Source organism: Schistocerca nitens, chromosome 4, assembly GCF_023898315.1.
Source record: "Schistocerca nitens isolate TAMUIC-IGC-003100 chromosome 4, iqSchNite1.1, whole genome shotgun sequence".
Lineage (NCBI taxonomy): Eukaryota > Metazoa > Arthropoda > Insecta > Orthoptera > Acrididae > Schistocerca > Schistocerca nitens.
The window spans coordinates 568,975,582-569,119,760 of record NC_064617.1 but is presented as its reverse complement, the minus strand read 5'-3'; the positions used below and the strand labels follow the sequence as shown (position 1 = coordinate 569,119,760).

Genomic DNA, 144,179 nt, shown 5'->3' with positions numbered 1-144,179 from the left:
AGACGAGGTATTGGGATGAACCCATGCCCGCGAGAGATGTTTTACGAGTACTAAAAGGCAAATTACCAATAGCGATTAAGGAAAAATTTGTGAACGTACCTTATACCGACCTGGAACTGTTCATGGCAACAATATCTTTGGACTTAAAACATGAGGATGCCCGGCAAAATGAGCGAGGAAACTCAAATAACGGTCAAGATAATAATAAAGCAAGAATTCAGGTTAATAATACCCCTCGTAAAAATGGTTATGGCAAAAATAACGAATATTCTCATGGAGATAAGCTCTATAAGAAGGCGAACTCAATAAATAATGGGCCGCCTGCTAATAACAACTGGAATATCAATGGTTATAATGCGAACCAGTATGCCAGCATGAACCTGTCTCCACGAAAAGGGGGGGGGACACAATTTTAACCTAAAGAGACGGAGCGAAGGGGGAGGAAACTCCTACTTCGTAAACAAAAATATGAGAACAAACAATGAGCAGTGGCAACGGACAGGGCCAGCGAATTGGCAGACACAACAAGCCATGCCAACAGGTCATGTTCCTGTCTATCACATTACCGTTATTCCACGCCCCCCCCCCTCAGCCACCGAATAGTCAGCAACGTGAGTATGTCGTGCATGGTACATCGCAAACTGTGGTTGATGGGTTGTCAATCACAGACGTGACAGACCGAGTATCGGCAGGGTGCGACAGACCGTCAAACTCTGGCCGACCTCTGTAAGCCCTTCCCAGACGGTCGGTAAGGTTAAAGATGGGGGCAGGCAGAATGTGGGTGAGCATTTACTCCGTTATAATGGCGATTGCGATATGAGGGAAGAATTAATAGTTGATCCGCGAACTGCGGAGCAACAGGAGGTAGAACATGTACAGGCTGCACAGATTCCAGCTTGGAAGCGCATGCAGTAACACCCTTACAAGCAAGGCAACTGCAAACGCAGCAATAATAAAAGCAATGAATCAGTGTTGAATGAATGTAAAGAACATATATGAAACACCTACTGAACTTACGAGTCCAGAAAGACCAATTGGTCGACACTTTAAATAAGAGGTGCCAACTAGATCAATCACTTAGTATAGAGTGATAAGACATATCTATAAGGAACTCTGATTTGTGTCACATATGAAATACGATTGTGTAAAGTGAGAGCCATATTTCTTATGTAGCCCTAATAGGTGTTAAAATATGTTCCAATTTACAAGTGAGACTATCCGGACACTTAGTTAGTGCAATATGGATAAACTGAAACACTAATTGGAATGTGATGGAAAAAGTGAACAGTAAACTGTCTGATAACAGACTGAGTGTTGACTGTATTTAGCAGTGAAAAACTGATGTTTGAGTACAGTGAACTAAGATAAATAAAATTAACAGTATACATGGTGGTGCCTTCGGCAATAACAATTTAATATGCGAAATAATACTGACATCCATAGTGTGGAAAAATGTTTCTGTGAACGGAATACTCCCAGTGGACTGTGAATGGACGCTACGGGTAGCGCACAGCAAACTGCAGATTCCGGGACCGACAAACGCACGCTAGAAGCGACGCAGGCCAAATATAGTGAAGTGAAAAGTGTCACAGCAAGGTACTAGCATGAACACTCACCACAGTGACGGTGTGTAGTGCTGAGTAGTGATCACTTAAAAAAACGACAATGATTAAATCCGAGTAGTGAAATGTGTGAGTTCGAGCCAGAAACTTGTTTAAAGAACCTGATCTCGTACGTTCGTACATTATATCAGTGCATACAAAAACGGTAAACACGAATGACTGTGAAGTGCTTGAAAACCAATAACATATCTTTCAGCACTTGCGATATGTGTATTTGTCTTGTTTTGCTGATGAACCGATACGCGGTCGAATATTTGCATGTTGCGCGAGGCAAGCGACCGGCAGATGTTCCTGACTGCACAGCTGATGCGCCGCGCCTGTCGACTGATCGTCAGCTGTTTGCGTGGACGTCACAGCGGAGGTCAACGAACTGTCGCTAATAGTAGCAGGGTGCCGCACACGCTTCTGTCGTCGCCAACAACGATCCGCCGACAACTCAACAATACACTAACGTCGACAACTCTTACTTTGACGACATTTCGAAATGTATTTGTGGTTGACGACGTATTAATAAACACCGACTATAATGTAAATTTGTAACAGACATAATGAGCAAAGGACACAGAAATTGAGAAACTGATTGCTTATGTCAGATCAAACCTATTGTATATGTAAAAACAGTGACTATATGTTTCTTATTATGATGTATATGTGTACGTGAAAGCACAGACCGATATTTTGCGCAAATATGACTTAATAGTTAAAGACAAACGTACTGGATATGTTATTTCAATTAACATCTATTTCTTGTTGTATGTATGTATAGATATATATTTTTCTTTGTTGGTTAATTAAATGGACATATTATCAGCATAAATAATATAAAGAAAGACTGAATGTCAACAATCCGAAGTCTCCGGGCTAGCTTTTTGACCCGTTTTTCGTTACACCTGTGACCCAAATGGGGGAGCGTAAGCAAATTAGTACCGGGTCTGTAGGATTCCGGATTCTTCACATTCCTGATGAAAAATAGAGATGGAACTAGTAGATAAACTACCCTGTAATACTGAGATCGAAACATACCTAAAACACATGGACTATGTATGACTTATATAATTGTATATATAACTGTGTATTGAATTAAATGTACCTATCTCAAACATGTAAACATGAACACTTAAATAATGATGTAAGACAGTAGTGAGTCTGTACATAAAGTAGTAAACCACATTAAGTACACACTCACTAGGGGCCCCAAGTGACGATACGTCACATAAATGTACATTTGAAGAAAGGGGAAGGAAGTTTTTATTATGAGACGTGTGAATTATTAATTATTTCAAGACTGTGTACGTGTGCACTATGTATAACAAATAGTAAAGAACGTAAATTATTATTATCAAAACACAAATATCGATCTAATTAACAAAACACAGTTTTTTTGTATAATCTCTGTGTAACATAGGCCTTGAAGATCAGAGACAATGCTTTGATTGAACTATCTCTCGTGTTTTTGTTTCGTCTAGCGGTATGCCGCCATTGTAGTGCTGTCTGATAATTAACATAAGTTTTAACTGTATTTTTAGAAAATATAATAGAAATTGTAATTAGAAAGTGTGTATTATTGACTTAGTTGTCACCTCTCATGATTGCAACCATTAATTATAATTAACAAAATTTTTACAGAACTTTTTAGTGCAGGGAGTTCATCTCCCCTAGCAGGATTTAGTCGGCCATTACGCTGATTGTACTATTTAATTAAAATTTCAAGTCATGGTATTAAATGTAAATGTGAGAGACTTCTCAATTTTGATCTTTCATTAATTTCGAAGTTAAAATTAAATTTAAGTTACCAAAATTCACAGCACTGAATGAGTTCAGTATGTTTCATTTTGGCCGCTTAACGGCAGACGAGATTCTCTCCAGTTTGGTTTATTAATTTCCTCTCCAGTATTCCCGTCATCCTTTCCCGTGTCAGCCATTTCTGTGGTGTTACATGTGGCCAACATCCACACTTCCCTTTTGTCACACCGCCTGCTAGCAAGAATTGTATTAGTGTACATAAACTTAATATCTCCTCATTCCAGTTTCTTAAGTTTCAGCATGTTGCGTCTGTTCTTATTGACAGTACTACTTGCGTTGGTCGCATGTCTCTGAAACTAGAAAAGTCTGGGCTTGAGTACCAGTTACCGAGGTAGATGGTACGTCCAAGCTCTAGATAGGACTTTGTTAGTGTAGCCACTACGTCACTACTCTTCCCCACATTTTGGAACTCAGTTTCTGTTGCTGTCCCTGTATAAAAATAAAATCTTAGTCTTAGCCAGTCTTAAAATCACATAATTCAAATTTTTTATTACGAATCTACTCCGTTTCAGTGCTATGAATTGTCTGAAGGATAAGCGTCCTTTGAAAATAACAAACTTTCATCAATGCAATGTTTCTGATGTGGATTAAGTGCGCAACGGAAAGCTCCACGAACTTGACCTACAATGTTCCTAATATTGAATAATCTGTCTCCTCCAGTATTGCCAGAGTTGTCACTGAAATGTAACATTCTCATAAGTAATGAGAAACGGTCTTTTGACATCAGTTCACTAAAAGTTTGAGTATTCTGAAGAACATCTCTGGACCAATATTCGCTAATTTTCAGTTCTTTCACGCGAGGCATCAGAAGATAAACAGCTATAAAACAATACATATCTTCAAATACAGTATATTTCCACTTTGATATTTGAGACTGCACTTATTCTAGAGTACTCTCCTTGGTGAATAAATAAAACCGATTCGTTTCGTCAGGTATATATTTCATCAGGACTTCTCTAAAGAATAACATGAAAACTGACAGAATACTTGCCTCATTCCTTATTTCGCACACATGTGCCGATAGCTTAATCATCAAATGCGTGATTAGCTGGCCGAAAATCATTATTTTCCTGTCTAATTTGTCGCTAAGATGTGATTTCTTCGTAGACGTTTCACTATCACTTTCTGAGTCTTCAGATTAAGAACAACTAACATCTCACAACGGAGGGGTATCTGTTGAGAGGCCAGACAAACGTGTGGTTCCTGAAGAGGGGCAGCAGCCTTTTCAGTAGTTGCAGGGGCAACAGTCTGGATGATTGACTGATCTGGCCTTGTAACATTAACCAAAACGGCCTTGCTGTGCTGGTACTGCGAACGGCTGAAAGCAAGGGGAAACTACAGCCGTAATTTTTCCCGAGGTCATGCAGCTTTACTGTATGATTAAATGATGATGGCGTCCTCTTGGGTGAAATATTCTGGAGGTAAAATAGTCCCCCATTCGGATCTCCGGGCGGGGACTACTCAAGAGGACGTCGTTATCAGGAGAAAGAAAACTGGCGTTCTACGGATCGGAGCGAGTAATGTCAGATCCCTGAATCGGGCAGGTAGATTAGAAAATTTAAAAAGGGAAATGGATAGGTTGAAGTTAGATATAGTGGGAATTAGTGAAGTTCGATGGCAGGAGGAACAAGACTTTTGGTCAGGTGATTACAGGGTTATAAATACAAAATCAAATAGGGGTAATACAGGAGTAGGTTTAATAATGAATAAAAAAATAGGAGTGCGGGTAAGCTACTACAAACAGCATAGTGAACGCATTATTGTGGCCAAGATAGACACAAAGCCCATGCCTACTACAGTAGTACAAGTTTTTATGCCAACTAGCTCTGCAGATGATGAAGAAATTGATGAAATGTATGACGAGATAAAAGAAATTATTCAGGTAGTGAAGGGAGACGAAAATTTAATAGTCATGGGTGACTGGAATTCGTCAGTAGCAAAAGGGAGAGAAGGAAACATAGTAGGTGAATATGGATTGGGGGGAAGAGATGAAAGAGGAAGCCGCCTTGTAGAATTTTGCACAGAGCATAACTTAATCATAGCTAAAACTTGGTTCAAGAATCATAAAAGAAGGTTGTATACCTGGAAGAATCCTGGAGATACTAAAAGGTATCAGATAGATTATATAATGGTAAGACAGAGATTTAGGAACCAGGTTTTAAATTGTAAGACATTTCCAGGGGCAGATGTGGATTCTGACCACAATCTGTTGGTTATGAACGGCAGACTGAAACTGAAGAAACTGCAAAAAGGTGGGAATTTAAGGAGATGGAACCTGGATAAACTGAAAGAACCAGAGGTTGTAGAGAGTTTGAGGGAGAGCATAAGGGAACAATTGACAAGAATGGGGGAAAGAAATACTGTAGAAGAATAATGGGTAGCTCTGAGGGATGAAGTAGTGAAGGCAGCACAGGATCAAATAGGTAAAAAGACGAGGGCTGATAGAAATCCTTGGGTAACAGAACAAATATTGAATTTAATTGATGAAAGGAGAAAATATAAAAATGCAGTAAATGAAGCAGGCAAAAAGGAATACAAACGTCTCAAAAATGAGATCGACAGGAAGTGGAAAATGGCTAAGCAGGGATGGCTAGAGCACAAATGTAAGGATGTAGAGCATGTCCCACTAGGGGTAAGATAGATACTGCCTAAAGGAAAATTAAACAGACCTTTGGAGAGAAGAGAACCACTTGTATGAATATAAAGAGTTCAGATGGCAACCCAGTTCTAAGCAAAGAAGGGAAGGCAGAAAGGTGGAAGGAGTATATAGAGGGTTTATACAAGGGCGATGTACTTGAGGACAATATTATGAAAATGGAAGAGGATGTATATGAAGACGAAATGGGAGATAAGATACTGCATGAAGAGTTTGACAGAGCACTGAAAGACCTGAGTCGAAACAAGGCCCCGGGAATAGACAGCATTCCATTAGAGCTACTGATGCCCTTGGGAGAGCCAGTACTGGCAAAACTCTACCATCTGGTGAGCAAGATGTATGAGACAGGCGAAATACCCTCAGACTTCAAGAAGAATATAATTATTCCAATCCCAAAGAAAGCAGGTGTTGACAGATGTGAATATTACCGAACTATCAGTTTAATAAGTCACAGCTGCAAAATACTAACGCGAATTCTTTACAGACGAATGGAAAAAATGGTAGAAGCGGACCTCGGGGAAGATCAGTTTGGATTCCGTAGAAATGTTGGAACACGTGAGGCAATACTAACCTTACGACTTATCTGAGAAGAAAGATTAAGAAAAGGCAAACCTACGTTTCTAGCATTTGTAGACTTAGAGAAAGCTTTTGACAATGTTAACTGGAATACTCTCTTTCAAATTCTGAAGGTGCCAGGGGTAAAATACAGGGAGCAAAAGGCTATTTACAATTTGTACAGAAACCAGATGGTAGTTATAAGAGTCGAGGGGCATGAAAGGGAAGCAGTGGTTGGGAAAGGAGTGAGACAGGGTTGTAGCCTGTCCCCGATGTTATTCAATCTGTATATTGAGCAAGCAGTAAAGGAAACAAAAGAAAAATTCGGAGTAGGTATTAAAATTCATAGAGAAGAAGTAAAAACTTTGAGGTTCGCCGATGACATTGTAATTCTGTCAGAGACAGCAAAGGACTTGGAAGAGCAGTTGAACGGAATGAACAGTGTCTTGAAAGGAGGATATAAGATGAACATCAACAAAAGCAAAACAAGGATAATGGAATGTAGTCAAATTATATTGGGTGATGCTGAGGGGATTTGATTAGGAAATGAGACACTTAAAGTAGTAAAGGAGTTTTGCTATTTAGGGAGTAAAATAACTGATGATGGTCGAAGTAGGGAGGATATTAAATGTAGACTGGCAATGGCAAGGAAATTGTTTCTGAAGAAGAGAAATTTGTTAATATCGAGTATAGATTTAAGTGTCAGGAAGTCATTTCTGAAAGTATTTGTATGGAGTGTAGCCATGTATGGAAGTGAAACATGGACGATAAATAGTTTGGACAAGAAGAGAATAGAAGCTTTCGAAATGTGGTGCTACAGAAGAATGCTGAAGATAAGGTGGGTAGATCACGTAGCTAATGAGGAGGTATTGAATAGGATTGGGGAGAAGAGAAGTTTGTGGCACAACTTGACTAGAAGAAGGGATCGGTTGGTAGGACATGTTTTGAGGCATCAAGGGATCACAAATTTAGCATTGGAGGGCAGCGTGGAGGGTAAAAATCGTAGAGGGAGACCAAGAGATGAATACACTAAGCAGATTCAGAAGGATGTAGGTTGCAGTAGGTACTGGGAGATGAAGAAGCTTGCACAGGATAGAGTAGCATGGAGAGCTGCATCAAACCAGTCTCAGGACTGAAGACCACAACAACAACATCTCTTGTTGAAACATGAGACTGCATCGACACCCATGCCGATGTGGACGGTTTATGACCACAGCTTTCCGATTCTGTGGAAGAGCTACCACTTTCGTAAGATCAAATAGTTCATCCTCACTGTCGCTTCTAGTAAGAACATCCATGATTTCCCTCAGTGCACCCACGACATCTTGCCATTTTCTTTGTAAAATACAGGACGGTAAGACTACTGAAGTAAATAACGATGAACAGTGAACTGTAGTGCGAATCCTAGGCACATAACATACAGAGAATCGGAGGACAAGTTGGCGGCCAGAACTGCGAAAGGCTGCTGAGGAATGCGGCTACATTCCGCAGTGCGAATTATCTCATCAGCACTCTGGTAGCGGCGCGTCTATACTTGTCGTTGGCGCTCTGCGGCCGGCAAACGGGAAGCCGGCGGCCGCGACTTAACTTGTCACCAGCACCCATGGAGCGGCAGGCAGCATGTCGAGTAAACTCGTCAACAGCAATCAAAGGGGCAGGCCTGGGTATGTAACCCTTGCAACACAATACTAACGTCGTATTGGATTGTTTTTCCTACTGACCTAAGTTACGTTTCTCTACCATGAGAACCAGCTGCCGTTCATCATACCAACCAGAAATTTTGTCCAAGTCATCTTGTAGCCTCCTACACTCACTCACTGTAGACAACTTGTACTGGCTGCCCTGAGGAGAACAATATATATATATATATATATATATATATATATATATATATATATATATATATATACGACCGCAAAGTCTTATTCCAATATTGCCAATATTAAACGGCACGCAGCTTTTAAATTATTTGCAAAGATTAATAGCGGTTTTCATTAAATTCTTCTGGTTGTCGCGTAGCGGCTATCTTTTAACTCAGCTACGTAAATCCGCAGAAATTAACTTACTCCGAAATGATTAGCGATAAATACACCACACAATAATACTTCTCTACGAGTACCCATGACATTAAAGCAATATTAATTTAAATGAAATTGCAGTACAAAAAGAACCTGCAATGTTGTGTTAACGGACGAGCTAGTACTGTGCTTCACATCGTTCTTTACATGTTTCACATTGCAGGCATTAAACCTTCAACTAATATTTCCATAAACAATTGTGTAATTTGCCAGAGATAATTTGTGTTGTCACTTTAGTATTTGTTGTGTCATTTGATGGGTAACTATATGTATCTACAAATCATACAGTTTAATGAACTGCACATGTACACACAATTAACGCGCACCACTTGACATGCAGAACGAAACACCCGGAACGCAAAACACATAAAAAAAATTGGCGCCCTGCCGCGTGGCCAGAAATATTTGTGCGGTTAGTTTATTCAAGATTTTTACTTTATTGCAATACGCGTTGTAATTTTTTTTCCATGTACTACGTCGAATACAACAACGAGATAAACACTGACTGGCAATGATTCTACAAGCGAGAGGAGGCATTGGTAACCCAGATTCTGAGAAAGTTTGCTATACGACAGAACATTCAAGGTAAGGAGACGTTTGTAGACCCACCAAGCTTCAATCACGTACATATTCAGAGAGTGCGTTGGTGACATGCAGTAAGTGTTTGTACATGTTTTCTAAAAGTATTTCTTGTTGCTGCTATGGGAGACAGTTTCACCCACAGATTTCTTTCAGTAGATTGTTACAGACTAGGTTTAGTAAAGGGGAAACATTTTTTATTCAGTTTATAGTAACATTTTCAGTGTCGTATTATTTTTTGTGTTTTGTGTGTTATATTTGTGTATATCTAGTGTGTACATTATACTTAGTCATCAAGTATGGGTAGGCCAAAGAGAAAGAACAGAGCGGAAGATGACAGTACAAGGTGTATGAAAAAAATCATCCGATGTAATAACATCATAACTATTATGTTATTTGAGATACATGTGTGAACACCGTACTGTTTGAAAGAGCAAACTCTCGAGTTTTGCATGTCTCCCGCTAGGAAGGACTCTCCAAAATTTATTGTGTTTTGCGCAGTTTGGCTGGCTCTGAGCACTATGGGACTTAACAGCTATGGTCATCAGTCCCCTAGAACTTAGAACTACTTAAACCTAACTAACCTAAGGACAACACACAACACCCAGTCATCACGAGGCAGAGAAAATCCCTGACTTTGCGCAGTTTCACGGGAAAAGTTGTATGGTCCAATTTTCTTTGCTGAGATCACTGTTACAGAAGCACATATATATATATATATATGCTTGAGAACTTTCTTTTCCCACAGTTGCAGACTGATTCGAAAGCCTTCATTTACCAAAAGGATGGAACAGTGCCACACTGGCATCGGAAAATGCGGATGTGATTATTTCTTATGGAAGTTTACAAAAGATTGATTATGCTGTGCCTCTGTTACCAACAAGAATGAATGAACTAAGACATCGCATAACAGAAATTGCGGAAGCTGTGACTCAAGACATGCTCACTGCAGTGTGAGAACAATCTGAATACCACATTGACATATGCCGTGCATCTCAAGGAGTCATATTGAACAGTTATGAAAAGGTATGAAATAAAGTTTTTGAGTTTCCCGTTCATCAAAATAAAAATTCATTGTATATGCTTAATAGTCTCAGAAACATAGACGTTCCAATTGGGGTGATTGTTTTTGATACAGCCTGTATTACAGATTTAGAGAAGACCGAGAATATCAGAGTTACCCTGTAGTGATGCAGATGAATTCAGCCCTGAATTCCATGCTTTGGAAACCGAAGAGTCGGAATTAAGGAAGTTAATGTCTGGTTCTAAAGTGGAGACGATAGAACCACAGACAGACGCTAGATCAACGATGCCAAGGTCCGTACCGAACACGCAATAACGGCAGGAAATGTGATACCGCCTAAGGACGTAGGAAATGACAATCTCTCTGCATGAATCCATTGTATAAAGGGAATGTTAAGGAGCTTGAAAACGAGGAGGAACAGAAGGCGAAAGAAAGAGAAGAGAGGGAAAAGATTAAGGAGCTGGAACGCGAAGAAAAATAAAGGCTAAGAGAAACCGAAAGAGACCAGAGGTTAGCAGAACAGCTCAATAAGTACCTCGATGCGTGAGGTAGTGGATCGTTACCATGTTAAAGATTAAATAAATAAAATGCGCTACCAGGTCGAAGAACTTAGCGCGTAAGATAAAGATTTGGTTAACAAAGTGAACGAACTAGACTCACAAGTCACTACCTTAGGGAAAGCGCCTGAAGCACTTGAAGAACAGGTTAAAAAATTACGACGACTGTAGATGATTTGTCTATCAACTTAGACAGAAAAATTGAAACCGAAGTAACGACGAGTCTGCAGCGTATGAATACTGTAGAGCGAGTTGGGAGGAAAACGAACATAGTAGACGAGTGCCACAGGATGGGCATGAAGAACCGCAGCTTATGCCTTGGACATAGCGTCAGAACAACGACAACAGGTATCGACAAATTACTGAGACTCCACTTACAAGTTATCAGTATGGAAATAGTCCAACCAACGCTACGAGTTGCGAGAGTTAGAATCGCAGTGCCGGTGTTAGGTACAGCACGTGTAGCGAAAAACGCAATGGTGGCGCAGCGAGCGCTGGAGCTGAGGTGCCAACGTGGGCACACAGAAAACGTGAGGAGTCTTTAGGAACACCACCAGTTCGAAACCTTCTCGGGAGAGATGAAAACTGTGCATCCGGTGATATTTATTAAGAGTTTCCGGAATGCAATGCCTACGTCATTGACTGAAAGACGAAAGATCCAGTTCGTGATATCATTATTAATGATGAACTGGCGACGCAGCTCTGTGGGAGGTGGAGATCGCTGATAGTTGCCAAACATTTTTCGAATTTGAGAAGGCATTCTTGGGCGGCTTCTACTCGAATTGTGCACAAGAACGCTTGAGAAAACAAATTTATAATCCTGAGCCCTGCAACTCAAAGCTGGGAAATGTGCGCAAGTGCTTTGAAAAGTACTTGAACAAAACGCTGTAGTGGGACTTGTTAAGAATTTTAAAAAGTAGATTACCGATCGCTATACGAGAGAAAGTATTCCACATCCCTGGCACAGACGTTTATGGTCACAGTTGACTCGCTCGATCTTATCCAAGAGGATGCGAAGCTGTGAACAGTGGTCAAAACAACTACAATAAAAACAAAACCAGAATAGCAATACTCCACATAAAAACGGTCAAAAGAGAGGTTTACTGTACATGGAATAACAGTAATTAACCAAACGGACGTGTAAATCCGCCCAACTTTAACAACAATCATAACAACCGATTGAACAGTTATCAGTTTCGCAATGGAAAAATGGACAAAGAATAGGTCCAGTAAACTGACAGTCGAATTCACCACAGTATAGACACTATTCGGTAAATAATGTCAATGTAATATTAACGCTCTCCTCCCCAGCAACAACGGCGGATATCGTCAAATAATGAGATGACGCCGCGCATGCAGCAGCAATCTCATAGCGTTAGGGTTGTTGAGGTTGTCGACGAACCCAGCCCAGCACGTCACAAGCGTCAAACTCCACACCATGCCCATGTCAGCTCTCCGCGTGTGATCGTGGAGGCACAGAGGTGAGGGTGGCGGCAATTGTCAAATAAATATATACATGCGCTAATACACGCAAATACGGGCAGCGGAATACTGAACGGGAGCAAGCTGCGTTTAAGGGAACAGCCCATGGAATGCCCGTGAATATCATTACTGACGCTGGTCCAAGTGTATCCGTGATGATTATGACTTATTCAGGTCCACAAACCAGGTACATAAGTTACTGTCACTGCCGGTGCAAGACTGCAAAATTGTCGACGCCATACATGGTCGAATGCAACGAATCCAGAACCAGGTATAGGTCATTCTACAAGTGGAAAACGAAGCGATTACATGCTCATTCCCATTTGTAAAGAATTTGGCGGTTGCCTGTATGCTGGGATGAGAATTCTTGAGAGAGAGGGAAGCAAAAACAAACCTTTCACGGCTTTCTGTTCACTATGGAATGAAGGCATAATTGTAGAACTGGCAATGATATAGCCTCCCTGCACGGACAGTATTTAGGGGGTTGAAGGTTACTTATGACCGGCCGGACTTACGGTACATCGCCTGCGAGTATACAAGGGAAAACTACCCACGTATATGTAGTTATGACGAGAATGGGATAGACGTCATAAGAAGGGACATCGATACTAAGGTCCCGAAGTCAAATTTTCTCGACGGAAGACAACAGCATCAACATGCACAGCTGCTAGAACATTATGCAGCGGTATTCTCGGAGAAACTGGGCATAATACAGTTATACATTTATGACAGGCAAGATAAACCGCATGAAACATAGTGCCGACTGGCTACTCTGTTCCTTGAACCAAGCAAGACGTTGTATCCAAAAGGATACACGGCTCATCAAGTGACGGATAATAGACACTCCTTATCATTTTATAGGAGCCCGTTGGTCGCGGTCCCCAAGTCGGACGGTAGCAATCACCTTGTGCTTGATGCGCATGACACAAACGAGATAATCATTCCTGTGCGAACACGACCGGAAAACATGGGGGAACAAACACCGAAGCCCCAGGGAGTGAGATACCTTACGAGCTTGGAGATACCAAGACAGATGATGACAGAGGAAAAAATTGATCAAGTTTTAATATAATTAGGCGAACAGAGGGAAAATCAGAGGTCACCAACGTAACAAACAACGGAGCGCTACTCATGAGCACCAAGAGGGCAATCTTGTCTTGCTGTGGGCTCACCCAAAAGCCTATAGTCTAAAAAGGGCCAGTAAAAAGTGGCAGTTGTTACACACAGGGACACACTTGATAATAAAGATACCGTATGAAGATTTGCTACCTCCTTGCACACCCAAGAACTTTAACGTTGAAAGAATTATAATTGCACCGTTATTTGAAACCTTTCATTACTGCAGAATAAATGAACATTAGTACGCCATGTCGTATGACAGAAAAAACCAAATTTTTACTCAACTAAATAGCCGTTTAAATATGATTCCTGTGTTTTATTAATTGTTATCTATGTATGTTTGTCAATAGGTTTAGCTTTTTCTGTTTGTGTTAATGTGCGTCTGTAATGTTTTGTTTGATTTTGAAAATGGCTCTGAGCACTATGGGACTTAACATAGGAGGTCATCAGTCCCCTAGAACTCAGAACTACTTAAACCTAACTAACCTAAGGACATGACACACATCCATGCCCGGGGCAGGATTCGAACCTGCGACCGTGGCAGTCGTGCGGTTCCGGACTGAAGCGCCTAGAATCGCCCTGTCACAGCAGCCGGCAACAAATAGCAGGCAATGTGAAATTTCCAAATACGTCACAAAACGAACTTACCGAAGTGAAGTATAATTGTTCTTACCGTTCCTCACAGTAAATTCCGATGTTGTAGTGCGATACGAATGATGATCTGTATGTCGATTTCTCCTAGAAACGACGTAAAATGACATTTTGAAGTGCAAGAACAACGTACAATTATCTCTAATCTAGAGCTCATTTTATTTGTTTTGAGTTAGTACAGTAAGGAACCCATAGAGATATGCAGATGGTGTAGACGGTATGCAGGAAAGAACAGTAAACTATTGAGGTAAATCTAACGAATTACGTAGTTTTCGGCATAAGCTACAAAAATCGTGTAAAAAAAACTACAAGCAATATGTAATTCTTAGAGACGGACTATAGTTTTAACGATTCAGTTTAATTCTACGGTAATACATCCGCAGAGAGACTATGTAGTCGGTCACAACGGCCGGCTTTGATTTTGAGATGGTAACGAAAGTCACAGACATTTGAGCTTTTTTGACCACAACGGTATGGGAAACGTGTTAACAATTTCAAGTCAAAATGAGCCCTCAGTAAGCAACTATCGCAGGCACCGGAAACACTTTTATGATTTCGACTTACTAAACAAACCTTTCTGATTTTTACTTGATCGCAATTGTGTCTCATGCAGGATGAGACAAGCCCTTATTGTGGACTTTTGTACGCTTTATACGTATGTTCTTAACCGTTTATTCACGCGCGAGAGATTTCTGCACATTACTGGGAAGCTTGTCAGGATGCAGCCGTGTCCTGTATATGACAGTATTTTGCAGAATGCATCAGTTTGAATGAATGCAAAATCACAAGAATTAGTTCAAAATGACCAAGTGGCCAAATTTTCGGCGTGAAGGGATGTTAAGTTACTTCTGATGTGGTCATAAGGAATGAAATGTCAAATCATTGTTAATGAAAAATGTAACAGGTAAATTTATGTCACATTTTGTGTGTATGCTCATGAACTGCAGGAATTTATAAGCTTATAGCGCTTCTTTTTCATCACGTGCAATGTACGGAATGAATGATGTGAAAGACAGTCTGAGTATGAATTTGTGAATATAAATTGTGCTTTGAGTGCAAGAACGCTCTATTCTAGCTCTAAACTTTGTGTGGCGCAAATAGACAAAAACTGCGTAGTCACAGTTATCATACGGCTGATATTACTATCAGTAATCACCAATAATGTACTTGAAAATGGGCTTATAACCCGAAACCTAAGTGGTGCAGTAACATTAATAATAAAATTGTGAAACAAGGCATAAAACAGTGTTTCTCTAGTTAAAAAAATATTATCACTGAATTCAATGATTCAGTTATATATTTAGTTGAGTAACGCTTCATGCACACTTGTATATCTCTAGAATTGTGCGTTACGAAAAAGAGACCGTTACTGTGGCGCGCGAATGGAAGGCAGCTGTGTTTACTCACGAGGCGGAAATTGTCAGTTAAAAAGAACGCATCTGAAAGCTGCAACGCCAGGTGCACCAACCAAGAAAACAATAAACTCTACAAACCGACAAGACTGTTAAGAACGCTCACCACAGTGCGTACAGACGATGTGGGATGTCAGAAGTGCTGTGCCAAAATAAAAAGTGATTCTTTGTGTGGGGTCTTGAGAACATTGAGTTGATACGATCCGAACGTGCACGAAACCTGGACTGAAATACATATTTATATAACGTACGCGAGCATTTATTCACATACAAGGGAAACTGTGGAAGGAATGCAGAGTAACATAACTTCCTTACATCTAAACCACCATTCATGTCTTCCTGTGATCGGTGCCATTTCGTGTACTCTCGGCAACAATCACGGCAACAAACCAGAACGGCTGATCGCCTCTGGGGGCGGAGCCTGCCGTAACAGCTGATTGCCGAGGAGGATGTGTTTCTGTCCTCGAGCCGTCGCACCGCACCGGCCAACCACACGTCCAGTGTAGCGCACGCACAGCGCCGCTACCAATGCAACTAACGAAGAATTATATATTTATTCGTAAACTAAATTAGTGAAAACATTATCAATAAGAACTGTTTACTAAACCTTTTTTGGCAAAGACTTTTGAATTCATTACTGTTTCTCATATATAAAGGACAATCTTGCAAACGATTGTTGTAGTTTTCTTTATATAACCAATATGTTTTTGTAAATTTCGCAACCATAACCAAATTATTTATATCTCTTACCGCATTCTTAATCATTAGAAGAACGTAACCCGTGAAGAATTTGGCAATTATTATGTAAAGTCCAGTCATTCCCAGTCTGAAGACTCCGGACAGAGTTTTAGTAGTACCAGGTTTTTCCCGTTACCTGTAACCCAAGTGGAGGAGTCAGTCAATATCTTTCCGGGGAACGCAAATTTGCCACACTGTATTCGATTACTGCCCGCATCTCGTGGTCGTGCGGTAGCGTTCTCGCTTCCCACGCTCGGGTTCCCGGGTTCGATTCCCGGCGGGGTCAGGGATTTTCTCTGCCTCGTGATAGCTGGGTGTTGTGTGCTGTACTTAGGTTAGTTAGGTTTAAGTAGTTCTAAGTTCTAGGGGACTGATGGCCATAGATGTTAAGTCCCATAGTGCTCAGAGCCATTTGAACCATTTTTATTCGATTACTGTAATGTATAAGGCGGCCAAATAAATATGCAAATAACTATGCAAAGAATGTATAAACCAAAAAATCAAATGTCATCTGATATCTAAAAACTTTTAAAAACTCTGAACACACGATTAATGCAACCATTTTAACTAATCATGAATGTTCTGAAAAGGAGATGATACAAACTGGAATAATGAACTCAAACTAATATAAAGTGTCTCGAGGGCAGCGGGCAATAGGCCCACGGATAGTAAAACAGGAAACAATACTACGGTCATTTCCTCGCTCGAAGAACGTTGCCAGTAACTTAAACTAAACTGCAGTCACGCTAATCAAGATCGTTTATCCAATGACCGTGGAAAACAACAAAACCACAACGTGCTTCCGGGAGCTGACATTGAAGTAAGGTCAGACGATCCCCTCCACAGTCGGCCAAACAACAGACTGCACACGCCTCAATGATACTTCTCAAATACGGAGAGCGTCGTCACTAGCAACGACATACTGGAAATCTGCAATGTGCGGCTTATTGCTAAGGAAGATATGAGGTAAGAATTACTGCGCGAAACAACTAGCATGACGATCCCAGACGTTAATCCGGTGGTTATCATCTCAGTTTACGAAGTGTCTCTTATGTGCGTATTCGACACTGGAAGTCCCTCCAGCTTCCTGAACGAATTGACGTTTCTAAGATGTGAGATGACGGGGGCATGGATCAATCTACGGAATGAGTACTGAAATCAGAAAGCAGACTCGCATTATATTTATGTGTCAGGGGAGAGAATTCGAATAAAATATTTAATCGTGCCCCTGCTAAATGTAGAAGCCATCTTGACGACCGATTTTCTTCATACCCACCAGGCAGTAATTGACCTGACCATGACCGTTAAAATTGGGGAAGGAACCACTGTACTTATTTTTGCTGAGTGCGTCCTGTGTGACGAGCTTAAAATTTTGTACTCGATCCCGATCGCGATCCGAACTGCAGTTCCTCGTGAACTACGTTAGTGAGATGAGCTATCCGTCTGATGAGCGTCAAAAAGATGCCATTCTCGCAAAGATTTCTAAGCACTGGAAGCAGACCGGCAGAGATTGTACCATATTTTGCGGAGCCATTGGCGGGTATTTTCGGACGCGCCCGACGCGATCCAAGGTTTCATCTATAAATTTAGGTTGCGTGAGCACAACCCATTTTTTTTAAAGCCATACCCGATTCCGCTCACATATAAAACTCAAGTTGAAAAAGGAATCAACGACATGCTGGACAAAGGCGTGAGTGAACGGGCGGTGATATCTTATAGTTCACTGCTCCTTGTTGTTCCTAAATGTGATGGGTCTGCGCGATTAGTGTTAGACCCAAGACAGGTGAACACCATTATTATTCCGGAAGCAGATAGCAGATAGACCCCAGAGCTTGCACGAGCTTCTGCAACGTTTCCATGGATTAAAATTACTGTCGGCGATTGATTTATGCGCAAGCTTCTGGCAGATAATTTTCACCTCTCGTGCAGGCCGTACATAGCATTTCTCTGTTATGGGAACTGTTACCAGTTAAAAAACCTTCCTTTTCGGCTAAATATATCATCAGTTCCTTTTATTAGAGGTCTAAACAGTATCATTCTTGCAGACTTACGATCACGTGTAACACCCTTTGTGGATGACATTTTCGTGGCAGAGAAATAGCGGGTAGACCACAATGAAGTGGTGCATCGTTTATTGTAAGCGTTTGAACACGCTGGAGTGACTGTGAACTTATATAAGTCACAATTCGGCAGAAAAAAAAGAAAAGATTCCTGGGACACATCGACCTGGACATAATTAGTGCGATTGCAGAATGCGCAACTCCAACCAGTAAAAAAACAATTACGCGGTGTTCTCGGACTACGTAATTTCTCCAAGCGCTTTGTAAATCTAACCCATGTCTTTGTGCCCTGACTGGAAAAATGCTCCATGGACTAGGACCAGCAGTCACAAGAAAAATTCACTAAACTTAAAAAGGCATTAGTGAAGCACCGATTCTTGCACACCCATACCTCTCTCAAGATTTCTGTGTAATGTTTGGGTATCATTTTATTCTAAGCAAAGAACTTCATCGATCCATTCTCTTGGAAAACGATTTCCTTCGCAAGCTGGCTGCTCACTCGCTGTGAATGAAATTACTCGGCCACGGAATTGGATGCGCTCACATTGTGTGGGCATTTATCACTTTTCAATACTACCTTCTTGGGGGAGCAAGGAATGTGCCTCCACGAGTGCTACATAGAAGAAAGTAAAATGCCGGCTCTCCCCGGAAACGTTGCCCAATGGGACAATGGCCAAACCTTCCACCACCGGAAACCAATGCAATCAAAAGCCAAAAACAAAAACAGGTCCTCTTCAGGGCCAACCCTGACGATCGTCAGCCTGAACGTCGAGGGAATCACCAAGAATAAGGAGGATGTAATATCGCAACTATGCCGATCAGAAAAGTGGGACGTACTGTGCCTGCAGGAAACGCATAGAGATGAAACAGCAAACAGACCCAATATCAAAGGAATGCGCTTGGCAGTAGAAGCACCTCACAGAAGGTATGGGAGCACACTATTTACCAGACCCGAGATGCTGCTCTCTTCCACGAGTAAGACAACCAACAACAACATTGAAGTGTTAGCGATAGAGAGTAGATCATTTACAATATGCTCCGTATATAAACCCTCCGGCCAGAGCTTACACACTTCAACGCCAGAAAGCTTCAACAACCAAAGGACACACTTCGTTGTGGGCGACTTTAACAGTCACAGCACCACCTGGGGCTACGACGAGACAGACGCCAATGGTCAGCTGCTAGAATGATGGGCTGAGGCAAATAACCTCACACTTCTCCACGACCCCAAGCTCACCTGCTCCTTCAACAGCAAAATTTGGAAGCGAGGTTACAATCCCGATATTTGCTTCGTCAGCCGGAACATCTACGACACCTGCTGCAAAAGAGTATATGATGCAATCCCAAAGACACAACATCGACCTATTGGAATCCAAGTCTACTCAACAATCAAAACAACCAAAATACCTTTCCGTAGGAGATTCAACTTTAAAAAGGCTACGTGGTCAGAATATTCCCAAGCGCTGGACGAGGAATTAGCCAGTCTGACCCCAACACCAAATAATTACCTTACCTTTGTTGAGACTTTGCGAAAGGTATCTAGACAATATATTCCTAGGGGTTGCAACAACACTATATCCGAGGGCTCTCAAATGCCTAAAAGGACATCCTGGAGGAGTATCAAGTATTGTTCGCGGAAGACCCATTCAGCGACGAAACCATCACCTGTGGCACAGCTTTAATGTCAGCCCTCTGCGAGGCACGCGAGAAGAAGTGGATAGCAACCCTAGAAAGAATGGATATGTCCCACAGTAGCAAAATAGCCTGGAACCTGATTAAGAAACTGGATGGTGACCCAAGGCTAAGCAAGGCCCCGGCCAACGTAACTCCAAACCAGGTGGCCAACCAACTCCTTCTAAACGGCAAATTCAACTCCAAACGTCAGAAAACTAAAATCACACGCCTACTGCCAACGGAAACCAGAAACCATTTAGCATGAGAGAGTTGAACAATGGCATCAATACCATGAAGAATGGGAAAGGCGCTGGGTTTGATTATATTTGCGTGGAACAGATTAAAAACTTCGGCCTTGGCGCCAGGGACTGGATACTTGGACTTTTTAACGTGTGCCGTGAAATCTTTCAAATCCCGAAACTGTGGAGGAAGTCAAAAGTGGTGGCTCTCCTTAAACCCGGGAAGGACCCAGAGTCTCTGAAGAGCTATCGACCCATAACCCTTCTCTGCCATCTGTTTAAGCTCTACAAAAGAGTGTATGGTGTCACCGCCAGACACCACACTTGCTAGGTGGTAGCTTTAAATCGGCCGCGGTCCATTAGTACATGTCGGACCCGCGTGTCGCCACTGTCAGTGATCGCAGACCGAGCGCCACCACACGGCAGGTCTGGAGAGACCTACTAGCACTCACCCCAGTTGTACGGACGACTTTGCTAGCGACTACACTGACGAAGCCTCGCTCCTATGCAGAGCAGATAGTTAGAATAGCCTTCAGCTAAGTCAATGGCTGCGACCTAGCAAGGCGCCATTAGTAACATTGCATGTATCTACAGAGTCTCACTTGTATAGTCAAGAGCGATGTACCACAATGATGGATTAAAGTTAAGTATTCCAGGAGCTATGTACTTTTCTTTATAGCATTCATTACGTATCCTGTTTCAGACCTATCTCTAGCCTGCGTCAGTAACGCGTGCCTTTCGGCTACTTCAGAGTGGCGTGGCTGTCTTGTTACGCCACAACAGTTGGCGACGAGGCTTAAAAGAGGATTTAGCGTTCGTATTGCCCTAATTTACTTGTGTCATGGCTTCGCCACATTCTCCAGATGTACTGTCCGAATTTTATCGCTTGCAGAATCAGCAGACGCAGTCGTTATTGGATGCCCTTGGACAGCTCGTTCAGGGTCACCGTGCAATGCCAAACGATGCGGCAGCCGCCGCTTCACCGCTACCACAGCCACAACATGCTGTTGCACCCCCATTCCGGCCATTTGACCAGGCTATGGAAACCTGGACGGAGTGGTCACGCCAATTTGGATTCCATCTCGCCGCCTACAGAATTCAAGGTAATGAGCGGCAGCCTCACTTATTGTCGTGTGTAGGGGTGCAAACATACTGTGTGATAGTGAAATTGTTTCCCCGACGCGACGTAGCGACTCTGTCCTACGAAGAAATTTTGTCAGCGTTAGATGCCTATTTCAAAGAAACAGTAAATGTCGTTGCAAAAAGGTATACGTTCTTTCGTACAAAACGTACGGCCGGTCTGACTAATACGGAGTGGGTTGCAACATTGCAAGGCCTTACTCGGGATTGTGCTTTTGAGTGTGAATGTGGACTCACTTATTCAGATACAATGGTACATGATGCAATTGCACAGAACGTTTCTGATGTTCGTGTATGGGAACAGATTTTGAAACTAGTTAATCCCTCCCTTCAGCAAGTGATAGACATATTGGATAGGCGAGACACACTTGACTTTGCACAGGAATCATTTGAACCTTCGCCAGCCGTGTGTAACGTTAACCTGCCCGCCGGGCGCGCTGCCCGGAACGATAAACAGCCCTCGCGCTCGTCCGCGCAGCTGCCGCCTAGCTCTCCACGTGTGCCGCGTAAGCGAGCAAATGCAGTGAAATCCTGCCCGCGGTGTGCAACTAGACATTCGCGTGACAATTGCCCGTCACGCCAAGCTATTTGCTTTTACTGTCATAAGAAAGGACATGTTCAAAGTGTTTGCCAGCAAAAGCTCCGATCAGACAATCACTACCATTCCAGGCTCTTTGCTTCGCGCCGGAATCGAACCAAGGACACTCAGGCTCGTGGACCTTCGCCCATGGCCATTCATGTAGTTAATTCCACTCCGCCCAGTGCCACTTTCTCTAACAGTGACTGTGTTCGTCCCACACAACGTGTGCGTCGACGTCGCCGGAAATCCCGTCAGGTCGCAAGTGCTTCTGTACCGGTATCAGTTCAAATTGCACGAGACAGTCGCTCTTGTCGTCAGCAGGACAATAAACTTTTTGTCGACTTGGACTTTGCTGGCAAAGTGATACCATTCCAGCTCGATACCGGAGCTGCAGTTTCGTTGATCAATCACGTCACGTACAAACGACTGGGCAAACCTCCGTTGAGTGCCGCCAATGTTCAGCTCACTAGTTATTCAGGAGAGCAGATCCCTGTGTTAGGACAGTGCACTCTTCTTGCAACATACAAGGGACAAACAAAACTTGTGTCATTTTACGTTCTTCGTTCTTCTACTGCAGTGAACTTGTTTGGTTTAGATTTATTTCAGTTGTTTAACTTGTCAAAGTCGCAGATCGAGGATCCGTTGGTTCGCCGATTTTTTGCTCACAAGGAGAGACTTTTTGTACGACGTGGTGTTTTGCTGTTGCGTTCTGATAATGATCAGTCCAGAGCCGTGGTCCCACGTTCGTTACAGTCCTCTGTCTTACGGCTTCTTCACCTAGGACATTGGGGTATAGTGCGAACGAAATAACTTGCTCGTCAGCACTGTACTTGGTTCGGAATCGATGCTGCGATTACGACTATGTGCTCTTCTTGCATGGCGTGTGCCAAACAACAATCCGCACCGCCACGGAAATTCTTTGCATGGCCACAAGCCACTTCCCCTTGGCAACGCTTGCACATTGATTTTGCTGGCCTATTCTGGAATGCTAGATGGTTGGTTGTGGTCGATTCTTTCAGTAATTTTCCTTTTGTTGTCCGGATGTCTTCCACGACGTCTTCTGCCGCCATCCAAGCGTTATCCGTTATTTTTTGCATTGAAGGTCTTCCACAGACTATTGTTTCCGACAATGGCCCACAATTCATGTCCCCAGAATTTCCGTTATTCTGCAAGGCCAATGGTATTCAACATCTGACATCCGCGCCATTTTCACCTCAGTCAAACGGTGCCGCTGAACGATTGGTCCGGACTTTCAAGTCACAGATGTTGAAGTTGAAAGAGTCGCATTCTCGGGAGGACGCGTTATTGCTCTTTTTGACTTCGTATCGCTCTCAGCCCCGAGATGGTCGCTCGCCGGCTGAGTTGCTCCACGGTCGTCCTCATCGAACCTTGATGTCTTTGCTGCATCCGCCGCATCAGGTTCCTGTGCAGCGGTAGAGGCCTGCTTTTGCTCCAGGCGACGTTGTATTCTATCGCAAGTATCGAGGTTCACGGCGTTGGCTCGCAGGGCGCATTCTTCGCTGCCTCGGCCGCACGATGTATTTGGTTTTGGGGGCCTCTGGTGAGGTGCGTCGGCATCTCAATCAGCTGCGCCTCTGTCGTCGCCTGGGTTCTGCCGCTCCCCGTCTGCTTTCAGCGACGGTGCCGTCCGGTCAGCGCCCTGGGGACCCATCTACTGGCTCGCCTCATCCCCAGGTGTTACCGACACTGCCTTCCATTTTGCCTCATGGCGACGCGCCACCGCCGCCGCCTGTTCTCCCGCTGGCGCCGCCCGCAGTGGCCGCGTCGCTGCAACCGCCTGGCGCCTCCCTGGGTCACGCGGCGCCGATCGCTTCCCGTTACCAGATGTCCTCCGCCATGGAACTCTTGCCCGCTCCGGGTCGACCCTTCGGCCCCTCCTGTCTCACTACAGGCGCATACACCGCATGTTGACGTGCACCCTGGACTAGGTTTTCAGGCGTTTCCTAGCTCCCCTCGGACCGAATGGCCGGGTGCGGGTGGCACAGCCTCGCCTGTTGTTAGGCTCCCCTCCTCATCGCATACGTCAACATGGGGTCCTCCCCACGGCGGGCGGAAGCCTTATAACACGACCGTTCGCCGATTTGCGGGGGAGGAATGTGGTGTCACCGCCAGACACCACACTTGCTAGGTGGTAGCTTTAAATCGGCCGCGGTCCATTAGTACATGTCGGACCCGCGTGTCGCCACTGTCAGTGATCGCAGACCGAGCACCACCACACGGCAGGTCTCGAGAGACTTACTAGCACTCGCCCCAGTTGTACGGACGACTTTGCTAGCGACTACACTGACGAAGCCTCGCTCCTATGCAGAGCAGATAGTTAGAATAGCCTTCAGCTAAGTCAATGGCTGCGACCTAGCAAGGCGCCATTAGTAACATTGCATGTATCTACAGAGTCTCACTGTATAGTCAAGAGCGATGTACCACAATGATGGATTAAAGTTAAGTATTCCAGGAGCTACGTACTTTTCTTCATAGCATTCATTACGTATCCTGTTTCAGACCTATCTCTAGCCTGCGTCAGTAACGCGTGCCTTTCGGCTACTTCAGAGTGGCGTGGCTGTCTTGTTGCGCCACAACAGATTGATCCTCAACAGAATAGAGAAGATCGTTGACTCGAAGCTAATTCCACACCAAGCAGGTTTTAGACCTGGAAAGTCCTGTACCAGTCAAATTCTAGCATTGACGGAACATATCGAGGATGGGTTTGAGAATAAACTAATCACCGGGCTGGCACTAGTCGACCTAAGTTCCGCCTATGATACAGTACATCACCGGACACTACCGCATAAAATCCACGAGACCCTGAAAGACTACCACCTAGTCAAGATAATCGAATCCCTGCTCCAAAATAGACAGTTCTTCGTAATGCTTGAGGGGAAAAAGAGTAGATGGCGGAATCAGAAAAATGGGCTTGCCCAAGGGAGCGTGTTGGCACCAATCCTATTCAACATATATACAAATGACCAACCAACTCCAGACAAAACCGAAACTTTTGTATATGCAGACGACCTGGCAATAACAGTTCAAGGCAACAGGTTTGAAGCCATCGAGGAGAAACTAGAAACCGCCCTTTCTATAATGTCAACCTACTACAAAAAGAATTGTCTAAAACCCAATCCCTCCAAAACTCAAGTGAGTGCATTCCATCTGAACTCGAGGCAGGCAAAGTACAGGCTCAATGTTACCTGGGATGAGACATTACTAGAACACACAGATACTCCCACCTACCTGGGCGTCGTGCTGGACAGAACATTGACATACAAATATCATTGCGAAAAAACACGCAAAAAAGTAGAAGCACGAAATTCCCTAATAAGAAAGCTGTCCAACAGCAAATGGGGTGCCAAACCTACCGTGGTCAGAACTTCAGCCCAAGCTTTGTGCTTCTCAACTGCCGAATATGCCTGCCCGGTATGGTGCAGATCCGCCCACGCAAAAAAGGTAGATATTAGCTTGAATGAAACATGCAGGATAGTGACAGGCTGCATGAAACGTACCCCCATAGAAAATATTTAGAGGGCCGCAGGTTTCACAAACCCTGACTCACGTAGGAAAGCCCATGAACATACCGAGAAGCTAAAACAAACCTTTGATGCTCGTCACTCAATATTTGGCCTAGAGTGTGGCCCCAGCAGACTCAAATCCAGACGCCGTTTCCTAAGTTGCGCCTTAGATGAGCCCCCAATCTACTATCCACTAAGAGAGGACCCACCAAGCGGCGTTTCTGGTGATTGGAAAACCTGGAGAATGCTTAACCGCATCAGAACTGGGGTGGCTCCTGTGAAATCTAATCTGATCAAATGGGGTTTGTTGGACGAAAATGACGACAAATGCGACTGCGGCACTCGATAGGACATGGAACATCTCCTACAATGCCCAGCCTGCCCGCACAGATGCACCCTCGACGATCTATCGCTGGCTAAAGAAGAAGCATTGGACATTGCCCAATATTGGGCAAACAAATTGCAGTTTCCGGACACGAAAAAGTAAAGTAAGTACTACCTTCTTGGTCGAACGGAAAGTGTATTTACCGATCATCGAGCTGTGCAATTCTTGATAACCAGGAAGTTATCCTAGAAAACACTGGTGCGGTTGGTATTGTACCTCCAAGAATTCCGGTTTAGTGTGGAGTCCATTCCCAGGGACAAAAACGTCATTACAGACGCCCTGTCGTGTGTACTTGCAGGATTAGTAACTCCAGAAGATGGTGATTATGGAGAAAACAACTTCAGCATCCTGTATCTAAAAGGGGTAGCTGGAGAAAATGCTATTACAACCTCTCAGAAACAGGCCACAGCAGGCCAGAGATGAGGTGTTGAGAACCATTAGACAAAAATGGGACGATCGTGACAATTCGGCATTCGTCATTTCTACTTATTAAAAGACGGTGTTCTTTTTAAAGTACGTGGTCCAGACGATGCACGCTAGCTACTCGCAATTCCAAATTTACCCGTAGACAGAACTATGAAGAAATGGAAAAAGAAATGATTACTGATAGAACTCTACAACAGGAGGGATTGCCTGATGGCGTGATAGCTGAAGGAATTGGGAGACAAGATAGAAGACAAAGGGGATCTCGTTTTAGAGGTAAATACAGCTTTTGAAGGCTGACGACCAAATAAAGCAAAACGAAAAGATTTTGTAGGATATCCATTATCATTTTAAGAATTAAAAACATTGTGATTGTTCAAGTTGGTGTTGTGGAGTCTTTCAGACTGGAGACGTACATCAGTCTTCCAGAAAAATATCATCCACACAGTTACGTAGAGCGCGGACGCAGACAAGTGTGAGAATTAGCACATAATGACTACTCATACATCAACTGGCCGGCAGGAATAATGTATATAAAAATGGAAATGAAAACTGAGGAGCTGTCACATGACGATCAGTGTGACTTTCGTAAAGGGAGGTATCTCATATTGGGCTTGACAAGGGATCAATGGATTAAAAAGAAAAACATATGAGAAAACGATAAGAAACGTTCACTATTGTTGTTAGCCTAGAAAAGATTTAGGCAACGTAACCTTTAGGGAGAAGCGGGTCATGTACAATATTTAGAAGAAAAAGAGGGGAAAGAACGAAGTATGTGGGTTAGAAGGGATTAAGCACAGGAATGCACTGTTCTCCCTCCACCCCCCCCCCTCCCTACTTTTCAGTCTGCAGGGTGTTTAAACTTTCGCTACCTGACACTGTATAGACAGAAAAATATTCAGAGTATGTTAATCATAAAATAGAAATAACGTCCAGACTGCGCTGTTGGTTTTGTGTTGTTAGTAGCGTTAGTATCATGACTTGCGATTAGACACCTGTTCCGGTACGGCGACGTAAGGCTGAAAAAAAAATTGAACATCAGTGTGCAACACAATTTCAGCCAACTTGGGTCTTGACAAGATGAGCAAACATTTACTCGTAAAGCTTTGTTATCAAACCGACAGCAATAGCTCTGCAGCTCCCCACGAGTATCGACGCGTTAAAGGAAAACGAATTGGTCTTCTTTCCGTACCGGGGTTGAAGAACCCAATTAGGAAAACTGAATTAAAGAACGATTTGGGGATTGCACCAGGGAGAGGCCTATGGCATGGCCAGTTGAGCCACAATATTTTGCCGAAATTACTGCTCTCATGGCTGAGAATGCTGAACGCAATGTGCGATCTTCAAGCAGTGTACGAACTGTGTCACGACAGCTGATGATTCCATGGTTCACCGTTGGAAAGTGCTGCGAAAAACTGGGAAATGGAATCTGCAGTGCGGTTCCAGGTTGTGGATGCAACGGTCGCCTCATTGAGAGACGTTTGTAGCCAGGAACGTAAACATTGTAAGCAATTAACGAATATTACCCTCTCATGTGGAAATTATAAAGCGTTCCTTTTCGTTATTTCTTTTCCTTGTGACCATACAAATGTCTCCTTAGAGTTTCATTGACTTAAGATCATTCGTCCTTTATGGGAGTCATCTCACGCAGCTTAACTATAACCACTCCGTGTATTTCGACGAAGCAATGCCGAAATTTACAGAAAAGTTTAGGAGTGGAATTAGAATAGAGGGTGGAAGGATGCGACTGTTAAGATTTGCTAATGAAGCTTTCAACTTCAGTGAAAGTGAAGAATTGCAGAATCTGTTGAATGGAATGAACACTGTAGTGGGTCCCGATTATGCATTAAGAGTAAACTCGAAGAAGGTGAAAGTAATGAGATGTACCAGAAATGAAATTAGCGATATACTTAACGATGTGTTGTTGTAAAATAATGGGTCTGCTAAAGTGATAGGGTAAGGACACATGCGCCAACGGTGAACAACGAACAGCTGTGCAGCGTGAAACCATCTCAGTCAAATGCAGCATCTCTGGTGTCTGCAGACAAATCAGTGTGGCCGTGGCCTTCGTTTACGTAAGATATGTTATTTTGTATCCCCGGAAAGATCATAAGAATTATAGTAGAGCAACTAATTGTCATGAAGTTTCATCCGAAACTTGGAAAAACTGCCATTGAAACCTATCTTTTATTGAAAGAAGTGTACAGCAAAACGTTTTATCACTTTCTTGAATTTTTTAGAGTTTCATTTCCAAAATGACCGAGAATGCGTTAGAAGATGATTCACGCTCGGGACGCGCTTAAACATCAAACAGGGATGAAATATCGGAAAAGTAGATAATCTGATTCGATGTAACCGTCGATCGAGCATTATCTCGATTCCTGGAACTGTAGGACTTGACAAAGAATGCGTAAGACAAATTTTACGTAACCAGTTTAACATGGGAATATTACATCCAGAACTGGTGGCAAAAATTCTCAAGATCGAACAAAAATAATCACGTGAAGATGTTTTACTGACACTTTTAGTACCACGGAAAGTGATTCTAATATACTGGAAAGAGTGATGCATCCTGGATTGTCACTTATGATCAAGAAACTCCACTGGAAGGACCCCAAATTCACCGAGACCGAAAAGAGCTTGAAAGAGCAAATTGAGATTCAAAGCGATGATGATTATTGTCCCGAAATTAATGGAGTTGTGTATCTTCACTGGGTTCTTGAAGGTCAGACTATTAATCAACGTTACTACCTTGACGTTCCTGCTCAGCTCCGTGAACAAATGAGAAGAAAACAACCTGCATCAAGACAACGCACCGGCTCAAACCGCATTGTCTGTTAAGAAGTTTCCTGCGATGTACAGCATCACGGCATTAGACAAAATAACCGGATTTTCCTGACTTAGCACAATGTGACTTTCATCTGTTCCTCAACGCCAAATCTGCATCAAAAGGAACAAGGTTTCAGTCAGCTGAAGCAGTGAAAGCAAAAGTGGTAGGAGTCACAGAGGGAGACTTCCACCATTGATTCCATCAATGGACAATTCGCATGAAACGTTGTATGGCTAGACGAGGGAGTGTATTGGGAGTGACAGTAAGTAGATAAATATGTTTTTGAAATAAAATCTTTTATAAGAGTAGTTCCGTTATTTTATAGCCACATCTTTCGCATCAGAGTTGGTGTCCATGCTGTTGACGAGGCCAAGGAATTGTGCTGCCTTGGAAGCGAGTTATCACATGATGGACGCAGGAAAAAGGACTTAGAAAGCAGTCTACTACAGGCGAAGAGGGCATTAACGATCAAAATATGTCAACTATTATGAAACATGGCCCTTAATTTGAGGAAGAAATGTATGACCATCTAGCATTGCAGCTCAACATTGTTTGCAAGTGACTCATGGGCAATAGGATAACCGGAAATGAAGAGAATCGAAACGATTGAGATGTGGTGCCGTACGAGGATTTATAAATTAGTTGGACCGATAAGAGAACGCACAAAGAAATTCTCTACAGAATTGGCAAAGAAATGAAAACATGGAAAAGACGTGACAGGGTGACAGAACATGTGTTGAGTCATCAGAGAGTTACTTCCAAGGTACTTGCGGGAGCTGCAGAGGATAAAAACTGCAAACTAATGACTTAGTACGTAAGTACAAAAGCAAAAGAAAACTGAGGATTGTTAGATGACGATCAGTTTGGCTTTAGGAAAGGTAAAGGCATCAGAGAGGCAGTTCTGGTTTTGCTGTTGATACTGAAAAGAGGAGTGAAGAAAAATCGAGACACATTCATAGGATTTGACGACTTGGAAAAGACGTTCGATAGTGTCAAATGGTGCAAGATGTACGAAATTCTGAAAAAAATTTGCCAAGAGGAAACAACAGCACTGGAAGACCAAGAGCGAAGTACTCCAACACAAAAAGGTGTGAGGCAAGGACGTAATGTTTCAACCCTACTGTTCAATATGAACATCGAAGAAGCAATGATACAAATAAAAGACAGGTTCAAGGATGGGATTAAAATTCAGGTGGAAGGACATCAGTGGCAAGATTCGCTGATGGGATTGGGATCCTGAGTGAAAGTGTAGAATGTGTTGAATGGAATGAACAGTCTAATGAGTACAGAATGTGGAAGAGAGTAAATCTATGAATACGGAAGAAATGAGAACAACGGAAGGAATGAGAACAACGAGCAACTCACCATCAGAATTGTGAAACAATAAGTCGACGAAGTTAAGGAGTTCTGTTGCCTAGGTAGGAATAAAATCGTAATAGACGGAGCAACGAAGACATAAAACGGAGAATAGCATTGACAAAAAGGGAATTTCTGGCCAAGCGGAGTCCGCTAATAACAAACATAGGTCTTAATCTTAGGAAGAAATTTCTGAGAATGTACGTTTGGCATCACAGCACAGTACGGCAATCAAGCATTGATTATGGGGAAACCAGAACAGGGAATAACCGAAGCATTTGGGAAGTGGTTCTAGGAAAGAATTATGAAAGAAAGGTAGACTGGTAAGGTAATGAATGAGGAGCTACTCCACAGGATTAGCGAAGGAAGAAATATATATATACTGAGAAGAAGAAGGGACAGGACGATAGGGCACCTATTAACCCATCAAGGCTTAACTTCTGTGGTACCAGACGGAGGTGTAGACGGTAAAACCTGTAGAGGAAGACAGAGATTTGAACACATCCAACGTATAATTGAGGATGTCGTTTGCAAGGGCTACTCTGAGATGAAACGTTTGATTGAAGAGAGGAATTCGTCGGGGGCAGCATCAAATCAGTCAAAAGAATGACCACTCAAAATAAAAAAAAAGGCAGCATTGCTATTATTAGATGAAGAGGTTGGCACAAGAGAGGAATTTATGGCGCGCTTCATGTAGCTAGTAAAATTTAGAAAAATAAATTTAAAAAATTAAAAAACCGCGCTGCAGAGCACTTGGAGTCCATGTAAGAAATGAGCGCAAGCACGTAATGTGTATGAAAGCATTTCTGTGGTGTTTCCTAATCACACGGACCATACATTTGTGGTCTTGCAACAGCAGAAACAAATGTTACATCAACTGTAAAAGGAGAACGGCTCAGAGTTATGTAAGAATAAAAGACAGTGTCAACATCGGAGCAAGAAAGGCTTGCGTTACAGGACACCACATTTGAAGAGGTAAATATTGTTATCTCGCACAGGTGAACCGCCGTGAGGTTACTGGGTCAGTAACGAGTGCCTCAAAACTCGTAAATGAAGGCCGCAGGTGAAGACGCCGTAACATAAATGGACTCTTCGGGCGGCTGCCGGCACTCGCAGAGCGATGGCTGGAGTGGTGGGCCTTCTGTTGGTGGTGGGCGCGGCGGCCGGCGGCGCCGAGGCGGGCGGCCGCGTGGTGGGCGGGCAGGCGGTGGCCGTGGAGCGCTTCCCGTGGCAGGTGTCGCTGCAGCAGCGCGGCCGCCACCACTGCGGCGGCGCCCTGGTCAGGCCACAGTGGGCGCTGACGGCGGCGCACTGCGTCGCCTCCTACTTGGGGCTCGGGCTCAGCGTCCGCGCCGGCACCTCGACCAGGGGCAGCGGCGGCGTCGTGCGCGCCGCCTCCACTGCCCACCCCCACCCCGGCTTCTCCTGGACCTCTTTCGACTACGACGTCGGCGTCGTCAAGGTCGCGGACCCCTTTGTCTTCGGTGCAACAATCCAGGTAAACTGACCATCACGCGCATCTTTCTCTTCGTATAAACAGACGGGAAAAAGTCACAACACCGAGAAGGAGTTGTGCGACATAAACGAAAGTTGGTAGACGTGTTTCTTCATCTTAAACTTGATGTCACTTCCAATTTTGCGCCAATCGCACAACATTAGCGCTAGCAGCGCCACTATGAGCATGTAGATCAGGTTCACTTTAAATAACGCTATAACCATCGTGAGCGTTAGTTATCTTTGAGACGGGACTTACTGTTGGACGGGAATTGACGCTAGTCACGAATGTCTTCAAAGCGACAAAGACACTATAACACTTCCGTCTGCTACTGCTACACCATAACTTTAAAATAGGAGGCAGGTCGTGAAATAAAACTATATAGTTAAATCAATTATGGTATAAAGCAACAGATCAGTGTTACCCTCTGAGAGGAATTTTGTTATGTTGACCGTGTTGTACCTAACGGGGGTGGCTTATCGGAAAAGAAAGTCAGAATTACGTAAATATTTGAACAGTACAAACAACATTACACCTACCTAACTGTTCAAAGAACAAGGAAAACGGTCGCCAGCCTAATTAGGCAAGAGAATGATTGACATTCTTGTTTAAGAAATTAAGTATGAGTAACCTTAACGGACAAAGACAACCTATACTTTGCTACATGCGAGTGCAATGGACTATGACACCTGCATATGTTCACAGTAAGATTTGAGCTGACAGAGCAGAACAAACTATTTGCATAAATATAACAGATAACGAAACACACTATTACTCTCAGAGCTTATTCAGACTGAATGGTATTTATAACATTACTATTAACATTCACTGCAGAATCATTAATTGGACATACGTCCAGTATTATTGCTCATACATTTTCCTAACTGACGTAAAATTATAAATGTAGTTCACTGCAAAATTATGAACTGGTTACAGGTTAAATATCTCTCAACTAAATACTATTCTATTTAGAATTAAAGTTAAATGGAATTCACTAACAGGTTACTTCTCACTGTCTTTTGAATGAAGAAATTATTGTTTTCATAAATAGTGGTAAAGGATACCCTGTGGATCTTATTACACTATTAATATGCACTTTCAATACCCAAAAGAAACAAGTGCTCAGCAAGCATGGTATATAACTTTCCACAACTGCAATTCACGACTTTTACTGCAGTGAGACACCATGTTGACAAATTTGCAAGAAACTGACTCACTTTTTAAAATTTACCACAGGCAGCACTATGATCATTAACTAAGCAAAACATTATAAGCCTCAGTTTTAAGAACTTTTAATTTTTAAAAGAAACAGCAAATTGTCTATATTACCACAGTCTTCTACTTTCAAGTAAATGATTAAATAGGTGACTTTGAAACTCCACAAAACTTTAAACTGGACTGTTTCCATCCCATAGAGACTTTCACAAAACTACATTTACTACCTCCCACAATTTCACTAAATCTACAGTAAATCTGAGTACTCCCTCCTTACCAAAGATGAAACAACATTTTTTAATTAACTACTTGGCTTTGAGGCTTACTTTTTTTCCACAAACTAGGACACTCGGTAATCATAGTTCAAATGGAGAGGAACCTGAGAGGTGTTGTGATGGGGCAAATAAAGGTAAGTACATGAATTCATTTATAAGTTACCTTATATTTGTGCACACTAAAGCATCCAACGAGCTGATCCTTCACTGTACGTTACTACAGTGCTCCATTACAGTGATTGCGCGATGTGGTGGCGATTGCTTGTTGGTAGGTGGAGTTGCAGGTATAATTGCAGGACTCTGTCATTTCTTGGTGGCGATGGTATATACCAATTTCAGAATAGTTCCAGCTCTTTATCCATCCATCCGAGGCATTGGAAAGCGGCAGGAAAAGCCTCTCTTGGAACCAGCACAATATACAACTTTTACATGGGCAGTTCACAGTTTGGTAGCTGCTTCCCGACTGACTCTTTTTCCTACTTTTCTACCTAGGCCAACCAAAACTCGCGCGCGCTACTAAGCTCCGTTGCCGAGGGGAACCACACTACCTTTTCCGTACAGAATAACTAAGAATCCTAAGTGTAGGTCAGCAGTTTACATAACAGAGAACAAACATTTTAAATAAAACAAAACATTTGCACATACTGACAATTCCACAAAAAATTATTCACACAGAAATTACAATTATATACAGTAAGTTTTGTTCCCTCCAAATGGGACAAAGAATTTAAATGACACACTACATAGCATAGAATCAAACCATGACATCAAAGTTTTTTACAAAGAAAGGAGTATACAATTTTGTGTTATCGATTCAATCAAACAACAATTACAGAAGCTCAACGATGTGACATTAAGTAAAACAAAACCAAAATAAATCAGTAGAGTATTAGAGCTATGGTGTTACAACACCATTATCTATACCTCACTCGATATTAACGAGGTCGTGTAATAAGGCTATGATAAGCTAGGTGCTCCTTCTACGCTATTTCAAAAAGACTTGCCGGGATTGTACTCACTGTACATGACTGCTATCAGCGGTGGTTACGCAAGAAGACCGGTCTTCGATTGGCCACGTGGCGTTATCGCGAAGGAAGACCATCGTGTTCGGAGTATGGCTCTGTCGCATCGTACCGCATCTGCAGCAGCAGTTTAAGCAGCAGCTGCACCACAGTGACACAACGAACTGTTGCAAAATGTTTACTTCTAGGATAGCCCCGAGCCAGACGCCGTGTAGAGTGCATTCCAATGATCCCAAACAACTATTTGCGACTTCAGTGGAGTCAAGCGAGAGCTATTTGGATGATGATGATGATGTTTGGTTTGTGCGGTTATCAGCGCCCGTACAAATTCCCAACCTTTGCACAGTCCAAACTCGCCACTTTCATGAACGATGATAGAATGAAGAGGACAACCCAAACACCCAGTCATCTCGAGGCAGGTGAAAATCCACGACCCCGCCGGGAATCGAACCCGGGACCCCGTGCTCGGGAAGCGAGAATGCAACCGCGAGACCACGAGCTGCGGACAGAGTTAATTGCAGGGCAGAGTAGAGGTATGTTGCGTTTTCTGACGAAAGCTAGTTCTGCCTTGGTGCAAGTAATGGCCTTGTGTTGGTTAGAAGGCCAACTGAGGGCCTGCAACCAGCGTGTTTGCGTATCAGACGTACTGGACCTACACCTGGAATTATGGTCTGGGTTGCGATTACGTATGACAGCAGAAGCACTCTTGTGGTTCTCCCCTGCAACGTGACTGCAAATTTTTACTTTAGGCTGGTGTTTCGACCTGCTGTGCTGCCAGCGTTCCAGGGGTGTTTCCAACAGGATAACGCTCGACCACATATCGCTGTTGTAACGAAACACGCTCTACGGAGTGTCGATATGTAAGCTTGGCCTGCTTGGTCACCGAATCTGCCTCGTGGACATCATCGTACAAAAACTCCAGCGTCATTAACCAACTGTAGTGACTGACCAAGTGCAACAGGCATGGAACTCCATCCCACTAAATGGCGTCCTGTATCTGAACAACACAGTGCATGCACGTTTGCATGCTTGCATTCAACATTCTGGTGGTAACAAGGATTGTTAATGTACCAACATTTCATACTTGTAATGGCTTATCTCGCGCGTACATTAACCTGTGATCTTGCAATGTTAGTCAATTTAATATGTTACCTGAGTGAAAGTATTCCTAAAATTTCGTTATTTTACATTAACTCCTATTTGATGTTGCGATGTTTTTCCGTCAGTACAGCTTACACGAGGGATTGTTATGAAGTCTTCATATTTTTTATTTCGGTCACTTAGTTAGTTACATGTTCCATAGATCATTTGAACGATTGTTTTATCTAAATGGTGTGGGACGAACCAGCTTACATTATATATGTGTATATTGAAGACTTTTAACATTAATGAACATATTATAATTTTATTTCTATTCATGAAAGTGAACTTCAAAAATTTTTTGTACTAGTTAACAGTTTTTAACTAAAACTTTGTCAGTGGAATAGAAGGAATTGTTCAGGAGAAATAATATATTAGATTTAAAATTTTGCTTCGCTACCAGACTTTTATGTTATTGGGCTAGTGATCAAAAATTTGATTCCTGCACTCTGAACTCCTCTCTCACCCACTGACAGCATTAACAATGCGTAATAAATGTTATTTTCCCTCTAATGTTGTAGGTATGTACTTTCTTTATAAGAAATTTCATTAGCGAAATTATGTATTGTGACGGCGCATTTAAAATACCTACTTCCTTGAAGATTTACTGTACCTACATGACATCCGTGCAATCAGTAGCTTCTTTCTAAGCGATGAAAAGTGATTAAAATTATTCCGTAAGACATTATCGGATGCAAGTCTGCAAAATATGTCAGGAGGCTGATACGTTCGTTTCCGAGATAAGCAAGTATGCGCATAGCAAAAGTAGCTGAACTTAATTGCTTGAGGAGCTCAGTAACATCCTTCTTCCAGCTCAAGTTTTCATCGATATGTACACCCAAAAATTTGGAGCATTCTACCCGATCATGTGCTACATCAATTGTTGGTTTGACACTATTTGTTGTATATAAATGAACGTAGTGCGCTTTTTCAAAATTTAGGGAGATTCCGTTTTCAGGGAATAACTTAATAATGCTTTGGAAAATATCGTTTAGCTTTCCCTCTCGTGTGATTTTTTATAACACTAGTATCGTCTGCAAAAGTAGCAATTTGGGTTGTTGACTGTTAAGTGGAAGGTCATTTACACTTATAAAGAATAGGATAGGGACTCCATTTATGATTTTTTTCACAGTCACAAAAATTTTCTACTTTCCCGACATTGTCTGAATTATTCAGCACGTTCTTTTGCGTTCCCATTGAAAATATGATTCAAACAAGCTGTGTCTAACGCCACCAGTTCCATAAAACATGAGTTTCTCTAAGAGACTAACGCGATCTATATAATCAGAAGCCTTGGAAACATCACAAAATATGCGAACTGGCGATATACGAGTATTATTATTTAAGGCTTGTACTGTTTGACGCGTGCATGTATAAGTAGCATTCTCAGTTGAGCAACCCTTCTTGAACCCAAACTGTGAAATTCTAAGTAAGGTGTTTCCACTTAAGTGTTCGACTACTCTTGAGTACATTACTTTCTCGAATACTTATGAATAAGATGTCTGTAAGGAAACTGAATGATAATTGCATAAGTCTGCCTCGTTACCTAGTTTTATGAAGTGGTTTAACAACTGCATATTCTAACCTTTCTGGATAACTTCAATGTGAAGTGATTCACAGTATATATCACTATCATCTCTTCTTAATAAGTAGGAACAAATTTTCAAAACTCTAAGTGAAATTCTCCTCAGTCCGAAATGGGTCTCCTGACTGGTCTGGTGCGGCCCTCCACGAATTCCAATCTTGTGATAATTTCTTCATCTCACAATAACACTGCCATCCAACGCCCTCTATTATTTGTTTGATGTATTCCAATCTCTGCCTTCTCCTACAGTTTTCACCCTCTATAGCTGCCACTAGTACCATGTAAGTTGTTCCCCGATCTCGTAACGTTTGTCCGATCATCCTCTTCCTTTCTGTTGTCAGTGTTTTCCATTAGTTCCTTACTTCGCCGTTACGGCGGAAAACCTCCTCATTCTTTATTTTATCAGTGCACCTAACTGTGGCCGTTCTTCTGTGCGCCACGTCTCGAACATGCGTAATTCATAATGTAGATTAGAGATTATGTGGTTACATGAAGACAATTTGATATATTCTGTGGTATACATTGTTTAATTGCTAAATCACCAGCAAATGTGTTTCTGTCGTTAATTCTGACGTCATTTACGTGCCTAAGCTGTCTGCCACAGCATTTATTTTCAAGAAAATGGAATCCCGCAATAACAGACTCTTTAGGCAATGTTCAGACAGAGAATGATGAAGTTAGGGGTGGAGATTTTATGAAGGAGATTAATATTGAGAGAGAAGGAGAGAGAGAGAGAGAGAGAGAGAGAGAGAGAGAGATGAGAAACAGAAATGGAGATGAATTTGGACTGAGAGAGATGTAAAGGGAGGAAAATAAGAACAACCGAAAGAGAGAGCAGAGTAAGAGGAGTTGAACTGAACCAAATTTACCAAATAATAATAATAGGACAGAAATACACCGTTGTCAAGATACAGCGGCGAAACGTCAGCCGATCAGTGGAGAGCTCTCGTAAGTGAAGACTCGTGAAAAGCTGCTCGCAGGAATTTTCCAAGCTATGACAGTCATTCGCAATCTGTCAAGTATTTTCTAAACGGTGCAGTAGTCATTTCTTCGACAATGGCAGTTTTGTAACGATGGACGCAGCGATTTCGAGAATTTATTGAAAACATGGGATTTAAGTTAAATAGTCTTTATTTTTCATCTCTTTCTTAGTTAAATGATCTACTCTACTTGTTAGAGTAAGGTTTCATTCGCTCTCTCTTTACATTAGTAAAAATTGTAGCATGTAACTGATAAATTTAATAACTAATAACATGGCACTTTAAAAGTAACACAGACCGGCTCTGTTACTAAACTGTCGTTTCTGCAATGCAGTTTACATATTAAGAGTATTAGGGTACTTTTAGCGACGTTGATTTATCTAGTAAACGTTACGCATAAATCGAGACTATTGTAACCAGCTATGGCTAGCGATTCTAATGTTTGCCTACTTTTGACTGTTATGGTGAAACCAAAACCTTCAGCCAGATTAATTGCTAACTGCGTTGTTTATTATCTCAGGTATTAGTTGGGGAGTTAGTTTAAATGTGCATATCTCAGCGTGCTTGTCGAAGATCGGATGTAGTTTTATGGCCCTTGTTATACAACAGAGAATTTCCTGTGCACGATCATTTGGACAGTTTCGCTCTATTCGACATCTCCTGCCCTGCTATGTCGTTGTTATCAGGTTATTTTTTTCTGTACGCTGTAAATAGAAACAGAGAGGAACAAATGCAGAGGGTGACAAGAGGAGGGGGTGGGGGAGATGTTGAAAGAGAAGAAGTTCAGAGGTAGCAATTTATCTAAATAAACGGAGAAGTTTGTATGCACACGTGATTAAAATCATGTATAATAACAATTACTTGTGGACACAGCCTGAACAGCGTTCCATGCTGCTTGCCTGCAACGGTTATACGGCTGACTGCCTGCCTAAATAACACTGAAATACTGAACATAGATACGAACATAGATATAAGGGAGTGCCTAATGGGATGCTAACTGTCACTATTGATTACCAACACCCGAAATGCTACTATTATTTCATCAGAATAGATCAGTACTACAGAGAGTGCTTTCGCTAAGCTGTTCTGCTCATGCTTGTGACAGATGTCTTAAATCCACACAAGCATAAAAATAGTCACAGTTTCGGAAAACAGACACAAATTTAAAATCACAATAATATTTGTAGAATTATTTGAAATATAAGTTTCGTTCTCCTTTGTTTAAACTGCGGTTTATGGAGATGTAGTTTAGTTAGAGTGATCTTTTCAATGTGAAATTAAGAATGTTTAACCTCTTATAAATTTATCGAATATGTTGATGAAGCTAAATATAAAAGCTATGGGCAGACAGAGCCTGTCACGTGAAATGTCTACTGGGAGGATACTACTGCTGTGTGTGAATGCATACAAGGTGTCCGGAAATGCCAGTTACTAACTTCTATTACTTGTAGAGGGCATTGAGTATATACTGTTTTCAATAGGAACCCATGTCAGGGAAGGTACCGTTTACGTTCTACGACGGTTTCAATTCAGATGTATAGCGCGTCAACGTCTGCTGAGGGAGAGAGGAAAGTCTCAGAGTTGCTTGTACTGGTGTGCAATATAGTAGAGAGGATGACATGTACTGTATCAGATGGTCACCTAATGTCACTTAACGACTGCCTTACTGCGAAACCTATTCAGTGCCTGTGCATCTCCGACACAGTAAAAATAGATCGGTACACGTTTTTGGAATACACAGACATGATTCTTACGCACGGTGAAGCTCGAGGAGACGGTACAGCTGCCAGTCGGCTGTATCACGAACGTTTTCCGCAACGTAGCATGCCATCGCACAAACAATTTGCCCAAGTTACGCGGTGGCTCCGAGAAACAGGTACCTTCATCGTGAGGAGAGAGGACTTCGCTGCTCCACGGCAACGCCGCACGCCCGAATCTGAATGAGATGCACTGCATCGCCTTCATGAGAACCCACCAACGCGTACTCGAACAATTTTACGCGAAATGGGTGTTAATATCATCTGGAACATTACCAGTTAAAAAGGATCCTCGCTATGGGTCCAGCCGATTTTCTACAACGTGTTGTCTATTGAACGTGCTTCCTGCACTGCTGCATCGATACACCGCTGTATCGATACACCTCCGTTCCCACATCGAGTTCAGTTCACAGATGAATATAATTTCACTAGAGACTTTGTTGTAAGTTAGCGAAACAACCATGTCTCGGCACACGAAAACCCTCGTGTCACGCATGTTCAGGGATTGTAGTACCGGTTTGGCATTAACGTTTGGCGAGATATTCTGGATGGTCATGCGATTGAGTCGTACCTCCTTCCTGCATATTTGATCTTCGTGCAGAACGTATTGGATCTGTTCTGTAAAACTGTGTCACTGAATGTCCGTCTGCAAATGTGGTCTCATCAGGATGGTGCACCACCTCACTACTAACGTGCCGTTCAGAGAAACAGTCGATGTGGTGAAAGCTGGACAGGCCGACGAGGTCCAACTGAGTGGCCGTCGGGATCGCCGGATTTAACACCTACGGACTGCATCTAGTAGGGTCCTACCCAAAGTTTAATTTACGAGACTTGTGTAGGGACAGAGAAAGATTTGCTGGCAAGAGTTCTAAACGCTGCACTAGAAATTAAAGAGACACCAGGTGGGATAGAGAGTGTGTACCAGAATATGCTTCGTAGGTACAAGGTCAGAAAGAACGTTGGTGGTCGTCTCATCGAGCTGCTGTTGTAATGCATCAGTACCGTCCTGAACTCACAGTGTTGGGGGGTTGTTTGGGGAAGCAGACCGGACATTGAGGTCATCGGTCTCATCGGATTAGGCAAGGATGGGGAAGAAAGGCGGCCGTGCCCTTTCAAAGGAACCATCCCGGCATTTGCCTGGAGCGATTTAGGGAAATCACGGAAAATCTAAATCAGGATGGCCACGGGATTGAACCGTCGTACGCACAGTGTGATGGGTTCTTTTTTGTTTTCGATTTATGTAAATACTTAATGTTTAAGTCTTAATACAAACAAATGTGCTTAAGTAATGAACGGACGTTTCGTTATGTTTCCTTTCAAATTGCTACTTATAACTGTAGTGCGTCACGCCTAATTCAGTTCCTCAAGCAAATCTGGATGAGTTAAACATCTGAACTGAAATCGTCATAGGACGGTAACTGCGCGTTTCCGGAGATGGATTCCCATTCAAAATTTTATGCACTCACTCCCCTCTATAAGTCCTAGAAGTTTGTAACAGGAATTTCCAAACATGCAATTTGTGTCATGTTGTTTGGCATGAACGTCACTGTGAAGTTCACTGTCAATAAGTTAAATTGTAAAGAAGCCGAAAACAGTTTCCAGTGATTTGGTGCTCATCCTTCAGAACACCAGAATTTCTCTTCAGCCAACTATTCGACTGCGAATAAATCTCTGTTTGAATACAAAATAATATAGCTATATATTTAGGTTTGTAATTTTTATTTTGAAATAACTAACTGAAAGTCAACACTCTTTTATGGTTACCTATATACAAAGACTGCTGTGTAACATTCGGTTTCAGTGTATACATTTACTGATGATCGGAAATAATGCCTGCCTCTAAAGAAGTATCAATACGATCCTCTTTGCCTCACCTGAAATTTAACAGCTGCTGCAGATGACGGCTGGAGGAGTTGTAGTGCGTCAGATGTTCTGCAATTCACAGGAAGCTGCTAAGATGAGGAGTTACTATTTCCTAAATGAACAAATTAACACCAGAAATGGTAATAACACCAAGCGCTTCTCTACAAAACCGTCTGACTGATAAACTCTTTAAAACTCGTTAGGAAGGATATTCGAATGGGATGTGCTGGCATGATCTACGAAAACGTTTTTAATGCACAACAGTCCATAGTCACGTAATGTTGGATATGAGTGGTGTAGGGACACATTATCATAAATAATGTGCACTTTGGCTTCACAGTAAATAGCAGTTAATTCATTCAAAGTCTCTTTCGCAAACAAAAGAGATCGATGACTTCTTTTACAACAGGAACCACATCTTCATTGTAATCTTAAAGTCACTCATTAAATGGTTCAAATGGCTCTGAGAAGTATGGGACTTAACATCTGAGGTCATCAGTCCCCTAGAACTTTGAACTACTTAAACCTAACTAACCTAAGGACATCACACACATCCAAGCCCGAGGCAGGATTCGAACCTGCGACCGTAGCGGTCGCGCGGGTCCACACTGAAACGCCTAGAACCGCTCGGCCACACCGGCCGGCTCACTCATTAACTTATGGGAAATAATGCCATTGTCTCCATCGCACACAGTCCATGCAGGTATAACAAATGTACGCGTTCTTGCGATGAAAACTACGTATGATCCCCTTCTTCTGAGGTGTTGAAATCTTCGTTCGTCGCTTGTCTTCTGTGCATATCTTTTCAATATATTTCAGTCTTGCGTCTTGTCTTCTGAATCTTCTCTCTTGTACTCTTGTTTCTTGAGTCTTCTATGTTGATAATTTGAAACATCGTTGTCTCTTTCGGTAATCTGATGATTCCTTGCAAAGTGATGTCGTAATAAGTGTCTGGAAACATCCACGCTTGTTCGTCTCTGTACTCAAAAACTGATTTCACTGTCACCCTACTCTCACTGTTCCATTTTACACCATCCGACTAATACCACAAAGAATTACCCATTCCTGCCAAAATACAAGTCTTTCCCACTAATAAGCCGACATGTGCCTCCCGTCAGTCTTTACGCTTCAGGGTCCTAATTTCATCTGGTCTTCTTCATTTCTTGGTTCCATCTTAAGAAAATTACAGATGTTAAGATATAAATGCTACAGATATCACATAAAACATGGGACACACACATTGGCATTACGTTTCCATTACGTATGAACAGATACATACATACATACATAAATATATAAAGGACAGAAAATTGTTTATGTGACGCAGGTTTCACGAAAATACACTGTAGTGATTGGCTGTGGAGGACACCTCCGTCGTACGCTGTTCAGTGTGGAATTCCTACGAGAGAAAAGTGATATCATGCAGTTATTCAGGTAACTGTTGCTGCATATTAAGTCTGCAATATGTAGTTGATTTTTCGTATCGTCATTTCATCAGCGTCTTGTTGGTCTGGGAAGATAATCCGGCGAAAAAGGACGTGTTAACTGCCTCCAGAACAGCTCAGTTTACACAAAGTATGGGTTACCTTGCCTACCACTTGATCCATCTCTGCCTTGCTGAAGAAGGAAAATCGCATATACGTATATCAAACGCAACGAACTGAAAGGAACTTGCAGAAGTACTGAAAAACACTATGAAATCTGGCAAACCCCCAAGAAAGAGAAAACACAGATTGTGGAACAGCGCATTTGATCAAGCAGTAGAAGAAAGAATACAGGTTTGGTAAACTTCCAGTAGCAACAAAACTACAGAAAAATGGCAGGAATTTTTTAGAATACAGAAGAGTTCATCCAAGGCAATACGAAGGGAAAAACGTAGATACAATATAAGCTGACTTAAAGAAATTGAACTAGAGTTTGTCAAGAACAACACCAAAAATTTTTACAAAATTTTCAAAGAAAACCTAACAGGGTATCATCCATCTAATCTGTGCTTTCGCCGGCCCGATGGCTCACTGCAAACCAACCCCAAGTAAAACTGTCAAATTTTAGCTAAATATTTTCACTCACTTCTCAACGGCGAGCCTCCGACAGAACAACTAGATTTCGAAAAAGCCACATTCAATCCCGATTCAAATCCACCATCACTTAAAGAGGTAAAGGAAATGATCAATTCTTTCAAGAACAATGAGTCTCCAGGGGAAGACGGAATCATAGCAGAAGTATGGAAATTAAATGACAATAATCTCGCACAAGCAACCCTCACAATTATATCAATCATTTGGAAAACTGAAAAAATATCTGCAGAGTGGAAATGTGCATTAATTCACCATCTCCACAAAAAAGGTACGAAAGCCGATCCAAATAATTACAGGGGAATTTCGCTGCTCCCTGTAATATACAAAATTCTTTCAAAGGTCCTGTTAAACAGACTAGAAGAACAAGTGGACCAGTTAATAGGGGAGTATCAGTGTTTCGCAAAGGTCGATCTTGCGTTGAACAGATATGGAACTTAAAAACAGTTTTGCAAATGAGAAGATGTAGAAATACTGTGGTAACTTTTGTCAATTTTAAAAAGGCTTACGATTCAATAGATAGAAAAACATTATTCCACATTTTAGAGGAGTCAGGATTGACAGGAAAACAAGGTCAGTTATTTAACAGACATTAACAGATACAGCCTCCAAAATTAAATTCGTGGGAGAAACATCAGAAGCTTTTCATATCCATATTGGTGTTCGCCAAGGAGATGTAATGGTTCTGGAGAAATTGTGACCACATGAGGAAAGGAAATAAAAGGCTCGGCTCTGAGCACTATGGGACTTAACATCTATGGTCATCAGTCCCCTAGAACTTAGAACTACTTAAACCTGATTAACCTAAGTACATCACACAACACCCAGTCATCACGAGGCAGAGAAAATCCCTGACCCCGCCGGGAATCGAACCCGGGGAAAAAAAGGAATTCAGTTTGGAATTAAAAAAGGGATGAGAATTTCGCGGACAATCTTGCCATTTTAACGATCAATTGAGAGGAAGATAAACTTGCATTGCATAAACTGCACGAAATTGCACAGAAAACTGGGCTACAAATCTCCTACGGGAAAACACAGTACATGGAAAACAAACCTGTAGATAATGTCCTCATTACTACTCAATACGGGAAAGTGGCACAACTTGCCCACTTCAGATACCTGAGAGAGGTAATCCAACCATCAAGACTGAACTCAATAGCCAGTAAAGATAGAATCTACAGATTACAAAAGTCATATAAGCTCACTTGGAATCACTATAATAATAAATCTATTTCTGTCAATGCGAAACTTAGGCATTACAACACAGTCGCCCTACCAGAAGCGCATTATGCTGCAGAAGCTACAGTGATTCATGGTCACACGAAGATCAGAGAGACTGAAAAGCAGGAAAGAAAAATTCTGAGGAAAATACATGGACCAGTGTTTCGGGAAGGAATTCCGATGAAGAGGCCAACTAGAGATATTTACAAAGACAAAGAAACAATAATAAACACCATTAGAAAGGGAAGGATGAAATTTTATGGACATATCAGCACGATGAATTAAACCAGGCTCACAAAGCAAATCTTTGAGATAGTAAACAAGAGCAAAAACAAAACAAAGTGGGTCACTGAAACAGAAGAAGACACTAAAGAACTGGGAATCACACGAGACAACATAAACAATACAGAACAGTTTAGAAACATCATAAAGAAACACACACTTAAACAAGGACACACGGAGAACAAGAGGGGAAAAAGATGATCGGAAGAACGCAAGAAAGAACACAGTGAACGTATGAAGAGAATTTTGGAAGAACGAAGAAAGAAGAAGAAATCATGTCTACTCAAGTTCAATCGCTCTCTTAATAGGGAATAATCGAAAATAAACATCGATTAATATAATACCTGAATCACATTTAATTTTCTTAGACGATATATATATATATATATATATATATATATATATATATATATATATATATATATATATATATATATATATATATTCAGTTATTATATTAAGTTTACGTTCATGGACGATTTGCCTTCTTCAGCAAGGCAGAGATGCATCAAATGGCGTTCCAAGTAATCCATACTTTGTGTAACGCTTTTCTCGAGGCAGTTCGTCGCCTTCCTGGAGACGCTGTCGTGTGCGAACAGTGGCGGATAGTTAACGACGTCTTCACTGACAGGTGGAAAATCATGAGATCCTCAGCTTACCGTTGAATAAAAGGAAAACTACTTGCCAACAGACATCCCTAGCCGAACGGTCTCGAGCAGGTAGTGTGGTAAGTGACGAAACGTCCTTCATATGCTTAATGGGTCGCTGAATCTTGCTGCAACACTTAAACTCTCGGAAAGAAGAAAGGAAAACTGGGCTTAACGTCACACCAACGACACGGTCATTGCAAACGAAGCAAAAGCTTTGATTGGCGAAGGATGAGGAAAATACCGGCTGCTCCTTTTCAAAGAAGCTATTCCGGTTGGTTCAAATGGCTCTGAGCACTATGGGACTCAACTGCTGAGGTCATTAGTCCCCTAGAACTTAGAACTAGTTAAACCTAACTAACCTAAGGACATCACAAACATCCATGCCCGAGGCAGGATTCGAACCTGCGACCGTAGCGGTCCTGCGGTTCCAGACTGCAGCGCCTTTAACCGCACGGCCACTTCGGCCGGCTAGCTATTCCGGTATATCCCTTAAGTAGTTCAGTGAAGCCATGGAAAAAGTAATTCGGCTGCCGGCCGGGTGTGTGTGTCAGTGTCTTCGCCAACACAAGTACGGTGCTTTACCACCGCACCATCTCGACTGGTTTAAGCTAGGGGTGGCCCAGATTTCAGCTCGCGGGCTGTGCCCTGGCACGAGCGCCATAGCGCTCAGCTTCGTGGCATGTTTCCCCCCAACACAAAGCCAATCTGTCTGAGCTGGAAGAATATTTAAGTGGCAGTGCAGTCGCATACGACTTGGTTTTATATTTCACATGTCTCAACAACACAGATCACAGGCTAACAAACTTTCAGCTTTATTTAGTTGTTTTTGGTGCGCTGAAATCATTATTTTTAACTGGTAGAAACTGTCGGCTTACTGACAGACTCAGACAATTTCTCTGATTTTCACATTCAGACTGCTATGCAAACGGACTTAGTTAGCTTCATAACCGAAAAAGATCTTACGCACAAATGTCACTCGAAATATTGTATCACTTTTGCATCCTCATTATGGAGACATTGGAACTCTACCTGAAGTAAGCAAATGAGGACCTCCTGGACAGGTTTAACGCAAAAAGGGTTGTGATTAAAATGGAATTACCTTGCAGATCAGTCAGTTACATCTGTACATGCACAGGAGCGCTTTCAACTGTAACGGCAAACGCTCTCGAAAACGGATATAGGATTGACAGCTGGTGAAGTTAGAGAACTGCACTGTGTTAGTAAAAGTATGTGCCTACTACAATGCAGTTTTCTTTTAAATGCATCCCCATCGAAACTGAAATTATTACTAATTTTACAATGTGCACTCAAGTCCACTTAAAACTCGAGGTCAGCGATCTATTCTGGATGTTCTATGTTTATTTACTATACTCCTTTTTCCTTCATAAATTCAGCAATGGCGAGAAAATCGAAATATCGTTTCAGTCTTGCTCCTTGACATAAATAACGTACTCTGCAGTAAATATATAGTCTCCATACTCTTCATTCATTTCCATCGAAAACAGCTGCAGCCGACAGTGAAATAATGTGTGTGACACCAGAAAATTTAGTATTCATGTCAGCAATACCTTCATGAGCTGCATCCCTGCAAATTCAGCACAAAGTTCTTGTAGATTTACTGGACAATGAATCCCATCTGCTGATCGCTGTAATTTGTCGCTCTTTCATTATTAACTAAATCTTTAATTTCTTAGTGTATGGTGTTGTAATATCGTTTCCTAGCAACTTCGCAGTACCCGTCACTTTCGTGACTGCATAAACTGCATAATATGTGTTGAGAATTCTCATCCCTGCGTCTTCTTGTGCAAACATCCACTGAACCTGTGAATGTCTTTCGTACAACGAAGAAATAGCGAAGGTTAAACAGCGCTGACACCTCGATTCTGCCCAACTGAAGAGAGTTGCGCCAACCGAAAAAGTCACACCGCAATAGTAAGTGAAATGTCGTGCTCTACCGAGTTCTTCGGGGAAAACACGAGTAAAGGCGACACAGGCAGACCCTTGGCCCGCCCGTGGCCCGCACATTCAGTCCGCACGCCGTCGCCCGCCCAGCTTCAAACGGTCGCCTCAGGCCATGCTTCGACGTTGAGTCTCAGTGGCGGGCAAAATCCGAGAAGCAGGATGCGCCAAATGTAAAATCCGTAGCAATCAACGTCCCTGTGTCGATCGTGGTTACTCTTCAACTTGCTGTAGAATATTGAACTGTATCGTTATGTGTAGAGAACGCCTGGTTGGGGAAAAAAAAGTAACTCATCTCTTTTGCAGATATAAAGTGGCTTATTACTCGCTGCAGCAAAATTCAGGAAATATTCAACAGTTTAAAAGTCGACCTGAACTCTCCAATGTGAGCACACCACGCAGGTTGACAAATGAGGACAAAGGTCCGAATTGTAGACTGGTGAGCAAATATATGAATCAGTATAGTGTGATAGAGTAAAATTTAACCTCTCGAAGTCAGAGGTCCATTGTGGTAGGCTTAAGTTTTCAAATGTTTTGTACGACTGCTACTCACAACGGTATGGGGAGGTGGGTTACGGTGTGGTGTGGCAGCTGCTGTGGGAAAGCTGGACATGAGCAGAAATGATCAGCGAACAAGGTAACACAGTTACCGAAGATTTACTTACTTATATTTCTCCAAGAGGACGAAGAGTCATTACAAATATTGCAGCAAGAGATAGAGTTCAAGTGTCAACAAGGATGAGGCTCTCTCAACTAGAGCATGAACGATTGTGTCAGAGCTATGATTAGGCGGCGTCTGCGTAGCGTCACGTAGCAAAGTGGCCTCAAGTACGAATGGCTGGATGGCTGCTGAAGGCCATCATATATTGCGGCGGCAGAAGACGCTCCTGGAGCCGTGCCTCAGCAGGAATGCACCAATGGGTCCGCTAGATCCTGCATGACTGCTTTCGGCGTCTGAAGAAACTTGTAATTCCGTTTCCAGCTTTGGCGCCCATAAGGTGGTATCGATAAGTGATACCAGATTTCTTCTGTCTCAGTCGTCATTTAAGAGGTTTGTTTGACCCGTGGTAGAGTTTCACAGAGATGATGAAGAAAGTGAACAGAGAGAATCTTGAAGATAGGCGAAAAGTACCCCAAGAAAGCATACTTATTAATTTTGAAGAACAGGTTTAAATGGTGATTTTAGGAATACACTACAAACCCGTATGTATCGGTTTCATAGGGACCGTGAAGACAATAGTAGACTACTTACAGCAATCACAGAGTCATTCAAACAATCTTTCTTCCCGCGCTCCATACATGAAGGGAACGGGAAGAAACCCTAATAAGTGGTACAGTGGCATCTACCCACTGCCATGCAATACACAATTGTTTTCAGAGTACAGATGTAGATCAGCTATAGATGTAGATTCAAACAGGAGAGACTGTACCTTCTCCAGTCCCTTTAGTGTGAGAACTTTTCGTGTTGTTATTGCCTCTTGCCCAGTGAAGATTTATTTACGCTATGGCTATGATAATAGAGTAGCATCAGAATAACGTTTAACTTCCGTTGTTTTTGACGCATCCTGATTTTACTTTACTACCAATCTATCGGAAGTGCCTGTAGGAAAGAAAAGTTCTCACTATCTAATCTCGCGGCCCCAGCTGACCCTCTTAACTGGAAATTACGTCATTCTTCGCGAACGTTGGTTACTTTTCCTTCGGAAAAGGACATTGTGCCCTACACATACAGGTCGAGAGTAGCTGACTATTGAAAGTGCATGCTTAGCATTTATTGTCACGTTGGATGTCCTTAATGAGGGTGTGAAAGAGAAGGGGAGAGGGCCTGAACCGGATTCAGTCCCCAGTCAGGTTGGTGGCTGTGTGTTGTGTTGTCCTTATCATCATCGAACCGCAAGTTGCCAAAGTAGCGACTAGAAAAAAGACTTGCTATGGTCGGCTGAACAACCCCAGATGGAGTCTCCAAGCCAATAATGCCATACGTTCATTTCATTTCATAAGTTTAATTTTTCTAAAATTAAACTAAACCTTTCAATTTTATGGGCTCACACATGACGTTCTGTTCATAAAACACATTCCTTTATAAATAATTAAACTATGCTTTTGAATATCTTTATTGCGTTTGATGCATGTTTGTTCACTTTTTCTGTTTAATCTTTATGCGCACACAGAACATCAATTGTTTTTATGGTCGTCCAACCCACGCAATCTTCCGCTGTTGGCGAGTAACTCCATAATGTGCCTTGGCTTGTAGAACATTCTTTTGCAGCCGGCCGCTGTGGCCGAGCGGTTCTTGGCGCTTCAGTCTGAAACCGCGTGACCGCTACAGTCGCACGTTTGAATCCTGCCTCGGGCATGGATGTGTGTGATGTGCTTAGGTTAGTTAGGTGTAAGTAGTTCTAAGTTGTAGTGGACTGATGACCTCAGATGTTAATTTCCATAGTGCTCAGAGCCATTTGAACCATTCTTTTGCAGGTGTTGGTAGTTGATTCTCTTCTCCACTTTAGGATTTATCATTTACTGCTCTTAATTCCATGAAGAAAATTCCCCTTTTATCAGCTCTGTCTTCCTGTTAGTTAGGATGTTGCTATGAAATTAAACATAGAATATTCTTTTTATGTCCTTCATCTACTGTGGCAATGCGATGCAGAGAACTGAGTATTATGAGTGGTTTATAATTTTTGGGTTCGTAACCTGAAATTGTTAAATTGCCTTCCAAAACCATTCGTTGTGGGTAAAGCTTTTCGAGACTTGGAAACCTTCATTTCTGGCGGCATGTAATTTTCGTTTTGTCTGTAGGTTGTTTTGTCTAAAAGTTCCCGTTTCTGTAATCCTTTCCTGTTTATTTGATGAAACAACTGAACACTTGTGAAAAAATTATCTATTTAGTTTTTGAGGTCCCTCCTATTGTTCTTGTCAGCGTCCTTACTGTAGCAGAAGTACAACTACCTTGTTTTGTCTGATCATGGTCCAAAATTACTATCATTTCTTCAAAATTAAAAATGCATTTTATCAAATGTGTTCATTTTATCAACTGGCTTTATATAAAGATATACATACATGGGGAGTACCTTTTATGTTTTTACTTCACATAATCTAACATGGCAGTTTTATAACAAATTCCGCAAGGAGAGATGATGGCAACGTAAGACTGTTGAAAGCGATCATCTTGGAACAATAAACGTCTCTACTCTGCGATCTCTATTGCTGAGAGGTTTTGGACTGGTGAAAATGATCTTATTGCACCTGCCAAATGAACAAAGTATTTCTAAAAATGTACGGTCGTACCGAAATAGATGAACTACATCTTAAAATATGAATATTCAACTGCGAAATACTAACTTTTGCTAGCTATAGGAGATCCCGAGTGGCAGAATTTGTTCAAAGATGCTTACCTAAAAAAAAATTTCTATATCCTAAACTTCCTTATCACAAAAGTGAATTTATATTATTTATATCTATTGTTCTATTATCTTTGGGTGATACTGAAAACAATATCGATATTAATATCGATATTAATCCACTATTGATTAATCTGGAAACCATTATGTTAAAACCATAAGTAGAGGTTTCCTCCCAGACAGACTATTAACAGATCCCAAAGTCACTGTCACAGAATTATGGAGACTAATAGAGAAATTGTAATGCCGGAGAACAAACGAGACGAATGTTGTGGAACCACAGTAAAGTAAAAGGTGGGGGACCAACCGAGACTTTGGAAGCATTTCTCAAATTAAGCTGCTAAGTGCTAAGAAGCTTCTGTTGTTACCACACACCGAGTAATACTGAAGAAAATGAAATGATGAACAATACTCTGAGTCTTCGAAACAGATGAATCACTATTTCGTGACATTGCTACGCTATAAAATTACTGTGATTACGGAGACATCGAAAAGCGGAAATAGTAACTGAACTTGCAGCGGCATACATAGTACTGCATCAGGAGAAAGAAAACTGGCATTCTACGGATCGGAGAGTGGAATGTCAGATCCCTTAATCGGGCAGGTAGGTTAGAAAATTTAAAAAGGAAAATGGATAGGTTAAAGTTAGATATAGTGGGAATTAGTGAAGTTCGGTGGCAGAAGGAACAAGACTTTTGGTCAGGTGATTACATTGTTATAAATACAAAATCAAATAGGGGTAATGCAGGAGTAGGTTTAATAATGAATAAAAAAATAGGAGTGCGGGTTAGCTACTACAAACAGCATAGTGAACGCATTATTGTGGCCAAGATAGACACAAAGCCCATGCCTACTACAATAGTACAAGTTTATATGTCAACTAGCTCTGCAGATCATGAAGAAATTGATGAAATGTATGACGAGATAAAAGAAATTATTCAGGTAGTGAAGGGAGACGAAAATTTAATAGTCATGGGTGACTGGAATTCGTCAATAGGAAAAGGGAGAGAAGGAAACATAGTAGGTGAATATGGATTGGGGGGAAGAAATGAAAGAGGAAGCCGCCTTGTAGAATTCTGCACAGAGCATAACTTAATCATAGCTAACACTTGGTTCAAGAATCATAAAAGAAGGTTGTATACCTGGAAGAATCCTGGAGATACTAAAAGGTATCAGATAGATTATATAATGGTAAGACAGAGATTTAGGAACCAGGTTTTAAATTGTAAGACATTTCCAGGGCCACATGTGGATTCTGACCACAATCTATTGGTTATGAACTGCAGATTGAAACTGAAGAAACTGCAAAAAGGTGGGAATTTAAGGAGATGGGACCTGGATAAACTGAAAGAACCAGAGGTTGTAGAGAGTTTCAGGGAGAGCATAAGGGAACAATTTACAGGAATGGGGGAAAGAAATACAGTAGAAGAATAATGGGTAGCTCTGAGGGATGAAGTAGTGAAGGCAGCGGAGGATCAAGTAGGTAAAAGACGAGGGCTAATAGAAATCCTTGGGTAACAGAAGAAATATTGAATTTAATTGATGAAAGGAGAAAATATAAAAATGCAGTAAATGAAGCAGGCAAAAAGGAATACAAACGTCTCAAAAATGAGATCGACAGGAAGTGCAAAATGTCTAAGCAGGGATGGCTAGAGGACAAATGTAAGGGTGTAGAGGCTTGTCTCACTAGGGGTAAGATAGATACTGCCTACAGGAAAATTAAAGAGACCTTTGGAGAAAAGAGAACCACTTGTATGAATATCAAGAGCTCAGATGGCAACCCAGTTCTAAGCAAAGAAGGAAAGGCAGAAAGGTGGAAGGAGTATATAGAGGGTTTACACAAGGGCGATGTACTTGAGGACAATATTATGGAAATGGAAGAGGATGTAGATGAAGATGAAATGGGAGATAAGATACTGCGTGAAGAGTTTGACAGAGCGCTGAATGACCTGAGTCCAAACAAGGACCCCCGGGGTAGACAACTTTCCATTAGAACTACTGATGGCCTTGGGAGAGCCAGTCATGACAAAACTCTACCATCTGGTGAGCAAGATGTATGAGGCAGGCGAAATACCCACAGACTTCAAGAAGAATATAATAATTCCAATACCAAAGAAAGCAGGTGTTGACAGATGTGAAAATTACCGAACTATCAGTTTAATAAGTCACAGCTGCAAAATACTAACGCGAATTCTTTACAGACGAATGGAAAAACTGGTAGAAGCGGACCTCGGGGAAGATCAGTTTGGATTCCGTAGAAATGTTGGAACACGTGAGGGAATACTAACCTTACGACTTATCTTAGAAGAAAGATTAAGAAAAGGCAAACCTACGTTTCAAGCATTTGTAGACTTAGAGAAAGATTTTGACAACGTTAAGTGGAATACTCTCTTTCAAATTCTGAAGGTGGCAGGGGTAAAATACAGGGAGCGAAAGGCTATTTACAATTTGTACAGAAACCTGATGGCAGTTATAAGAGTCGAGGGGCATGAAAGGGAAGCAGTGGTTGGGAAAGTAGTGAGACAGGGTTGTAGCCTCTTCCCGATGTTATTCAATCTGTATATTGAGCAAGCAGTAAAGGAAACAAAAGAAAAATTCGGTGTAGGTATTAAAATTCATGGAGAAGAAGTAAAAACTTTGAGGTTCGCCGATGACATTGTAATTCTGTCAGAGACAGCAAAGGACATGGAAGAGCAGTTGAACGGAATGGACAGTGTCTTGAAAGGAGGATATAAGATGAACATCAACAAAAGCAAAACGAGGATAATGGAATGTAGTCAAATTAAATCGGGTGATGCTGAGGGGATTAGATTAGGAAATGAACACTTAAAGTAGTAAAGGAGTTTTGCTATTTAGGGAGTAAAGTAACTGATGATGGTCGAAGTAGAGAGGATATAAAATGTAGACTGGCAATGGCAAGGAAATCGTTTCTGAAGAAGAGAAATTTGTTAACATCGAGTATAGATTTAAGTGTCAGGAAGTCGTTTCTGAAAGTACTTGTATGGAAGTGAAACATGGACGATAACCAGTTTGGACAAGAAGAGAATAGAAGCTTTCGAAATGTGGTGCTACAGAAGAATGCTGAAGATAAGGTGGGTAGATCACGTAACTAATGAGGAGGTATTGAATAGGATTGGGGAGAAGAGAAGTTTGTGGCACAACTAGACTAGAAGAAGGGATCGGTTGGTAGGACATGTTTTGAGGCATCAAGGGATCACAAATTTAACATTGGAGGGCAGCGTGGAAGGTAAAAATCGTAGAGGGAGACCAAGAGATCAATACACTAAGCAGATTCAGAAGGATGTAGGTTGCAGTAGGTACTGAGAGATGAAGAAGCTTGCACAGGATAGAGTAGCATGGAGAGCTGCATCAAACCAGTCTCAGGACTGAAGACCACAACAACAACAACATAGTACTGTAGGCAACATTCCTTATTCTCCTCTTATTCATACTATCTACTCTGTGAAATAGTAAATATCGCAGTAAGATGCATATGATTTGTGTCCTACATTAGCTACTTGGATAATACCGGGTGTTTACGTAACTGACGGTCAAAGAAAGGAGTGTACGTAACACACAAGTGGGTGATAGCTATCTAATCTCAAGCTACAAAAGTGTGTCGCTTCGAAAGCAAACGACATATCTGAATCTTTATCTCTAGCGGGCTACGTGCCGCAGTTTCTGGAGTGTGGAGCAGGGGCAGGCTGCGCGATTACAAATCCAGTTAAACGAAAATTTACAGTAAACAGTTCTATTCAAAATTTAACTGATTAAAGATATACGCAATCCATATAACTAAGAACATATATTTCTCCAATCAATTAAGTACGCAGCTAATCAACTGCCGATTTTAATTTTTAGACCTGACTTAAGTTTAGATGCTACTAAGGGTATCTTCCACAAGACTGGAAAGATGCTTGTATTTCCAAGGTCTATAAAGGCAAGGGTGACATATCAGACTGCACCTCCCACAGGGGCATTTCACTTCTCTCAGCAGCGGGAAAAGTCCTTGCCCACATAATTAACACCCGGTTAACACACTTGCAGAAAAACTGCTACCAGAGACCCAGTGTGGCTTTCGCCCAAACAGAGGCACAGTGAATGCCATATTTGTTGTCAAACAAATGCAAGAGAAAAGCTTAGAGCAACATCGGCCTTTGTTCATGTGCTTTGTAGACCTGGAAAAAGCTTTTGATCGTGTCCCACGGGAAGCTCTCTGGATCATACTAAAGAAAACTGGGTGCCCTGACAAAATTGTCAGTTTGATTCGGCAGTTTCATGAAAACATGATGGCAAAAATCCGCCATGAGGACAAGCTCTCAGAACAGTTTCCCGTGACATGTGGTGTAAAATAAGGCTGTGTTCTGGCTCCCACACTCTTCTCACTTTACTTCGCAGTTGTTATGAGAGACGCGACCAAAGCCTGTAGTAATCAAATTAGTCTCGACATAAGGACAGACAAAAGTGTCTTCAACATCTCTCGCCTCAGAACAAAAAGTCGCGTAACCAAACTATCCATCTTAGAGATTCTCTACGCGGATGATGTATGCATGATGGCTATTTCTTGCGAAACTCTTCAGACTTACATAAATCTGCTAAATGCCTCCTGCAGAAGATTTGGCTTAGCCATTAGCATCACTAAGACGCAAGTTCTCAAACAGCCACTTAGAGGTCAGATGTCTCCAGTATTGAGATAAATAACAAACCCTTGCAAAATGTGTCAAATTTCAAATACCTGGGAAGCCAAATTAGAAGTGACAACAGCCTGACAACGGAAATCGCAGCGCGTATAGCCAGCACAGCCTCAGCCATCGGTAAGCTTAATGACTGAGTATGGAAATCACATGATCTCAAACTACAAACAAAAATTGCAGTCTACAAAGCAGTAGTATTATCCACCTTACTCTATGCCTCGGAAACCTGGTGCTGTTACAAAGCTGACATTAAGAAGTTAGATAAATTTCATCTTCGATGTCTGAGATCAATTCTGCGCATCAAATGGGAAGACCGTGTCCCAAACACGGAGATTTTGCGCCGCGTGAAACTGGCTGTTATTGAAGCTTTAATAATGAAACATCAACTGAGATGGAGTGGTCACACAGTACGCATGGATGACAGTAGGCTACCTAAAGCGGTGTTCTACTCGCAGCTCTCGTGCGGGAAGAGGAGGAAAGGTGGTCAACGCCTGCGATATAAAGACACCATTAAACGCCACCTTGCAGCCTGTGGCATTCCAAGCAACCGTTGGGAGGAGCTAGCGTTGCGCCGATCGGAGTGGCAATCAACTGTACATAAGAGCATCGAACAATTCGAGCAAAAGCGTCTAATGAACCTGGATGCTAAAAGAGAGCTCCGAAAACCTCAGCTCAAGCCTGTCTACACGTATACTTACAACTCTGCTGGTCAACTTCACTGTGCTTCATGCAACAGGATATTCAAAGCGAAATTCGGATTCGCGAGCCACATCCGAGCCTACCACAACAAGGACAGAGAAGACTGACGGAGTCGCTGTCGCCGGAGACGGCGAGGAGGACATCAATCTTTTTCAGGAGAGTTACTTGGATTGCACAACGTAAAACATGCCACATCCCTCACTAGCTGAGGTGCTCAAGTTAAAGAAAATCAACAGGTTACAAAATACATGGGACTGTACGCTTATGTCATTACAACAGTGCATTTGGCTACATATATCTAGTATGACAGTTGCAAATCAATAGTATATCATACTTAATGACACACTAAACGTTAAATAATTCCTTCAAATAAAAACAATGATAATTTTCTAATATTTTACCCGTGGCATGAATGTCTCTTTAGATAATAGGCAGCGACATACGGCAAAATATTTATTTTAAGCAATGCAACTTGATCGTGTCGTAACATCGCTGTCTGAGCAGCTGCGAAATAATGTTTCCCTGATAAACATTACCTCATACTCACAACGTTATACAGGAGCTTACTATAGTATACATCCATGTTGCTTCAATCAAATTTTATGATCTATGCACCTGAATAAATACCAACGTTCTACGTGAACTCGTCCACTGGATGCTTGGAAGCATCAAAGAAATTCTGTTAGGGAAAGGGGACATTGAACCCAACGTGAGCATAGGGAATGAAAGACTCTTGTAATGGGCATGAAGTAAGAGGAAGTTACTAGTTACAAAAATCTGAATAGAGATGACAGTCCCTGTAATGGCGCGTACGTTACCTAAGACGTGTACAGAAGGTTGTTTGGTGACAGCAGAGTAGATACAAAAGTAGGGAACTCGATAGGACAAATATTCACGACCCAGTCACTTTAATGTCACACCGTCTACCTTCGACGACGAGGTGCAATAACCACTCACAGACTGCAGGTGGCGGCACTAGCAGTGAAGAGCATATGAAGTGTGTCGTGAAGGGTGGCGGTGGTGGGGGAGGTGAGGGGGGGGGGGGAGAGAGAGGGACGTGGGAAGCAGTGTAGTCGTGATCGTAAAGTGGAAGCGGACCGATGTATCTCACGTCTAAAAGAGCATGATCGTTCATTTTCGGGTCAAAGCTGGAAGTATTTCCGAAACGGCTAGGTTTTTAAATTGTTTGAGTGCCCCAGTTGTTAATGTATGGCGTTCATGGCAAAATGACGCTATCCACAACCGGTGCCCAGGCATCTGTGGTGCACAACGGGCCATAGACAACAGCGGTGAACGACGGACGAGGAGATGTGTACCAGCGAATAGACATAAACTGTTGAGCAACTGACCACCCAAATGATCCAAGGGAATACTAGCGAAGTATCCTCAACGACCATTCAGAGAACGTGCTACGTATGGGCCTCGGCAGCAGGTGCCTGGTTCGTGCATTCAGGCTGACTGCTGATCGTCGGCTGCGAATCTGGAAATCGCAGGCCAGCAAAACAACTGAGCATCCACTGAGTGGCGAAAGGGAGTTTTTTTAGATGAGTCACATTTTATGCTCCATCGGACTAAAAGCAAATTCCGCCGAACAATCGTCGGAAGTGACCATTCCGGAGGAGGAAGCATTATGGTCTGAAAATGTTTTCTTGGCATTCCCTAAGTGATGTCGTCACTCCGAAAAGCACTGTTAGGGACTATGTCCACCCCTACATGCAATTTGCATTTCATCGCACACTGACATCTACTAGCAGGACAATGGAACATGTCACAGAGCTCGCACTGTAGATGCGTAGTTCGAAAAACTTGTAGATGAGCTTGCTGTACTCCCCCGGCCACCATACTCTTCGCAGGCAATGAATCTGTGTTACCGCATCGAGCGGATTGTTCGCGCCATCGGTCCTCAACAAAGAGACCTAGCTCACATGGCCACGGCACTGGAGTCGCCATTTCTTCACATCCTTGCGGGCACCTTCCAGAACCTCATTGACCACCAACGTAGAAACTGAAGCTCAATTTGAGATTGTTTGGGCAACACTCAGTATCAGATGTTGGCACAAAATGAGAACTGAATCTTTCTAACGCCCACCAGACTCACCTCCTGATGTAACCAAAAATCACGATTCACTTGCACGTAAGTTCCACAATCATAATCTAATCGTCTTTGGAGACTTCAATCATCCAACAATGCACTGGGAAAATTACAGTATTGTTAGTGGTGGGCGTGGTAATACATCTTGTGGAACATTGCTAAATGCCTTCTCTGACAACTACTTAGAAAAGATTGTTCAGATCTTCACTCATGATAGAAATATATGGATCTAATGGCAACAAATAGACCTGACCTCTATGAGAATGTCCACATCGAAATTAGTATCAATGACAAAGACGCGGTTGTGGCAACAATGATTACCAAAGTTCAAAGGCCAACTAAAGCAAACTGAAAGATACAGACATCCAGTAAACTAGATAAAAAATCAGTAGTGTCATTTCTCAATGAGGAACTTGAAACTTTCAGCACTGGGCAAGAGCATGCAAAGGAGCTGTGGCTCAAGTTTAAAAGAATAATTGACTGTGAACTGGTTAGGTATGTACCCAGTAGAACAGCTCATACCCTCCATGGTATACAGTCACTGTAAACAAATACCTAAAGAAACAGAGATTTCTGCGTAATAGGTATAAGACAAGCTGTGGGACTGTAGATAGTGAGATGCTGAATGAAACGCGTTTGGTTGTCAAGAGATAAATGGCCTTAGTGACTACCGTAGCAAAAAAAAAAAAAAAAAAAAAAAAAAAAAAATGGTTCAAATGGCTCTGAGCACTATGCGACTTAACTTCTGAGGTCATCAGTCGCCTAGAACGTAGAACTAATTAAACCTAACTGAGGACATCACACATATCCATGCCCGAGGCAGGATTCGAACCTGCGACCGTAGCGGTCGCCCGGTTCCAGACTATAGCGCCTAGAACCGCACGGCCACTCCGGCCGGCCACTACCGTAGCAGAATATTGTCAAATGAACTTTTACAAAACTCAAGAAATTCTGGTCGAATGTAAAGGCCGATGTGGCACCATTGTTAGTGTCCACTCCGTAGCGAATCAGACAGGAACTGAAATTGAGGGTAGCAAAGAAAAAGCTGAAATGCTTAACTTCATTCTCAAATGTTCCTTTACAAAACATAGCTCAGGAAATTGCCCCATTTTAATTCTCGTACCACTGATAAGATGGGCGAAGTAAGTATTAGTGTCAGTGGTGCTGAGAAACAGTCAAAACATTATACTAAATATGTGGCTGAATTAGCCCCTTTTCTAACTACAATCTGTCGTAGATCCTTCGAACAAAAAACCATGTCCTGTTCTTGGAAAAAAGAACGGGTCACACCCGTCTACAAAAAGGATAGTAGAATGATCCGCAATCCACCGTCAAATATCATTGACATCGATTTGTTGTAGGATCAGAATCTTAGAACATATTCTGAGCTCAAACTTAGTGGGGTATCTCGAACAGATTGACCTTCTCCATGCCACCCAGCATGCATTCCGGAAACATCGATCATGTGAAGCCTAACTCGCACCTTTCTCTCGTGACACACATGTACTGAAAACTTTGGATTAAGGCAGTTAAGTAGATGTAGTATCTCTTGATTTCCCAAAACCATTTGACTCAGTATCAAAGCTGCGCTTATTGTCAAAAGTACGATCATATGGTGTATCAAGTGAAGTTTGTAACTGGAATGAGGACTTTTTGGTTGGGAGACCGCAGCATGTCATCTTGGTTGGAGAATCATTGTAACTTCACATGTGCCCCAAGGAAGTTTGTTGAGACCCTTACTGTTCATATTACATATCAACGACCTTGCAGACAATATTAATAGTAGCCTCAGGTTTTTGGTTCAAACAATGGTTCAAATGGCTCTGAGCACTATGGGACTCAACTGCTGTGGTTATCAGTCCCCTAGAACTTAGAACTACTTAAACCTAACTAATGTAAGGACATCACACACATCCATGCTCGAGGCAGGATTCGAACCTGCGACCGTAGCAGTCGCACGGTTCCGGACTGCGCGCCTAGCGGGTTTTAGAAGAATCAGTAAAAATTCTCCACTCATCAGGAGCATATTCTATTTTGAATTGTGCCATAAGCCGAGGAACATCACTGCAAAAGTACCAGGTCACCTTCTTGAGAGAAGAAAGATACAAACTCCATTTCCCTCGATCGATTCCAAGAAAAGGATGTACCCGGAGGCAACATATGTTTATCTAGATCCTAAAACCTCTTCCGAATGTTTAGAAAGGCCTAAGTCTCTAACTACATCGTTCAGTTCACATTGTGAGAATGGAATGTGATCGGTTGTGCCAGGATCGTAGCAATCTCTGTCTTTCACTATCACCTTGCTGAGCCAATGGCTCGTGATCATCTATATCATCCAAAGAATCCGGAGGAGAGGGTATTGGTATTTCAGGTCCATGAGGAACAGGGCGAATGGCTGATTGAAGGTAAGGGTAAGAATTTTTTTCTCAAATTGAAACCTCGTACGTTGCAAGAACAAAAATAGCAATCATCACTATGATTTTTGGGCTCGCACCAAACCACAGGTATTACAAAACGTAAGGACTGATTTTTACGCTAAAACCGTTACCTCAGTTCTTCAACACATACTGAACAAACTATATGTGGGGTCCAAGGCTTTTCTTGATCGCCTAACTCTATACCAAAATAGGCAAAGTATACTTTTTCAACAAAATCGGGAATGTTTCTTTGCTGCTTTTTAACGGTATAGATACCACAACTGTAGCAAAAGCAATCTGGCGAGTTTATACATCCTCTGGTAGCCATCGTCCATTGTCCATAAAACAATTTCACAACACAAGAAAACACTAGAAAACACAAGAAAACACTAGTAACAACAACGAACAGCACATAGTGAAGAGGTGCTGTGAACTGAAGGACAATAGCAGAAGTTCACTGCTTGGCGATGGCGGGGGAGGGGGCAGCGCGACAGACAGGCACTGACATGAACATACTGCTGGTTTCTCCTAATTACTCTTTATTTTACGTATATATAGTATAAAAACTGCTAAATAGCAGTTTATGGAGATCCTAAAAACCAAAATTCAAACACTAGAATGCTGAAATATCGAAAAAAGCTGAAACTGGACAAGTAGTTTGTGAAATAACTGTACGTGATGGAATTTTTTCACTATTTTTCCCGAAATCAGCGTTGAAAACACTATAAAAATAACTTAATAAATTTGAAACAATTGTTATGTCGTAGACCTGTGTAATTAGTCCGTGCACAGAAGCAGTCAAACAATCATTCTTGTCTCCCTTCATGCGTCTATGTCATCCTCCTGCCTTTCTCTGTCCATCTCTTCCTACACCTCTGCTCACCTCCTCCAACCCCTTTCTCTATCTCCTCCACCTGCATGCTTTGTCCAGCTCCTCTACCCCTTCCCCCGTCCATTTCCTTCTCCCTCCTTTCTCTATCCATCTGCTTCCCATCTCTCTCTTCGTATCCGCCCGTTTTCTTTCTGTGTCCCTGTGTCCATCTCTTCCTCTCATCCCTCTCTATCCGTCTCCTGCTCTTCCACTTCTCCGTCCGTTTCCTCCTCTACCCTCTCTCTATCCACCTCCCCCCTATCTCTATCCATTTACTCACCATATCACTTCCTTTCCCCCGCTTTCTGTCCATCTCCTCCTACCCCCTTCTCTCTCCGCGTTATCACGCTCGCTTCAACAGGAGGCTGGTGGTTCTAACTCCTACAGCATCCCTACCGGATTGTAACTAATGTGTGAGCCAATTTTGGTCGAAATCATTCCATGGTGCGAGTTCTTTACTTGTGGCTTTGTCCAAATACGCACCTGTCAAATGTACTTCACATGGGTATAACATGTTTCACACGTACTTGCACATAAATTTCACCTGTATCTCTAGTGAATTTCGCCCTGCAGTTTCATTTCCACGCAGCTCAAATGTTCCTGTCGTTGTATCTCCTGAACACTGTGTCAAACAATGACATCATTTTACAGGTACATTCATCGTGAGATGCGATTATTTACTGCAAAGCGTATTGTGGATAGAGTTAGTATAAAGGAAGACATTAGAACACCATACGCGATGCAGCAGTTTTCCACGTACTTGAATATTTGACGTTATATCTCCTAGACTATTGGTCGTACAATGATATATTTCTGTGTGGATACATTCAACAACATATGTGGATACTGTCTGCGAAATGTTTAGCGAATAGAGTTAGTAACAACGAGGTTATAAATTTATACGTTTTGTATGATTCGATAATGTTGCACGTGTCTCAGTACTTATGATGTCACATCTCCTGAGATAAGTATAGTACAATATTGTAATTCTTCTGGTGCATTCAGTAGTATATGTGAATGCTGTCTCCAGAATGTGGCACGAATAAACTTAGCAGTAAAGAAATAATAAATTAAAATGTCAGTTTTACTGCAAGAACAGCTAAAATTTAGTAAGCGATAAATATTTTTCCTCTCAGAATTCTGTGGGGGCCGTCAGAGAATAAAGTTTGGTAAACATTGGAAATCATATGTATAGTCTATTGAAATTCTCCTAGTGCTCTGTTCAGAATACTGGGTAAGTATGGGTATTCGCGGGTCTTGGGCTACACTTCTTTCTCGCCCCACCCTCTCCGCTTTGATAGGTGGGTAGTTCTTAGCCCAAAGCAACTTTTTCCAGACAGTAAGTGTTATGTGTACCAAGTTTAGTTCAAATTGGTCCAGTAGTTCTGGAAGAGATGTGAAACATACATACGTACATACACACATACTTACACTGATAAGCCAAAACATTATGACCGCGGCCCACCACGGCGATGGATGGCGCCTGGTAGCGTTGCAGACCCTCGACGCTGTAAGGAAAGTAGTTAAGCGATGCAGACACGGACTGGGCATCACCCTAGCGAAGATATGGGCTGATAATGAAGAAACTCATTCAGACAACCGACTCTGGCAAAGGTCAGATTATTCTTACGCAGAGCCTGTGAACGAGTGTCTCAAAAACGGCGAAGCTGGTCCATTGTTCACGTGCCACTGTCGTGAGCATCTACGGAAAGAGGTAGAAGTACAGTGAACCAAACACTATGAGTTAAGTAATTGGACGTCCACGATACTACACAGAACATGTGGTTCGGAGGCTTGTCTGCTCTGTGAACTAGGATAGATGATGATCTGTGGCATCTCCGACGAAAGAGCACGATGCTGGTGCACGCACAAGTGTTCCGGGGCACACCGTTTATCGTACATTGTTGAACATGGAGCCCCGCAGCAGACCACCTCTTCGTGGTCACATCTTGACCCAACGACATTGTCAGTGACGACTGCAATGGGCACGGGACTGTCGGGATTCGGGAGTTCGATCATTGGAAACGTGTCTTCTCTTCGGGTGAACCACATTTTTGCTGCACTAGGTCGATGTCAGAAGTTTGAACGTGGTAGGGAAGCTAGAAAATCTTAAAAGGGAAATATAAAGGCGCAGTCTAGATATAGTATGGGTCGGTGAAGTGAAATAGAAAGAAGACAAGGTTTCCTGGTCAGATAAGGATATGGTAATATCAACAGCAGCAGAAAATGATATAACGGGAGTAGAATTCGTTATGAATAGCAGTGTAAGACAGAGAGTGAGTTACTGGGAACAGTTCAGTGATAGGGTTGTTCTTATCAGAATCGACTGCAAACCAACACCGACAACGATAGTTCGGATATACATGTCGAAGTCGCAAGATGAAGATGAATAGATAGAGAGAGTATTTGAGGTTAATGAAACGGTAATACAGTACGTATAGGGAGATGAGAATCTAATAGTAATGGAGGACCGGAATGCAGTTGTTAGGAAGGAGCAGGAGAAATGTTACAGGAGAATATGGGCTTGGGGTAAGGAACGAGAGAGGAAAAAGACTTATTGAGCTCGGTAGTAAATTTCAGCAACTAATAACGAATACTCTGTTCAAGAATCACAAAAGGAGGAGGTATACTTCGAAAAGGCCAGGTGATAAATGAAGATTTTAGTTACATTACGTCACGGTCAAGCAGAGGTTTCGCAATCACATACTTGATTTTAAGGCGTACCCAGGAGCAGATGTAGACTCTGAACACAATGTAGTGGTGATGAAAAGTAAGCTGAAGTTTCAAGAGGTTAATCAGGAAGTATCATTACGCAAAGAAGTGGGATACGGAAGTACTAAGGAATGACGATATACGCTTGAAGTTCTCTAAAGCTATAAAGAATAGCTCAGTAGGCAATAAGTAAAGGGGAATGAACATCTCTAAAAAAGGCTATCACAGAAGTTTGAAAGAAAAAACATAGGTATAGGAGGTAACTGCGAAGGAACCGTAGCTAACAGAAGAAATACGTCTGTTGGTCGGCGATAGAAGGAAGTACAAAAATGTTCAGGGATGTTCAGGAATACAGAAATACAAGTCGCTGAGGAATGAAATCAACAGAAAGAGCAGGGAAGCTAAGACGAAATGGCTGCATTAAAAATGTAAAGAAATCAAAAAAAGAAATGATTGTAGGAAGAATTGACTCAGCATATTGGAAAATCAAAACAAGCTTTGGTGTAATTAAAAGCAAAGGTGTTAACATTAAGGCGGTAGCGGGAACTCCACTATTAAATGAGGAAGAGAGAGCGGATAGGTGGAAATAGTACACTGAAGCCCTCTATGAGAAAGAAGATTTGTCTAATGTGATAGAAGAAGAAACAGGAGCCGATTTAGAAGATATAGGGCATCCAGTATTAGAATCAGAATTTAAGACAGCTTTTGAGGACGTAAGATCATATAAAGCAGAAGCGACAGATAACATCCCATCAGAATTTCAAGCATCCAAGTTGCTGATAAGAGTACTATACAGAAAAATGGAAAAGAAAATTGAGGAGGTGTTTGGTGACGATCAGTTTGGCTTTAGGAAAGGTAAAGCAATTCTCACTTTGCGTTCGATAATGGAAGCAAGACTAAAGAAAAGACACGTTCTTGAAATCTGTCGACATGGAAAAGGCGTTAGACAATGTAAAATGGTGCTACATGTTTGAAATTCTGAGAAAAATAGGGGTAGGCTATAGGGAGAATAGTACAAGAGACAAGAGGGAATAATAAGCGTATACGATCAAGAACGAAGTGCTCGGGTTAAAAAGGTGACAAGACAGGGATGTAGTCTTTCGCCCCTGCTGTCCAGTCAGTACATCGAAGAAGCAATGACGCATATAAAAGAAGGATTTAGAACCGGAATTAAAATTCGAGGTGAAAGAATATCTGTAATACAATACGCTGTTGACATTGCTATCCTGAGTGAAAGTGAAGAGGAATTGCAGAATTATCTGAACGAAATGAATAGTCTAATTAGTACAGAATATGTATTGAGAGAAAATCGAAGAAAGACGAAAACAATGAGAAGTAGCAGAAATGAGAACAGCGAGAAACTTACCATCAAGACTGATGGTCACGAAGTAGATGAAGTTAAGAGATCCTGCTACCTAGGCAACAAAATAACTAATGACGGACGGAGCAAGAAGGACATTAGAAGCAGACTAGGACCGGCAAGAAGGGCATTCCTGGCCAAGAGAAGTCTACTAGTATTAAACATACACCGTAGTTTGAGGAAGTAATTTTTGAGAATGTACGTATGGAACACTGCATTGTACGGCAGTGAAACATGATGAACTGTGGGAAAATTGGAAGTGAAGAGAATCGAAGCATTTCAGATATGGTACTACAGATGAATGTCGAAAAATAGTTGGACTGATAAGGTAAGAAATGAGGAGGTTCTGTGCAGAATCGGAGAGGAAAGGAATGTGTGGAAAATAATAATAAAGAGAAGGGTCAGGATTATAGGACATCTGTTAAGACGTCAGGGAATGACTTCTATGGTACTAGAGAGAACTGTAGAGGGCAAAAACTGTAGAGGAAGTCAAAGATTGGAATACATCCAGCGAATAATTGAGGACGTAGATTGCAAGTCCTACTCTGAGATGAAGAGGTTGGAACTGGTGAGGATTTCGTGGCGGTCCGCATCAAACCAGTCAGAAGACTGACTCAAAAAAGAAAAGAAAAGGTCGATTGTTGTCTTCACAAACAACATCATCGAAGTGAACGGCTGCTCGAAATCTGTAGCGTGCCTCGGACTCAGGCTGTTTGTAACATTATTAAGCTTTGGGAGCCATTATCCTGTGCTTGCATGGGACCTGTGGCAGTATTCGAGGACAACTTACTGATGACGACGGCGACGGCGATGTGATCTTTCGGCAGGATAATTGTCTATGTCTAGGATCCATAACCGTGCTACAGTGGTTTGAGAAGCGTTATGGTGAACTACCGTTGATGTCTCGGCGACGAAATTCGCCTGACGTAAATCAGTTGGAATTCATCTGGGTCGCTGTCGGCCACCATCAATTCGTACTTGAAGCTGCGGTCTGTTATGATCGGAGCGTAGACATCTAATGCCGCATATCTCCACAAGCCTGTCATCAAACTTTCTTATCCGTGATGCGCATAATCAGTTATGCATTTCGTTCCCAAGACGGACAAACTAGCTACAAAGCTGGTGGTCATAATATTTTGGCTCATCAGTGTACATCCATTTTTACAATTTGTATTGATTCTATCTTTCTCCCGTTAACTTACTCCGTGTTCGTTCTTTACGTTCGACTCACTCATCCATGGAGAAGAAATAAAAACTTTGAGTTTTGCCGATGACATTGTAATTCTTTCAGAGGCAGCAAAGGACTTGCAAGAGCAGTTGAACGGAATAGACAGTGTCTTGAAAGGAAGATATAAGACGAACATCAACAAAAGCAAAACGAGGATAATGGAATGTAGTCGAATTAAATCTGGTGATGCTGAGGGAATTGGATTAGAAAATGACACCTAAAGTAGTAGATGAATTTTGCTCTTTCAGGAGCAAAATAACTGATGATGGTCGAAGTAGAGAGGATATAAAATGTAGACTGGCAATGGCAAGAAAAGCGTTTCTGAAGAAGAAAAATTTGTTAACATCGAGTACAGATTTAAGTGTCAGGAAGTCGTTTCTGAAAGTATTTGTATGGAGTGTAGCCACGTACGGTTGTGAAACGCGGACTATAAATAGTTTAGACAAGAAGAGAATAGAAGCTTTCGAAATGTGGTGATACAGAAGAATGCTGAAGATTACATGGGTGGATCACAAAACTAATGAGGAGTTATTGAATAGAACTGGGGAGAAGAGGAGTTTGTGGCACAACTTGACTAGAAGAAGGGGTCGGTTGGTAGGGTATGTTCTAAGGCACCAAGGGATCACCAATTTAGTACTGGGGGCAGCGTGGAGGGTAAAAATCGTAGAGGGAGACCAAGAGATGAATACACTAAGCAGATTCAGAAGGATGTAGGTTGCAGTAGGTACTTCGAGATGAAGAAGCTTGCACAGGGTAGAGTAGCATGGACAGCTGCATCAAACCACTCTCTGGACTGACGACCACAACAACAACAATAACAACACTCATTTAAACAAAGAGCAGTCATTTCAACCCAGGGAATACACTTATGAACCGTTTTGATATTTATTTCTATACTTACTGGTTCAAAAATGGCTCTGAGCACTATGGGACTTAACTTCTGAGGCATCAGTCCCCTAGGACTTAGAACTACTTAAACCTAACTAAACTAGGGACATCACACACATCCATGCCCGAGGCAGGATTCGAACCTGCGACCGCAGAGGTCGCGCGGTTTCAGACTGTAGCTCCTAGAACCGCTCGGCCACTCCGGCCGGGTCTATACTTACTCATATTATAGTTTTCTGCCATGGATGCACATTGTAAGTGTGGAATGACTGTCGTAAATTTCTTGGAATGTTGTCTCAAAATTCAATAAATTAAAAATATTTTCCTGTTATTTGTGAAAATAGAGGATCAGATGTAGTGTCCTGTCGATTATGGGGTCTTTACAAACGGGGCACAAACTCGTTTAGGGAAAGATAGGGAAGAAAATGAGCCATGTTCTTTTCAGAGAAACCATGTCGGCATTATCCTTAAGCAGTTTAAATAGATAACGGAAAACCTAAATGACCACAGCTGGAGGAGAATGCGATTCTGGGTCTTAACCATTACGCCACATTTCTGGCTATCATCTACGAATACTGGATTTCTCAGTGAAATCCAAATCACTCGTCTCTCGGAACAAAAGTATCAATTAATCGTATTGTTACTTATTTTGTGTTCCTTTTTTGTTAATTACGTAACCTGCATTACTACTTATTCCGCTAGGAAACTGATTTCTCTCTGCATCTGACTACGAGGAACAGACTCACATTCGTGGTTTCTGTGCTCCACTGCACAGTCACGTAGTCAATTACTTGTGGCAAATTAGTGTCTCTAAGTTCACAGCCTTGTTTCAATACTGTAAGAAACTGCTTGACACCAATTTATTTAATTACTAAACAATGGCAGCCGTTAAAAATATCTTTGACTACGTTTACTTGGAGAACATACGAAGTAAGGTGGGGTGACACGCTAATATCCCTAAGTGGTTCAGGAGTATTGTTACCATTAACGTATTTACTCCCACGAAAGACAGGCAATGAATTTTGTTTCAAAGTGGTCCGTAAAATACTACTCTCGTTATGCATTCAACAGCTTCGGGTTACTTTTGTAAAATGATGTTTATAATTTATCTCTTGAATCGCTAGTTATCAAAATTCAGACACGAAGAATCGATGTGAATTTATTCAACTGATGTCCTAGTAACAATGTCGCGGACGTTGCTTTCATTTGGAGTTATTAGTAGAAAACTTATTCTATACCATTTTGGTGCGGATGCTGAAATCTTGCTCTTCCAGGAGAGACAATTAGCCATTTGCCAAATTTCTGCCAGCGCCTAGCCTTCCTTGTGAGCTGTGAAACAACAGGTGCTCAATCTCTGTGAGAGAGTACACCCCCATCGCCTACTTGCGCATTTCCAACTTTACCCGATAGATATTTATTATGTAATTGTATAATGTCTGTGTTGACAACTCACGTGAAGCAATGTTCCTTCAGACATTTGATTCGCAAATTGTGAATCTAAGTTGATTCCAGCTGTACTGTTTATTGATGACAATTGAAAATTTGTGCCAGAAAGGGACTCGTACGGCGGATTTTTCACATTACGCAAGCAGTTGCCTTAATCACTTCGGCTACCGAGCACGTCTCCAGGATTGACCCAGACTTCCATATGTCACACTTGTTCACATCTCGTAAGACACACACACACACACACACACACACACAAACTACATGATTATCAACAAAAAGGGACACTCAGTACGATCGGCCTTATAACCCATGAAGGCAATGTATTACTTATTAGTTGTGGCATAATCGTACAATGTCTCTGTTGACAATTCACGTACAACAAAGTTCGTTCAGATATTGTACGATTGCATAAAAAATATTGTATGTCTTGATGGGTTAAAACGATGATCATATCGAGTGTCCATCTCTGTCGGGAACCACATTGTGTGTGTGTGTGTGTAAGTGTGTGTGTGTGTGTGTGTGTGTGTGTGTGCATGTGGGAGCGCAGGATGTGGACAAGTGTAACATATGAAAATTTGGCTCGGTCCTGGAGGCGATGTGAGCAAGTGTTACATATGGAAGTTTGGGTCGGTCCTGGAGAGGATGTGGACAAGAGTAACATATGGAAGTTCAGGTAGTTTGTGGAGGAGATGTGGACAAATGTAACTTGTGGAAGTTAGGATACGCCCCGGAGGACATGTGGACAAGTGTAACATATGGAAGTTGGGTAGTTCCTGGAGGGGATATGGACAAGTGTAACATGTGGAAGTTTTGGTCGGTTCTCGAGGAGATGTGGACAAGTGTAAGATATGGAAGTTTGGACAGTTCCTGAAGAAGGTGTGGACAAGTGTGACATTTACAAGTTTGGGTGGTTCCTGGAGGAGATGTGGACAAGCGTAGTAGGTGGTATTTCGGGTCAGTTATGGAGGAAATGTGGACAAGCGTAATGTATGGAATTTTCGGTCGGTCCTAGGGATGTACTCGCATAGGCGAAGCACTTAAAGCGACAGCTCACACAAATCGGGACATCCATGTTAGAGCCACGGTCTAGCACAAATTTTCAATTGCTACCAATAAATGGTACAGCTGGAGTAATTTTCGAATCAGATTTCGTAATATTATCGATAGAGCTACTAATATGTTCCACAAGCTGGGTAAAAGTTAAGTACAAAATCTGGAGAGATTTAAAAGAAAATAAGTAATAGCGTATGGCCGTATCCTGTCACCAACTGGTTGTTGATGTATGTATTACTTGGTAACATCTCCTCTGCGGAATGACAAACCCTAACTTGTAATGTACTGGACCCCTTGGACTGTCTGGTGCGGTAACCAGTAGATTTACAGGGGTTCGTGGCAGGTCCTCTTTGTGACTTACCTGCATGGTAGCAGCGTAGACAGCCTCTGCACTTTCTCGACCTGTAATCTTACCGGCGGGGTGTTGTGTGATGTCCTTAGGTTAGTTAGGTTTAAGTAGTTCTAAGTTCTAGGGGACTGATGACCATAGGTGTTAAGTCCCATAGTGCTCAGAGCCATTTTTTTTTGTAATCTTACCCGCCCTTAACTGCAGTTAAGCCGCTCGTACGTTACTCTGCACCCTGTGCATTCTGGTCTTCATAAATACCTAGAACTAAGGGTTTTGAGAGGAATTCCGGTGCGACTAAATAAGGCAACGCACCTCTGATTAAAGCAGTTATATTGGCCTCAAAATCCTGTGACACACTTCATTACAAACATGTGGCAAAATCGTAGTTTTCACGTCAGAATCCAGCCAGATAGCGGGCAGACGGATATGCCCCTGTAAGTAGGATTAAGACCACTGTCTGATACCGATTGCATTCTGCCTCAATCAGGCTAATCCCAAAAGTGATCGTATTAATATAAATCATTCAACTGCCATGCTGGTTGCTGGGCTTTTAGTGCACAAGGCCAGGATCTTGCATTAACGGATACCACGGAACTCAGTCTTTACTTACACTTGATACCCCACATAAAAATGAACGTGATCATAATGGATTGGTCATAATGATCATTATCAGAAAACAAAAACAGAATTTGCAACTGCAGGAGCGAGCAGAGCAGCTGACTTATCGTGTTCAATGACTGTCGTGTTGTTGCATGCACTAAGATTTGCTCAGTTAACTATTGGCGTCTATATCTCAGTAATTGTCACATATTAAGATAAACGTTCCTTCACAATCAACAAAACTTCACCACCAACGTTAACGCTACTTTGTCACGGCCTTAAGCAGATTAAGCCACAAAGCAACCGCCGGCCATCCGTACTGCTCCCCGGTCTAATCGCCAGTCCCAAACGATGGCGAGCTGTGCGCTCCTTCTACCCCATTAAAGCGTTTGTGACGTCAGCCACCACCTCTGACCTTAAAAAAGACGCATTTTACTTTATACTTTCCCTGTTGCTTTCTGCGCAAATACATTTTCGATTTTCACTCTTCTGCAAATTTTGCTCTGGCCCTCTGCTCTAATTTAAAGTTTTTACCAACGAACTATTTTTTTACACTTCAGCAGCCTCTAGTCGGACCACTCCAGCTTCTGCATCCCCAAGGGGTGCCCACCTGAGGATGGTGCGTCGTATTTCTAAGCTACCCCTTGCTTTTCTGCGTCCTTCCGCCTTCACGTTCTTGCAAGTCAGCGTACTGGCCCACAGCGCCCGACTCGGCTCTTATCGTAACCCTTCGGCACGCTGCCTCCGCTCTGGCAGCCGTCCGTCTACCATTACGCGGAATTCTAATCGGCGCTCGCTTAATTAAAAAGGCTTAAAACTATTGCTTATCTGAAGCGTGGTCATTCGTGCACAGCCCATTGCCACGTTTCGTATTGATCCATTTTACTGAAAGTACGTCTGTGGAATATCTTATATGTTTGGAGTAGCTTCGCATAGTTTAAATTAAATGGAATATTAAACTTCTGCATGAACTTCTAACCTATCTTCCTTCCCTGCCGCTGTAGAAATTAGGATGAGCGGTTAGACTGCCGTCCAGATAATAATCATGGAGCGTCACACAGTGAAAAAGAATTCTGCCAGGCAGGTGGTAGAAGATGGACTGGAGGAAGTTGGTGGTTCGCTTAAGCATCGGTGAGGGGAGATTTGGCTGTGTCACAAATGACCTTTATTTCGTAAGACACGATCAGCTAGTCGAAAAAACATTATCCCCAGGACGTACAAACAATGAATGACTCCCAAAACGTTGCACAACAAGGTATAGTTCACTTAACACGACAACTCTGTAAAGACATCAGGAATACACTCATGTATGCAGGAAAACTGGGGCTATCGTTACGTATGAGGAGGCAAAACTTTTGTTCTCTCAGATATCTTGCAGACGCACCCGAGAATAATCCGTCTCTGCTAACTTTAGATCCATATTTCAAACACTGGTGTCATAAAAAGGAAAAATTACGGCCTAGCGCGGGCGGGCCACTATGAATACTGTAGTTTTATCGTAAGATATTATGAGACGTAAGAAAAACACCAAACGGTTATCTGATGTGACAGAATCAATCATGAAGAAGCGAAGAGGCACGTTACGTAACATGGCCTAAATTCGGTCCTCCAAAGAAGAGCACCGAGTGAAGTGGAGTAGTGGTTAACACACTGGACTCGCATTCGGGAGGACAACGGTTCAATCCCGCGTCCGGCCATCCTGATTTAGGTTTTCCGTGATTTCCCTTAATCGCTCCAGACAAATGCCGGGATAGTTCCTTTGAAATGGGACGGCCGACTTCCTTCCCTAATACGATGAGACCGATGTCCTTGCTCTCTGGTCTCCTCCCCCAATCAACCCAACCCAAACCAAGAACAGCAGGAGATACTGCGCACCCGTTGGACGGACTCACGCCAACATTCAGACGCCCATCAGCGCCCCAGACAGCTCCGCTCCGTGCTTGCTTCTCACTCTACATACTTTGCCCCGAGTAACTGTGCGCAAGTGAAGTCATTCCGTGATCGATAAATCTGCAGAAAAGCAAAATCTGTTAATTTGAAAATGACCAAAGAGGAAAGGTAAAAGTTCGCTAAATTTTAAAACTTCCAATCATTTCAAGGCTTACAATTCTGTGTCCCTCGTTCTGTCTCACATTTGTCCATCTGCGTCGCCCCTAGAACGGAATTCGGTCGCAGGTAGAGAAGGTGAGATGCCGGGTGGCTCTCAAACACTCGCACATGGGTCGTGCGACGGTACTCGGTTTTTCTCCACTTTCCGTCCTACACCTCCCTCTAATCATTCAAACTAACTCCAGCATGAAGTGAGGAGAAGTTTCCATTTGACCTTATACACACCAATCGTTCCCTCGTTTTCGGTTCATCATTTGCCCATCTCCCTTACACAAGCACCTCTTTTTCACATTTAGAGCAACACACTCATTCAGGTGGTGGACAAAAGTCTACATTAAAGACTGCCCTCTTTGTCATGTCCCAAGTAGGTGGAAAGTTATCGTTAGCATTTGAAAAATCAAACCGACATTCCCGCCCGTGCTGCGTGATACTTCCTGTACCACGATGATGCGTTAATTTCCAACAACCCGCATTGTCACCCAACTCCATCGCACATGAAACCGACAATGGAGGAATGTAGACGAAATGAAACAGATAACTTAACCCATATTCCATCCAGCAGGCTTTGATGCAGTCTCGCCGAGGCAAAATTTAGCAAGGCAGACAGTATTCGGCACCATAGGCTGACGCACAAACGACACATTTCGTCAGTCTTTATTTGAGAAACTACAGACATAAAAAAAAGTTTTGCATCACCCCGGTTCCCAGAACTCCTGAAGATAGACGTTGACTGTGCATATTGTATCACAGACTTTTGACTGTTCAGAGAAGTCACTAAACCCGCCCAAAGATGTAACAACCCATGCATGAGCAACGCCTATTAGACGAATGGGGTCCGACAGCTGATCAGTTCCAGTCATTCCACCAGAACGGAGGTACACGGCTCGTGTTGTCTGTAGTTCAACCATGTCTAGTCGGTCAATACAGCGGTTCTATCGCGTCCGCATTGTTACTTTGTGCCAGGAAGGGCTCCTAACAAGGGACGTGTCCAGGCGTCTCGGTGTGAACCAAATCGATGTTGTTCGGACATGGAAGAGATACAGAGACACAGGAACTGTCGATGACATGCCTAGCTCAGGCCGCCCAGGGGCTACTACTGCAGTGGATGACCGCTACCTACGGATTATGGCTCGGAGGCACCCTGACAGCAACGCCACCATTTTGAATAATGCTTTTCGTGCAGCCACATGATGTCGTGTTACGACTCAAACTGTGCGTAATAGGCAGCATGATGTGCAACCTCACTCCCGACGTCCATGGCGATGTTCATCTTTGCAACCACGACACCATGCAGCGCGGTACAAATGGGGCCAACAACATGCCGAATGGACCGCTCAGAATTGGCATCACATTCTCTTCACCGATGAGTGTCGCATACGCCTTCAACCAGACAATCGTCGGAAACGTGTTTGGAGGCAACCCGGTCAGGCTGAACGCCCTAGACACACCGTCCACCGAGTGCAGCAATGTGGAGGTTCCCTGCTGTTTTGGGGTGGCATTATGTGAGGCCGACGAACGCCACTGGCATCATGGAAGGCGCCGTAACGACTGTACTATACGGGGCTGCCACCCTCCGACTGATAGTGCAACCATATCGGTAGCATATTGGCGAGGCATTCGTCTTCATGGACGACAATTCGCGCTCTCATCGTGCACATCTTGTGAATGACTTCTTTCAGGATAACTACATCGCTCGACTAGAGTGGCCAGGCATTAACCCTATTGAACATACCTGACATAGATTGAAAATGGCTATTTCTGGACGACGTGGCCCACCAACCACTATGAGGGATCTACGCTGATTCGCCGTGGAGGAGTGGGACACTCTGGACCAACAGTGCCTTGATGAACTTGAGGACAGTAGGCCACGACGAATACAGGCATGCATCAATGCAAGAGGACGTGCTACTGGGAGGTGGAGGTACAGGTGTGTACAGCAATCTGGACAACCACCTCTGAAGGTCTCGCTGTATGGTGGTACAATATGCAATGTGTGGTTTTCAAGAGCAATAAAAAGGGCCTAAATGATGTTTATGTTGATCTGTATTCCAATTTTCTGTACAGGTTCCGGTACTGTCGGAACCGAGGTGATGGAAAACTTTTTTTGATGTGTGTGTTAGTTACCTTTCACTCCTCTGTTTATGTCATCCGGTGGGGCACGATAGCTCGTGTGAGCATTAACGTTAGCTGTGAACTAACGCCTTTGTGGTGTCATTTGGCTTAACACGTGTCTCCCGTGTTGAACGATATCTGGCTCTGCGGCTAGGTGATCATTGTGTCTGACTGATATGTGGAGGACCCGGGTTCGATTGCTAGTTTTGCTGAGGATTTTTCTTTGTTTGGAGGATCGGAATGTGATGACTCTATCACTTGATGCCACCTGATGTGAGAAGAAGCAGCTTCAACGTCTAGCAAGCTGACAATGGCCGGGAGAGCGGTTTGTTGACACCATGACAGTTCATAACAATCCGAAATGACGAAATTGCAAAATATGTCACGGCATCCAGTCTTTACTGCACCGCCAGTTGACCGAGATTTAGATTTTAGTACTGAAAGACGTCGTAATAGTGAACAGCAAAGTAGGTAATGCGTTGATACGGAATGGCCTTTCTTACATAAGAAATCTGAAAAGCGAAAAGTATAATTGTAAGTGCTCCTACGAAGAAAAAGTGGATTATAAGTATTAATTCAATTAAACGACGAAACAAGGAATTACAGAATTTCATGGAAACAAAGGAATACATCAGGGTAATCAACTGAAACTTTAAATCAATAAAGAACTACAGGACGATAAAGGGAAATCGATAGAAATGAAGTGATAGAAACGAAATGGTGGCCAGAATAACACTCAGAAAACAGAGGACTCAAAATACGTTCTCGTAGAACTAAAAAGCAAAGACGCCAACATTAGCAGTACTAATGGGATTCCATTATTACTACAGAGGAGAGAGCGAGTAGATATAAAGGAGGTATTCAAGTCCTCTGTGAGGGGGATATATTTGACTACGCAATACAACAAAGAAAAAATATCGATTAAGAGCACAAAATGGCTCTAGTACTATGGATTGAGAGTGGCCATACTCATATAAATGCAGGATTTCAAGGGTCCAAAGATACTACCATCCGATAGGACAAGTACATTAATTGCTCCGCTGTACAGGATCGCACAGACACGTCACGAACACTGAATGTCAGTCAGATTGTTTCCAGCGTACAAATATCCACACGTGACAAAACAACGATGTCTGCAGCACGAAAGACTGGCAGCGAGGTGTGCGCTGTTGCGGCTTTCCTTTATGCGGAAACAAAGAGAAGCGCGAACGTTGTTGCGCACAGTGACAGCAATAAAGAACGAGTGGCGCCCCAACAACTCTTCACGCGAGTAACAGTTATGCTCTATGCACGTATTCTGGTGTGGAAGCTCCGAGGAGAAAGAATGTCTCCAGATAGCGTTCGTGATCTCCATACGCGCCCAACACTTGGTATGATGGTTCAGAGTGCCACTGACTCTCAACACAATCACCTGTGGTTGCAAAAACATGTAATTTGGACAGCATGCATTATATTTCTGGTGTGTTAAGGCCGGTGACTGAGCTCTGTCTTCGATTGTGTCATTATCTTCCAACATGATAATGCCAGACTGCAAACTGCTGTCCAGACCTCCCTCAATACAAAGTGTCTACTATTGTTACCTCAGCCATTAGATTCTCCATTTATTTCACCCACTGAAAACGGTCATGTGTTGCTGAGAAATAGGAGTGCCACCACTCGCCAAGCACTGCAATCGGTGAAAACTGCACATAGGTGAAGCAATATGAAATGGCATATCTATGCATGCCATTCAAACTAAGTCCGAGTCAATACCTAGTTGTGTGTGAGCTCTTGTTGCTACTTACAAGGTGGTTCAGCTGCCCATGTCTATCAGTTCATGCGACCCGCTACGCCTCTAAAAACCACTTGCCAGATTTTCTTACTCTCTATCTCACTAAGTGCAAATTATTAGTCCCAGAGAACAATATTAGTAAGACCTTTCTGTAGGGGATAAATTTTTGTACTGGTATACGTCTTCATTGGAGGCCATAGTTCTCGAATTATTCAAGAAAAACGCATTTGGAGGTCTTTTTGTAAATTTTTCTTGAATAATTAGAAAACTATGACCTCTAGTGAAAACGTATCTCAGTACAAAATTTAACAATATAAATTTTTTCTGTAGGACTAACATTCTGTGCTCAGCGAGGGAGAGAATATAAAACTCCATTTTTAAAGGTGTTGCGGATTATATAAAACTCGGAAGTAGGAGTAGCTGAATCACCTCGTATAACAGCTCTGTTTTCTATCACTCGCACTCTCTATGCCCCCTATATCAGCAACAAATTTAATCATGTTGCACAGACAACAGACAGCAAAGCACAGTTATTTGTTACCCTTCCTGGCGATGCAATTTTTATGATCAGCTGTGAAGAAGAAATGGTAATATGACAGGGTATGTGCTAAAACGTTAAACAATGTGATACCCATGGCCCTTTAGCGAGAACTGGGATTTGGGAAAAGGTAGTGCTGGGTTGAGAGATGTGTATACACCTTAAAATCAATTATTTCTCCAAACAACTAAAATTCCCACTCAAAGAGAATGTTCCAGTTACGAACATACAATTATTCCACAAAATATCAATACATCTTCTTAACAAAATTAAAGCTTCTCACAGTTCGTAAAAGATAAAATATGAAAATAGTAAATTAGACTTACTATTCTACAATTTTCATAGCACAGATCTGACGGAATCAGGCTGGTCAAGCTCCAGCTACAGTACTCTCAAATTAATGTCTTTAAATGATTAAACAAACTATCTGTCCAAGTTTCTCAACCTACACAATTTACAGTTGCAAAACTCAAGTGCTGTTCAAGTTCAGGTTCCAATTATGCTTTCAGTAACCTGAAATGTTCATATCAAATGTTAACATGCGCTTAACTTGGTTAATGGTTAATACAAGAGAATTAAGTACAAACAGTACTCTGTCAAGCACACCGGAATGACGCGTGAGTAGAGAATAGTCAATACAAAATACCAACGGGCCACAACAGTTTACACAAATGACCATTTACTGCAAAAGGGGAATGCACCAAGGAATGTGGTACATAAATGACGCTATGCTCGGCAATTCGAAAAGACAATAAGCAACTCAAAGAACTTTCTCCCTTTTAATTAAGAACCATTAGCACTCATGACCACAGAGCTCAAATACGTCGATGGACGGCCGTTTATGCATGAAGCATAAGTTGCGTATGTAACTACCCACAACAACAAGAACACTTTTTTGTAAACTGCTCATCGGATGTGAAACTCGGTTACAAAAACATCTCACTAGTTAACAAAGGAGCAAATTTCACAACACAGGGCGAGAGAGAACCGAAATATCGATGGCTACAGACACGCTCTGAGTTTGACCCACTGTGACCACGACACGAACCATCAGAACATAGGACCACAGGATACACGGATGTGCTCTTGTTGGCCGGCCGAAGTGGCCGTGCAGTTAAAGGCGCTGCAGTCTGGAACCGCAGGACCGCTACGGTCGCAGGTTCGAATCCTGCCTCGGGCATGGATGTTTGTGATGTCCTTAGGTTAGTTAGGTTTAACTAGTTCTAAGTTCTAGGGGACTAATGACCTCAGCAGTTGAGTCCCATAGTGCTCAGAGCCATTTGAACCATTTTTTTGTGCTCTTGTTACTCAGAGTCCTCTCTCGTACCAATTCTGTGAAATTAGTACCAACCGAAAAATGACGGATGGTCGCTTCTCGAGCAGGTGAAATTCACGCACCAGGCTGCCACACGTGAGCTCCATCTTCGCAGATGGTGTTGACCTGTCGGTCGCTAACTCCTCAAGAGATCATCAACTTCCAGTGCCTGTCGCACAGACCGGCTCAAGACGGCACGGAAACTTCCCCAGTTTTTACGGCATCCCAGGAGTTTCCTATAACGATGAGTTCTTCTTACACATGCTGCCGGCAGCTGGAGTTTCAAATGGTAGCGCGTATGGCAACGACTTGTGCCATTAAAGTTATTGTAGGTTGTTTCCCTATTCGAAAGACTGTAAGTGCCAATATCGAATTGTTCGTCTCAATTTGTACTACACCATCATGGTATGTTGAAAATAGTTATTGTTTAAACCACACAAATACACAGATCGGTAAAAATTAAGTACGAAATAACTTTCGCACAATGTGTCACTGTCAAATAACATAGCTCGATGAAACCGTACATAGAAAAAAAAACTGCTACAGTATGGTAGAAAGATAACTGAAAGACATACGTAATGAGACGAACGGAAATGAAATTTTTATTCAAAGAAAATAATTATATTAAAGTTACTGTGGTTTATATTTGTCCCTTGGACATTACAAAAGGCGATGCATGGCTCTTAATAGGGTGTGTATACAGTGCACTGTGCTCCTACGCTGGCTTGAAGGTTGGTAGGTAATTTTTGTTATAGGACGCTCCACTCTCGCTGGCTCCACTGCAGCTGGTTGTTGGTGGATGTCAACAAGCTGCAACATGTTTCCCCAATGAAGATGATGATGTTTGGTTTCTGGGACGCTCAACTGCGCGATCATCAGCGTCCGTACAAAGTTCCAACTTCTTCGCAGTCCAGTTTCTTACACAGTCCAACCTAGCAACTGTCACGAATGATGATGATGATGATGAAATGATGAGGGCAGCAAAAACACCCAGTCCCCGGGCAGAGAAACTCCCCAACCCGGCCGGAAATCGAACCCAGGACCTCATGATCCAGAGGCAGCAACGCTAGCCGCTAGCCCACGAGCAGCAGACATGTCTCCCCAATGCATGCTACGCGTGCTCGATGGGATTTAGGCAGGGAGAATGGGCAGGCCAGTCCATTCGCCAAATATCGTCTAGTTCCAAGAGTTACTTTACCTTTACTGTTCGATGAGGTCGCGCAATGTCATCCATGAAAATGAGGTCAGGGTCGAATGAAGCTCTGAAAAAGACGCACGTGAGGAAGGAGTAGAGTGCCTCAATAACGTTGACCATCAAGTGTAAATTTACAATCATTTGAAGATGAGTACACCCATGTAAAATCAGGCATTCCTACTGCACAGCACCTGCCCCATCAAAATGATCATGTTCGACAATATTACTGGGTGCATTAAAAATACCAACTCCACGCCATATGACTAGCGATTACATGGTTTTACAGTAGTCAAAATAAACGTTGCATAATGCTTTATTGTCAGTACTGGAGATAACAGGCAATAAAACTGATTTTATAAATACCTGTCATTGCCACCTGGAGAGCGATCAGTTAATTCATTGAAAGAACGCTTCTTAAACGAGGTTTTTTGCTACCTTGATCTCGATTACTAGTTTCAACAGGACCAGGTTTGATAAATTACAAAAATATTTAAACTTTGGTAGATGTAATAGTAAAATAACATCTATTTGACGTACCCACAGGGTACAGGTTATGAAATCATGCTGTGTGATAAACCATTCCTCTGTTTTCTTGCTATCTAAACGGACAGTGAATTTCAAACCAAACAAATTACGTTTACATATTATAATAAATATACAAATTGCAATCTGTTCCAAAGATAACATTACCTCGAAATAAAAATAGAGAAGAACATTAAAAAGTGTAGCCTGTCTACATGAAAAGAAGAGACTTACAGATGTGCCACTCGTGTCTGGGTTGGCTGCCACCAACATAATGCCAGAAGTAGTGGGACAAAGCGAAAGCTGGGACAGTCTGTATTGTTGTCAGATCGATTTAGGATAGCGACAGTAGATGTAACAACATTGCCTTGACAACTTCACTGGATGATGTCATGAGTTCACTCACCCCACCCCTTCCCTTCCCTTCACCACCCCTCCCTCCCCCTTCCCAAACCCAACTCCAACCTGATAATTGGCTGGAACCGCTCTGTCTGTGCTGGGCTGTAGGTGTGAAAGGATCTCTTTCTTTGATCATTTTTTGGGACATGCAGGTATTATCTTGTTGGAGGAATTTTCTTGACTTCACAAAGCCGCACGAAACTGGCAGGAAAAGCTCAGGAGGATACAAAAAGTACCCTGTTGGGTCGAACAACTGCTGCATGCCCTAATTACGCTGCTACAGATCTTCAATCTAGATCTTGTTTTTTAAAAAAGTACATCAACACTGCTAAAAGACTCTCCTAAACGTCACCTACAGATCATAAAAAGATCATAAACATCTACATGTGCAGCTACAAACTCAAACACATTGCAAATATCGTGTTATACAGTATACCAATTGTGGTGTCACAGCCAGACACCACACTTGTTTGGTGGTAGCCCTTAAATCGGCTGCGGTCCGTTAGTATACGTCGGACCCGCGTGTCGCCACTATCAGTGATTGCAGACCGAGCGCCGCCACACGGCAGGTCTAGTCTATAGAAACTCGCTAGCAGTCGCCCCAGTTGTACAGCCGACTTTGCTAGCGATGGTTCACTGCTTACATACGCTCTCATTTGCAGAGACGACAGTTTAGCATAGCCTTCAGCTACGTCATTTGCTAGGACCTAGCAAGGCGCCATATTCAGTTACTATTGATACTGATATTGTGAATCACGTACCTTCAAGAGCGACGTTCATCATTAATGGATTAAAGTTAAGTATCAAACTAGCTACGTCCACTTTCTGAATTCTAATTCCTTGTCATGTTCCAGACCTCACGTCAGTATAGCCCTTCCCTCCTCACGCCAGCCTGCGTGAGCTAAAACGTGTGCATTTCGGCCTTCACTAGTAACACGGTGTTGGCTCTTCTGGCAACACAACACCAAAACCCCTAAACTTTACCTACAGATCATACACATGGACCCTACATATTGCAAATGGAGTCTATATATCGTGAAGGGATATCCACCTGCACCTACTGAAAGAGGGGCACAAAATATATTTGTGCGCATCTGAGTTAAATGCTCGTAAGACCACAAGCAGTTGGCAGCTGGTGTGCAGACAGCACCCTAATGCGGCGTGCCCATTCAGTGCAGTACCCGGAAGCCTTGTGCCGCGTGTCCGGGCAGGCAGACAGCAAGCAACTGAGCTCAGCACCTCAAGCCCCTGAAACTCGAACTACCACACCAAGCAAGGTGTCACAGTATGAGATTTTCACTCTGCAGCGAAGTGTGCACTGATATGAAACTTCCTGACAGATTAAAACTGTGTGCCGGACCGAGACTCGAACTCGGGACCTTTGCCTTTCGCGGGCAAGTGCTCTGCCAACAGAGCTACCCAACCACAACTCAAGACTCGTCCTCACAGCTTCAATTCTGCCAGTACCTCCTCTCCTACCTTCCAACCTTCATCTCCTACCATTCAGCTGATTAATTGATTAATCTACTGATATTGCTGTACATAAATACTTGAGATTGATTATAGTTTATTGCATTAAATTACACCAAAAAACAGTATCTACATGCCTGAAACACGCTGAACTGCACGAGTGTAATGCTGAAGCTATTGTCTCTGCTCTAATGAAGACACTTCAACGATTCGATTTTCGACTTGAAAATTTAGCGGGCATTGGTACAGAAATGCCTCTGTCACGCTTGGAGTAAACAACGGAGTATTTACGAAACTGAAAGAAGAGGTACCATACCTCATTTTAGTACGTTGCTTGTGCCATTCATTGCAACTGGCTGTTTCAGCTGCTGCAAAAGAATTTTTACCGAGAGATTTGGAGTTTTGGATTAAAGAGAAATATTATTGGTTTAGTCGTTCCTCTTCCAGACAACCTCTTTCTAAGGAGCTACGCAAAACCATCAGCGATGGACAGAAATCGTTAAAAATAGTTCAAGCGTAGTAGAAAAGGTGGTTATCAATAGAATCCGCTCTATCAAGAATATACACCCAATGGTCACAGCTATAAACACATTTTTCCGGAGCTAAAGTGCGCGAAAGGTGTTACATGGCAGAGTTATTGCACGCTATGTATACGAACGAGACTAATTACGCATATATTTCATTTCTATTTCCAATATTAATTGAAATAAACACAGTCAATAAAATGTTCGAGTTGAAAAACGCAGATCACACCAAACTCTTTCATGAGTTGAACAACCTGATAGATATGCTTGTCAAGAGATTTACGTGACCTGTAAATAAAGCTAAAATTTTTACTCAAAATATTCGTCATTTCTAAGATCAAAGATGTTATCTGGGATTCCGCTTTGAAAAGCAGTAGCTTGAAATGAGAGAAAAAGGATTACCACGAGAAGACGAAGAAATGTTGCGTAGTCGGTTTTGTAGTAAGTCTGAGAGAAGAGATAAAAAAAAGTTCCAAAGAAATCGATGTTGATGAAAAAATTTCTAGAGTAAGTGCTGAACAACCACTTAATCACAACAAACAAAATATAATTGATATAATGACTCAGTTCTATAAAATTTTATAATTTATAGCAAGAGTAGATGATCAGTGGCAACAAATTAATTTGTTGAACTAAAACGAGTCCAAAGACAAAATAAATTTTGGAATGAAGTACTGCATTTCAAAGATCTCAAGGGGGATCCAGATTTGAGGAATTAGCTACTTTTGCGATTACTCTCCTTATACTGCCTCATTCCAGTGCCGATGTTGAGAGAATATTTAACAGTAGGAGTGTAATAAAAAAAAAACAAGCAGAGGAATAGAACGAAGTTAAATCTTTTAACTGCTATATTAACAATACTCTGTGGCTTGAGGTTGGAAGGAAAATGCTGCAACGAATATGAAATTCCAATAAACGTTGTAAAACAAATCGGTACCAAAGTATAGTATCAGTCTGAAACCGACGACGATGATGGTGCAGACAAAAATGATTTATGTGAAGCAGACGAATTCATTTAAATAATCAGCTGTTCTTATAGAACTTTTTGTATGTTCCTGACCTTGACTTGATGATTTATTTATTGTATGTTCATTTAATGACTGTGAATATTTTATTACTTACTAATAAAGGAAACTAATTAATAATATACTTATTGTTTTCTTTCATAATAATTTAAAAATTTTGGTGGAAATTTTAGCGATTATGAGGGTAGGGGTATTTTTGTTAGTGGTTTTCTGGTGGTTTTTACACTTTGGGGAACTCTCTTTAACTATTGGCTACACTGGTTACCACATATAAATATCTCAGAGTAAAGCTGCTAAGCGATATGAGGGTTGTGGCAGGAGTGGTAAATGGTCGACTTCTGTTTATTGGGAGCATTTTGAGAAAGTTTGGTTCATCTATTAAAGAGACTGCATAGAAGTCGTTACTGTGACCTATTCTTGAGTACTCCTCGAGTGATGGGGCTCCTTACCAGGTTGGATTAAAGAAGGACACCGATGCAGTTCAAAGGCGGACTGCTAGATTTTTTACTGGCAGGTTCGAACAGCACAAAAGTGGTAATAAGTTCCTTCGGAACTCAAATGGGAAGGCGACGTTCTTTCCGAAAACTATATTGAGGAAATTTAGAAAACCAACGTCTGCAGGTGACTTCTGAACGATCCTACTGCACCAACATAGTTTTCGTGTAAGGACAACGAAGATAAGATACAAATAACTGGAGCTCATACGAAAGCATGTCGACAGTAGATTTTCTATCTCTTTATTTGCGAGTGGAACGGGAAAGGATATGACTACTACTAGTACACCGCACCCTCCACCATGCACCATATGGTGGTACAAATGTGGATGTAAGTGAAGTCCACCTATTACGATGTCAGTCCATCGATTTATAGAAACACAAAACTCACGGAAGAAGCTTGTCTCTCTTATGTATCAGGAAAACAAAAGACGGAACTTTCGTTGCCGGATTGTCTCTTAAGTAAAAAAAAAAAAAAAAAAAAATCTTTTCACTGCAGTCACTTCGAGAGGTGTATATGGCAGTAAATAATCGGTTCTTCATAACACCTAGACGAAGATCACTTCTCTGCCTCCCATTTTTCAGACTATCACTTACCCTCCAACATTCTAACGAATCTTCCAACTTTCCATAAATGTCAATTGTATCTAGCTGAGTCTTACGAGTAAGTGATGTCTCTAGAGAACTGTACCCTGATCTACAGCGGTGGATAGTGCGAATTTGTGTAATTGTACAGCCGGCCGCAGTGGGCGAGCGGTTCTAGGCGCTACAGTTTGGGACCGCGCGACCGCTACGGTCGCAGGTTCGAATCCTGCCTCGGGCATGGATGTGTGTGATGTCTTTAGTTTAGTTAGGTTTAAGTAGTTCTAAGTTCTAGGGGACTGATGACCTCAGAAGTTAAGTCCCATAGTGCTCAGAGCCATTTGAACCATTTGTAGTTGTACATAGTTTACTTATTTAGAAGCAAGCCCAGAAATTCCACGCTTTTCTGACATCGACAGCCAATTAACCAACACGTACAAGCCACAACAAATCAATGCCGATGTCTCCTCCAACAACAGAAATCATCCTAGTGCCTCCTACACATCTCGATTCGAATTGTAGCGCCACAGCCTCTAGGTGAAATGCTGACAGAATTTGCGGCCTTTCGCCTCCTACACTGTCACTTCTTAGTGTGTCGATTATAATGTCTTAGAAATCCTTGCAGATGAATTTGAGCCTGACACATTCTGGTTTTTAGTGTTTGGGTTACTTCCCTTTATATTCCAGCAAATGGATAAGAGCCTGACATATGCATTCTACTTCAGTTCGCCCCAGATGCTTACCGCTCCGTATTTTACTGTAGTTAACGCTTCCGCTGGCAGTGCACGGGATTCTCTGTTCTATTAATGTGCAACAACTTCCGTTACCTTCAGGTGAAGTACCAGTTCCTCCCACCTGGCTGCACACAACTTCATCAACTGCGAATATCCTACATCTAAAACAAATAAAACAAATACGCCACAAATGTCTGTATATTACATGGTGGAGGGTACATCGCACCAGTATTCTCCATTACCCTTCGACCACAAGATCACACGTTGGTCTAGTGAAAACTAGTGTCTATATAGTTTAATATGTTTCTGGGAAAAATACGTCGTCTTTCATTGGGCTTTTTTTTCTTCGTCACATATTCGAATGAAATGTATTGAGGGGTAGTTAACGGCAGTACGACACCTTCTGTCTTGGCATTATAGTATTCGACAGCAGCAGTGTTACTGCGTTAACGCACATTGTACTTCGTGTTTCTACGCTAAAATTTACAGCTCGATGGTCACCACAAGATGCATTTCTATAGCATCAAAGAGCACTGAATCCACATGTTCTGCAGGAAACGGTATGTGTAGCGCTGAAGCGGGGGGTAGATCTGTGGTATTTTTTTGCTCAAAGTAGTGAGAGCATTGAGATGGAGATGTGCTGTTAGTGATTTAGGTCACTCATTCGTTGTAATATCAACGAAAGTGCACTGAAAAAAGGTATACCTACTGTAGCACGTTGTGCATGGAACAAATGAGGAATTCAAAACAATTCTTTGCGAAATATTGTCTACAGTTTCCAAAAGACAGTCAGTACTGTATAAGTACAATGATTCTGTCTGGGGTACTCCCTTTCATCATTAGCAAATGATCCACTAAAACTACTGTCTTCCACACCACATACTTCTCATTCTGATTTTAGTAATGTGTTTTTATACCACTAGCATTTAGATAGGATCAAACTCGAACAATCCACCTCTATAGTTAGAACTTAAAACAAGTTCTTTTTAGCGGAGGAAGTTGTAAAAGTTCCTCCTAAACATTATGTACTCGCATGTATCCACTGTGATAAAAAAAATCAAATCCAGAAAGTAGTAGTCATCTGTAGAAGGCAACTGCAATAGTATTGGCTGATGGCCATTTCAAAGTCAACCATTTCTGCTTTAGATGGATTCTTCATTTCCCATTCTATAGATACCAATTTCTCCTAATATACACTATGCTCATGACAATGGCAAATATTGCAATGCCTGTAAAGTTCACAGTCTTCTCCCAATTAAAGTACTGATATATGGCACCAACCTTCCATCCAACATAAACAGCATCCATTAAGCAACCAAACACCTTCAACAACCAATTCCGATTACATCCACGGTGAAATTATTTATACTAAACTGATAAGATGCGTGGCCATTGGCAGCACTCAGATTTCGTTTTTCTTCCTGCTATACACCCCATTGCAGAATCTAGTTGGTACTAGCTCAGTGGCGTGTACATGTCATAAAGCACTTGTTACTGGATCATATGGAATTCTGTTGCACAAATCTTAACAATAGTACTATGCTGAAGGAGAAAATGATGTTTTCTAACCCCACGGAAGACTGTATAATTCACAAACCGATGCTATTATATATCAATCCCATTGCTTAGTACTAAAAAGTCACAATGTTTCAATGGAGCTAAGGAGGTGCTAAGAACATAGTGTTATCATATCTATCTAAATAAGAGAAAACCTAAGTCTGATTTATGTAGAAAAAAATTAATAAAAGAATGCATCTTAACGATAATTCTTCATTTTTCACAATATGCATTATGAAAGAATAAAAGTATAATATAAAGCAATAGTATCTATAACACCATCGTTGTCTTGTGATAAATGCTCTCGTTGTAGCTAGAACAGGCCACTGACACACAGCACACGAGGAGAGAGTACATCTACATATCATGGAAGCAGCAATTTCTCTGCAGGAAAAGAATAGTACTCCCTCCTCTAACTGGATCACATTTTTCTCAAGTGAGCATTGTCAGGAGCTCTCAAAATCACATTGTGTTTTGATACTGCTTCCATTAGGTTTGGTGGAGGTTTAATATCAGCTGCAGCCTTTGCTGTAATTTTCCTCCTCTCTTCTGACAAATATTGCCCACAAAACCATATAGTATGTTCAACCCATCGGTTATTCTTTCATTCCAACATTTTCGTCCTCTAACACAATGGAAACACACGGTTTCAATTCCACACTGGCATAAGGGAATTCAGCTTCACTTAGCTAAAGACCAGCCTTTGAAAGATGCCAAGCTCACATCTTATCTTCTGTATTTAAGGTGACCTAACCTAATCTTCCGCAAATCATACATTGAAATGCATAACGATGCTGATTTAGGAGATGAATGTGGGAATATGTCCAATCTCCACAAGTTACAACAATTGTATAAAATAAACAGTTCGACACACTGATATACCTTCCCAACACCGTCAGACATCCCCTACATTAAAGAGAGACCTTTATATATGTTGTTGTTGTGGTCTTCAGTCCTGAGACTGGTTTCATGCAGCTCTCCATGCTACTCTATTCTGTGCAACCTACATCATTCTGAATCTGCTTAGTGTATTCATCTCTTGGTCTCCCTCTACGATTTTTACCCTCCACGCTGCCCTCCAATGCTAAATTTGTGATCCCTTGATGCCTCAGAACCTGTCCTACCAACCGGTCCCTTCTTCTTGTCAAGTTGTGCCACAAACTCCTCATCTACCCAATTCTGTTCAATACCTCCTCATTAGTTATGTGATCTACCCATCTAATCTTCAGCATTCTTCTGTAGCACGACATTTCAAAAGCTTCTATTCTCTTTTTGTCCAAACTATTTATCGTCCATGTTTCACTTCCATACATGCCTACATTCCATACAAATACTTTCAGAAACGACTTCCTGACATTTAAATCTATACTCGATGTTAACAAATCTCTCTTCTTCAGAGACGCTTTCCTTGCCATTGCCAGTCTACACTTTATATCCTCTCTACTTCGACCATCATCAGTTATTTTGCTCCCCAAATAGCAAAACTCCTTTACCACTTTAAGTGTCTCATTTCCTAATCTAATTCCCTCAGCATCACCCGATTTAATTTGACTACATTCCATTATCCTTGTTTTGCTTTTGTTGATGTTCATCTTATACCCTCCTTTCAAGACACTGTCCATTCCGTTCAACTGCTCTTCCAAGTCCTTTGCTGTCTCTGACAGAATTACAATGTCATCGGTGAACCTCAAAGTTTTTATTTCTTCTCCATGGATTTTAATACCTACTCCGAATCTTTCTTTTGTTTCCTTTACTGCTTGTTCAATATACAGATTGAACAACATCAGGGAGAGGCTACAAACCTGTCTCACTCCCTTCCCAACCACTGTTTCCCTTTCATGTCCCTCGACTCTTATAACTGCCATCTGGTTTCTTTACAAATTGTAAATAGCCTTTAGCTCCCTGTATTTTACCCCTGCCATCTTTAGAATTTGAAAGAGAGTATTCCAGTCAACATTGTCGAAAGCTTTCTCTAAGTCTATAAATGCTAGAAACGTAGGTTTGTCTTTCCTTAATCTATTTTCTAAGATAAGTCATAGGGTCAGTATTGCTTCACGTGTTCCAACATTTCTGCGGAATCCAAACTTATCTTCCCCGAGGTCGGCTTCTACCAGTTTTTCCATTCGTCTGTAATGAATTCGCGTTAGTATTTTGCAGCTGTGACTTATTAAACTGATAGTTCGGTAATTTTCACATCTGACAACACCTGCTTTCTTTGGGATTGGAATTATTATAACCTTCTTGAAGTCTGAGGTTATTTCGCCTGTCTCATACATCTTGCTCACCAGATGGTAGAGTTTTGTCAGGACTGGCTCTCCCAAGGCCGTCAGTAGTTCTAATGGAATGTTGTCTACTCCCGGGGCCTTGTTTCGACTCAGGTCTTTCAGTGCTCTGTCAAACTCTTCACGCAGTATCGTATCTCCCATTTCATCTTCATCTACATCCTCTCCCATTTCCATACTATTGATCTCAAGAACATCGCCCTTGTATAGACCCTCTATATACTCCTTCCACCTTTCTGCTTTCCCTTCTTTGCTTAGAACTGGGTTTCCATCTGAGCTCTTGATATTCATACAAGTGGTTCTATTCTCTCCAAAGGTCTCTTTAATTTTCCTGTGGGCAGTATCTATCTTACCCCTAGTGAGATAAGCCTCTACATCCTTACATTTGTCCTCTAGCCATCCCTGCTTAGCCATTTTGCACTTCCTGTCGATCTCATTTTTGAGACGTTTGTATTCCTTTGTGCCTGCTTCATTTACTGCATTTTTATAGTTTCTCCTTTCATCAATTAAATTCAATATTTCTTCTCTTACCCAAGGATTTCTACTAGCCCTTGTCTTTTTACCTACTTGATCCTCTGCTGCCCTCACTACTACATCCCTCAGAGCTACCCATTGTTCTTCTACTGTATTTCTTTCCCCCATTCCTGTCAATTGTTCCCTTATGCTCTCCCTGAAACTCTGTACAACCTTTGGTTCTTTCAGTTTATCCAGGTCCCATCTCCTTAAATTCCCACCTTTTTGCAGTTTCTTCAGTTTTAATCTACAGTTCATAATCAATAGATTGTGGTCAGAGTCCACATCTGCCCCTGGAAATGTCTTACAATTTAAAACCTGGTTCCTAAATCTCTGTCTTACCATTATATAATCTATCTGATACCTTCTAGTATCTGCAGGATTCTTCCATGTATACAACCTTCTTTTATGATTCTTGAACCAAGTATTAGCTATGATTGAGTTAAGCTCTGTGCAAAATTCTACCAGACGGCTTCCTCTTTCATTTCTCTCCCCCAATCCATATTCACCCACTATGTTTCCTTCTCTCCCTTTTCCCACTACCGAATTCCAGTCACCCTACTATTAAATTTTCGTCTCCCTTCTCTACCTGAATAATTTCTTTTATTTCATCATACATTTCATCAATTTCTTCTTCATCTTCAGAGCCAGTTGGCATATAAACTTGAACTACCGTAGTAGGCATGGGCTTCGTGTCTATCTTGGCCACAATAATGCGTTCACTATGCTGTTTGTAGTAGCTTACCCGCACTCCTATCTTCCTATTCATTATTAAACCTACTCCTGCATTACCCCTGTTTGATTTTGTGTTTATAACCCTGTAGTCACCTGACCAGAAGTCTTGTTCCTCCTGCCACCGAACTTCACTTATTCCCACTATATCTAACTTTAACCTATCCATTTCCCTTTTTAAATTTTCTAACCTACCTGCCCGATTAAGGGATCTGACATTCCGCACTCCGATCCGTAGAACGCCAGTTTTCTTTCTCCTGATAATGACATCCTCTTGAGTAATCCCCGCCCAGAGATCTGAATGGGGGACTATTTTACCTCCGGAATATTTTACCCAAGAGGACGCCATCAGCATTTAACCATACAGTAAAGCTGCATGCCCTCGGGAAAAATTACGGCCGTAGTTTCCCCTTGCTTCCAGCCGTTTGCAGTACCAGCACAGCAAGGCTGTTTTGGTTAGTGTTACAAGGCCAGATCAGTCAATCATCCAGACTGTTGCCCTTGCAACTACTAAAAAGGCTGCTGCCCCTCTTCAGTAACCACACGTTTGTCTGGCCTCTCAACAGATACCCCTCCATTGTGGTTGCACCTAAGGTAGGGCTATCTGTATCGCTGAGGCACGCAAGCCTCCCCACCAACGGCAAGGTCCATGGTTCGTGGGGGGGGCGGGGCTTTATATATAGCTTATTCTAAAGATTCAAGATTCTGACACTTCTGTTCACGTTATCATAATGTCACTTATAGCCATGTGTTCTAAATTTGCTTGTAAATATAACACAACTGTAAAAACCTCGAAAACTGCACTATTTTTCATACATATGTATATAGGTCTCCTGCAGGAGACCCTCATGGAACAAGTATGTCAGAGGCAGGACCAGGATGCATCTTGTATAGTACAGCCACCATCGTTGGATCCGGGATAGGGTGCGAAGGTGAACCCACCATACATACAGCTGGGTTAGGGTTCCACACGATACGGCCAGGATAGGGTTCACAGGTGAAGACACACGCAATGTGTCTGGGGTGGTGTCGGGATGTGGATTCATTAGCAATAGGGCAGTGGTAGGCTCTGGAGACCCCGAGAGAAACCAATACAGACACATATAGCAAAATAGGGCAATTACCCTAGGTGTTTACTGTTGCACCACATTCACAGCCAGATTTAGAGTATTGGCCAGAAGTGAATTCCTGATCACATGAGCGGAAGTGTAAGCGTCTTGGATCCTTAGCGTAGACTATATATAAGGGGAGCGTTGAAAGCAGATCACTCTCTTACGGTGAATGTCTGAGGGTGTTGGTGAGATATATGTGGGTTTGTTTGTTTTCTACGATACTCGTAACCGGTGCGGAATGGAGATACTCCCACATTCATCTCCTCAATTACCATCATTATACAGTTCAGTTTGTGCTATGGAGGAGATTAGATTAACTCACTCGAAATGTAGAACATCTGATGTGAGGCTGCCACCTGTCAAAGGTTGGTCTTGCGCTCTCAAGCATCGTCCTGATAAACCAGGTGAAACTGTATTCTTTTACACTGGTCACGGAGGTGAAACCATTTGTATCCATTGCGGGAGACAGTTTGAAATACTGTGATTAAATGGTGACTATTGAGTTGAATATGGTGTGTGATGTTAGAAGAGCTTGTGCCTGTTTTTTCGAGCAGTAAGGATTTCGTGGATAATATTTCAGAAAAAAGGTGCAAAAATTACTATAAAGGATGCAGCCAATATTAAACCTACAAAAAAATCTTCTGTAAACACCACCGAATGTCACGTGACTGTGAGAGCTTCTGACAATTCTCGCCTGTGTAAAAATCTGCTTTCACCAAGGAATGGAAATAATATTCTTTCCATGTGACGAATTGCTGCCTACATTAAATATGGACCTACCCTTTCCTCGTTTGCTGCGTGTCAGCTACAGTAAGAGCATTTTCGACGAACGCAACGACGTTGCAAGAGATACTGTCATTTTGGTATGTACTTCTTATAGTCTGATAATTCACATTGTGAAGACTAACAATTGTGTTAAAATGCGTTCTTTTCTTGTTTTTCCCTACATCGGTACACGTATTTTTACTCTTAATATAATAGCTATGATTCCGCTGTGATCTTTTCACCTTCTGACTTGCATTGCATAATTGTGATTTTTTTTAGTGTCAAAGTATGGAACTGACAAAATACCACCGGTTCGTCAACATACACATTCTTCCGTGGAACTAAGAACCACCATCTGCTTCTGCAGAAGACTACTATTCTTAAGATATGTACTATAGATTTCCATATTGTTAAGATATGTGCTATAGATTTCCATATGATCTGGTATCAAGAGCTTTGTGACATGAACACACCACGAAGCTTGTAGTGACTAGTTTCTTTATTATGGTGTACTGCAGGGAGAAAAAGGAAATCTTTCTTCCTACAACCAAGCGTAATATTACTTTCGTGTACAGCATTACTTAACAGATGTAATCGGAATTGGTGGTTGAAGGTGCTTGGTTTCTTAACGTGTGATATGTATGCTGGATGGAAGCACGATGTCGTATATCAGTGCTGCAGTAGGGAGAAGTCTGTACAGTCTACAGGCATTGTAAAGTATGCCATAGTCAGGAGCATGGTGTATATTAGGAGATATTGGTATGTATGTAGTGCGAAATGGAGAGTTCATCAAAAGCAAAACTGGTTGACATTGAAATGGAGCATCAGAATGTTCTATTGTAATGGTCTTATATAGATGACTATTAGGTTACGGATTAGGATAAAACGCTAGATATTTTTTATCAGAGTGAATGGTGCGACTACATAACGTTTGGGAGATAATTTTATATTTTCCTCCGCGAAAAGAAACCTCTGTTAAGCTCTAACTACGGGGATGGAATGTTCAAGTATGATCCTATCTAAATGCTAGTGTTATTGGAGTACATTACTGAAATCAGTATGGGATGTATGTGGCATGGAAGAGTGTAGTTCTACTGGAAGGTTTGTTAATGGTAGGAGGGAGTAGCACACACAGTATCACCGTACTTATAGAACACTAACTGACGTTTGGAAACTATGTGACAGTATTTCGCAAGTAACTGTTCCTTGTTTGCTTTAAATTCGACAGTTATTGCATGCAAAACATGCTGGAGTGGGCGTACCATCCTGCAATGAACTTCTGTTGACCCTAGAATGGTTGAGTGACCGAAATCACGAACAGCACATCTGTATCTAATGTTCTTACAGAACCGCGCGGGATTAGTCGAGCGATCAGAGGCGCTGCAGTCATGGACTGTGCGGCAGGTCCTGGCGGAGGTTCGAGTCCTCCCTCGGGCATGGGTGTGTGTGTTTGTCCTTAGGATAATTTAGCTTAAGTAGTGAATAAGCTTAGGGACTGATGACCTTAGCAGTTAAATTCCATAAGATTTCACACACATTTGAACTTTTTTTTTTGTTCCTACAGAAGATGGTGTGATGCCGCCAACTACCACTTTATATATATGTCAGTTTTCTGCAAAGCTTCTCTCACTCTATTTGAACGAGTAACCCCTTCGTACCTTATTATACATTATCAAGTTCCACTATTGATATTGGGATAGGCTAATCGATAACAATGGTGCGATATACCCCCACCTATAGAGCCATTTGCGGCGTAATTGTTTTACATGTTGAATGTTCGCATGAGACGGAGTTGTCTCCAAGCAGGTGGGAAGACATGTGGTGGAGTTGGTAGTTGACGTGAATTCAACTGAATCTATTAGACGATAACTGGACTAGAAATCCCGTACACTGTGAGTGGAAGCGTTAACTGCAGTAAAATGAGTAGTAGTAAGCATCTGGGGCGAGCTGAAGTAGAATGCATATTCGGATTCTCATTCATGTTTTGGAATCTTAAGTGAAGTAACGCAAAAACTAATAACTGATAGGTGGGTGCGTTAGAGCAGAAGAATGTCATGCTCAAAATCATTTGCATGGATTATTGGCTTTGAGCGCTATGGAACTTAACATCTATGGTCATCAGTCACCTAGAACTTAGAACTACTTAAACCTAACCTAAGGACATCACACAACACCCAGTCATGGCGAGGCAGAGAAAATCACTGACTCCACCGGGAATCGAACCCGGGAACCCTGGCGCGGGAAGCGAGAACGCTACCGCACGACCACGAGCTGCGGACCATGGATTATTGAGAGGGTGTAATCGACACACTAAGAAGTGCAGTGTAGGAGGCGAACGGACGCAAATTCTGTCAGCATTTCACCTAGAGACTGTGGCGCTACAATTCGGAGGATCGGGATGTAGGAGGCACTAGGATGATTTCTGTTGCTGGAGGAGACATCGGCATTGATTTGGTCAGACTTGTACGTGTTGGTTAATTGGCTGTCGCTGTACGATAGTCAGGTAAGCTTGGAATTCCTGGGCTTGCTTTTAAATAAATAAAGTACAACTACACAAATGCGCACTATCCACCGCTCTAGATACAATGCGGTACCGCCGTCGGTCCACTATCGAATAACACGTGGTGGAGGGGGGGGGGGGGGGATGAACAATGCTGTGATTAAACCCCGAATCATTCCCTACTCTTGCAGTACCTATGAACTGTGCGTGAAGGTGCGAGGTTGTTGCGCCAATGTAAATGATGCAAAGGATAGTGTGCATGTTGGAACCTCTGTCAAACTGCTAGAATCGTAGTACGGAGGTACATCGCAGTTGAAATACTTGTGATGTACTCCTCACGAATCACTATGCTGTCAGCGGAGACTCTGACACGACCACGACGTCGTAGTTCTATCGTAGCAATCATTGCAATACGATAAATGGAACTAGCGCACATACAGAGGCACGTTTATGGACAATCATTCGATGTCACTGACTGCAGGTAAATCAGATTTTCTTCATCCTCACATACTACAAATGAATCATTAATGTTTGATTGGCCACTTTTTAACTACGTATATGTGGGGTAGTGATAATAGGTGACATTACAGTACGTACAGAGGCGTACAGACTATCACTTTTTGCTCGACAATTACATATGTGAGTGGAAAAGGAACGCAGAAATACTGCTGCAGCATAGTCAACACGGTGCAGTTGTTTGCGGAATAGGTATTTAGAAGTAATCTCTGTCTATAGCAGGGTTGTAACACCGGTTAGCTATAGAGGTTTGCATAGGGTTGAGGACTGGTGGGAATTGGAGTAGAGTATGGCTAAATGTAGCTATTGAATCTAAAATATTCGAAGACACCTGCTACAGTTCTATTACGTCACTGACTAAAATTCACCAGAACCATTACGAATCGAAAAAATATCTGGACGTAGCCACCCACGTGATGGTGAACTTCTAGATGTACGTTGGTGTACTGTTTTCCTCGTTGTGGTAGCTCTCTACAAAACCAGCGATGGATTGAGGACTAGCCAGTCTTTTGACTAACGGAACTCTGCTGTTACAACGTTATGGGATTTAGATAGAATTAGAAGGGTACAATTGGCTAGAGGCATCACTTATTTGTAATTCATGTAGATACAACTGCCATATCGGAACCTGGAAGATTTTTGAGAATGTGCGAGGGCTAGAGATACTCTGACAAAATGGAGGCAGAGAGGTGAGTTTCGTCTAAGCGTTATGAGGAACTATATTACTCCCTCCCGCATCGTCTCGCGAAGTGACTGAAATGAAAAAATTAGGGGCAAAAAAGTATTTTACCAAGAGACAATCGTCAACTGGAGTTCCGGCTTTTGTTTTTTTCCTAGAAATAAGAGGCAACCTTCTTCAGTGGATTTTGTGTGTCTGCTAATCGGTGGACTGGCATCTTAATAGGTAGACTTTACATCTACATCTACACACATAGTCTACAAGCAACCGAACAGTGTATGGTGGAGGGTATCCTGTACTACTACAAGTCATTTCCACTTGCCAGTAAAGCGATGGAGAATAAAAGCTAGCTGAATGCTTCGATATCAGATCTAATTCCTCGTCTCTTACCTTTGTGATCCTGACCCGAAACGTATGTTGGTGCAGCAGCGTCGTTCAGCGGCAAACTTCAAATGCTGGTTCTCTAAATTTTCTCAAAAGTGACCCTCTAAAAGAATGTCACCTTCCCAGTTAAGTTCCAAAGCATCTCAATAATTCACGCGTGTGATCAAATCTACTAGTAACAAATCTAATAGTCCACTTTGGAACTGTTATGCTGTCTTCCTTTAATCCAACCTGATACGGATCCCCTAGGGCTCAGGTGATACTCAAGAATATGTCGCGCTAGCACCCTCTAAGCAGTCTCCTTTATAGATAAACCTCACTTTTTCAAAATTCTTCCAATAAACCCAAGTCGCAGTCCTCTGATGCTCATTCAATTTCATATCTTCTGCAACATTAGGCCCAGATATTGGAATGTGGTGACTGTAGTAAGCAGGAGGTTACTAATACTGGATATGAAGGTTACAGGTTGGTTGTTGCTACTCTTCTGCGTTAATTACATTTTTGTACATTTAGAGCTAGCTGCCATTCATTATTTCAACTAGAAATTTTGTCTAAGTCATCCTGTATCCTACAGTCAATCAACTTCGACATCTTCCTGTACACCACAGCATTGGCGTTTCCAGATGTGTCTCTAATACACATATTTAGGGAGGAAATATGCTTAACGATTTACTGGTGGGAAGATGGGAAAGATATTGCTCGTTGACAGTGAAATGTGGATGTCGGTGACATTAAAGAGGCCAGGCGTTTGCCACTCCTTCAGAAAAGAATAGGGTGGCTTTTACAAGTCTAGAAAAACTGAGTGATGTCTCTGAAGCATCCAGAAAGCACCCATGTGTGTGCGTGGTGACAGGAAACGCTGCCACTGCCACGTCGCCTACCACAACGTTTCCATGCTTAACGATTTGCTAGTGGTCTTTGCTTGAAAACAGGAAGCTCAGCCTCAAAAGCACTTGCCCCACACATGGTATCTTATCCCACTGGTGCCCCGAGAACACTGTGAACCACTTGTGCAAGTGCAATAGGCATTACAAAACGTGGTTATGCAGATCAACAATGGGGACCACTGCAGGTTGTAGGATCAAACGTCAGCCTGCACTCGTCTCCACGAAGGGCAACAGGTTGCTTGCAGCCTCCAGCTGGTGAGGGGGTTCGTTGAGATACAGCCGGCCACCGCTAGAGCGCTCTGGCGTGTACTGTCACGTGGCGTCTAATGCAGTAGTTCCCCCAGCTGCTATGTGGTTTGCATGTGGTGGCCTCTGTGCCCAAGCACTCAGTCAGGGGCAGCGATGCAGTAGTTCTAGGCGAGGCAGCTTGAGGCTCTACATTTAATCACTTGCTCTCTGGTGAGGGGTTCGTTGAGATACAGCCGGCCACCGCTAGAGCGCTCTGGCGTGTACTGTCACGTGGCGTCTAATGCAGTAGTTCCCCCAGCTGCTATGTGGTTTGCATGTGGTGGCCTCTGTGCCCAAGCACTCAGTCAGGGGCAGCGATGCAGTAGTTCTAGGCGAGGCAGCTTGAGGCTCTACATTTAATCACTTGCTCTCTGGTGAGCCAACGGCCTTGCTCCAGTGGTAACACCGGTTCCCGTCAGATCACCGAAGTTAAGCGCTGTCGAGCTCCGCTGGCACTTGGATGGGTCACTGTTCGGTCTGCCAAGTGCTGTTGACAAGTGGGCTGCACTCGGCCCTTTTGAGGCAAATTGAGGAGCTACTTCATTGAGAAGTAGCTGCTCTGGTCACTAAAACTGACGAGGCCGGGAGGATGATGTGCTGACCACATGCCCCTCCATACCCGCATCCAGTGACGCCTATAGGATGAGGAAAACACGGCGGTCGCTCAGTGCCGTTAGCGTCTTTCGAGGCCTGTTCGGACGGAGTTTAATTTAGTAGAGTAGTAGTGGTAGTAGTTAGCTCTGTGGTGAGCCCTGCACATGCATGAGGCTTCTGGACACCGATGTTAATGAGCATGCTGAGTCTGGGCGCTGGCAGCGTGTTAGCCTAAAACTACGCTTACTCTCACGCACCTTCGACGCTCACGTGCTTGCCTCTGTCTTAGAAGGTACCGGTGGATATCCGTTTGTGGTATATAGAATACATTTTCGATATGTAAGGTCCATGTTTATGATCAGTAGGTGATGTTTAGGAGTGCTTACCAGCCTGCAGCTGTGTTTCACGATATTTTCTATATGTTTGGATCTGTAGCTGTGCATATAGACGTTTATGACTTTTTTTTTATTTATAGGCTGAGTTTAGGGAGGTTTATTTAGCTGTGTTGGCATACTGTTTTGCCCGATATTTAGGGTGTGTATCGGATCGTTATATGATCTGTAGATAAGTTTTGTAGATGTACTGTTTTTGCAATATGTGATGGATTTCTGCAGCTGCGCAAATGAGTTTTATGTAACTGACTTAAACTGATGATCTGTAGCAGTGTACTTAGGGCACATAGTTGTTGTTGGACACAACAGGGTAGTACTTGCATATTCCTCTGATTCCCCCCTTCCAATTTCGAGTGGTATTGTGAACTGAAGAAAATTCTTCAAACAGGATTACACCTGCACATGCCAAAAATGATGATGTGAAGAGATCCTTCCACACTAAGAGCTCAGCACAGACTGAACGTTTCCCTCCAATTCCTAGTTAGAAAAGGTGAGTGGGGATGGATGGGGAGGGGACAGATACTGGATTGTGGAAAAACCCATGATGTCATCTGATTATGTAATCATTGCGATGTTTCCATATCTACTGACACCATCTTCAATAAATCTGTCAACAATTCTGGCTATCCCAGCTTCAGCTCTGCCTCACTACTGCCAGATACCAGTCAGGTTGTACTAGTAACAGATGTGCTATGTGTACCACAATAATTTCTGTAAATGTTTTGTTTTATTTCAAGTTCACTGTCCATTTCGATGGCACGAAAACAATTATGCAGTATATCGCACAGCATGATTTCATAGCGTGTTCTCTGTGTGTATGCCAAAGGAACTTATATAAAATCGTTATTTTACGACTGCAGTTACTACACTGTAAATATTTTCTGTGGTTTTGTTCACCTTGAAGACCTGAATATATCAGCTGAGTCCTGTCGAAACTAGTAATCCACACATAAAAAGTCATAAAGAACTTTCTTTATATTGCAAACTGATTTTGTTGTGTTAGAGACAGTGATCAGGAAAACAAAGAAGGTAAACATATTTCAATTTGATAACACAAACAAAAAAACGAGAAGAAAACCTTACAGAAACTTCCACTATATACTATACAGTTTCTTCTCACTTTCATATTGTATAACACACTGTTTATGAACCAACTGAACTCCTTGTAACTGGGGACACTTTTGAAGGCGGCTAGGCCCACTCCTTATCAAACCGTCCAAATAAGCCTGCGGGATATTTTCCTGTTTCTCCACAGCGGCCTCTGTGATGTCCTGTGAGGTCTCTGGTGGGACGGGGCGATTGCAAACCACTGGTTTTCACACGTCCCACGCGCTCTCAATGCAGCTGGGATCTGTAGAATATTGCAGTCATTCCATCTCACTGATTTATGCTCCAATAGGAAGGTGTACACTAGAGTGTGACGATGAAGGCGTGCATTGTCGTCCATCTGTTTGACTCCCATTCCAAACTGTCACAAAAAGGAGTTACATGGCGAGCAAGAATGTCATCCTCATACTTCACATCAGATATCCTCCCATGTACTGGCATAAGGTGTGTCCTGCAGTCATCGTTATTCCACCCCAAAACATAACTGAACCGTCTTGAGAAGGGTGGTGATCTGCGATACAGTTAGGGTGTAAACGTTGCCTCCAGACGTTCATATAAGTGTGGAGACTGATAAGGGTCTCATCAGAAACGAAGGTTGTGTTGTACTGCTTCTTAGTCTACAAAGGTTGGTGCCATGCCCATAAGATACCAGACCCTCTCTGAACCCAATTTAGGGGAGGAACTTTCAGACCTGTTCTGACAAGTAATCGCTCCTCGTGGAGCCTATTTCGTATCGTTTGTGTTGACACCTACAGCCCTACAGACCTATAGTTGTATGAAACTACCACTGTAGACATGTAGCATTGTGTTGAGGATTGCTGTTATATTCAGATATCAGTCCTGCATACTCGTTTTTTTTTTTTTCCGCGGCCACTACTGTGACGATCATCAACTATTCCTATCGCTAGGAACTTGTCCCAGATTCAGGAGATATCATTTTGACTCAGAGTGACACGTCCACCTGTCTCATTCCCTCTTTGAATGACTGCAGGAAGCCCTTGATCATACGTTACTGTTGTCTGAAACGTTCTGAAGCATAACAGATCTACTGCAATGTTTACAGGTGACGCGGTTGCAACAGACTGAACGAACTGCCCCTCAAGGCAGAAACATAGACTGTTTCCGCTAGAATTACATTATAACCTAACCAATGTGTTGATATCATGACATACTTATGGATCAAAAAGTTCAATATTAAAGTTTCCGCAATATTCAAGATTTAGGTTAACTACTGTATGATGTCTGGTGTTTTCTATGATTTGCTTGTAAACAAATATTCAGCAGCCAAGATCACATAAAATAGTTCTTTATTGAGGGCAACCTATTTCATCAGACTTTGCTGTCAACTTCAGGTCTTTTAATCTTATGTTATAAAACATATTCATTTTAGTCTGGACTCACTCGCAAGATGTCAAGTGGATAACAATCAGGACAGTATAAAAGGTTTCTCATCTCTAAAATATTTAAGAACATAAAGCACTTTGTGCAAACAGGCCATGTCTACATACCTATTGCTCACAAATTCTTGTTAAATCGTACAAACAAGGCACACAGTAGCACATGTGTTTACATATGTAGGACATATTCTAAACATTGTGAACCCACTTTAAATGAAAAGGTACCTTATGCGCAAATGAAAGTGGGTTCGCACAGTTTAGAATATGTCCAGCGTGCATAAAAAGATGTGTTTTTTGTTCCACGCTTGAATGATGCCACAAGCATTTTTGAGCAATATGTACTCGTATATGGTGCTTTATGTTTTTAAAAATTTTTGCGATAATAAAGCTTTTATAATATGCTAATTTTTATTCATCATGTGCTTGAGGCTCAACGTAAAATTAACATGTTTTACAACTTAAGATTTTCAGACCTGAAGATGACAGTAACGTTTGTCGAAACCGGTTGTCTTCACTAAAGAAATATTTTATTCGTTCTTCGCTCCTGAATGATTTTTTACAATTAAAACAGATGGCCCTTCAGTTCTCTCACAGTGAGAAAACACAATATTTGTTTGCGTTCCGCATTTGCAGGCAGCGGGACTGCCATTAAAGGAGCCGGCCGTGGGATCACTGGTGACGGTGACCGGCTGGGGCAGGCTGTCGGAGCACGGGCCGCCGGCCACCCAGCTGCAGGCGCTCACCGAGCCCGTGCTGGACCCGCGGCGCTGCGGCGAGGCGTACGCCTTCCTGGGCGGCATCACGCAGCGCATGCTGTGCGCCGGTTTCCCCGAGGGCGGCCGGGACGCCTGCCACGGCGACAGCGGCGGCCCGCTGGTGCAGCGCCGTCTCCTCGTCGGCATCGTGTCCTGGGGCCTGGGCTGCGCGCGGCCCGGCCTGCCGGGCGTTTTCTCCAACGTCGCCACCCTGCGGCCCTGGATCACTGAGCACATAGGCGCCGCTTGACCTTTCTCGACCCTCTGTTCTGTCTGTAGCACACACTGCACCTGTAAAATATTTAAGCTATGCTGCACATATTTTTCCGTAGACATTTGGATGAAAAATATCAACAATTTGCTACTTCTTTATTTATTACTCTACGACTAATTTCAACGTGAAAGTCGTCATCTGGCTAATATTTAATCTTCTGTTTCTGGTGTATTGCTTACCGTATGGAGTACAGCATCAGTAGAACACAGAAAAGTGATCACTTACACATCAACACTGGTCGCAGAACAAAAAATTTTAAAAAATCTGGTTTGCGATGGATTTACATCAAACTTCCTATATCAAAAATGTCATCACGGAATGTTGGTTAATATATACTCTTTAGAGCACTCACACATACACTGAAAAAAATGTAGAACAGTATTTTTAAGTAGTTTTTAAGACTTGCACAAGTCGAATAATAAACTTTAAACAGAACTACAGATATTTGTTTCCCTATATTTCAGTGGACAACAATTCGATGAAATCTCTCCATGTACACTCCTGGAAATTGAAATAAGAACACCGTGAATTCATTGTCCCAGGAAGGGGAAACTTTATTGACACATTCCTGGGGTCAGATACATCACATGATCACACTGACAGAACCACAGGCACATAGACACAGGCAACAGAGCATGCACAATGTCAGCACTAGTACAGTGTATATCCACCTTTCGCAGCAATGCAGGCTGCTATTCTCCCATGGAGACGATCGTAGAGATGCTGGATGTAGTCCTGTGGAACGGCTTGCCATGCCATTTCCACCTGGCGCCTCAGTTGGACCAGCGTTCGTGCTGGACGTGCAGACCGCGTGAGACGACGCTTCATCCAGTCCCAAACATGCTCAATGGGGGACAGATCCGGAGATCTTGCTGGCCAGGGTAGTTGACTTACACCTTCTAGAGCACGTTGGGTGGCACGGGATACATGCGGACGTGCATTGTCCTGTTGGAACAGCAAGTTCCCTTGCCGGTCTAGTAATGGTAGAACGATGGGTTCGATGACGGTTTGGATGTACAGTGCACTATTCAGTGTCCCCTCGACGATCACCAGTGGTGTACGGCCAGTGTAGGAGATCGCTCCCCACACCATGATGCCGGGTGTTGGCCCTGTGTGCCTCGGTCGTATGCAGTCCTGATTGTGGCGCTCACCTGCACGGCGCCAAACACGCATACGACCATCATTGGCACCAAGGCAGAAGCGACTCTCATCGCTGAAGACGACACGTCTCCATTCGTCCCTCCATTCACGCCTGTCGCGACACCACTGGAGGCGGGCTGCACGATGTTGGGGCGTGAGCGGAAGACGGCCTAACGGTGTGCGGGACCGTAGCCCAGCTTCATGGAGACGGTTGCGAATGGTCCTCGCCGATACCCCAGGAGCAACAGTGTCCCTAATTTGCTGGGAAGTGGCGGTGCGGTCCCCTACGGCACTGCGTAGGATCCTACGGTATTGGCGTGCATCCGTGCGTCGCAGCGGTCCGGTCCCAGGTCGACGGGCACGTGCACCTTCCGCCGACCACTGGCGACAACATCGATGAACTGTGGAGACCTCACGCCCCACGTGTTGAGCAATTCGGCGGTACGTCCACCCGGCCTCCCGCATGCCCACTATACGCCCTCGCTCAAAGTCCGTCAACTGCGATGGAGCTCCGTATGCCACGGCAAACTGGCTGACACTGACGGCGGCGGTGCACAAATGCTGTGCAGCTAGCGCCATTCGACGGCCAACACCGCGGGTCCTGGTGTGTCCGCTGTGCCGTGCGTGTGATCATTGCTTGTACAGCCCTCTCGCAGTGTCCGGAGCAAGTATGGTGGGTCTGACACACCGGTGTCAATGTGTTCTTTTTTCCATTTCCAGGAGTGTATATTGAGTAGTGCTGTCCTGGCCTAACGATTAAAATATTTGTCTGAATATTTGTAGAAATGGTTTTTAGATCATAAATGTAAGCATTTATTTATTTTTGAATAAAACGAAAAGTCTAACTACACTGTGTTTGTTCAACTTAATCTGAAACTCTAGTTGCGACCTTTCAATATCTAGAAGTATACACGATGACGTTATGTGGGATTTGATTTATTTTTGTACAGGATGATTACTAGATACTTGTATGATAACAGTCATAGGTTCTTTCCGAGAAGAGACTGGCTTTTACCACAATCGGGCATGAAAATAATTCGACAGTGATACTCGAAAATTTGTGCTGGACTGGCAACTGAATCCATATCTGCCACGTAACATGCGCGGTTCCTTGAAGTACCGCAATCATCTGGACACACGTGTTGTCCAGTCCAAATTCTCAATTTCTAACACACTTGTAAAGTCCGTAGTCCATTCACTACTTGCACTACAGAGAGTCCTGTAATTCCACAAGAGGCAAGGATCTTGTTGTGCATTGGCACTGAAGTTATCAAGGCAGTCACGCTTACAGATATACCATTTGTTATATATATTTGATTTACTACATGTATATGTGGGTAAGTGGTGTTGTGTAGCACTTGTCTGAAAGAACAGACATCGCACACACACACATACACACACAAACAAACACAAACAAGTATATATATATATATATATATATATATATATATATATATATATATACACACGTGTGTGTGTGTGTGTGTGTCCGATGTCTGTTCTTTTGGACAAGCCCAACACAACACCACATACACACATATACATATAATAAATCAAGAAGTGGGTTGTCCAGTCCAGATTCTCAACTTCTTACTCACTTGTAAAGTCCATAGTCCATTCACTACTTGCACACAGAGAGTCCTGTAATCTCACAAGAGGCATGGACCTTGTGGTGCATTGGCCACCAAAAAGTGGATTTTAGACACACCAGTTTTAGACATTTAATGCTAACAACTTCATTTCAATAATAGTTCAACTATATTTGGTAAATAGTTTGGTGTACTGTGGACTATTTATCCAGAAATTTGATGTATGTATGTATGTACGTTAACACGTAATCTCTCTTGAACCATGATGTGATGTACACCAGCAGAAATCTTTACAGAGTAAACAGTGTGACCAAATTATACCAAACAGATACTCCAGTATTTCCATATTTTTGTTATGTCTTGATTAAAATTCCATCCTTATCCTTCTTAATTTCACTACATAAAAGATGCATCCCTACTTACGAAAAATGGGGCAAGTACATGCTCGCTAATGGGTGTTGGTAATTTTACTCGACCATCTGAGGTGTAGATCGCAATATAGCGTGCTAAGAGGACGTGCACTTCTTTCGGACTTTGACAAAAGTCGAATTATTGGCTTGGGCGTCATGGGACCATCAAACAGCACAGGCTGCACCACCTGACGCAGGACAACTGCATGGTGAGAAAAGTGGGTGCAGGCCCTTCCACAAGGACTGCACAACGAGATGGCCAAAATGTTGATCGACTGACTATGGCGAACAGAAGGACGACAAAAGCTCAAATGCTGGTAGCTGCTGCAGGAAAAGTGACACCACATGCGGCTGGAAACTGATTACTGGAAGCTGGATTGCAATCTTGAGTTGCCATGTGTCGCTTCCGTTGACACCATATTACAAACAATGGACACTTGTGTAGTGTAGCGCCAGAGTTCACTCGGAGCTTGACTGACATTTTTTCAGCGATAAGACTCACGTATGTCTGTGGCGATCAGTTAGCCTACGTGGCGGCCTTGGGGCCACAGTAAACAGCGAGACCCATACCTCTCCATCTCCCGCTTTAGGTGCTATCGCACATAAGACTGATGTCGCAGATCTGAAGGTGGGCTGAATTCTCACCAGTAAGTGGTAAGAATGATGAACCATTCCTGAACAGAACATTAAATGGCATATTCCAGAAGGATAATGGGAAATCCCACAATTCAATTCACACCACAGTCACTGTGAAGAATGTACAGCCTGCCCAGCTTCCAGACTTGTCACCCATGGACCATGCTTGAGATGTGATTGGAGGACATATACATTCATGAAACTATATACATTCATAGTAACATCTAGCCAGAAATCTTAAAGAGTGGCACAACGTCTTTCTCAAGTAAGGCCAGAAATTCATCAAAATGACATTCGGAAGTTGCTTGCCTCCACGCCACAACGAGTGCAACTGTGTGATCGTGAGTATGGGAATTGCACTTAAACGTGATCTGGGTGATATTGGACATCAGTTTTGAAAGCACTGAAAGTTCAATTATTTAATACCCGTTATTTGATGAACGTCCTGGCAAAATTTGATAAATATTGGAAAATTTATCGTCTTTCATCATTAATCGAAACAGTCTCGACCTGGGTTCGAACCAGGCTACAACTTTAATACTCAAAAAAGGCCATCAGCAGCGGCAGCCGAAGGCTTCTGGAATGAAAACGTCACCCTCATTCAGCCCTTGTCAAAGACCACTCCCTTGCCCTTGGGGTGGGGAACTGTCCCAAAAGGCGGAGGAATCAGTAATGATCAAAGGCGTTAGGACGCAAGAGGAAATGGGAACAACTGCATTAAAGACATGTATCCTGTAACAGAAAAAAGTGTCATGACATCTCTCCATTGGCAAAAGATTCCGGACTAGATCCCATTTAGATCTTTGGGATGGGACAGCCAAGTGGGCAGCTGACCATGAGAAAAAGATTCAATAGCCAACAAGATAATAACGTTCTACGAGTCAGGTTGTGGAATGCCAGAGGTCTGAAAGTTGTAGGGAAGAAACAACATCTAAAAAGGGAAATGCTAAGGATCAGTCTAGACGTAGTGGGGTCGGTGAACTGAAGCAGAAGTAAAACATCGATTCCTGGTCAGACAAGTATGGGGTAATATCAACAATAGGAGAGAACGGTATAAAGTAAGATTCGTTGCGAGTAGGAAGGTAGGGAAGGGAGAGAGTTACCGTGAACAGATCATAATCGACAGAAAACCAACACCGACCATGACAATTTAGGTATAGACGCCTAGGTCGCAAACCGGAGATGAATAAATAGAGCAAGTATATGACGATATTGAATGAGTAATTCAGTACCTAAAGGGAGATGAAAATCTAATAGTCATGCGTGACTGATATACAGTAATAGGGACAGGAGTAAAGGAGGGGTAATAACAGAACATGGACTGAGTTGTAGGAACGAGAGAGGAGAAAGACTAATTGAGTTCTGCAATAAATATCAGCTGGTCATAGCGAATTCTCAGTTCAAGGATCACAAGAGGAGTGTGTATACTTGGAGAAGGCCAGGTGATACGGGAAGATTTCAGTTAGATTACATCATGGTCAGGCAGAGATTCAGAAATCAGATATTCGGATATAAGACGTACCCACGAACACAAAGATTCAGATCACAATTTAGTTGTGATGAAGAGTAGATTGCAATTTAAGAGACTATTTAGGAAAAATCTGCGAGAAAACAAGTGGAATACGGAAGTAATAAGGAATGTAGAAACATTCTGTGGCTATAGATACTGCGATAAGTAATAGCTCAGTAAGCAGTTCGGTTGAAGAGGAATGGACGTCTCTGAAAAGGGCAATCACAGAAGGTGGAAAGAAACACATAGATACAAAGAAGGTAGCTCCGAAGAAACCATGAATAACAGAAAAGTACATCAGTTGATCGATGAAAGAAGGAAGTAAAAAAATGTTTAGAGAAATTCGGAATACAGAAATACAGGTCACTAGAAATGAAATAAACACGAAGAGCAGGCGAAATCACTGACAGTCTCAGCACAAACCCTTCTGTGAAATTATAAACAAGGATGGTAACATTAAGAGTGCAATTGAAATGCCACTGTTAATTGCAGAGCAGAGATCGGGTAGGTAGAAAGACTACAGTGAAAACCTCTATGAGGGGAATACTAGTCTGATGACGTGACAAAAGAAGAGACAGGAGTTGATATAGAAGAGATAGGGGATCCAGTAATAGAATCAGGATCTAAAAGAGACGTGCAAATCTTAAGATGGAATAAGGCAGAAGGAACAGATAATGTTCTATTGGAATTACAGGAATCATTTGGGGAAGCGGCAACAAAACGACTATTCACGTTCGTGTGTAGAATGCATGAATCTGGCAATAGCACCTGACTACCGGAAAAACATCATCCAGATAATCCCGAACGTTACAAGAGCCGACAACTGCAAGATTATCGCAGCATCAGCTTAACAGCTCTCGCATCAAACTTTTTGAAGACAATAATATACTGAACAATGGAAAAGAAAACTGAGATTGTGTTAGATGACGATCAGTTTTGCTTTAGGAGAGGCAAGGGCACCAGAGCGGAAGTCCTGACTTAGTGGTTGATAACAGAAGAAAGATTAGAGAAGAATAAAGACATGTTCATAGGATTTATCGGCCTGGAAAAGGGGTTGGCAATCTCAAATGATGCAACACATTCGAAACTATGAGGAACATAGGGGTAAGATAAAGGAGAAGACGGATAACATACAATATGTGCAAGAGCTAAGAGGGAAAAACAATAGTGCAAGACAAAGAACGAAGTGCTCGGATTAAAAAGGGTGTAACACAGGAATGTAGTATTTCGCCCCTGCTGTTCAGTCTATACGTCGAAGAAGCAATGACCAAACAAAAGGAAGGTTCAAGAGTAGAATTAAAATTTAAGATGAAAGGATTTCAGTTATAAGATTCGCTGATGGCATTGCTATGAGAGTAAATGGAAGAAAGACGAAATTAATTAAAAGTAGCAGAAATGATAACGGTGAGAATCTTATCATCAGAATTGGTGATCATGAAATAGATGGAGTTGTGGAATTCTGCTACCTAGGAGCAAAATACCCATGACGGACGGAGCTAGGGTGACACAAAAATCAGCCTACCACTGGCAAAAGGACATGCCTGGCTAAGAGAAGTCTGCTAGTGTGAAACATAGATCATAATTTGAGGAAGAAATTTCTGTGAATGTACGTTTGGAGCACAGCATTGTATGGTAGTGAAACATGAACTGTGGGATAACCGAAAAAGAAGATAAGCGAAGGATTTGAAATGAGGTGCTAAAGAAGAATGTTGAAATTGCGTGGGTTGATAAGTTAAGGAATGAGGAGGTTCTCCGTAGAATCGACGAGGAAAGGAATATATGGAAAACACTGACAGGAAGACGGGGTAGGACATCTGTTAAGACATAAAAAATAAGTTCTATGCTACGAGGGAACTCTAGAGATTAAAAAATATAGAGAAAGACAGAGATTGGAATACATCCAGCCGATAACTAAGGACGTAGGATTTAATTGCTACTCTGTGATGAAGAGGTTTGTACGGGAATGGGATTCATGGCTGATATCGTCAATCCAGGCAGAAGACCAATGACTCAAAAAATAAAATAAAATAAAGATATGCGTGCGTGGGGTATTGAGGAAGCCACAGCTCGTTTCTGATACTTGTGGAAAAATAGTTTTGTAGAACCTGAATATGATACGAGACGCGAGGGAAGGGTGGGAGGGGGGGGGGAGAGAGAGAGAGAGAGAGACTTTATACCTCCACTCACCTTCCCCCCTCACACGAAATTTGTAAAATGTACGGATTCACAAATATTTTATGTTTTCGGGTGCCTAGAGTAACAAAAAATGAAAACACCAACAGTTTCTCTTTTTTCTTGAAGAATAAACTAAAAGTCTCTACTCTTCAAGAAATTTCGAACGCATGAAAAAATAAACATCTAGCCTATGCCACTGTGAACATCATATTTCAAAAGCAGTGATGTGTGTTCAGACCGCACATATTGACGAGATAAATATTCATTACCATGCCTTTAAAAAATATTTCTGTTAGAGGATTATCTGAGTTTCAGTAATTAAGAAATATAATTTCTAAACGTTTCGAGTGCACCCTTGGTTAAACTACTTTGTTACTACTACCATCTATTTCGTATGTGCTCTTCAACACCCCTTTTACTAACGGCTGCCTTACGAAGTAAGCTTTGAATTTTTAATCTAATTACGACTCCTGTGATGCAGAAAATCTGCCGAACAATTTATAGCAAAGGTATGTGAATCCAGTACCCTGCAGGTCTTGATTGCTACTACCAAAGCCATCTATTTATTACAGTTTCACCCTCATGCGCTTAATATTGTGAATATTTAGTTGCTGCCTAACACTTCCTTGTAACCATAAGCAGAATAACAGTGACACTGCTTAAGTGTACATTCCCGACATAAACTAGAGAAACTGCTGTGATACGTATACTAACTATGCATGTTTCGTAGGATCTTCTACGCCGGTACCCATTAGTATGCGGTCGTACCAGCGCTGAGGTTGTTAATACGTCAAACGTCGTGCTACAAGTTTCAGTATACAGAGGATGTGTGTGTTTTGTATAGCGCAGTTACATTTCAATTTATTTAACAATGGAGAGGAAAAGACAAACAACATTCTTCGTTTTTTCTTCGTATGCAAACAAAAGAAAGTGTATAATTGGAATTTGGAAATCTGTGGTAAGTTCTTATGGGACGAAACTGCTGAGGTCATCAGTCCCTACGCTTACAAACTACTTAATCTAACTGAAACTAACTTACGCTAAAGACAACACACACACCCATGCCCGAGGAAGGACTCGAACCTTCGACGGGAGGAACGGCTCGAACCATGGCAAGGCGCCCTAGACCACGCGAAGTGTTTAAATCGAACAGAAATCACAGGTATAATGAACAATACCTCAGAACCAAACGAAGACGTACTACATCATTCAGGAACAACACAGATAGATGAAAGCAAACATCATCAACTTACTGAAGAACATCAACGCACAAATAATCATCCAAACCCTAGACAAAACGGCAACCAATATTAAATAGGTACCTTTTCTTCACAGAACTGGCGAAGGGACGATTAGAAAATATATAACTACACTCCTGGAAATTGAAATAAGAACACCGTGAATTCATTGTCCCAGGAAGGGGAAACTTTATTGACACATTCCTGGGGTCAGATACATCACATGATCACACTGACAGAACCACAGGCACATAGACACAGGCAACAGAGCATGCACAATGTCGGCACTAGTACAGTGTATATCCACCTTTCGCAGCAATACAGGCTGCTATTCTCCCATGGAGACGATCGTAGAGATGCTGGATGTAGTCCTGTGGAACGGCTTGCCATGCCATTTCCACCTGGCGCCTCAATTGGACCAGCGTTCGTGCTGGACGTGCAGACCGCGTGAGACGACGCTTCATCCAGTCCCAAACATGCTCAATGGGGGACAGATCCGGAGATCTTGCTGGCCAGGGTAGTTGACTTACACCTTCTAGAGCACGTTGGGTGGCACGGGATACATGCGGACGTGCATTGTCCTGTTGGAACAGCAAGTTCCCTTGCCGGTCTAGGAATGGTAGGACGATGGGTTCGATGACGGTTTGGATGTACCGTGCACTATTCAGTGTCCCCTCGACGATCACCAGTGGTGTACGGCCAGTGTAGGAGATCGCTCCCCACACCATGATGCCGGGTGTTGGCCCTGTGTGCCTCGGTCGTATGCAGTCCTGATTGTGGCGCTCACCTGCACGGCGCCAAACACGCATACGACCATCATTGGCACCAAGGCAGAAGCGACTCTCATCGCTGAAGACGACACGTCTCCATTCGTCCCTCCATTCACGCCTGTCGCGACACCACTGGAGGCGGGCTGCACGATGTTGGGGCGTGAGCGGAAGACGGCCTAACGGTGTGCGGGACCGTAGCCCAGCTTCATGGAGACGGTTGCGAATGGTCCTCGCCGATACCCCAGGAGCAACAGTGTCCCTAATTTGCTGGGAAGTGGCGGTGCGGTCCCCTACGGCACTGCGTAGGATCCTACGGTCTTGGCGTGCATCCGTGCGTCGCAGCGGTCAGGTCCCAGGTCGACGGGCACGTGCACCTTCCGCCGACCACTGGCGACAATATCGATGTACTGTGGAGACCTCACGCCCCACGTGTTGAGCAATTCGGCGGTACGTCCACCCGGCCTCCCGCATGCCCACTATACGCCCTCGCTCAAAGTCCGTCAACTGCGATGGAGCTCCGTATGCCACGGCAAACTGGCTGACACTGACGGCGGCGGTGCACAAATGCTGCGCAGCTAGCGCCATTCGACGGCCAACACCGCGGTTCCTGGTGTGTCCGCTGTGCCGTGCGTGTGATCATTGCTTGTACAGCCCTCTCGCAGTGTCCGGAGCAAGTATGGTGGGTCTGACACACCGGTGTCAATGTGTTCTTTTTTCCATTTCCAGGAGTGTATACTGAGAGGTATTAGGCTCCACCTACGAACAGAGAAGTGGGTATATGTTAATGGTACCATAAGTAGCCTCTGCAACACACCACCTTGTGGCTTGCAGAATACTATAGATGTAAATTACAAATTTCCTTGTGCCAAAAGAAATATGGACTTCTAACAACAATGGTTATCACAGTTTTAATGATTAGCTTATTCAGAAGCAAATGAGGGCGCTTTGTATAAGTTCTGTGCTATTTTTTCAGCTGATTAAGAGGGAAAGTGGCCATGTTCAGTTGAGTTCATTAGGACAACGGAAATAAAATTAGAAAAATGTGAAGTAAGCTAGAATACAGAGATCATGAAACGAAAGGGAACCACTCCAAAGCTTGAATTTTATCTCACAATTCTATGTTAGTGTTTTAAAAGAAGGCACATAATATTGACAATCAACTTAACACATATCTGAAAAAAAGCAGTAAGTGTAAACCGATCAAACCCTTCACCTATATACTGTTTTGTTCTGAGAACAAGAGGGATTACCACTGAGTGGATACACCTCAAAAAAACAATATTGACAGTGCAGGTGCTAGTGCAACGTATCTGAGCAAGTCATTCAGAATGAAATTGTTGACACGGCTGGCAGTTTAGTTTGCAAACAACTTGTTGGCAAAATTAAAAAAAATCTACGTTTTTCACTATGCTGGCAGACTAAACTGCTAATTTTTGTGGGACAGAACAGTTTGAGCTTTGTGCTCGACATGTTGATAAAATATTTTCATAACTCGTTAAGACTTCTTCAGAGTTGTTCCTATTTATGATCCTCAGGCATTTGGCTTCGGCTGGTGTTTTAAAAGGCAACATTCGTGATCTGAGGATAAATCTAAACGATGCACGTGGATTAGGCTTCGCTGGGGCAGCAAATATGAGCGTTGTGTTCGGTGTATGTGCTGCAAAATTGCAGGAGTCATATTCACAAGCAATTTACGTTCACTGTGATAACCATTCATTAAATTTAGCCCTTAGCCATTCGCGTATTGCTTCTGCAATCAACAACTCTTTAAACAATATCATCACATTCTTAAGAGGGAGAAATGCTCAAGGTTAAAGTATTAAGGTTCCATGCCAAAGCAAGAAGAACAAAGCTTATGAAATTCAGCAGAACCGGTGGATAAAAAGGCTTGATGCAATTTCCATGTATGTTGAACTACACTCCTGGAAATGGAAAAAAGAACACATTGACACCGGTGTGTCAGACCCACCATACTTGCTCCGGACACTGCGAGAGGGCTGTACAAGCAATGATCACACGCACGGCACAGCGGACACACCAGGAACAGCGGTGTTGGCCGTCGAATGGCGCTAGCTGCGCAGCATTTGTGCACCGCCGCCGTCAGTGTCAGCCAGTTTGCCGTGGCATACGGAGCTCCATCGCAGTCTTTAACACTGGTAGCATGCCGCGACAGCGTGGACGTGAACCGTATGTGCAGTTGACGGACTTTGAGCGAGGGCGTATAGTGGGCATGCGGGAGGCCGGGTGGACGTACCGCCGAATTGTTCAACACGTGGGGCGTGAGGTCTCCACAGTACATCGATGTTGTCGCCAGTGGTCGGCGGAAGGTGCACGTGCCCGTCGACCTGGGACCGGACCGCAGCGACTCACGGATGCACGCCAAGACCGTAGGATCCTACGCAGTGCCGTAGGGGACCGCACCGCCACTTCCCAGCAAATTATGGACACTGTTGCTCCTGGGGTATCGGCAAGGACCATTCGCAACCGTCTCCATGAAGCTGGGCTACGGTCCTGCACACCGTTAGGCCGTCTTCCGCTCACGCCCCAACATCGTGCAGCCCGCCTCCAGTGGTGTCGCGACAGGCGTGAATGGAGGGACGAATGGAGACGTCTTCAGCGATGAGAGTCGCTTCTGCCTTGGTGCCAATGATGGTCGTATGCGTGTTTGGCGCCGTGCAGGTGAGCGCCACAATCAGGACTGCACACGACCGAGGCACACAGGGCCAACACCCGGCATCATGGTGTGGGGAGCGATCTCCTACACTGGCCGCACACCACTGGTGATCGTCAAGGGGACACTGAATAGTGCACGGTACATCCAAACCGTCATCGAACCCATCGTTCTACCATTCCTAGACCGGCAAGGGAACTTGCTGTTCCAACAGGACAATGCACGTCCGCATGTATCCCGTGCCACCCAACGTGCTCTAGAAGGTGTAAGTCAACTACCCTGGCCAGCAAGATCTCCGGATCTGTCCCCCATTGAGCATGTTTGGGACTGGATGAAGCGTCGTCTCACGCGGTCGGCACGTCCAGCACGAACGCTGGTCCAACTGAGGCGCCAGGTGGAAATGGCATGGCAAGCCGTTCCACAGGACTACATCCAGCATCTCTCCGATCGTCTCCATGGGAGAATAGCAGCCTGCATTGCTGCGAAAGGTGGATATACACTGTACTAGTGCCGACATTGTGCATGCTCTGTTGCCTGTGTCTATGTGCCTGTGGTTCTGTCAGTGTGATCATGTGATGTATCTGACCCCAGGAATGTGTCAATATAGTTTCCCCTTCCTGGGACAATGAATTCACGGTGTTCTTATTTCAATTTCCAGGAGTGTATTTCCTCTTGTCACTAAATCTTTGTCTGAAATACAAAAATTCGCAAATACAGAAACTTCAAGCCAAGCATTTTATTTTCTTTACAACTATATGGAAACCAAAGTTCTTGGTGTCAATGGTACGATTCTAGCCAGTCAGGTATTTAGCCTGTCACATACTTTAGCCAGTTTACTACAGTCAAAACAGATGGACGTTAATAATTGTGTTACTCTATGTGAGAATCTAGAAAAAATCTAAGATCATCGATCACATTTCCACCGTGTGTACAAGGTGGCAGGAAGTATGGCTGACCTTAGTGGAATACTGGAAAACATCCGATCACGTTTCCAGCCAGTGTGAAAGAAGAAGGAACGTGTGACTGAACTTACTGGACTCTAAGTTGGATATTCCAAAAACAATGGGGAGACAAACACAACGTGTTAAGTTCGAGTACTTTAGGCTTCCAATTTTTCTTCTTTCCATAGACTATTTCATCACCTATCTCAAAGATAGGTTTCTAAAACACAGTGCTTCCAAAAAAAAACATACAAACTCTGTTACCGAAAAATAAAGTGCGAGCATCAGAGGAAAATCTACAAACTGCTGTTCATGCAAAGCGAATCAGAGGCCTAATGATGTTGATACGTCATGAGAGATTTTCTTCAATAAATTCAAGGCGTGGGGAAATTATCCCTTAAGCAAAAATATCTTTACTTTCTGACCACCCATTTTACTACATCTTTAAATATGTGTACTGAAATCGTTTTTCCCTGCACTCATTACGTGCTAAAACTTTTCTGCGGATTGCTGGTAACTACAGCTACATGAGAACGTTCATTCTCAGCATCGTGTTGTTTGAATACCAACTTAAGAACACTAGGAGTATACAGATAAAATTTACTGGACTTGTTGATGCATAAATTCGTAGCGTTTTGCCATAAGTTCAGTAAATACGACAGTTACACATAACGGAGACTTTAGTCGTTAATAATATGTTCTCCTTGACTACTTACAACACTCTACAAACGCTGGGGTAACTTTTCGATTCGACGACGTTAGAAATCACGTGGTTTTGAGACGAAGAACTTGTCGAACCGTGTCCGGAGTGCATTTTCATCCGAAAGGAAGTTCCTTGAAGGTTGTTCTATAGAGGCTGGAAAAGTGATAATCTGATGGAGCAAGATCAAATGAATGAGGTGGGTGCCGAATGACTTCCCCACCCAACTCCTGTATAGTGCTTTTTGACAGTCAAACAGAATGCATGCGTGGGTTATCGTGAAGTGGCGTAGTCTTCCTGGTCGTTGTTCTTGAACTGTGTCTGTGTAACGTTTCAGTTGTTGACAATAAACGTCAGCAGTAATGTTTAGGCCTACACCTCGGGGAAGCAATTCGTAGTTCACCTCACCATCACTGTTCCACCAGATGCCTAACATTATCTTTCGTGGGCGCGCAGGTCTTCGTGCGGGGAGACGCAGCTTTGTTTCGGCTCAACCAATCCATTCTTTTCCTTACGTTAGCGTAAAGACACCATTTCTCGTCATCAGTATCGTTGCAGGAGAGGAATGGTCGGTGTTGTTCACGAGCCAATTGATGACGAGCAAGTAGAGATGCACTTATGGCCACCCGGTAATTTTTGTGATTTTGGCTCAGAGAATGCGGTACCCATACAACCGCTTTTTGAACCTTTCCCACTGCATGAAAATGTCTTACGGTGGTGGACTGATCACAGTACATCACATTTGTGAGGTCTCCAGAACACTGTCGTGGATCATTCTGGATGAATGCGTTTAAACGATCTTCTTCAAACCTCGAAATTTTTCCTGAATGTGAAGAGTCGTTAATGTCAGAAGTATCGTCCTTAAAACGATAAAACCAATTTGCTACCGTACTTTGTCAGAAAGCGTTGTCACCGTATACGGTGCAAATGTTTCCGGCTGTCGCCGCTACTACCACCCCTGAAATGAACTCAAACAGAAGAATACGTGGGAAATGTTCCAATTTGTCCACTTGGCACCCCAATTTATAGCGTTCACAGCTCTGTTCACTGTCTCCAAATGACAAAATGAGAATATGTAAACTCATATAGCAACAGTGATCTATAAATTTTGTCATTGTTTGCGTATTAAGGTCATTATAATGTTTATGAAAATATTACGTTAGTTCTGATAATTACTGTTTACCAATTCTTCAGAACCTGCCCCCCGAAAAAAAATCGTGCGTCCATCCCTGCTTACCATAATCCTTCCAAGTGGGTTTCGACGGGAACAGACAAACGGTCTTAAAAGCGACTGAGTTTACCATGTGCTTCAGACCTCCTGTTGTAAATAAATTTCGGCAAGCACTGGTGGAAAGCAGCCTTTTCCAGAGGGGAGTTATTAGCGTAAGAATGTCATCCTGAGATTAACTAGCTAAATGGCATGAATGTTAATACAATTTTCTCTTGTTGTTTTGGAGGAGTTGGTAGGCAGCGCTTGGGAAGGCTGTCGTGGCCCCTTTGGGGCGGAGGTGATGTAACAATATGGTTGAGTTCCTCGGGTCTGAAGAAACAGGCTCAGCGATCGATAAAGTTTTTCTGTCACTGTGGAAAGCTTTGAGAGACCTCGCAAATGGGATCCCGTGCGAATGCGTGGAATTCAGCCTGGCCATCTCCCGGTTTCCAAGGGAGGGATGCAGTTTTGTTGGGCACGTGTCTCGGGAGCAAGACGCCACATGCAAGAGCGTGGAGCCGTTAGCTGACTCGGAGGTCTCTTCAGTGAACGGGGCACTCATACAGATGGCTGATAAAATAAATCCCATTTGTTCCCATGAAAATTTGAAGTGAGCATGTGTTTTTGTATATCTGTAAAACTATTATTCCACGTTTCTCTGCTGCACACAGGTCTTTTCTGTTACAAATGCTTCCAGCATACGGTGGATCTACACTGAAGCGCCAAAAAAACTGGTATAGGCATTCGTACTCAAATCTAGAGATATGTAAACAGGCAGAACACAGCGCTGCGTTCGGCAACGCCTACGTAAGACAAGTCTCTGGCAGTTGTTAGATCGGTTACGGCTGCTACGATGGCAGCTATCAAGATTTAAGTTAGTTTGAATGTGGTGTCACAGTCGGCGCACGAGCGATGGGACACAGCATCTCCGAGGTAGCGATGACGCGAGGATTTTCCCGTACGACCATTTGACGAGTATACCATGAATATCAGGAATCCAGTAAATTGTATTGTAAATGGGATGTCTTGCAACGTGCTGTTCAGAAGAGATCTCCACCTCTTTGTACTCTTACGGATTTATGGACAGTCCTGCATGATTTATGGTTTTGGTTCCCTCCAGCACTGTTTCAGACATTAGTCGACCACTATGGATTAATGTCATGGAAACGTAAGTGCCCAAATGCAGAAAATAATTTTTTTTTTACTGGTTATTAGGTTATGTTAGCTTATTGAAGACTATTCCATACTTAAGTTGTTACTGTTACACATCTGTTAAAACTTGTAAGATCTTTTTTATCTACTTATGTAAGAAACTTGTTATATTTCCTTTGATGTTTTTTATTACATACATACTAGGCTAGGAAAATTTTCATATTATTTTTGTAAAAGGAGCCATGTTTTGTCCCTTCCAATCAATTTGGCAAGCAACATTTCTGCCATTTTGTATAAAATTTTAACATTTTTCTCTTGCCTACATACCATGCAAGAAAATTTTTTCTCTTTGCCTAATTTTTTCGTCGTTTTGTAAAAAAAAAAAAATTACTGTTTGCTCCTTGCCAATATGTTAGGCAAGAATCACCTAGAAAAATTTTCAAAAATGAGGTTATGGGTTATGAGAGTTGGCAATACTCTCTTAGGATGTAAAGGTTGGCTACAGCGCACATACACAAGCTCTGGAATCTAAGATATTGTTGTCGCCCCTCGCAGCGCACGGATTAACTAGTAGCAATTTGGAGGCCAGTGTAGGAGCCCGCCTGCTGTGGTGCGCACATGTGTTGGGCGAGGGGTTGTCGCCGAGCTGCCGTACTGCCGTGTCCGCCAGCAGCGACACAGGATTTGGTATTTAGTTGATATTTTTTATAATTTGCAGCGCGCTTATTAATTTAAAGAAAAGGGTTTGTGTATGCGCGTAGCAGCAGGACGGTAATTTTGATAATGATGGGAGTTGAATTCTTAAGGGGAAACCATTGTTAGATTAAGTATTGACTTTTGTCATTGATTTCTTCTGTAATTGTCAGGGAATTGTTTCACTATGTATTCAATTGAGAAGTATTTCAGTCTGTCTCAAGAGTTTGATTAATTTGTAATATTGCTTTAATGCCAGTGGAGGCGGATTTACAAACGAAGCGATTGTTCAAAGAGCTTCTAGCGTTTTGTTCATTGACTGAGAAAGAATCACTTTCAGAATATAGTTTTTTGTTTGGGTTATCATTTATCGAGTTTAGATTTGACCAAACCCTTTCTCTTGAATTATATGTAGTTGTAGTAAGCAGGAGCCGCAGCAACAGCAGGAACCGCCATACAGAACACGCATTGCACTCAGCATGAATAATAGGATTTTTATGTTTTTGTTAAATAATGGAATGCAGCAGATCAAGCAGTGGCAGCAGAAAGACCAAGTAAGTTATTTGTTGCGCACAGGACCAATAAAAAGATAATAAAGTTTTGGCGATCTCTGTAATAGTAAACTTAACAAGAGTACAAGAACGAGATTTTCAGTACAAAACACCAGATAAGAAGATAGAGCTCGCGACTTTCATCCTTTACAGAGCGTAGGGGAGCGACGCGGGAGACCCACGCCTCCTTACTAGGCAAGGTCCTATTGGATGTACCCAGATTTTATTCGTCCATTATCTCTGAATGAGAGCACTTAGTGACGCGCAACAAACTTTTCGCATAAATTTAAACGCTTACAAATTTTTCTCCCTAACTATTCCCAGAAAATGATGAAAGGAAAAAGTCTGTCAGTTAGAAAATTTTCGCTGTTCATGCAATACAATTGATGCATAAGGCATGATATTTTAATTTGTTAATTCTTCACTACTAACAGTATTCACGACACATTTTGCATTCAATATCCACGTACAGTACTAACTGTACCTGTAAAATTACGTCATTCCGTAACATATACACTCCTGGAAATGGAAAAAAGAACACATTGACACCGGTGTGTCAGACCCACCATACTTGCTCCGGACACTGCGGGAGGGCTGTACAAGCAATGATCACTCGCACGGCACAGCGGACACACCAGGACCCGCGGTGTTGGCCGTCGAATGGCGCTAGCTGCGCAGCATTTGTGCACCGCCGCCGTCAGTGTCAGCCAGTTTGCCGTGGCATACGGAGCTCCATCGCAGTCTTTAACACTGGTAGCATGCCGCGACAGCGTGGACGTGAACCGTATGTGCAGTTGACGGACTTTGAGCGAGGGCGTATAGTGGGCATGCGGGAGGCCGGGTGGACGTACCGCCGAATTGCTCAACACGTGGGGCGTGAGGTCTCCACAGTACATCGATGTTGTCGCCAGTGGTCGGCGGAAGGTGCACGTGCCCGTCGACCTGGGACCGGACCGCAGCGACGCACGGATGCACGCCAAGACCGTAGGATCCTACGCAGTGCCGTAGGGGACCGCACCGCCACTTCCCAGCAAATTAGGGACACTGTTGCTCCTGGGATATCGGCGAGGACCATTCGCAACCGTCTCCATGAAGCTGGGCTACGGTCCCGCACACCGTTAGGCCGTCTTCCGCTCACGCCCCAACATCGTGCAGCCCGCCTCCAGTGGTGTCGCGACAGGCGTCAATGGAGGGACGAATGGAGACGTGTCGTCTTCAGCGATGAGAGTCGCTTCTGCCTTGGTGCCAATGATGGTCGTATGCGTGTTTGGCGCCGTGCAGGTGAGCGCCACAATCAGGACTGCATACGACCGAGGCACACAGGGCCAACACCCGGCATCATGGTGTGGGGAGCGATCTCCTACACTGGCCGTACACCACTGGTGATCGTCGAGGGGACACTGAATAGTGCACGGTACGTCCAAACCGTCATCGAACCCATCGTTCTACCATTCCTAGACCGGCAAGGGAACTTGCTGTTCCAACAGGACAATGCACGTCCGCATGTACCCCGTGCCACCCAACGTGCTGTAGAAGGTGTAAGTCAACTACCCTGGCCAGCAAGATCTCCGGATCTGTCCCCCATTGAGCATGTTTGGGACTGGATGAAGCGTCGTCTCACGCGGTCTGCACGTCCAGCACGAACGCTGGTCCAACTGAGGCGCCAGGTGGAAATGGCATGGTAAGCCGTTCCACAGGACTACATCCAGCATCTCTACGATAGTCTCCATGGGAGAATAGCAACCTGCATTGCTGCGAAAGGTGGATATACACTGTACTAGTGCCGACATTGTGCATGCTCTGTTGCCTGTGTCTATGTGCCTGTGGTTCTGTCAGTGTGATCATGTGATGTATCTGACCCCAGGAATGTGTCAATAAAGTTTCCACTTCCTGGGACAATGAATTCACGGTGTTCTTATTTCAATTTCCAGGAGTGTAGTTCAGGACGTATGACGACATAAATACTGATATGAGCGAAAAACTTTCGCATCATGCATGGCGTTTTAATTTATTACGTCTTTACTACGAAGTATTTTTGTAACACATATTGCAGACACTCCAAATATACCACTGAATTTATTTACAAAATTATTTCATTGTACAACACATTGGTAGAGACATGACGTCATAAAAATTCAGCTGCCTGAAAACGAAACGGAATGGTGCAATTCCCTACGGGTACTTGTGAAAGACGTGTACAAAGATGTGTGAAATATGTTGAAGATATATGAACTATATGTGGTATGTGGACTTTCTGCCAGAGCTGAGAGGTAAAAGCCCCTCCTAAACACATGGTTCGATTTCAATCAAAGTTGATAAACATATTACTTACTATCCGGATACATGCACTGTGGGATAAGAATCACCAGCCTTCTATTGTGATGGGGGTGATACCTTGGTGATGGAGGGAGAAGGTGAGGGGAGCAGATGGAGAAGGAGGAGGAGAGAGAGTTACAGAAGATCGAAATAGATACATACAAGGGCTGTGCCTGGTACTCAGCTAGTAACATTATATTCGTATCAGTTCTTACTAGCCATTTATCGTTTCTGAATGCTTAAATCACAACATAATCTTCACGACAGCCCACCAAGTAACACCAACGATGACAGAGATTATGGAAAACTATAATTTGTGATCGAATGAAGGCTTATAGTCACCACCTGTCTTACAACGAAAAGACTGAGACAAGATTAATAATTCATATTCATTTCTTATACTGCAGACTTTTGGCTGCAAGTAGAATGAGATGTTCACATTTTGTACACAGCAATGTTCCCAAAAGTTACCTGTTGAAATAAACCGATCAAAAACATATTTGCAACAAAAAATGTGACTGGACGGCGTTTGTAACTAAGTTGTGCGTGCTGAATTAATGACAAGTTTCTAGCCAATGGTCTCAGTGTTCTTATGGCACACTAACCTGTGTCTATGGAAATCTATGGAAACATTGCATATTGGTTAGTATAATGTAGTTGAATTTAATTGTTCATCATACATAATACTGAAAATTAATTGCAGTATGTAGAAGAAATATCATGCTCGAAGGCGTTTAATCACAGTGCGTTGAGTTAACTGTCAATTAAGTCCCAACACTGCAAGTTATAACAACAATTTTTGCAAGTGTTTAAATGTGTTCTAGGTACGTTAAGGTTTATGTTATGTTTTAAATCGTTAATTGCCTAACGTTTATGTGTAATTTTGTAATTGTGTAAAGTTTAAGTGTATAGTTCTAAATGTGATTGCTGTGTAGTGTGCATACCAAGACATACTTTTAATGTGGTGTGTTAGTAATGTAATCAGACTGTAATTTCTCTGAAATGATCTGTGCTGCAACGTTCCAAAAAATGCAATGTGGTAAATGCAACACTCCGAACGTAACGTGTAGATTTTGTTTATATGCAGTGCTCTAAACGTAATATGGAATGTGACCTAGTATCTGTAAAAGATAACTTGGAGCTTTTGTTTTTTGACAAGAAAACTTTGTAATGATTAGTATTTTGCTGCAATACTCTAAATGTAATATAGATTTTAGCCTATCATCTGTGAACAATAACTTGGTAGCTTTTGTTTGTTCACACGAAAACTTAGTAATGTTGCTACTGTGCTGGTGTAATAATCTACGTGATGATCGTATATTGAAACTAATACTGCACAACATGTTATCTATTTACCTGTGCTGTGAAACTTTATTAACTTAGATTGGAATCAGTAACTTGCTCATTGTCCACTGACTCTAATAATTTCTAATTTGAACATGAGAAGTAACTATCTGGGAAATACGCTACGCTGCTGCGCTTTGTCAACTTTTCGCGGCGTAATGAATAGTCCATTAAATTTCGCACATGCAGCCTCGCAAATAAAATTATTCCACTGGTATTTAGGCCACGTGTCGTCCGGCCATCCTCAAGAAAGTCGCAAGGCTCACTGCAAGCACCTAAATAACTGTGGAATAAATTTTAATTGAGGAGCTGCATGCCCGAAATTTAATGGACGCTACTCAGCTAATTGCGCAGCAACAGCCAAAACGTAGTAAGGTTAATTGTCGTTCATTTAATTCGAGTGCAGTTATCGAAATTGATTTGCAATTATATATAGAAAGAGATAGAAGTACACTTTTCCCTAGACACACAGAATAATTGTTCGGCAGGTCTTTACAATTGATGCTGACTTTTGCAGCTGTCCTAGGCTTTAACTAAGAATATATGGGCTGTTACAGATTCTTTAAACAATGTTGGCGCTAACAATTACTTGGACACATGCATGAACACGTAAAACTATTTCGCGTGTAGTTTATTCACAAAGAGATGAACGATGGCACCCTAGTTCTGCTCACCTGCCTCGAGATTACTGGGTGTTTGTGTTGTCCTCATCGTTTATCATCATTAATGAAAGTGGCGAGTTTGGACTGAGCAAAGCGTTGGGAATTTGTACGGGTGCTGATAACAACGCAGTTGAGCGCCCCACAAACCAAACATCATCATCATCATCATCATACTAGATCTGCGTCGGCAGAAGTTGCTAGACGCCTATCAACTTCGGTCCGTTCGTTATGTATCCGGCCGCGGTCAACCTCAGAACCTTGTGTAAGTAGACTTCGCGAACTGACTGTGTTGTGTCTTAAATTAACACGTCTCTTGATCAATGACGAAGCTATTCCTGGCTCATTATGGGCAGTGCCAGACACTTTTCCCATTTCTCCGAGATGGATCAGGAATAGTAGATTCCGGAGTGGAGGTAGAAAATAAGTAGTAATATCGCTGAATATTAAGCGCGTAAGAGCAAAAACAAATGGTAGAGTAGACGCGTAAGAGCGCTTATTCCCTCGGACAGATTGAACCCCCTTCGCTGCCTCCAGAGGTAGCTTCTTCCGCTCTCCACACCCCGGTCAGAATGCATTCGTCTCCTTGTGAACAGATTATACTCCATGAATAACGTTAAGAAGAGAATAGAACAATTTGACACCAACCCCTCTGAATTCTGATAAAAGAAATTCTTCATCAAAAAACAAAAATTTTGCCTGCACATAAAAACTAGCGAAATGAATGATCTGCGTTAAGCACTATGCTCAAAAGTTATCAATGGCAGCGAATGAAAACTTCATACTTGCTGCCTCACACCGTATATACAGACACATAAAGACAACATCCCAAAAACAAGTCTCCACACCGTGACCGGCAACAGAACAGTGGAGTGACCCGTAACGCCGGGTAAACCGTACTCGCGTTTGAACAGGTTAGGAGAATCTATTTTGTTCTCATACAGGGTCCGGCAAGAAGACGTTCCGTATTTGGAGAGGCCGCTGCGTAAGCTTTGGTGGAGATACAGAGATGGAGGGGGTATCGATCCAGAGCGGTGTATATTCCATTTCTAGCAGGCGCAGTGGCTTGATTAGGTGAGCATCATGAGTTTCCTGTGGACTAGTAAATTCATAATGGTGGTTCTGTAATTACTACTCAGCGAGCACTTTGCATCTGTTCGAATCTGGCACATATGATTCTCTTCCTATTGGAAAGCACTTCGAGTTCAGGTATCAGACTTTCGAGCATCATGTTCCCCTTTAAAAAGAAAATCTGCTGGCCGACTTCGTATTGCAACAGCGTCGGAAAATGTGGCGAGTGTTATGGCGTCCGTTCTGCAGTCTCCAAAGCTTGCAGCACTTAAACATGCAGCTGCCCTAGGACTGTGTGACAGGATAATCCTGCACAGAGATCCTGAGATGCACGCACACAAATTTCCACAGGAAAAGACACGAAGAACTACCGTGTTTTACGGACCATAAAACGCACTTTTCTCTTCGAAAAATTGCCTCCAATATTCAGATATGTCTTATACCTGAAATTAATATAAAAACGTCTAGCGTTTGATTTCAGTTTTCCGCTACTCTAAAAAATGGCCATTTACTCGATACCGCGGGAAACCTGTCACTATCTGATAACGTTGGATTCAACTGGCAGCAGCAGTGCATCGATGCGACGAACATGAGTTGCCTGATTCACAAGCTTGCTATTACTGTCTCTCTCTCGCCCCACTACCACAAAACCAGAACACTGTCTAGCCCATGATGCGTCATTGCAGTCTATGGCGCACGAACATGACAAGGGTCGGATGGACGAGGCTGGTATGAAATTACGGATTAACAAAGGATGGGAGAGAAGGAAAGATGCTTCATTGAAGAATATTGCTCTTCTTGTCCTATATCAGTTTAGTAGTCATTTGAAAAAATCCCTAAAAGAGCAATTGAGACAGGGAAATACAGAGCCTGCGGCTGTTCCTGGAGCACTTACTTCAAACTGCAACCTCTTGATGTCTCGATAAATAGATCACTTAAAGTGTATATGAGAGAGGAGTGGAACAAGTGGATGATGGATGAAACCCATCATGAATTCTCGACGAGACAAGCTTTAAATCGACCTGCAATCAAACAAGTGTCTCAGTGGATAAAACAGTTGTGATCTACAGTGATAGAAGACATTATTGTTAAATCTTCCAAGAAGTGCGGCATACGTAAAGGTCTCGGTTGCAGTGAAGACCATCTTATATATGCAAAGGACGATGATGACGCAAAGAGGGAGAAGAAGAAGAAGAAGGAAGGTCAGATGACGACTTTCAGGAGTTTTAAAGGTCAGTTCGGTTTTATAAACGAAGAATTCCTTTTTTTCATCCTTCTTTGGAATCTAAAAATAAAACGATGAAAATGATCCTTTTTTAAAAAAATTGCTGAAAAATTAAGGTACGTCTTATAGTCCGTAGCGTCTTATAGTCCGTAAAATACGGTTTGGACAACTTCGGCGAAGGCTTTTTCGACGTCTCAGGTACTGAGGATGTCATTTACCGGTCATAATTTTTGAAAGCAGCTAATTTAAAATGGCATAGTATTTGTTGTTCACACTTCAGAGAATTTTCTTTGTATCTTTCACTGTTTGTTTGGAGATACCTTTAGAAATACTGAAGAATCTTTTGGGGGACCCAGTATAAAAATAATAACTACCACATTTCATCTAACCAGAACACATTGTAAGTATCTACAGGAAATGTATTTGCCTACTTCAAACCCGCAGCTAGAGCTGGAAAGGAAAAGGATAGGTGTCTCTTGGGCATCGATCCGTACTATCAACCTTGTTCTCAGGAAGCATAAATACTCATGTCACAGGACATAGCTGTCACTAAGCAGAAAGCTGACAGTCGTAAATAAAATAAAAATTTCTCAGGTGATGAACTGAGAGGTGCGTCGTCTTTTCGCAACATTTCATTTAGTTTAGTACTCATTATTTTCAGGAGAATCGACTAACCAGACGAGAACATTATGTCAGTGGAGTAAGCCGAGAAAGCCTGCAGTCATAGATTAACCATTGATATTTCTTATCAAAACTGTTATTTTATGTTAGGCACTGAAATAACAAATTGTGAGGTTGCAAAACGGAAAATGCCATATCCTTATTCAAATTATGAACACAGGTCCCATATGCAAAAGCATTCATAGAGAGTGGAACTTATTCAGTATAACTGACAGCCAAGTTTTCAATATCACCTTTGAGACAGTAATCAACGTTAGGCGAACATAAAGGCAGAGATGTACATCATAGCGTTATCTTTGCTTCCAGATCACTGTACTAGTGAAGTTACACATTGTGGAGAACCTTAAAAGTCATGCACAAGTACAATTACGTTATCAGTACGAACTCATAACACCTCTCAAAAAAAAAAAAAAAAAAAAAAAAAACCATAGTAGAACAATGCGTATCATGCCATAGTCATGGCATAGCTCAAGAAGAAATAACGGTACATATGCAGACATCTTTTCCTCCCATCAATTTTTATTTTTAATGTTACTTGATAATTAAGATTATCATTATTTTATTCTAATGAACCATTTGTATTCAAATGCATGAATTGTATTCTACTGAAACATTTGAAGTCAAATGTGTCAGAATAGGCAAACCAACACTTGAAACGCAAATACAATCAAACATTCAGCATTAGACTGATATAAAGTCAGTTACGAAGGAAAGATTAGCGATATTTATTACAGTCACCCGATATATTCAAAAATCAATAAAAAAGTTTTGACTCATCAGTCTTATGACTGGTTTGGTGCAGCCCGCCACCAATTCCCCTCCTGTACCAACCTCTTCATATCAGAGTAGCACTTGCAACCTACGTCCTCAATCATTTGATGGATGTATTCCAATCGCTGTCTTCCTCTACAGGCTTGCCCTTTACAGCTCGCTCTAGTACAATGGAAGTCATTCCCTGATGTCTTAACAGATGTCCTATCTTCCTGTCCCTCCTCCTTGTCGGTGTTTTCCACGTATTCCTTTCCTCTCTGATTCTGCGCAGAACCTCCTCATTCCTTACCCTATCACTCCAAACTATTTTCAATATTTGTCTATAGCACCATGTCACAAATGATTCGATTTTCTTCTGTTCCGGTTTTCCCAGAGTCTATGTTTCATTACCATACAATGCTGATCTCTAAATGTGCATTCTCAGAAATTTCTTCCTCAAATTAAGCCCTATGTTTGATACTAGTATACTTCTGTAGGCCAGGAATGCCCTTTATGCCAGCGCTAGTCTGCTTTTGATGCCCTCCTTGCTCTGTCCATCATTAGTTATTTTGCTGCCTAGGTAGTAGAATTGTTTGACTTCATTTACTTCGTGACCATCAGTCCTGATGCTACGTTTCTCGTTGTTCTCATTTCTGCTACTTCTCATTACTTTCGTCTTTCTTCAATTCACGCTCACCCCATATTCTGTACTAATTAGACTATTCATTCCGTTCAGCAAATCCTGTAATTCTTCTTCACTTTCACTCAGGATAGCAATGCCATCAGCGAATAGTATCATTGATCCGCGTTCATCTTGAATTTTAATCCCACTTCTGAACCGCACTACCATACAACGCTGTGCCCCAAACGTACATTCTCAGAAATTTCTTCCTCAGATTAAGACCTATGTTTGATACTAACAGAGTTCTCTTGGCCAGAAATGCGGTTTTTGCCATTGCTCGTCTGCTTTTTATGTCTTTTTTGCTCCGTCCGTCATGGGTTATTTTGCTGCCTAGTTAGCAGAATTTCTTAATTTCATCTGCTTTTTTACTATCAATCCTGATGTTAAGTTTCTCACTATTTTCATTTCTGTTACTTCTCATGACGTTCGTCTTTCTTCGATGTACTCTCAGTCCTTATTCTGTATTCATTACACTGTTCATTCCATTCAGCAGATTCTGTAATTCTTGTTACCTTTGACTGAGGATAGCAATTTCATTGTCGCAGCTTGTCATTTACATCCTTTCACCTTGAATTTTAATTCCACTGTTGAACCTTTCTTTTATTTCCTTCATTGCGTCTTCGATATACAGATTGAAGTGTTACATCTTTTTAACCCGATCACTTTGTTCATGCTCTTCCACTGTTATTATTCCCTCTAGGCTCTTGTACATATTGTATATTACCCTTCTTTTCGTATAGCTTACAACTATTTTTCTCAGAATTCCGAATATCTTGCTCCATGCCTTTTACAGATCGACAAACCCTATAAACGTGTCTTGATTTTTCTTTGACCTTGCTTCCATTATCAACACTTTTCCTCTCTTGCAACCTTCAGAATAGTGTGGATGATGTTTCTCCGGAGGTGAGATGTTATATCTTCAATTACTTTGTAAGGTGGTCATGTCATTTCGATTTTTAATGTCCTCGGTATGCACGTCAGAGAGAGAGAGAGAGAGCCAGTTACGTTACTGTTAAACAATCTTTGGTCTTGTCATCGCACAGTCTTTACCTCTGCGCAGTCTGATACATTCGTAGTTGAAGTGTGGTAGGCGATGGACGTATTCAGTAGTGCTGTATGGACTTGTGATGGTGTCTCTTAGGTGAAGAAAGCTTCAGTGCAACGGCCAGCAAGGACGAGAAAGATGAATACCTTAGAAAGCGAAGGGTATATGTACTCTGAATAATGTTATTATTTTTGTAGAGAAGAACTTTGACGTAAGATTGCAGCACTGCGCAGCTAGGAATGATTATTGACAGCTTGTTAACTTGCTCAGTGCTGAGAGAAACGCCATCCCACTTCCCTGAGTAATTCATTATCATATTAACTGATTAAATTGTTTGATTTCTATATAAATTCTCTGTTAACGTTGAACTCTCTTTAAATCATTGTTCGCATTGTTAATCATACTATTATTCATACCTATGTTTCGTGTTAAGATCACACGAAGTTTAGCGTACGTGCTTTTGGATAATTGTTTGTGGGGACGTAATTTTTGGTAATACGTAAATGTTATAGAGTGAAGGTAAAGTTGGCTAAATTCTGTACAGAATCAAATAAAGTACGTCGTACCTGCTACACTCCAACGTGAACAGTCGTTTTGTTGTCACTTCCCCAAATGATTCTAGAAGTTCTGGTGCAATGTTATCTATCGCTTCTCACATTTTTGACCGTAAGTCTTCCAAAGCTCTTTTAATTTCGGATTCAAATGCTGGATGCCCTACCTCTTCCCTATCGACACTCTATCATGTCATTAGACAAGTCTTCCCCCTGACAGAGGCCTTTAACGTACTCTTTCCACCAAATCCCTCTCTCCCCTGTAACAGAGAGATTCCCGTTGCACTATTAATGTTACCACCTTGCGTTTGAATTTCACCGAATGTTGTTTTGACTTTTCAATACACTCAATCAGTCCTTTCGACAATCATTTCCTTTCCTATTTCTTGACATTTTTCATGTAGCCATTTCGTCTAAGTTTCCCTGCACTTCCTATTTATTTTCTTCCTAAATGACTTGTACTTCTGTATTCCTGAATTTCCCTGAACGTTTATGTACTTCCTTCTTTCATCTATGAAATGAAATATTTCTTCTGATACACATTGTTTCTTCGAAGTAACTTTCTTTGTACCTATGTTTTCCTTCCCAACTTCTGCGACTGCCTTTTTAGAGATTTCCATTCATCTTCAACTAAACAGCCTACTGAGCAATTGCTTATTGCAGTATCTATAGCCTCAGAGGTGTTCAAGTGCGTTTCTTCATTCCTTAGTACTTCCATATCCCACTTCCTTGCGCAATGATTTTTCTGACGTCTCCTAAATTTCAGCCTACCTGCCATCTTAACTAAACTGTGATCGGGGTCTATTTCTGCTCATGGGTACGTCTTCCAATCCAATCTCTGATTTCGGAATCTCTGCCAGACCAAGAAGTAATCTAACTGATATCTTCCAGTACCTCCCGGCCTTTTTCGAGTAAACCTCCTCCTCTTACGGTTCTTCAACAGAGTATTCGCAATTACTTCCTGAAATTTATTGAAGAGCTCCCTTTCTCCTAACTCATTACTTGTACCAAGCCTGTATTCTCCCGTAACCCTTTCTTCTACTCCTTCTCCTACAACCACGTTCCAATTCCACACGACTATTAGATTTTCATCTCACTTTCCGTACTGAATTACCCGTTCAATATCCTCATATACTTTCTCTATCTCCTCATCTTCGGCTTGTGACGTCGGCATGTGTACCTTGTAATGGGACACCCTCCTCTATCACTACCCTTTTTTTTATAGAAATAACCGATACCATGTATACTGTCGAATCTGGTATAGGTGAACATTCTCGGCTGTTTTCCTGAAAGAATTTCGTTTGATTTTGTTAACGAAGTATTGTACTACAGGCTAAAATGTATAAAAAGGAATTAAGTTGTTATAATCGATACAGCTTAAGTTTTCTTCTTGCAGGAATATTTGAAATTGTGAAATTTCTGGTATACTTAAAATTCATATTATTAATTGCCAAATCTGATGCGAATTATTAAATTTGTTTCTGGATTCATTTATGAGATAATTATATAATGTGGTAAATATTCTACACCGAGCGAGGTGGCGCAGTGGTTAGCACACTGGACTCGCATTCGGGAGGACGACGGTTCAATTCCGCGTTCGGCCATCCTGGTTTAGGTTTTCCGTGATTTCCCTAAATCACTCCATGCAAATGCCGGGATGGTGCCTTTGAAAGGGCACGGCCGACATCCTTCCCCGTCCTTCCCTAATGCCAGCCTGTGTGGCCGTGCGGTTCTAGGCGCTTCAGTCTGGAATCGCGTGACCGCTACGGTCGCAGGTTCGAATCCTGCCTCGGGCATGGATGTGTGTGATGTCCTTAGGTTGGTTAGGTTTAAGTAGTTCTAAGTTCTAGGGGACTGGTGACCTCAGATGTTAAGTCCCATAGTGCTCAGAGCCATTTGCACCAACCTTCCCTAATCCGATGAGACCGATGACCTCGCTGTTTGGTCTCTTCCCCCCAAACAATCCAATTCAGAGATTCTACTTTTGTGTGGAAAGTTTGTGAACTCTTTTGCTTTGTAAACTCTTTGGAATATTGTGAGTGCCGCAGAATGTGGGGAGTAGTGGTCATGCCTCTAATGGAAATACACGTGTTTTTTTTATTTTGTCTACAACAATGTAATCGGTGGTTGCATGAAAATGGAGATTTAGAAGTCAGTGTGATACAGAAGAATGGGATAAAATAAAAGTAAATCACAGCAACAAATAGTTCTTCATCAATTATTTAGTCATCAGGAACCCATAACGTTTAAAGTAAACATTTCATTATCAAGAAAGTATCACCTAGACGTAAGATTTGGAGCCAGCAACAACAAGAAGAAATGAAGGTAAGTAAAAGTTTTTCTTTTGTAAATGTTACACCTCTCGAAGATTTTGAAACTAAAGAAGACACTAACAAAAATTTAATGGTGATGTGTGGGAGGGTAAGATTACAACATGAGGTATCGTTGTCTGTCTTGGTTTGCTGTCGATTCTGATGAGAACAGTCATGGAACTGTGCACCGTAACACACTCTCTGCCCTACTTTCCAGTTCAAATCGAAACCTACTTTCGTTGTTTCATTTTCTGCTGTTGTTGATATTGCCCTATACTCATCTGACCAGAGGTCCTGGTCCCCTTTCCATTTCACTTCTCTCACCCCACACTGCATCGAGATTCAGCCATAGCATTTTCCCTTTTCAGATTTTCTAGCTTTCCTACCACAACTGTAACCGTATAGAGAGTAGGGCGCTGTCGACACACCAGGTATGTCTCTTGTATTCGCAACGTTACAAGACGATGGATGTTAGTGAAACAAATGGGCACTGGAAGATAATTAAGTCTCGATTTTAAGTTGAAGATCATTTGTCATCGCCGGAAGTCAGCAGTACCACCACGACACCTGAACAACATCATATGGCAACACGACTGGGCTCCACCAGCTACAGCCATGGGTTCGAAACTTGAGACCGGGCAGCGCCTGCCGTCTGCGCTATGTCCTTCACAGGACTTCGTGCCTCAGCCTCTCCGATCTAATGTCCGCAGCAACTCCTATGCTGATTCGTAGTGCAACTTGGCGCTAGAACACTAACAACCAGCTAACCTGCACAGCTAACATGTGCACAGTGGTCTTCACGTTCCGTGGTAATGACACTTTCCCGAGTGGGGCACCGTCACAGCACAAGGCGACACACCGCTAACATCAATGCCAGTGGCCTTAAGAGTCTGCCCGCCTCAGCAGTGCGAGGTGCCAGCCCAACAACACCAATGAGGGTCAGCGAGGAGAGGTGTTCAAAAAAATGGTTCAAATTGCTCTGAGCACTATGGGACTTAACCTTCTGAGGTCATCAGTCCCCTAGGACTTAGAATTACTTAAACCTAACTAACCTAAGGACATCACACACATCCATGCGCGAGGCAGGATTGCTAACCTGCGACCGTAGCGGTCGCGCGGTTCCTGACTGTAGCGCCTAGAAGCGCTCGGCCACCTCGGCCGGCGAGGAGAGGGGTGTGCCTGCCTCATTACGCCATGCACCAACGTCAATAAAGGTCCTTGTTATTGTCAATAGGGTTTTCCTTTGACCCCACGGCCTGTCACCACCATTCACTCATATCCCAACGCGCTGAGCGTTCTGCAGTATGATAAAAAAATTCAGATCAAATGAAACACACGGCACAGTAAAGGGTGCGAAAACAGTCTCGTCCGTAAACAATGTATCCTGCTGGTGGCCACACGGGTGTGTATTCTCTCATGCACACGAACATAAAGAAGCCGATTGGCATCCTGCGATAGATTTTCCCAAGCCTCTTGAGCCTTTTGTTGTAAATCGGCAATGGTTCTTGCAAGCCCTGAAGTACGGTTAATTTCCCACTTCATAATGTACCATACATGTACAATAGACGAGAGAACTTGTGATCTTGCTGGCCACGGCAGTTGTTGCGCACCACGGTGAGCATGTCTCGTCGCAGCAGTCATATATGGACATACATGGTCTTACTAAAAAAAAACACATCACCCTCCTATCGAAGAAATGACAGCAGCACAGGTGTGTATTACCGGATGACGATTTCCGCAAATAAAATAGCTTGCATTAAATGGAATTTAAGCCCATCAAAATATATGATAGAATAAATAGCAACACCAGAAAGTAATTAATGTTGACTAAGGGAATTTCTGGACTACATATGTCTATATTACACGCCAAGGGGTTAGCTTAAATATGCCTGTATCCCAACGTGACTGTGTAAACTCTACGACTATTTCTTGTTTCTATAATCGATGGTTGCTGCAATGCACGATTTCTGTCCTTTTATGTTTTGCCCCTTAATCCAGACATCAAAAAAGAAGGCCTATAACTATAAACATAGCTATATTTCCGTATCACTCAAAATTTATTTGCTTCACACACTAGATATTTTTCATCCCACAACTACTCTGACCGAGAAAAATCGCAGCACCAAAAAATAATTAGCGCGATGAAATTTCGGGAATACATTCCAGTACGTAACATATTTAAAGGATTAACATTGCAACATCACAGGGTAATGTACATGCGAGATAAGACACTGCAAATGTGAAATGCTGGTACATTGATAACCGTTGGAACTGCAGAATGTTGAATGCAAGCATGTAAACATTCATGCGCTGTGTTGTAGAGGTACCAGTGGTCAGTTTGTTTGGTGGAGTTCCATCACTGTTGTGCGTGGTCGGTCAATACAGGGACGGTTACTGCTGTTTGTAGATGACGCTAGAGTTGTCGTCCGACGATGTCCTATATGTGCTCGATTGGAGACGGATCTGGTAACCAAGAATCCAAGATAACATGTCAATACCAGGTAAAGCATATTGGGTTACAACAGCGTAAAGTAGGAGAGGGTTGCCGCCATGAAAAATGGCATCAATGGCATGAATGGCAGCACAACAGATCGAATCGCCAGACTGACGTACAAATATGTAATCAAGATGCGTAAGATTACCACGATAGTGCTCCTGCTGTAATATGGGATCTCACAGCAGACCATAGCTCCAGGGTTGGGTTCAGTGTGTCTATCATGCAGACAGGTTGGTTCGGGACATCAATTAACCTCCTTCTAACCAATACATGCCCATCATTCGCACAGAGACAGAACCAGCTTTCATGAAACAACACAACAGATCTCTATCCTGTCCTCGAATGAGGTCTCGCTTGACATCACATAAGTCTCAAATGGCGTTGGTTAGGGTCAGTGGAATACACGTTATGAAACGTCCCCTTTGAATAATTTATACACAACTGTGCTTAAACTGACACACAATATTTATAGCGCAACGCAATCTGACTTTCAAAATTCCCTACAAAAGAATGGCCCTGACTAACATTAACCTGTACTTTTCACAAATCACTTACCTCACAAAAATCTTGGTTACTCCCACTACTGCAATACAGCAAGCGCCACTAATGCCAGCTAAATAAAAGATTCAAACTATGGAAGGCACTAACTACTGATAGGGATAGTTAGCAAATGAAAGATATTAATAGAGAACAAACAATGTATTTACCTTGATATCATGACAAATTACAAAACTCCACCATCTCTCTCCCCACATCCACCACTGCTGGCGGCTCACCTCCAACTGCCCAGCGCTACGCGCTGTTCACAGCCAGCTGCCTAACACTACAATGGTTGAGTATTACAACAATGCAAAGCAGCCACAGACTGCACACGGCACAGCCAGTGATTTTTATACAGAGGTGGAGTTACCAATAAAAAAACCTAAACAGCCTACTTACATAGCCCCCATGCTCCCCACAAAAAATTTTACAAATTGGGTTGGGCAGTGCCCAATACAGATTTGAAAAATTTTTTCATAATTACAATAACAAAGAAATCAAATGCACACACTTATTGATACAATGTTGGTCAAAAGCAAAAATTTTCTCACAGTCCATAAAGACAGTCCTGATCGTTGATCACACTAAAATTGCCGTGTTTTTCTCAAAGTCTGAGCAGGAAAAGACAATGCACACAGACGTAGTGGATTTCCGTGCAGTCTTGAAGAAGTAGTGTTGTCCTTCCAACGGAAAGACAGTGCTGTCTTTTGACATGCCGGCAGGTAATGGGCCACAACAGAGCAAACCCACAGCTGAGTCAGTCAAAGTTTTGAAGAATATTGGTGGGTAGGTCATCACAGAGCAGACCCACTTTAGTCGTGGTAGAGATTACGGTATTGGTGGGCCACCAGAGGCGCAGACCCACTGCAGTCCTTGTAGAAATAATGGTACTGGTGAGTCAGCAAAGACGCAGACCCACTGTAGTCCTTGTAGAGATTACGGTACTGGTGGGCCACCAGAGGTGCAGACCCACTGCAGTCCTTGTAGAGATGGCCAGCAGCCATCTGTTGTGACTGTGCAGGTGCACAATCACCATTGAAGAGTCTTGCGGATAATATAGCAAGTCCATAACCACCACTTGTGCACTCACAAAGTTTTTGGAATTGTCCTTAGAACCAGCAATGCTGTTATCCAGTCCCTTGCTGAATTATTAACACACGTGCAAACACTATCAGTCCCTACTTCTCACATATTGTTCATATACTATGACCAACAAAACGTGTGCAGTGAAATGTAACTTACAAGTTAATAATATGATGAACTGGTGTCTATACAATTTTATAACATAAGAACACAATAACAAAGGTACAAAACACATCATTAAAGAACATAACAATACAAATAACATTTGCGGTAATAGGGGCTTTACAAAAGAATAAAAATATATACATCAGTGTTACAAAAATTATGACATGAGTACATACATAAAGATCAGAACAACTTTTGAAACATCAACATCACACATGAGCATTAAAACAGATCAGATAAATGTCTAAACATCTTTACAAAGTAAATAACATATTATCAATGCAAATTATATTTGAGGATCACAGTATTCCTCATCATAGTGAATGTAGCTTAGTATTAGAAAAATTCTACAACATAAGTATTATCAGATATACATATAAATACAGGAAAAACATAAATACACAAGGGAACACAAACACATAGTGGGATAACACAAGGAAAGGACAGGGTTTCTTTTACTGCAGTATGTTGCAAACAAAAACTTTCTTTACTTCTCGGAGATCTCCCTTCATTCCTCATTATTTCCAAAAGTCCTATCTATACCTGCTTTCTGTACTTTACTCGTATAGCTTCTCAATGCATTTTTTCCAATTAATCGCTACTCATTATCTTATAGGCTACCCCCTCTTAAGCTAACTTATATCTACTGAGCTCAGATGCTAAACTAAGGGACGAGGCAATGCAGCAGCACAAAACAATTAATACAAATAGCAATGAAAAAAAATGGAAATTGTCAAAGCAAGCAGCAATATTACAACTAATATAAGGCAATGAGCAGCAAACAATAAAAAGAAATCATTAGTAAAACTGGCTTAACAGAATAATACAAAGTCAAATTCAATAACACTATGCCTGGCAAACAGCAGAAGCAAAAGCAATAAATTATATCTAAACATGACAACGCTCAAGCAGAAAAAATATTACAGTAAAGACAACAATGCAGACAAGGGAAATGTATATTCACATCTTAATGACTATATAATTAAAGTGGTGCACCACAAAAACTAATTCTACAAAAGATTACTAAGTACTAGAAAAGAAAATTATGTATGCAGTCCTGTTATTAGTCCCTTCTTATTGTTCTTTCCATTCCAAGAGCTCCTTTTTCGAAGAATGTGGGTCATAAAATAATTATTTAATAGATCTGTTGACAGAAAGTGTTCACATTAGCAAATGATTTTTTTTAAATAAAACCCATGCTGCAACAGCTGGAAACTATATATCAAATGAAATAAGCAACTATGAAAGGCAAAGCATAAAAATATCATTCAATAGTCATGTGACATTTCATAAGTTAATAGAAAAATCTCTCAACTAGAGAGACAGTAGTCATAATCAGGTGTATAGACAAAAATATTTCTCGTCATTTCATTAGGCATCCAGTGTAATCATATGTCTTCAAGTTCGACCGTGTCGTTTTTGCGATGCTTTCTACAAAGGAACGTCAATAGCGATTATAATGGCTTCCCCTAATGGCTTTTTCTTCTACCTGTGCCGCTGGAAGGCTAATGGATTTTTTTTTTTTTCGGGCGGCTGTCGCCCAGGTGGGTGCCCGCGACGCATTACGTGCAGGTGGTCACTTAACTTTCGTACGGAAATATTTACGACAGCAGTTTGCGCTACAGTGGCAGTCTGAAATAAAAATGTTTCACAGGTCAAGAATTAGCGTTGCAAATCTGTAGAAACAAAATCCTATAAATATAAGTGTCCAAAAAAAATATTCGTCAGCATCGTGATACATTCACGCATTTACACACATTTCATAACTCTTAAAGTACGATTCTCGGTTTCCAACATACGTCTTCACAAGGCAGAGTTCCTAACCGCTACTCATTACTCCTTACCTTATTACACATATACAAATTCGTCGACGCTTCTTCAATACTTCATCATAAGATACATAGCATAATCAAATTCCTCATATAGCATCAGCTTCTTTATCATAAACATACCGCAACAGCGTAATACACATCGTCATCATAACATTATAAAACCTCAGCTAAGTCTCAAAATCGTCGTTGCTTCCTGAATATTTTAAAACCTAAAAAAATTCTCTGCTCATTTCAAAAGTGTTATCTACCTCAAACATACCTTAAAAATCATGATCCCATACCAAATACATCATTCAAAGCTCTCATAGTATCACAATGGTTCCGAAAAAATATGAACAGTTTACAAAGTACAAACAACATACAATTTCGTAAGTGTGAAGTTATCCAACTGTGTAATTGCGTAAACATCTGTCACTGACGTAGTAAAAAGAATGTTTGTTTCTCTGTCAAATAATCAGATAGCTGTGTAATTTATGTGTTGGAGAAATATGGTACCGATGTGTAAAGTTGTATAAGCAAATACCATATTAGCTAGGGTTCCTTGTGGTTGCCACACACATGGTACACAAAGTAAGCGTGTACCCCCCTGAGGATTAATGTAATTATACCCTCAGGTGTTACAGATTACAGCAATGGAATGAAATACACTCCTGGAAATTGAAATAAGATCACCGTGAATTCATTGTCCCAGGAAGGGGAAACTTTATTGACACATTCCTGGGGTCAGATACATCACATGATCACACTGACAAAACCACAGGCACATAGACACAGGCAACAGAGCATGCACAATGTCGGCACTAGTACAGTGTATATCCACCTTTCGCAGCAATGCAGGCTGCTATTCTCCCATGGAGACGATCGTAGAGATGCTGGATGTAGTCCTGTGGAACGGCTTGCCATGCCATTTCCACCTGGCGCCTCAGTTGGACCAGCGTTCGTGCTGGACGTGCAGACCGCGTGAGACGACGCTTCATCCAGTCCCAAACATGCTCAATGGGGGACAGATCCGGAGATCTTGCTGGCCAGGGTAGTTGACTTACACCTTCTAGAGCACGTTGGGTGGCACGGGATACATGCGGACGTGCATTGTCCTGTTGGAATAGAAAGTTCCCTTGCCGGTCTAGGAATGGTAGAACGATGGGTTCGATGACGGTTTGGATGTACCGTGCACTATTCAGTGTCCCCTCGACGATCACCAGTGGTGTACGGCCAGTGTAGGAGATCGCTCCCCACACCATGATGCCGGGTGTTGGCCCTGTGTGCCTCGGTCGTATGCAGTCCTGATTGTGGCGCTCACCTGCACGGCGCCAAACACGCATACGACCATCATTGGCACCAAGGCAGAAGCGACTCTCATCGCTGAAGACGACACGTCTCCATTCGTCCCTCCATTCACGCCTGTCGCGACACCAATGGTGGCGGGCTGCACGATGTTGGGGCGTGAGCGGAAGACGGCCTAACGGTGTGCGGGACCGTAGCCCAGCTTCATGGAGACGGTTGCGAATGGTCCTCGCCGATACCCCAGGAGCAACAGTGTCCCTAATTTGCTGGGAAGTGGCGGTGCGGTCCCCTACGGCACTGCGTAGGATCCTACGGTCTTGGCGTGCATCCGTGCGTCGCTGCGGTCCGGTCCCAGGTCGACGGGCACGTGCACCTTCCGCCGACCACTGGCGACAACATCGATGTACTGTGGAGACCTCACGCCCCACGTGTTGAGCAATTCGGCGGTACGTCCACCCGGCCTCCCGCATGCCCACTATACGCCCTCGCTCAAAGTCCGTCAACTGCACATACGGTTCACGTCCACGCTGTCGCGGCATGCTACCAGTGTTAAAGACTGCGATGGAGCTCCGTATGCCACGGCAAACTGGCTGACACTGACGGCGGCGGTGCACAAATGCTGCGCAGATAGCGCCATTCGACGGCCAACACCGCGGTTCCTGGTGTGTCCGCTGTGCCGTGCGTGTGATCATTGCTTGTACAGCCCTCTCGCAGTGTCCGGAGCAAGTATGGTGGGTCTGACACACCGGTGTCAATGTGTTCTTTTTTCCATTTCCAGGAGTGTATATCAGGGAAAACCCTTGTATCATTGTACTTCAAATATCTTAAAAAAATATATATAAATATTTTAAGTGCGAAATTAATCACTCAAATACGTGTTCTGTAGCGCTAAATGTGCGTCTTGCTGTAAGATAATTCTGTGGAAGTGTCTTAGTTATCGTCCTCTGTAAGCAAAGTTCTGCCAAAGTCAATGTACTTACCTCATCATAAACGAAAGTGAAATGCTTTGCGAATAGATATCGTAGTTATTATGTTTATTGCCGTGATGAAGAAAGTACTGTACTGTAACGTATTGTTGTGCCACGAAAAAGGCTGTCTCATTGTTGCTATACCACAAAAGTTACTACTAAAACATGTTTTACTTTCCAGAAGAATTCAGAAAACTGTGCAAATATAAAACAGAAACACCTCAAAAGCAACATTGTAAACTGTCACTCATTAGTAGCGTCGTGATAACATCGTGTAGCTGTCACATAAACTAACCACTGTATCATCTGGTATCTCTCAGAAAGTACTTTAAATCCAGAATGTATTTTCAAGTAAACCAAAATGTTGCATTAAAATCTCAAGTTAAAAAAGCACATTATCTCTCAATAAACGGTTTTACGTGTGAAATGTAGTGTAAACCTTTACTCTTCCTAGTACTCAGAGTTTCAACTTGAACGTAATTATCATACGGTATACGTCGGTAAAGAATGCTAAATCTTTTCTCAAGGTTAGCGTCTGTGTTATTTTTCTCGGAGCCAGCGGGCGCACGCGGCTGCCTGCTGTGCGAGTCATTGTCTGTTTCTTTGCTGCCGCGCGTCGTTATTCGGATTAGGAGACCGAACTTCTACAAATTCGCCTTGCCGAGAGGGCCCAGCTCTGTTAGAATCCCGCCAGTTCTGATGCAATTCAGGTCTGTCGTTACGATCATATCGTCTGTCGTCATGTCGGTAGATGCCATAGTTTCTTTCTTGTCGGTCACGAGGTGGAGAATTTCTCCCTGAATCGTAACTGCGCGCTGGACCGTTGCGTCTAAAGTTATTCTGTCTCCCGTGATAATAATTGTTTTGGTTCCCATATTGTCTGTTTCTCTGATTGTCTCTGTGATAGTCATTACTACGGAAATGCGATCTTTCTCTGTAACTATTACTACTCTGCCAACGGTTGTTATACGGGTGGTGTCTGTTTCGGTCACGATTCGTGTTGTAAGAATAGCCTTGTCGCGCCCAGTTATTATGTCCTTCATCGCGGAATTGCGACGGATGTGATCTGTAATTGTTGTGCTCGTGCGTTCCGCGATTGTCAGTGTCAATTTCCAGTTCTTGTAAGAGTCCTTGAAATGCTTCAATGTCGTCTTTGCAACGTCCTGCCAAATAATATGTTGTAAATGTTCAGCCAATTTGATTAAGCAAATGCGGATGAGTTCTGAGGGGCTGTATGGGTTTGACAGGTACTGATTCTTGTGCAACATGTCTTCAAAATATTTCACAAGGCTGGAAAATTCAGATTGTTCGAAATGTTTCATCATTATGATGCCATGTTTTACTCGGTCTTGTGTGGCTTGAGACCAATATGCTGAGAGGAAGGCATGGTAAAATTCTCCTTCACTATGACAATCATGAATGACCGAACGCATTCTTACAGCTGGTTCATTCTCTAAATAGCCACACATAAATTCTAATCTGTGTTCTAATGACCAGTTGGGGGGAAAACAATGAGAGAATTGATGGAGCCACGCTTGTGGATGAATGTCGTTGGCAGAATTTTTAAATGTTTTGAATTTACGTGTAGTAATGAACAGCTTATAGTCAAAGTCATCATGTCGGCGAGTCGCATATCGGTCATTGTTACGTCGTGTCGGCGGTTCCATCTCAAAATTCGGTGTGCCTTGCCAATTTCTTTCATAATTTCCGAAGTGTCCTGTGTTATTATTTTGTGGTTGTTCCGTATTTCTATGTCCCTCTTCCCGTGTTGGGGCGCGAGTGTCCTCTGAAATACGTAATTCTTGTATTACCTGTGTCAGCTGATCTTGTACTTCCCGGATTTCTCTTTGGTGTTGCGTATTAATTTGATTCAGATTTTGTTTCAGTTTCCTAATTTGTTCGCTCTCTTCTGTGTCATTAAAGACTACCGGTTTTGTGTCATTCAGATCATCATCTACCTTTGTAGATAAATTAGTGACCTGATCCGAAAGTTCGGCTACTTTCTCCGATAATGAACTAATTTCCTCAGTGTGTTTTTCTGAACCAAGTTTCAGAGTATCTACTGTGTCCTTTAAGTTTTCCTGAGTTTTTGCAAGTTGCGTAACCGAATCGGTAGATGCAACTGAGTAAAATTTAGCTTGCAAGGTCTCATGATTTTCGTGAACAGTAGTTTGCAGTTCTTTTATGGCTGCTTCGTGATTCTGTAGTGCATTTTCATGCCGCGAAAAAATAGGTTGGAAATGCTCACAAATTTGTGTTTTTACGTCATTACAGACTTTTTGACATTTCGATTCAATGTGATGTAACTCATTAGTTAAATTATCACGTGTTTGTTCAAGAGTTTGCTCCAATGAGTCTAACTTTTGAAGCTTTTGCTGTGTTTGACTCTGATTTTGTTCCATTTGTTTCTGATTTTGTTCCATTGCGTCTAACTTTTGCTGTGTT

The 144,179-nt window shown here is 42.4% G+C and overlaps 1 protein-coding gene across 1 annotated transcript; it reads left to right on the top strand.

Annotated features, from left to right (window-relative positions):
• Nucleotides 1-31,607: 31,607 nt before the first annotated feature.
• On the top strand, nucleotides 31,608-103,319 carry LOC126252435 (trypsin-1-like). The gene is made up of 2 exons (XM_049953327.1): nucleotides 31,608-31,985; nucleotides 102,948-103,319. The coding sequence occupies exons 1-2, from the start codon at nucleotides 31,608-31,610 to the stop codon at nucleotides 103,317-103,319; spliced, it is 750 nt and encodes a 249-aa protein (XP_049809284.1).
• The last annotated feature ends 40,860 nt before the right edge of the window (nucleotides 103,320-144,179 follow it).

Bases quoted from the DNA above. Each gene is read 5' to 3' on its own strand.
- LOC126252435 (XM_049953327.1), top strand. From the start codon at position 31,608: ATGGCTGGAGTGGTGGGCCTTCTGTTGGTGGTGGGCGCGGCGGCCGGC. The intron at 31,986-102,947 runs GTAAACTGACCA...CCGCATTTGCAG, and splicing joins TCTTCGGTGCAACAATCCAG to GCAGCGGGACTGCCATTAAA.